This window comes from Pinus tabuliformis, chromosome X (assembly GCF_031772625.1).
Source record: "Pinus tabuliformis cultivar Carrire ecotype Pingquan chromosome X, CPIR1, whole genome shotgun sequence".
Taxonomy (NCBI): domain Eukaryota; kingdom Viridiplantae; phylum Streptophyta; class Pinopsida; order Pinales; family Pinaceae; genus Pinus; species Pinus tabuliformis.
This window is the reverse complement of record NC_142308.1, coordinates 1,494,269,485-1,494,413,663: the sequence shown is the minus strand read 5'-3', so window position 1 is coordinate 1,494,413,663 and position 144,179 is coordinate 1,494,269,485. Positions and strand designations below refer to the sequence as shown.

At 40.5% G+C, this 144,179-nt stretch overlaps 1 protein-coding gene and 1 pseudogene across 1 annotated transcript; one reads left to right on the top strand and one right to left on the bottom strand.

Moving 5' to 3' along the window:
• Window positions 1-56,489: 56,489 nt before the first annotated feature.
• On the bottom strand, window positions 56,490-57,425 carry LOC149145681 (uncharacterized; the record flags this gene model as incomplete). The annotated part of the gene is made up of 1 exon (XM_089452531.1): window positions 56,490-57,425. A coding segment is annotated over one exon (501 nt), but the record flags the coding sequence as incomplete, so codon positions are not given.
• Window positions 57,426-63,248: 5,823 nt separating this feature from the next.
• On the top strand, window positions 63,249-122,609 carry LOC149145680 (uncharacterized; annotated as a pseudogene).
• The last annotated feature ends 21,570 nt before the right edge of the window (window positions 122,610-144,179 follow it).

The window sequence follows — 144,179 nt, the reverse complement described above, 5'->3', positions numbered from 1 at the left end:
CTTTATCAAACATAGTATCTGCAATGTTTGTGTCAACTTCATAACCAAAACCTTTATTGCTGCGCCTTATACATATTTATATGGAATTCTCGATTCCTTGCCCATTTATCAAAACCTATTTTTCATGAGTTTGGACCCATGTCCTTTTACATCCATTTCAAAACAACCAATTCATCATTTTCAATAGGTTTGTTAGGATATTCCGACACATAGGATATAGTTAAGTTCAACTTGGTCTAGCATAGAGTTAGGTTAGAGTTAGGTAAAGTGTGTTTCTTTACCGTTGTACATTTTGTAACTTACAATCCGACGGTCACGATATGTAGTGATCCGACGGTTCACTCTCACCTCGGTATTACCGACACTTGATCCGTGGCTTGACACCCGATTGGTCCATGAGTTCTATTTAAAGCGCATGGAGGGTCATTTTTCGGGTAATCCGTGCATGAGAGAAGCTTATGTAAATTTTCATTCTTTGATTAATAAATTGCCTGTAGTACCCACGTTGGGACACGCCGTGGACTGTTTCCCTCCTTGCACTCTGAGGGTTTTAACCACGTCAAAAATACTGGTGTATTGATTTGAGATCTGGTTGTGAGCGGTGTCCTTTTGGTATTCTTTCTGTGGAACTTACCCTGTAAATTCCTACATGGTATCGGAGCTATTTGAGGGCCGCGTCCGTTGGTGATCCAAATCTGAAGCCGGTAGAACTGCATGCGGCTGTCGTTTCCTAGATCTGTTGTTTTTGACTGCTTTCGGGCCGAGAGGACTGCTCTGTTGCGTTCGGAGCATCTGTTCTAGTGAGGAACCCCTTTCGTTTCATGCGAAAAGGTTTCCGGTAGCCCTAGCTGCGTCATTTTTCAGATCGGGAGGTATACAGTGTTTTTTTTGCAGTTTACTGTTAATTTCTCTCTGCTTATTTCGGTCTCAGTTTATTTAGCCTTTTTTTTTAACCGGATCTATACCTTTCATTTCTGCGTATGCTCTTTGCCCTGCGACTCTGTGCGATCTGGGCAAATCAGAAACAGAAAGGAAGGATTTTTCTCATGCGTATGCTCTTTTCCCTGCACCTTAGTGTGATCTCGGAAAATCAGAAACATTGAGAAAAATATTTAGTTTTTCGGCTAAAGCTAACCTTGAGATTTTTTTTAAATTTCTAGTTTTTTGGCTAAAGCTAACTTCGAGCCGCAAGGTTCGTTTTTCTTTGCATATTCGTGTTGGGTTTTGTGTTTTGTGTTTTGTAGGGAAAAAGAGCTTTCTCAAGGCAAGCACGCAAACCGAGGCCCCCCCCCCCTCTCTCTCTCTCTCTCTCTCAAATTTTTTGTATAGATCAATTGGTTCAAAGCTATTTTTAGAGAGTAGAGGTCTTGGGTTCAAGTCTCCATTTTGTGGGGGCGGATTTTTTCATTCCCGCACATTCGCGCACTTTGCCGGCAACGTCAACAATTTTTTTTCAAAAAGCCATAACTTCTTCATCCGGAAGCCTTTTTCAGAGCCGTTTTTTTTAAAACCGCCTATTTTTTCGAGATCTATCCATTGGAACACTTACTTTCAGCATCTTCAGCTTCAGTTTTTAAAAAAAAAATGGAAAGTCCATGCCAAGTCATTCTTGACAGCACTAACTACTTCCAATGGGTAGAATACATGGAAGATTTACTTAGAAGTAAAGGTCTCTTCAGAATAGCCACAAACCAAGAGAAGAAACCAAAAGATGAAGACAAGGCGGCAAAATGGGAAAATAGACAAGATCAAGCACGTGGTTTGATAGGGATGTCTATTTCTCCTGATCTTAGATTCCACATTGCAGAACTTGAGACTCCTCATGAAGCATTAGAAAAACTTGCTAAAGTTTTTGGGATTAAAAATGAAATTAGAGCCCATCAACTTGAAAATGAGCTGCTTACTTTGGATCCTAATAATTTTTCTTGCATTGAAGATTTCTTGTCCAAATTCAAGACCCTTAGATATCTCTTGGAAGGTGTTAAAGTTAAGAAAGAAGATGGTAACCTTATTTATTCCATCCTTACTAAGTTGGGACCAGCCTACTCTGTATTTGTTTCCACTTTCCATTCTACAAGGGAAGCTTTCATTTGTCAAGGACAAGACTACAAGGCCCCTTCCTTTGACTCCTTTTGTGATTCCTTAATAAGAGAACAAGAAAAACTCTTACACCTTGGTCTTCTTAATCTTGGAAACTCTTCCACGAAAGCGTTAGCCGCCCAGCAGCAACCAAATTCAAAGAATCCTAAGAAGTCATATCCTCAAAAGAATGGTCCTAAACCATCTCAGCCTCAAAATGAAAGATCATTTCAGCAAAATGATAAGACCAATAAAAACAAATGGAAGAAGACTGATAGACATTGTAACTTTTGTAATCGAGATGGCCACTTAGAATCTAAATGCTTTAAGAAGATGGAAGCCTTGGAAGCCGCAATGAAGAAACATAACATCCATCTGGAGCCTACTTCAACTTCAACTTCCGGAACGGCACTTTCTGCATGTCATCGTCAATCATCTCAGTCTGGTTATGCATTAAATGTATCTTCTTCTTCTTCTCATTCTCATGAGTGGCTCATTGATTCTGGAGCCTCTTGTCACATGGCCAAAAACCAAGCCATGTTTTCTTCTTTAAATGATTGTAACACCAAAAATATATATATTGGTGATGATAGATCTCTTAATGTTGTAGGGACTGGAACTGTTCATCTAGACAATGGTCAGTTCAATGATGTATTATGTGTTCCAAACTTATCCTGCAACCTTCTATCTGTCTATCAGATAACTCATTCAGGTGAAGGTAAAATTGTTGAATTTTCACCTCATGATGTTGTAATCAAGGATCTAAAAGATCCTAAACAGATTCTAGCTACTGGTCTTGCTGATGATTCCAAAAGGTTGTATAAGTTTCACAACTTTGGGTCATCCCATCTTCCCTCAGTATTTGTTGCTCATAATGATGAAGTGAGCAAACTTTGGCATGAGCGATTTGGTCACTTAAACTATCGCTCCCTTCAGCATCTATGTAAAGAAAATATGGTGACAGGTCTTCCTATGGTATCTTGCAAAGATGGTGTTTGTTCCGGATGTGTACTCGGAAAACATCATCGGGACAGTTTTGACAAACGTGCCTCTTGGCACGCCTCAGCCCCTTTACAGCTTGTGCACAGTGATTTATGTGGTCCTCTTCCTGTTGCTTCATTCTCTGGCTGCAAGTACTTCTTAACTTTCATTGATGATTTCTCCAGACGCACTTGGGTATACTTCTTAAAACTCAAGAGCGAAGTATTTAACACTTTTTTGGCCTTCAAAGCATTTGTTGAAAAACAATCTGGACATCAAATTCTTAAGCTAAGAACTGATAATGGTGGAGAATATGTTAAAAACGCATTCATCAACTTTTGCACCGAAAATGGAATTCAAATGCAACATACTGTTCCATACACTCCACAACAAAATGGTGTAGCTGAAAGGAAAAATCGCACCTTAAAGGAAATGGCTAATTGTATGCTGCAATCTAAAGGACTCAGTCTTAGTTTTTGGGCCGAAGCAATTAATTGTGCAAATTATATAATCAATCGCACTCCTACTAAGGTTCTAGAGAATATCACTCCAGAAGAAGCTTGGAGTTCCATTAAACCAGATGTAAGTCACTTTCGTGTGTTTGGAAGTGAAGCATGGGCCCATATTCCAGATGAAAAGCATAAAGCTTTAGAACCTAAGAGTGAGAAATGTACTTTTGTTGGATATTCTGAAGATGTAAAAGGTTATAGACTTATTCCATTTAAGTCCAAAAATGTTATCATTAGAAGAGATGTAAAATTTGATGAAAATAAATCGGCCTGCGAGCCTAGTCCGGCGGATGTGCCACCTCTTCCTATCTCTTCTATCTTTGAAAACATTTCTTCTTCTGATGATGAAAGCGAGGATGATAATCCTCCCCCACCTTCTCAGGATCCTCAACTTCCAAGATGGGTCCGTGCTACTCGGGATGCAGCAGGTGATCTTGCCGGTGATCCTACAGATCAGCGACGTACACGTTCTCAGTTTGAAAGAGCCTCTTCTTTACTGGCTCAAGCTCCAGTAAATCATGATCCTGACACTTTTGCAGAAGCTTCAGGCCATCCACATTGGGAAGCAGCTATGAATGAAGAATATCATTCATTGATGACAAATGATACATGGGATCTTGTTCCTCTACCAAAGGGACGCAAACTTGTTAGATGCAAATGGGTTTACAGAACCAAGTATGGACCAGATGGGAAAGTTGATAAACATAAAGCTCGTCTAGTTGCTAAGGGCTTTTCACAGGTTGAAGGCATTGACTACACTGAAACCTTCTCTCCAGTTGCCAAAATGAACTCTATCCGCCTTGTTCTTTCCCTTGCTGCCTCTTTAAAATGGGAAGTCCATCAAATGGATGTTAAATCTGCCTTCTTGCATGGGGACTTGCAGGAAGAAATCTATATGGAACAACCCATTGGCTTCATACAAACAGACTCCAGCCTTGTTTGTCGACTTAAGAAATCCCTTTATGGCCTCAAGCAAGCTCCTCGGGCTTGGTATGCCAAAATGGATAGCTTTCTTTTAGAATCTGGCTTTTCTAGGTGTCATTCTGACAATACTGTCTACACCAAGAAAGTGGGCAACTCTCTTATCATCCTTGTTCTTTATGTTGATGATCTTATTCTTACTGGTAGTGATCCCAACCTTATAAACCATGTGAAGTCCAGCCTTAAAAAGAAATTTGAAATGACAGACTTAGGACACTTACACTATTTTCTCGGTCTTCAAGTCTTGCAATCCCAAGAGGGTATTTTCCTTTCCCAGTCCAAGTATGCTTGTGATATTCTTCGTCATTTTCACATGGAAGACTGTAAGCCAGCCCCTTCTCCCTTTCAGTCTGGAGTCAAACTTTCAGTCTCTTGTACTTCTCCTGAAGTTGATGCTACCTTATACCGTCAACTTGTCGGAAAACTCTTGTATTTAACCCATACTCGTCCTGATCTTTCCTTTGCTGTTGGCCTTGTTGCTCGTTTTATGCAAAACCCCCGTGAAAGTCATTGGAAAGCAGCTAAAAGAATACTTCGTTATGTTCGAGGTACAGTACAGTTTGGGATTCATTACAGTGCCAAAGCAGCTCCTCTGTTAGTTGGTTTCACTGATTCTGATTGGGCTGGTGACCTTGATGATCGGAAGTCTACTGCCGGTTATGTCTTCACTCTTGGTTCAGGACCTATTACATGGGCTTGTAAGAAACAGGCTGCCATTTCTCTTTCGTCAGCAGAAGCAGAGTATCGTGGTGCCGTGGAAGCTAGTAAGGAAGCCTTGTGGCTTCGTCAGATCCTATCAGAGTTTGGCTTTGAGCAGCAGCATCCAACCACACTTTGGTGTGATAATCAAAGTGCCATTCAGCTATGCAAAGATCCAGTCCAGCATCAGCGCAGCAAACACATTGAACTACACATGCACTTCATCAGAAAGCTCATTCATGACCATGTTCTTGAAGTGCAATATTGTCCAACAGATGATCAGGTTGCAGACATCTTCACAAAGGCTCTCACAGAGGCGAAGTTCACTAAACTTCGATATATGCTTGGAGTTCAGGAAGTTGTCACTAAGGGGGGATAGGCTCTAGTGCCTCCTTCCTTCTCCTATTGTGTCATATTTGTAAATCCTTCAATCCTATCCCAAGTTGTTCTTAAGGGGGGATGTTAGGATATTCCGACACATAGGATATAGTTAAGTTCAACTTGGTCTAGTATAGAGTTAGGTAAAGTGTGTTTCTTTACCGTTGTACATTTTGTAACTTACAATCCGACGGTCACGATATGTAGTGATCCGACGGTTCACTCTCACCTCGGTATTACCGACACTTGATCCGTGGCTTGACACCCGATTGGTCCATGAGTTCTATTTAAAGCGCATGGAGGGTCATTGTTCGGGTAATCCGTGCATGAGAGAAGCTTATGTAAATTTTCATTCTTTGATTAATAAATTGCCTGTAGTACCCACGTTGGGACAGGCCGTGGACTGTTTCCCTCCTTGCACTCTGAGGGTTTTAACCACGTCAAAAATACTGGTGTATTGATTTGAGATCTGGTTGTGAGCGGTGTCCTTTTGGTATTCTTTCTGTGGAACTTACCCTGTAAATTCCTACAACACCTTTAGAAATATCACCGACCATCATTCTAAGTCTCATAGTGTAACGGAGATACATGTATGTCATCTTTATTAGCATCAACTAACCCCTATTTTGAGCCACTTTCATGCAAAACAAAAACACTAAACACTTACCTCTTTTATGACATTTTTTTACTATCAAGATCCCTAGGGTGGGGGGGGGGGGGGGGGGGGGGGAGAGGGGTGTAGGGGTAGGGCGGGGGGGTAAGGGGGGTGCAGGGGGGGTGGTGGGGGAGGTGGGTAGGGTAGGGGGGGGGGGGGGGGGGGGGGGGGGGGTAAGGGGTAGGGCAGGAGGGGGGGTGTCACGCCCCTACATCTGCGGTGATCTTCCAACCGCTTGTAGCGAGGTGCGGCACCACCGAGCGCTTTCTTTTTAACAATACTAACACCCGTGTACTACGCCTACTTCAACATAAACATACTTTAACTTATGTTTTCTTGCAACCAAGTAAAGAGTTATCCTTTATACTTTAAAGAAGATCATTCTCAACCATTAACCATGAACAATAAACCGAGAACAATACACAAGTATAAAGGGAGGGGCAACTCTTGGTAAAGTCTGCCCAACAATGTATTATAACAGCTTCTTCAATTTTACAACACAAGTGTGCTTGACAAACTTCAAGCCAACACTTAGAATAATTTTACAACAGGCATAGAACAGCCTTGTACAGCATCACATGCACCCTTGCACGAAGAAGAATGCCCACCCGGGCCACCTATCTACTTTGTCAAGTCCTGCACACGATCTGCACCTCGGCACACTTGCCTCACCCAAACCGGCACTTAGAAACCCAAGTCTGCACTCACAACCGAACTCCGGCACCTCAAACCGCAAGAATACACCTACCTCGCATTTGGGCTGAAGCACGCATGAGATATGCGTCTTCCCTTCCAAACTGCGCAGGTATTTACCCCTTATGCTTAAGAGATGTGAGCGAAGTTGCTTGGTGCAAATGAGCTCCAAGTTTGTTTCTTTATACACACTTCAACGTGCATTTACAAAGGGGTGGTCAGCCCCATGGCCGACCTTCATACGCCCACTAACTTGTGCTTACAACGTTCCTCCACACGTCGGCTTGTAGCTGCCCAAGTCGTGGTATAAGTGTGCGTTCTCACACTTGGTCTTTTTTTATGTGCCTCGTAACGTCGCATTTTATTGTCGCATTTCTGTCGTAACCTCGTCGCACAACCGCAGCCTCGTCGCACTCTGCCCGCCCGCGCGCCCACGCGCCCGTCCGCGTGCCCGACCCGCCTTCGTGCACGATGCGCCCGGCGCTCCGCAGCTCGGAGGCCTTACAGGGGGGGTAGGGTAGGGGGTGGCAGGGGGTTGGTGGGGGGGGTGGCAGGGGGGGGTAAGGGTAGGGGGAAAGGGGGGTGGGGGGGGTAAGGGTAGGGGGTGGGAGGGGGGCAGGGGGAGCGGGGGGGCGGCCGGGGGGGCAGGGGGGTAGGGGTTGGGGGGGGGGGGTAAGGTAAGGGTAGGGGGGTGGCGGGGGGTGGGGGGTAAGGTAAGGGTAGGGGGTAGGGGTAAGGGTAGGGTGGAGGGGGGTAGGGCGCGAGGCCCATGGGGCCGGCGTTAAGGAAGGGGGGGAGGAGTTGAGATTGGAGGGGAATGGGAGTTAGGGGGTGGGCTTATGGGGAGGAGAGTTGTGGGGTAGGGAAGGAAGAGTTGGGGAAATGGTGCATGGGTGGGTGAGTTGGGGGTAGCAAGGGCTGGCGCATGGGTAGGGCAGAAGGGGGAAGAGGGCATGGGTGAATGGGAAAGATCAGTAATGGGTTGGGGGAAGGGGGCACGACGACGGCTTACCCACGGTTATTGGGTGATTGAGTTTGAATAATTGTTTAAGACAGTTTATATAACTGATGTATGCATCGTATCTTCAAATAAAATTAATGTTTTCCATATTTTGTTAAATGAGAAGTTATGAAGCATTTTTATGTTGTTGGATTATGTCTTAAGTATGATAAATTTTATTGTTTAAATATCTACAATGCAATATCAAATTAGAGATATAATGTCTGTTTTATTTAGTATACAAATAAAGACTTTTGAATTCATTCAGTGATATAATTTGTTCATAATGTCATGTTTTTTTAGTTTTATAGTTGAAAAAATTTCAATTTCTTTTGTATCTAGCATGTTGTGGTTGAAAACATGTTAAATTTATACTTAGGAAAGAAAAATGATATTCTACCAGAAACATTAATGTGTTTTTTCCTTAAAATTTAACTTTGTTTGAGACATAAAAAATTGGTTTCATTAGCATTTTTAAAAAAGTTTGAAAATTGACCCTAAAAAAAAATCATTATTCTAGTATCAACACTTTCGTTTTGAAGCTATATTTTGCACGAAAATTTCGTAGTAAATTTCGTAGTCACTGCCATTTTTAAAACACGTTCAAAATTGACACCTAAAAAAGAAAAACATCGTTCCAGTATACACACTTTTCGTTTTTAACACTGTTTTTGATGTTTTTTTGGGGTTTTTTGGCCAGAGTTCCCGTTTTGAGTTTATAGTTCCCGTTTCAAAGTTTACATTGTTTAGTAAGGAAATGTGCCCAAAGACCCAAGAAGACATGGATTATATGTGTAAAGTTCCATATGCATCAGTAGTTGGAAGCTTAATGTATGCAATGGTCTGCACAAGGCCTGATATTGCACATGCAGTGGGAGTTGTAAGCAGGTACATGAATAATCTAGGAAAGGAACATTGGATGGCAGTGAAATGGATTCTCAGATATTTGAAAGGTACCACAAATCAAGCATTATGATTTGGTGGTGCAAACATTTCTCTATAGGGATATGTTGATGCAGATATGGCAGGTGACAGGGATAACAGGAGGAGCACTACAGGATATGTATTTACTGTTGGTGGAACAGCTGTCAGTTGGATTTCAAAAATCCAAAGTGTTGTTGCACTTTCAACAACAGAAGCAGAGTATGTTGCTGCTACAGAGGCTAGTAAAGAAATGATTTGGTTACAAAGGTTTATGGGTGAATTAGGTAAGGAGCATGATATGGGCACGTTATACAGTGATAGCCAAAGTGCCATTCATCTTGCAAATAACTCAGCATTTCATTCTAGGACTAAACACATATAGCTCAAGTACCATTTCATACGATCAGTGTTGGAAGATGGAGAGTTGAAGCTGGAAAAGATACACACTAGCCAGAATCCTGCAGATATGCTAACAAAAGTTGTAACCAGGGAGAAAATGAGAATATGCTCAGTTTCAATTGGTCTTCAAGGATGACGATGAAGATGAGAAACAACCAGGTCCAAAGAGGAGTCATTATCCAACAAATGAAGCAACAGTGGAGTTGCTATAATCATTCTCCAAGTGGGAGATTGTTGTGTGTTGAGCATGATTGTTCAAAGGTCTTTGTTTCAGCCGGATGTATACCCCAGGAAGTCTTGTACACCCCTCCACACGGGGGGGTGTGGGGGGGACTTGTCCCCCCGCGGGGGTCCGGGGGGGCCGATCCCCCCCGACTGGGGGGTCCGGGGGCCAGCGGTCCCCTGGCGGGGGCAGCGCCCCCGAAGCTAAAAACAAATGTAAAATTGCCTTGTAAAAGTATAGTAATTTCTAGTCAATCTGGGTCGTTCATTAGGCGGATAATCTGACGGTAGAACTTATGTTTAGTTTAGGGTTTTTTGCCCTAGAAGGCAACCCCTCTCTTTGTAGGAGGGTATTGTATTTGAGGCTATAAAAACAGATGTGTATTCTGTGAGCGAGAAACAGAGAGGTGAGACTGTGAGAATAAACAGAAGATATTACAACGGATTTGCTGTAGGTTGTGTCTCTTCATTTTGCTGGATAATAGAAAGGAAGGACTGGCTGTTCGGGGTGGACGTAGCCCAAACTGGGTGAACCACGTATATCTGTGTCTCTCTTGTTTTATGCGTTTTCTGTGTTTATATTTCTGCAATATTTTATGTGTTCCATTGCTCCGTAATATATAATTTTCTAACAAAGATGTATCTCCTAGGGTGTTTTCCTACACAAAATGTGCAATTTGCTTATTATGTGCATAGAAAATTTTGCATTCAAACATCAATTCTTTATTGAAGAAAAAATAAAAAAACATGAAAGCACTCAAGGACCAACAACTTTCTGCCACAAGAACTCATCCTAAGGAAAACACAGGTCTTGTTCTTCTTACCACATGAATTCATCCTGTAGAAAAGACATGCAATGATAAACAGATGAATAGAAAATACATGCAATACAGGGCTTGTTCTTCCTACCACATGAACTAAATAAAGAGAAAAAAGTAAAAATAGTTGCAACATAAAATTATTATGTTGATCATATACAAATCAACAGAATCAACTAGTGTTGCTACATCTACTGGTTCCTGTTGGTTCTTTGACTGGATGTGGATATAAAGGTAAATCGATGTCTGTTTAATCAGATATCTTTCAAATCCCCTAGCATCGTCTCTACTAGGTAAGGATTTCAACTTGGGTTAGCTCTTAAATTTGGTGGCATGCCTTCAACCCATTCAGTGGTAAGTGCATTGTCTTACATTCTTATCATTGAAATTTGCTTCACTGCCAATATTCATCGATTATCTGATTTTGTTAAGGTGGACATTTAAGATTTTTTTTCCTCACAGAGCATTGTAGCCTCTGCCACATTGTCATTGGACTAGAAAGGTAAGTTAGGGTTACCCATTTTCATTTAATATTGAATTTTCAGGATGCAGTATATTGCTAGAGAATGTGGGCAGGGTAAGATATATAGGCAGAGCAACATATATAAGTTGAGGTAAGGCATTATAGGCAGAGCTAGACAGAACGAGAGCATAACAAAATTCAGGGAAGCTTTAAAGTTGAGCATCTAAATTACTACAAGAAAGGGTGCCCATGCTCATTTTTGTTGTCACCATCTCAAAAGAGAGTTCTAGTTGCACAAAGAAGGCAAAAGAACAGAGAGGAGGTTGTTGTGCTTTGCAAATTGGAGAATAAAGGGGGAAGAACAAGTCCAACTTAAATCATTTTGGAGAAATCCCCATATCCTCTTAAAAACCATTTCTCTTTTTCTTTGTTTTTTAAACTCTAGTCGTAGTGACCCTTTTTTTAACTCTAGCTGAAATCCCTTATATATCCAACTCTAGCCGTGTTTTCCATTCCCCTTTGAAATGTTTTAAAAAATTCGGAGATCATGTCGAAACCTTTTTTTAAGCATCAGGACCCACAAACCATAATCATTATCGTCCCTTTCCATTTTTGTGATACATATCCACCTGACACCAGTCCTTCTCGTTGATTGCGATGGAATCCCTCCTCCACTGATATCGCATATCGCAAAGTTCCCCCGATGATTGTCATATCCGCGCATCACCCCTCCTTCTTGCCGATTGCGATAATTCTTCCCCCCCCATTACGATATCGCAATCGGGGATTGCACACGTCAAAGGCCCTCCTCCTCCGAAGTTCCTTCCAACTTGCGATTGCGATGTGTGAGAACCCTCCCAGATGTGATATTTTATGTGATACATTCTATAAACAGTCACGTTCGGAACAATGGAAATCACCATAAATCTGTGTTAAAGTCCCTCTCCCCTTTCTGATGGCGATATGTGAGTCCTGGTTCTGGATGTGATAATTTATGTATCATGCTTTATGGAAGTTTTGTGCCTAGACTATTAGCAAGCACTATGAAATGTGGTAAAAAGGTCCTCTCCTGCATGGAGATTGCGATACCATCAGGCCCATATCAATGGCCCACATTGAATTTGCCTGGATCAATGACCTAGGTCAACGAGCATTAAGACGTCTATTTCTATTTCGCTTTTGCTCAGTGGGACTACGATGGCATTTTCGGCATATATCCAGCAACATGGTCACCAAACAGGGCAAACAAAATTAATACTATGTAATGGTTGATTGCGATATCTTGAGTGGGCCCAATCCTGCATATCGGTGATCGCAATTGTCAAGGGGAGGCACTCTCATCCCGTAAGGACCTTTAATGGAAAACCCCGATGCGATAGCTCTGCGATGAAGTAACACAAAACTTTAAAGGCGTGGTGGGTCGACAGCTGAGGCATTTAAGAAAGGAGGTGCAACATTCAAAATCGGCATGGGTTGACCCAGAAAGGCCCCTTGTGACATGAAACTAGGGTCGATGAATATAGAGTAAATGAATACATGGAAGCTCAGGAGGACTTGATGATCCAGCATGGTGCTCCACGCAGAGGGAAGACGAAGTACCACCCAAGCGACCTCTGTTTCTGTACTGTGGCATTAAGCCGATAGTTGATTGCTCCCAGTTTTGAAGAATGAATGATCCGAGTAGTAAAGGAAGAAGCGGCAGGAATCAGCTTGTGACACAAGTGACCAGACCATGGGCAAGCAACAACCTGAAGCAAAGGTGATCACAGGGATGGGCATGGAGATATTTTGTTGGTGTGTTCATCTGATTGATTGAATTGTTTTGTTTTCCTGTAATGTGTCACCATTTATTAAAACAATTAATTTTTGTAGTCATTTTTGGGCCATAGATCCATCCCAGGCCAAGATAGCTAGTCGATCTGACAGTTTAGGCTTGGATGAGATATTTTGTTGTAATTACTATTCAATGCTCCCCTCCCCATATAAATAGGGGGAAGCAACACTTCACAAAGGTTCATAATTCTAAAGAAAGAATTACATGTTATTTTCAAGACTGTATGATTTTATGATATGCGTCTTTCAAAATATTAAGAAAATGGTGGTGATTCCTCCTTCGAGTACTACAATATGTTATCCTTCTATTAAATTCCATTATGTTCATGTTTCCTCTCTAAATTCATGTAATCGTAGCTGCTAGAAAGGCTTCATATGTTCTTACATATTCATTTGCATTGACTCTTTAATGCATGTACCTGTGTGGATATTTGATACTATATCTTTAAAATTGTGCTCCATGAATCATCGCTCCCATCCTCTTTCATCCATTATGTCTACGTTTAGCTCAAAAATGTAGAATTCTTGAGGCTTCAAGCTATATGCGATAAGTGTAGAATTCCTGATGCTTCAAGCTCTAAGTGATGAGTTATTCTATCTCCCTATCCTTTCTCATCACTCTGCCAATGCTTATTAAATTGTAGGTCCTTAAACTACTCGGTCTCCACTGTTTCATACGTATATCTCTGTGAGTTATATATGTGAAGAAGTACCAGGAATACATGGATTATGCCTTTAGATGAATGAGCCAACCCATGTTTATTATATATATACAAAAATATATGCGATGTCTCCAGTTTCCTGAGAATCATATGAGACACACTAAATCTAGATGTGTCTAGGCATTGGTCTTGTAAGCAATCTGAGGTTGTCTCTGGAAGCGACAACATCTTCTGGCATCATTATCGGGGAACGTATTGAAGGATTTTTCCCTTGGGATACGACAAGTTAAGAACTCTTTGTGTAGGTGAGAAAAGACGTCTGATTGCATCCTTGTCACCTTGGAGACTCCACAAATCCCATTATCATTTATCATCTTGGCTTTTAGAAAGCCTCACACTCGCTTAGATACCTCTCAATAGAAAACCCCATTTGTATCTGACCCAAAGAAATTAATTTTTAGGAGAGTCTGGAAGGAGAAAACCCTACTACCTATGATACTATCTCATCATTCTTTGAAGCCTCCTCATCTAGCTCACAACCCGCTATCATTCACTGCTCAGAATTTACTCCTAAGATCCTTACATACCCTGCTCTCAATCTAGCCACTCCAACCACTGTGGTTTTGGTCCAAGTTCCTCTGACAAATCTCAACCCCCCTCCATTAATTCAGATGGTTGTTCTGGGTTTCTTACTAAATAAATATGCCCCTCTTGATTTACCTCAACCTGTAAGTGTTATGCCCTGGGACTACCTAAAGCTTTTGCCTAGGTTCAATGGGGAGGATGAAAACACTACACAAAGACACATTGAAACCTTATGTGCTTTTGTTGAGAATCTAAATGTAGAACAACTGGATGTGGTCCTGAGACTCTTTGTACAATCCCTTGATGGAGAAGCCAGAAAATGGTTTAAAGCTCTACCTGATGCCTCCATCACTACTTGGGAGCAACTCGAAAACTCTTTCACACATAAGTGGGGTGAAAAGAGAAATCATGAGTATGTCCTCACAAAGTTCAATGCTATAAAAAAGAATCTAGAAGAGGATATTTCAGAGTTCATAAAAAGGTTCAATAAGCAGTATTAATACCTGCCCAGTGAGATAAAGCATCCTCACGCTGTTGCTCGTGTAGTATTCGTGGGATCCTTTGAATCCGACTTTGGTTTTACCCTAAGAGAAAGGAAGTCTCGCACTTTGGATCAACTCCAAGTTTATTCTCTTGAGGTAGAAGCCAATTTCACCTCGGCAGGGAAGTCAAGAGGTAAGGATGAACCTACTGAGAAGAAAAGGGGGAAAGAAGAAACATCCTCCTCTGGTCAAGATAAAGAATCTCTAGATCTAAAGTGGGAGGAAATGGATAAACTCATCAAGAGTTTATCGCATAAGGTGGTGAAGCTTGAGCTAGAGAATAAGAGTCTCCCGAAGCCGAATTCTCAAGGTAACAACCAAGGTTATAACTCGTAGTACAGGAGAACACAATTGCAGATACTTCCAAGGGAAAGAAAGGACCAACTTGATCAGATCCCTCATTCTCTATATTTAGAAGATGACCCTGATGAACAATCATCGGATACACATGATATGCATGGAAATTTGTTTTCCTCTTTCTCTAAAGAAGAACATGAAAATATGGCCCACAAGGAGACAAGTCATGATAGAGAAGCAACAGAAAATGAGGACATAGGTGATTACTATAACAATTTGCAAATTTCATGCAAGCACAACTACACCAAAGGTATGATCTAAGATCTTCAAGAAAGAGGTCGAGGGAACCATAACAATAAGAAGGAACTACTCCCCAATATATTCCCCCAGTGCCAGATAAAGGGAAAGGTATGCTGAATCCTAATGCATCCAAGGTAAAAGTCTCCTCAAATAAAGAATGCAATAGCTCCGATGAGCACATAGAAAAGAAGGCACATGTTCTAATAAAAACTACCAGTGATAAGGAAAGGGAAGCAGAGCTAGGAGGTGTAGAAAAAAGAAAACCTGCATTGAATCTTTAGAAGGAACTCGAAAAGGTAAAGATTCATGCTCCTCTTATTGAACTTCTAAAGCAGATCACTTATAAAGCTCAAGTATATCAGTTCATGCTTCCATCCACCTCAGTACCTACCCAGGGCTGTTTAAACCTTCAAGAAGAAAGACCAATGGTTGTTTTTGGGCCTCATGTTGAAGAACTTGATCCTTCCACTGCACCCTTCTATGTGACCCTGGTAATTCATGACCTCTTATTGCATAATTGCATGTTGGACTCCAGAGCCTCGCATAACCTCATGCCCTTAGCCGTGATGGAACAACTTGGCTTGCAGATCACCAGACCCTACAAGGACCTATACTCCTTTGACTCTAAGAGGGTCAAATGCTTAGGAATGATAAAAGCTCTGGTGGTAAACCTGGCTCAGATCCCTGTTAAGAGCGTAGTGATGGACATAGTAGTTGCAGATATTCCCCCTTAATTTGGTATGCTCTTATCTAGGTCTTAGGGTTCCAAGGTAGGGGGCTCCATCAAATTAGATCTAACTTATGCCACTATTCCCACTTTTGGAGGTGGAGAAAGGAGGTTGTACAAAGAGTCCACATTTGTAAAAATTGTGACCCCGGAAAAAGGTTCTAAAAATTCTCCAGTATATGGAAGAGAAAGTGACCTCTCATGCCTATTCCTAGAGGAAGATGAGACCATCTTAGAAGAAACACAAGTACATCTAATAATGTCATTAGACAACCAACACACAGATAAAAACAAAGTATGGAAATTATACTTTGATGGAGTGAATTCCAAAGAGGGAAATGGAGCAGGAGTATTGCTGGTAAGTCTTGAGGGCAACTTGATACCCCTCTCATTCAAGTTGGAGTTTGAGGCAACCAACAACGTGAGTATTAAGCATTGCTCCTTGGGCTACAAACATAAAGGAATATGAATATTGAATGCTTAATTGTGCATGGAGACTTCGAGTTGATTGTAAATCAGATCTTAAATCAGTGTGAGGCTAAACACCCCAAATTGAGGACTTACCGACATGAAGTGTGGGATTTGATTGATAACTTCTTCTTGGCCTTTAATATCCAATTTCTGCCCAGAGAAGGAAATAGTTCCCTTGCTGTAGCAGCAAGCAATTTCAAACCCCCTCAAAATCTGCTTCTCAGGTACGAGGTGGAGGTCAGATATAGACCATCTATACCTGATAATGTTAAGCACTGGCATGTATTCGAGGACGATGAGCAGATCAAACAATTTATAGAAGTCGTTGGGGAGTTCGCTAACTCAAACATTAATCAAGGAGAGGAAAAAGAGGCAGATCAAGAACCCACTTTATGGGAAGACACAATGGCTGGACATAAAATTATACAATTGAAAGGGAATACCATTCCTCATGGGCTAGTCCCACTGGAAAGATTATTTAATAAGGACGACGTAGCCTCCAAACCAATGGCTTCGGAGATGGACAAAAAAGTAGAAGATTGCAATATCGGCTTAGAGGATGAACCCCAGATGGTCAAACTATCAAAAGGAATCCCCTCACAATATAAACAAAGGTATTTAAATCTCTTCAAAATCTATAAGGATGTTTTCGCTTGGTCTTATGATGACTTAAAAGCATTTGATACTAACATCATACAACATAAGATTCCTTTAAAGAGTGGAATAAAACCATGCAAGTAGAAACTCAGGCAGATTAATCCACTCTTACTCCCCTCCATTGAAAAATAAGTGAGGAAACTTCTATAGGCTAAAATCATAGTGCCTTTAAGGTACTCAGAGTGGGTGGCCAACTTGGTCCTAGTCCAAAAAAAGAATGGAGAAATAAGGCTATGTGTATATTTTCGGAACCTTAACAGGGCATCGTTGAAAGACAACTACCCGCTGCCTAAGATGGATTACATATTGCAGAAGGTGGTTGGGTCAGTCAGAATGTCCATGATGGATGGGTTCTCTAGTTACAACCAAGTGGCAGTCCACCCTGATGATTAGAAGAAGACTGCTTTCACCACCCCTTGGGGAACATTCATGTATGCTCACATGCCTTTCGGTCTTATTAATGCAGGGGCCATGTTTCAAAGAGCTATGGATATAGCTTTTGTAGGGGAGAAAGACAAGTTCGTAGTGGTATATTTGGACGATATCACAATCTTCTCTAAGACCGATGAAGAACACATCCTCCACTTGAAGCTCACCTTTGAGAAATGCAGGAGGTATGGTATTTCTTTGAATCCCAAGAAATATCAGTTCGCCCTGAGTGAGGGGAAGCTACTAGGACACATAGTAGCACAAGAAGGAGTGAAAATTGATCCTAAGCGAGTCAAAGATGTCAATCATATTACTCTACCCAGATATAAGAAAAGGTCCAAGCCTTTTTGGGGAGAATCAATTTCCTGAGGAGGTTCATACGCGACTATGCAGAAATACTAAAGGGTATTACAGATATGTTAAAAAATCAAAATGAAGTCAAGTGGAGCCCTTCTCCCCAAGATTCTTTCACTAGAATTAAAGAAGTTTTGGATGAAACCTCGGTACTAGTCATCCCTGACTACTCAACGCCTTTCTATGTATTTTCTTTTGCTTCTTCACATATTATTGTCACAGTTATGCTACAGAAGAATAAAGATGGTTATGAACAACCCATCACCTTCTTCAGCCAAGTCATGAGGGATGTTGAACTGAAATATAACATCTTGGAGAAACAAGCCTATGCACTAGTCAAGGCTTTGAAGGCATTTCGAATGTATGTGCTACAATTGGAAATCACAACATTTGTCCCAATGACAACGGTCAAGGACATCCTTGTGCAAGGAGACAGTGAAGGAAAAAGGGGTAGGTGGATAGCAAAGATACATGAATATGAGTTAGACATAAAGCCTACTAAGCTCATAAAAGGCCAGGGGTTGGCCAAGGTTTTATTAGAATCTAATTGCCAAGCTTTAGGGATAAACCTGATAACAAAGGAAGGCATACCAGAGGTTCAATGGAACGAGATTAAAACATCAGAGCAAAATATCTATGTTAAACATGAGGGATCACCTTGGTATAAGAATATCATCCATTATCTCTTATTCCTGAGATGCCCACTAGGGCTGGATAAATCCAAATACAGAACTCAGATACTGCAAGTTCAAAAGTATATCATATCCAATGGTCAACTCCATTGGAAGGACCTGGTGGGAGTTTTGTTTTTATGCTTAATATAAGGCAAAACTCATATAACATTATACATAATCTAAATAGGCTTGGGAGATAAGGAACGATGGCAAGCAACGGTTTTGAACTCGCGCCGATCAAGCGCATTCACAAGGTTTCTTCGAGCTTCAGATCCACGCAATGGGGCCAGATCTGGAGGGTCTGCGGGTCGGAGCAAGTGCTGGGAGCGTGGGGAATGAAGCAGGGACAACAGAAACCGTTATGGAGTCAGGTTGCGGAGCTTCATTTCTGGCATGCAACCTCTCCCGTGTTGTATGATCCCTCAAGACATTACAGACTTGCTCTCGTCAACAACCAGCAAGTTTTCAGATCGGATCCAGGCGAAAACTATTCCCTCGCGTTACCTCAAAGAATCCAGGACGAGGTTTCTGTCGATAGGTACGATTTCAGGCGGGTTAAAGAAAATGAAAAGGCCCAGAGCGTGGATGGGTTGGGTTCTGTGGTTTTTCCAACTGTTTCGATCGCTGCAGGGGGAATGCATGATGCAGATCTGCCCCCCCTCTCAACGGATTGGCTCAAACAGTATAGATCTGGGCCGGATCTATTGGATCTGACCAATCCTCGAGAACAGTTAGAACCCAGGCAGCAGATAGGAGGCAAGATACATAGATCGAGCAGAGGCTTTACAGACATCGACATGCAAATGGAAGAACGACCCACAAAGAGGTCAGATCTGGAAGATTGTTCACATAAAGAGCACTGGCAGATCAGCAGCGACTACGGCTCAAGCGGATCAGGAACCCAACCGAAACCCAGGTCACAGGTAACAATAACACACTTTCATATTTTCATTAAAACCCCAGAGGGGAAATCTAGGTTAGTGTGGGTTCATGCAGATAGCACCATTATGCAGCTGAAACAGGAAATCCGGGCATTGACGGGATGTCCTGTCCAGCTACAACATCTGGTCAGTGGTAGGTGGTCTCTCCATGATAATAGAACTCTGGAAAGTTATGAGATCGGCTCAGAAACAACCATTGCTCTAAACCTCAGGCTGAGAGGAGGGGCTTTGCCCCAGGGACAACAAAGCTCCCCAGGATGGGACAAGGGGAAGACAGCTCCTCAACAACAACCCAAGGGAGGATCCTCCTACAAAAACATTCTTCAGGGCAACAAAGATTCAGGGTCCTCTCCAGATCAAGGCAGATATATACCTAGACCATACATAGTAGATCAGCTAGGGCAAACCCCAGCCCTTAACTTTGATTCGTCAGGACTTGATGATTTCGTTAAGTCCTATGAAACGCAGGCCCTAATATGCCGATTTAACAGCTTCTGGCCAAAACCAATGGATCTATTTCATTGGATTTTCAACACTTGGACCATGGAATGTGATATACATTTATGCTCCAAGGGGTTCTTCATAGTCAGATTTGCATCCTCGGAAGTTAGAGACAAAATCATTAGAGATGAGCCTTGGTTCTGGGGAACATCGGGGCTGTTCATGACCCCATGGTTCCCAGATTTCGATCCAAACAACATGACTGTATCCAAAGTGCCGGTTTGGGTCCGACTCTATAACCTCCCCCTTCACTTTTGGAGTGAGCGAGTACTGGAAGGAATCGGGAACAACATAGGGAGATACATCAAAACAGATCTGGAGAGGATTGATGAAAGGGTATACACTTTCGCACGCATTTGTGTGGAAGTAGATCTAAGCAAGGGGCTGCCAGACAACATAAGGCTGATCTACAAACAACAAAATTGGCTGCAAGCACTAGACTATGAAAATACTGCCTTCAGATGCAGGCTATGCAGGCAGACAGGGCATCTACAAAGCACATGTCCAGAAGCCAAGAAAGTAAATAGTAAAAAGAAGCAGAAAGGGAAGCAGAGGAAAGGATGGCAATTTCCTCCCCCTAACTCAGATGATGAAGAATCAGAAGCAGAAGAGGAAGACACCCCCACAGAGAATGCAGAAGTATCCCAAGAAATGGAGACTCAGAAGGAAACTACATCAGATAACAAGACTTCACGGCTCCACCCAAATCAGGCAGAGAAGGCAAGAGAGGAACAAAGCATGGGAGGGATCAAACGGCATCACCACTCAGATACTTCAGACTCAGACAAGGAAACAACCTCACAGAAAGTAGAAACACAGTTAGTCTTAGCTTCGATCGAGCCCACTCAAGGAGAGTGGCGCAAGGTCGAAAAGAAAAAGGGGAGAAAAACCTGAAGCGTGAGGTTATTACTCACTGCCGGAATCAGTTTTTTGCCTCTTTTTCTCTCTTCTATCTTCTCCTTTCTCATTCTTTTTTCTTTTTGCACGTTACCCTGTTAACGTTGCGTGAGGTGCTTTATGCACTCGAGCCCAAATGGGCAGCTTATGGAAATGCTTCAATGCATCTGCTAGTGTAACTTTTCATTTTTTAATAAAAGGTTACCGTTTTTTCCCCTGGAAAAAAAGGCAAAACTCATAAAGTGATTGAGGAATTTCATGGACGAGTTTATGGAGGTCATTACAGCTAGAAGACCACAACTCAAAAAATCCTCAAGGTAGGATTCGACTAGCCTAAACTGTTTGGAAATGTTCATTCGCAGGTCAGGTCATGTCAGAAGTGCCAAGTGTTTGCTGAGAGACAAAAACTTTCTCCTATCCCCCTGATTCCAATGCATGTGGAAGAAAATTTTAGACAATGGGGACTAGACTTCATATGAGAAATAAACCCACCTTCTAGTGGCCAACACACGTGGATATTAACAGTTAGCAACATTACAGACTTAGTGGTAATCAAGTTTATGGAGGAGAACATATTATCTTTCTTTGATTGTCCTACCAAAATTATCACTGACAATGCTCAAGTCTTCAAATTTGAAAAATTCTCCAGCTTCTTCCAGAAATTCAATATCATCATCAGACACTCCACTAATTACTATCCTCAAGGTAATGACCTGGCTGAGTCCTCAAACAAAATTGTGGTGAGAGTGCTGAAGAAGACCATCACCTAGAATCAGAGAACTGAGACTCCCAATTGAAGTTTTCCCTCTAGGCTAACCGAGTAACTCCTAAACGATCCACTGGAAAATTGCCTTTCGAGCTAGTGTATGGTAAGGTTGTAGTCTTCCCAATCTAATTAGAAATGCCAGTGGAGAAGTTACTACAAGAAGCTAAAGAAGAGCCAAGTGCCTTGACACGAAGGATAAACCAATTGGTCGAACTTCATGAAAACAGAGAACAGGTGGGGGCTAAATTATCAAATTACCAACAGAAGATGAAATCCTTGTTTGACAAGAAGGCCAAGGATCGACCTCTTCAACGAGGAGATTTAGTTATCCAATGGGACATCCGATGGGAAGAAAAAGGCAAACACGGAAAATTCGATCCACTCTGGTTTGACCCTTTCAAAATTTCAGAAGAAAGAGGAAATAACACGTACCTGCTCGAAAATATGGATGGTGAATCATTGGAACTGCCAGTAAATGGTCAGTTCCTCAAAGTCTATTTCTAGAATTAGAGGAACCCGTCTTGCAGTCATTGTAAATACCGAGGTGTGTATTGTAATTATTATATGAAATTTATAGTTTTTGTTGAAAATTCCACTTTCATAAATTATCATTTGTTTAGAAAAGACTCCATGCCCAAGGAAAAGTTCACAGTTTGAAGGTTCTTGACGCATTGCAATCCAATGCCCCATCCCTAGTTGGAGCCAATGTTGTCACCTTCTGAAAAGAGAGTTCTAGTTGCACAAAGAAGGCAAAAGAAAAGCGAGGAGGTTGTTGTGCTTTGCAAATTAGAGATTAAAGGGGGTAGAACATGTCCATCTTAAATCATTTTGGAGAAATTCCCATATTCTTTAAAAAACCATTTCTTTTACAAACCCAATTTTTCTTTGTTTTTTAAACTCTAGCCACATTGACCAATTTTTTAACTCTAGCCGAAATCCCTTGTATATCCAACTCTAGCCGTGTTTTCCATTCCCCTTTGAAATGTTTTAAAACATTCAGAGATCATGCCGAAACCTTCTTTTAAGTATCGGGTCCCACAAACCATAACTACTATTGGCCCTTTCCCTTTTTGTGATACATATCTGCCTCCTTCTCGTTGATTGCAATGGAATCCCTCTTCCCCTGATATCGTGTTAGGTCCCCATACTACTAGTGTAACCCCTTATTGTTATTAGTTCAACCCCCTTATTGTATTATTGTGACCATATAATCCTCGTGTTGTATTATTGTGCCCCATAGAATCCCATTATTGTTATTTTTGTGCCCCTACAATATTATTGTTATGTAGGCTCTAATTGTATTGGACCCCCTTAGACTCCTATATATAGAAAGGAGGTATTTTCATTTGTATCATCCAAGAATTGTTCATTTGTGTAATGCAAAGGAGTTTTCCCCCTCGAAGAGGCTTATTTTGAAGTCGTTGATCTATCTTTTTTTTTAATCTTTTTGTGAGCTGGTTTCATAACATTTGGTATCAGAGCTTTAGATTCTAGGGTTTTGTTGCTCTAGACAGGCCATCGTGGAATTTTCGCTATGACTTTTTCTCTACAAAGTTTTAGAAGATAAAAAAGAAACCCATTTGAACCGAAATTGTTCTTAACCTCGGGTCCAAATTTCAAATCTTGTCTTGCTATATTTTCAGAGATATGATATGAGGAAGTTAGAGTTTGTTGCAAGCTCCAGAATTCCATCGCAAACAGGTCATCATGGAATTTTCGCTATTGTTAGCTCCCCAAGAAACTCTCCTAGGTTGTAGCTTGGAGATGCTCGGGACATCACAAACTCAACTTGTTGAAAAGTGTGCAACAAGAAATGCTTGTTGAGATTGCAACAAGATGATGGAGCTTAGTGAAAAGAGTCACCTTCACTAAGTGGGCCCACAGGCTATTTTTGGCGCAAGTCTATTTTTAGACTATGTCTATTTTTAGACATATGGATCATGTCTATGGATTGAAGGTTGTTGTTTATGGATGATTGATCAAGTTGGGAAAAAATAGATGGACTTCTATTTTTGATGAAAGTGTGAGTGATCACAGTGTGAGTGATCAAAGTCAAAAATAGAAAAGTCAAATATTATTATCTCACAATAATATTTGGACTATAAACTTAATATTATTCTCTTGGAGCACTTCAGGATGAGCTACGGATGTGGTACATGCAGATCCCAGAGGGAAATACGTGGTTACCTAAGGGATGACTAATATTTGCATGCAGGACTTCAGTTAGAACTCAAGTGATTTGAGTTTAGTGGACTGGAGGTGCAGTTGATGGAGTTGTGTTCAGTTTAGCTTTGTTAAACTAGTTGTATTTAGTCTAACTGATCAATAGACTAGAGATGAGTTGGGTGAATTAGTTATTAATTAATTCACAAGTTATTAACTCATAATGCAACTATAGAATACATTAGTTAACTCAGTTGCATGTCAGTGCATGTTCAGTTCAGCAGGGACAGGTGTTAGAGAATCAGATTGCTATCAGTTGTGACTATAGTTGTGCACCAGATCTTGCACAATAAAGGGATTGAGTATGCCAATGAGTTTGTTCACGTATTTGCCCATTATTGTAGCCTTTGCTCACATCCAACAAAGTGTGAGTGATTATTTTGAGGTGAAATACGAGTTTGGGAAGCCATTCTCATCAGTTCTTGAGCAGGTATTGAGCAGTGGAGGCAGGCAAGCAGTGGAATAGATTTGGAGATCAGATCTTAGTTGTATTGTGTGTAACAGGTGGAGATACTTGTGAGAAGTATTATGTTGTGTAATGTTACATGATTCAATCAATATAATATACAGATAGTGTGGGGTTTTTAGCGAGATGCTTTCCCCAGGATACACACTGTGTTAATGAGTTTGATTAATGCTTCTATGTGTGCCTGTGGATGTTTATGCTTCTGTGAATTGATGATCAACGTAGAGGAGCTTATGTATTGTGTATGTATTCCGCAATAGTACATGATCAGGATAATCTCTGTTGAATATGTGTTAAATTATTCAAAATTTCTACATGGTATCAGAGCTATATGATTTGTAGAAAAAATTTCTACATGGTATCGGAGCTGCTTGATTTGTAGAAGAGATTTTTACAGGATATCAAGCGAGGATTGATCATCATATCTATTATTCAGAAAGTGTTTACATTTTATTTCTTCAGGCAGAGTCTGTGATCGGGCCAGGTAGCCTCTTGATTCATCCTTCTTTTGGAAGGTGAGATATCCGGTGAATGCCCATACAGTCGATCTCTGTACAAGAAATACTTTGTTCTCACGAATTCTAGATCAGAAGTGGTTGAGTTTTTGAGCTGGTGGAATTCGAATTTAATTCCAAAGAAAGAGATAAAACTCAGAAACATTAAGTATGAGAATGGAGACAGTATGCCCCAGTATCTCACAAAGTTCACCCAATGCCGAGATGAACTGGGAAGTGTGGGGGTGACTGTCGGATGAGGATGGTGAGTCTAACACTCCTTGACCTTCCTAAGAGTTGGCATAGCTACCAGGACTCGGTGAATGGAAGGGAGAAACTGCCAAATTGGGAAAGACTATGGTCGGATTTGATGCAGGAGGAGATTAGACGGAGCACCAGAGACGGTTCTTCATCCATGCAGGATGAGGAGAACTGTGCCTTAGCGAGTAAGGCGAAGAAGGGGAAGGAGAAGGTTTCTCTTTTCGAATCTTGTTCTTCCAGTGATGGGAAGAAAGTTGACAAGTCGAAGGTGCGATGCTTTCGTTGTCATGAGATTGGTTCATGGGTCAAGAACCTGCATGCTCTTGAGGTTCAAGATGCATGCAAAGCCTTGAGCAGCGAGGCAACTGATGGAGACTTGGTGGTTGAGAGGGAGCGTATATTACCTCTCAACATGCAGAGCCAGAAGAAGTCTCAGACGATTGTGGAGGAGCCACAATTGGTGTAGCAACTTCAGGAGATTGTGGAGGAGCCACAACAGGGGAAGCTGAGAGGAGATCGAGTAGAGACATCTACTCATCCAGAGACCTCCAGTAGGGGGAAACTTCAAGCCAGGTGGGCTGAGGGATTGCATGCAGCCATACCTCCAGGTAGGAGGTGGGGTGATGTGGATTGATCATCCCAAGGAGGAGGGGCATGATCCTTGAGGTACCCAACCTCTTGGATGAGACCTTGCTATGGGAGCCCCAGATGTGTAGTAGCAAGAACTGACTGATTGGGTAGAGACAGATGCAGATGGAGCGGCAGAGAGAGCGACAGTGCAGGGAATCCCAGGACAGCGCATAGCTAGCAGGCTGTAGCAATGCGAGAGGCACAAGTGTTTTGCACAGTGCTAGGTGGCACAGAGAGGTGTGCAATGGTGCGAGATGCATGGAGATGTTGCAGTAGCACAAATGTCAGAGAGGGAGCACTTGTCACCAGCGGGTAGAGCTTCAGCATCAGAGGATGTTTCTATCCCAACAGGGAAGTCAGTTGGGAAGTGCAGTGCGGATGCAATGCTGGGAGATAGAACCAACAGCAGCACGGATGCAGTCAGAGATCAAAGTGACAAAGGCTAGAGCAGTTAGATACTGAAGAGCACAGAGATGCAGAGTTTCAGTCGACAGAGGCAATAACAGTGAGAGACTTTGATGACAGAGCAAGTGGACCGGCCAGATGTGTTGCATGGAGAACATTCCAGAGTTACAGGATCGGGTTTGAGAGGAAGCCTTTCTTGTTGAGAGGGAGTGTTGAAAAGTGTGCAACAAGAAATGCTTGTTGAGATTGCAACAAGATGATGGAGCTTAGTGAAAAGAGTCGCCTTCACTAAGTGTGCCCGCAGGCTATTTTTGGCGCAAGTCTATTTTTAGACATATGGATCATGTCTATGGATTGCAGGTTGTTGTTTATGGATGATTAATCAAGTTGGGAAAAAATAGATGGACTTCTATTTTTGATGAATGTGTGAGTGATCACAGTGTGAGTGATCAAAGTCAAAAATAGAAAAGTCAAATATTATTATCTCACAATAATATTTGGACTATAAACTTAATCTTATTCTCTTGGAGCACTTCAGGATGAGCTACGGATGTGGTACATGCAGATCCCAGAGGGAAATACGTGGTTACCTATGGGATGACTAATATTTGCATGCAGGACTTCAGTTAGAACTCAAGTGATTTGAGTTTAGTGGACTGGAGGTGTAGTTGATGGAGTTGTGTTCAGTTTAGCTTTGTTAAACTAGTTGTATTTAGTCTAACTGATCAATAGACTAGAGATGAGTTGGGTGAATTAGTTATTAATTAATTCACAAGTTATTAACTCATAATGCAACTATAGAATACATTAGTTAACTCAGTTGCATGTCAGTGCATGTTCAGTTCAGCAGGGACAGGTGTTAGAGAATCAGATTGCTATCAGTTGTGACTATAGTTGTGCACCAAATCTTGCACAATAAAGGGATTGAGTATGCCAATGAGTTTGCTCACGTATTTTCCCATTATTGTAGCCTTTGCTCACATCCAACAAAGTGTGAGTGATTATTTTGAGGTGAAATACGAGTTTGGGAAGCCATTCTCATCAGTTCTTGAGCAGGTATTGAGCAGTGGAGGCAGGCAAGCAGTGGAATAGATTTGGAGATCAGATCTTAGCTGTATTGTGTGTAACAGGTGGAGATACTTGTGAGAAGTATTATGCTGTGTAATGTTACATGATTCAATCAATATAATATACAGATAGTGTGGGGTTTTTAGCGAGATGCTTTCCCCGGGATACATACTGTGTTAATGAGTTTGATTGATGCTTCTATGTGTGCCTGTGAATGTTTCTGCTTCTGTAAATTGATGATCAACGTAGAGGAGCTTATGTATTGTGTATGTATTCCGCAATAGTACATGATCAGGATAATCTCTGTTGAATATGTGTTAAATTATTCAAAATTTCTACACAACTTAAAGTTGGAAATGGGTGAATGGAAGGAATGATGCATATTCAATCTAGATAGCCACTTCTACTTTGCTTGACTCTAGACATGCGTGAACACCCCCAGACTACTAGGCTTTAGACCACCAATTACTCACAATTTAAGGATTGGGTGAATATGGAGAATACTGACCACACCAGCAAATGCACAGGACCTTGTGATGGCTGGCTGCAACCAGTAAAGAGGTCTGCAAATCTAATTCCCTAGTGAACAGACAGGATGACAGCTCTCTGTCACTAAGTGAAAAGAAACCTGATTAATACATTCACTGATACATGCAAGATTATAACACAGAGGTGGGATGACAACCCCTCTAATGCTACACATCAAGAGTTCAAGAAAAAATGCAAATCAAGCACAGCCTAGAATAGAAAAGAGGTGGAAAGTGAGCAATTAACAACAAAAGAAGCTTGTATTAGCTGAAAATGCCGACGAGACGCTGCAAGTATCAAAGCAGTTACAGTCTCCAAAAGTTGAACCTTACATCAAGCAACAACCATCCCCCCTTGATTACATCTGATTTCTGGGTATATATAGAGTTTCATTACAAAGGCACTTGGCCATTCTAAGTATGGAGGGGTCATAATTGACCACCAACTGCTTTAACTGCCTGATGGAGTCTGAGTGCGATTTGCTTGCTGCAATGGATGAAATTGATCTTCTCGGGTACTCTGCTGTCCTCTCAGGTGGCTGGAGTGTCGTATGGGATGAAGTCCCATAACTGTTAAATGCGTTTGCTTGTTTGTGCTCTGTCCCTTTCCTTCTCGGCCATACTGTTTCTTGAATGTGGTTGTTGAGGAGGAAATGCACCTGGTACTGAAAACTGGTCACCTTCATCCTTTCGGGAGCATGGAACAGTTAAGGTATGCGGTCTTTGTAGTGGGTGGAATAGTCGGATGGAGGAACGAGACTGGCCGTTGGATCCGGTGGAGATGTCTCGGCGAGGGACATCGGAAGAAGCGGGAGTAGAATAAGCATGGGCCGTTGGATATGGGCGGAACTGATTGGACGACGGAGGAGTGATCGGGCGAGACGGGAGTCATCGGATCAAGTTTTTTGGGTAATTCTTTGGGCCTTTACATATGGCGATGTGCGATTGCGATCAGATCACATCGCAATATCACATTGGCGGAAGTAGAGGGGCATGGCTTTTATACACACATGGATGCGATTGCAATCAGATCGCATCGCAATATCGCATCGACAGAAGTTGAGGGGCATGGCCTTTGTACACACACAGATGCGATCTGCGATAGCGATTAAACTGGGATCCGATAAAGGAATTAATCGTTTTTAGGACTGATGAAGGGAGAATGAGTGGGGCAAGGGAAAAGGAGAAAGTGATCATTATGAGCTTCCCTTTAAGCATGACCAAGCGGACCAAGCTCATTTCTGACCTTCAAAAACTGAAGCTATGTAGCAGCGCTAACACTGGCTCCTTCTGGGGATGAGATCCTCCCTGTGAGGTCTCAAGAACCGTAGACCACTGCCTTCTACATCAGAACAAGATTAAAAACATTGCCTAGTATTCCATTGGGCATGGAGTCTAATTAAGTCTACACTAAAACCTGTAAAAGAACACATTTACAACATTAAGGCTTGAAAACCTTAAACAACCTAAATTTTCAAAAACTGCCCATTTACTGGGCCACCAAAATTGTTTCCCCTTCTCTTTGTCAGTCTGCATGTCAGCCGATTCATCAAAGACTTGCAAAATCGGGTTGATTTGATCATCTACCTCAAAAAGTTTAGAGCATTTGACCTCATCGGGTAGAGATGGTTTGTATTTCACCCCCTCTCTATACGCTCTCATCCTCTGATGTTCTTTAGCTGTTACTCCCTCTGTACCAGTGAACTTGGGCATATATTTCTGATACTCTCCTGCAGGCATGGCATTCAAAGGAACAGGCAAGAACAGGGGTCCATACCTAGCAGCTATGATTCTTTCCATCTTTGTGGGCGCTTGTTGGCCTGCCATGACTGGGATAGATGGAAAGATACTGGCAGATTGAATGGTAGGAAGTAACGAAATAGATGACAAAGACAAAGGAGTATGATGGACTGTATGGGAGGCTTTCTTTGGACTGAGATCCAAAGGGGAACTAAATGAACAAGGAGCTTTATGAATCTCTGCGGGTATTTCTTCACTAACAGTGCTAGGCTCTAGATCTTTAAACTGTACATGTTCAGCTACAAGCCTTTCTTGCAGAGATTCATAAGATTTTTTAGGCTTACCTGATCCTGATGCTCCTTTCTGTGATATTTTCTTTTGCTTGACAATCTTCTCAAGGTCAGGCACTAGGTCAGTAGGTGATTTCTGAGGATTTCTCTGGGTATGCCTCACAAACTGAGCCAGAACTGCAATGTGGAGTCACCACCAGGTAGTTTCTCTAGTAGAGTCGCCAAATAGATGATTACAACCAAAAATTGTGTCTAGACCTTATCTATCATCAAAGCATGGAACTGTGTCGTTCTCCCAGGGAAGCTGAGCTTCACTCTCCTCTCCCCGGCAACGGCGCCAATCGATGTTAGCTCCCCAAGAAACTCTCCTAGGTTGTAGCTCGGAGATGCTCGGGACATAACAAACTCAACTTAAAGTTGGAAATGGGTGAATGTAAGGAATGATGCATATTCAAGCCAGATAACCACTTCTAGTTTGCTTGACTCCAGACATGCGTGAACACCCCCAGACTACAAGGCTTTAAACCACCAATTACTCATAGTTTAAGGATTGGGTGAATATGGAGAATACTGACCACACCAGCAAATGCACAGGAACCTGTGATGGCTGGCTGCAACTAGTAAAGAGGTTTGCAAATCTAATTCCCTAGTGAACAGACAGGATGACAACTCTCCGTCACTAAGTGAATAGAAACCTGATTAATACATTCACTAATACATGCAAGATTATAACAAAGAGGTGGGATGACAACCCCTCTAATGCTACACATCAATAGTTCAAGAAAAAATGCAAATCAAGCACAACCTAGAATAGAAAAGAGGTGGAAAGTGAGCAATTAACAACAAAAGAAGCTTGTATTAGCTGAAAATGCCGATGAGACGCTGCAAGTATCAAAGCAGTTACAGTCTCCAGAAGTTGAACCTTACATCAAAAAACAACCATCCCCCCTTGATTACATCTGATTTCTGGGTATATATAGAGTTTCATTACAAAGGCACTTGGCCATTCTAAGTATGGAGGGGTCATAATTGACCACCAACCGCTTTAACTTCCTGATGGAGTCTGAGTGCGATTTGCTTGCTGCAGTGGATGAAATTGATCTTCTCGGGTACTCTGCTGTCCTCTCAGGTGGCTGGAGTGTCGTATGGGATGAAGTCCCATAACTGTTAAATGTGTTTGCCTGTTCGTGCTCTGTCCCTTTCCTTCTCGGCCATACTATTTCTTGAATGTGGTTGTTGAGGAGGAAATGCACCTGGTACTGAAAACTGGTCACCTTCGTCCTTTCGGGAGCATGGAACGGTTAAGGTACGCGGTCTGTGCAGTGGGTGGAATAGTCGGATGGAGGAACGAGACTGGCCGTCGGATCGGGTGGATAGACGGTGGAGATGGCTTGGCGAGGGACATCGGAAGAAGTGGGAGCGGAATAAGCATGGGCCGTTGGATCTGGGTGGAACTGATCGGACGACGGAGGAGTGATCGGGCGAGACGGGAGTCATCGGATCGGGTTTTTTGGGTAATTCTTTGGGCCTTTACATATGGCGATGTGCGATTGCGATCAGATCACATCACAATATCACATCGACGGAAGCAGAGGGGCGTGGCTTTTATACACACATGGATGCGATTGCGATCAGATCACATCGCAATATCGCATCGGCGGAAGTTGAGGGGCGCGGCCTTTGTACACACACGGATGCGATCTGCGATAGCGATTAAACCGGGATCCGATAAAGGAATTAATCGTTTTTAGGACTGATGAAGGGAGAATGAGCGGGGCAAAGGAAAAGGAGAAAGTGACCGTTATGAGCTTCCCTTTAAGCATGACCAAGCGGACCAAGCTCATTTCTGACCTTCAAAAACCGAAGCTATGTAGCAGCGCTAACAACTATAATTAATTTTCTACGAAGTTTCAGACTCTGATAGTAAAACCCATTTGATCTGAAATCTTGATGAATCTCGCGCCAGAATTTCAGGTCTTGTTTCGCTATATTTTCGGATATATGATCAAAGGAAATTAGGGTTTTTGCAGGCTCCCGAATTACATCCCAAACAGGTGACCTTGGGAAAATCGTCATAACTTTCTCTCTAAGTATCGGATTGAAATTTAGTAAGAAGTTACAGAAAGAGGACAGGCTGTAGGTTTCTTTGTATCGATTTTAGGTCCAAAGTTCGAAACCATGACACGTGGTAGGTCGTACAATTTCGCTCTACTGAACCAGTCTATAATCAGGTCATTGTAGGAGATTTGACATAACTCTTTATTGAAGAATAAAATATTGTTTAGAATGGTGGGGTTAGAAAGAGAACTTAGAGGGATACCATGGGAAGAAATTGAAGAACTTGAAGATATAAATTACAATGTTACAGCGGTTTAAATATCGAGCTCCTAAAAGAAAGAAAAATAATCACTCGAATCAAGAAAATAGAAACACCTAGTAAGCAAAATTGGATGGATGATTTGAAGAATGTGATTGAAACTAAGATAAGTAGTTTAATATGTGACATGGAAGCTAATATCAAGGGTATGGAAGTAGATTTGAAGAAATGCATCGCAGATTTGAAGGACATGGAAGGTTTAAAGGAAGGTGGGACAAAGCTGCTACAAGAAAGGCCTCCTAATGATGAAAAGGTAGTAGAGGAAACTCGTGATGAGAAAAAAATAAATGTTAATCATGATTTCATAGAATCTAACATTGGATTGAAGACCCACCATGTTCCACAGAACGATATGAGGAAGTTTGATGACAAGGATCCCATAACATGGATAATATAGATGGAGAAATAATTTGATCTACGTGATGTGCAACTGTTACAAAAGGTACATATTGCATCTTTATATTTAGAACCAAATCAATTTTTATGGTATAAAGGGATTTTTCTCATAAACCACTTTTCACCTGGTCAATTTTCATGGAGGAAATGATATCACATTATGAGGATACAAAGAGAAACACCTTATTTAGCCAATTGATAAATCTCAAACAAAAGGGTTTAATGGCAGAGCACATTGAGGACTTCCAAAAATTGAATATAAGGGTACATGATATTCCATAGAAGTAGAGGATTGATGTCTTCATAGGGACTTTAAAGGATAACATTCAACATGAGGTTCATCTTTGAGAACCCGAATCATTGGAGAAGACATTCAGGTTGGCAAGAAAAATGGAAAGCAAAATTATGGCAACAAGGAAACCTACCACTCGCAACCATAAAGATGGAAGTGTTGTTGTTCCTAGCCTTTCACCACCTACAAAGTTGACACCACAACAATTGGAAAAAAAGAGAGCAAAAGGGATTTGTTACAATTGTGATAGAAAATGCACTAAAGGTCATAAGTGTGTTGAGAAGTAATTAATTTACATAGATAGGGAAGAGGAGAAAGAAAATGAACAAGAAATGCCTAAAGAAGAGGATATACACCAGGAACCAATCCCAGAGAAAGAAGAAATGAATCTGACCATATCTTGTAATGCATTGACAGGAATTACCACTCATCAAACTCTCAAGATAGAAGGGCATATCAAGAAGAAAAAGGTAATAGTGTTCATTGATTCGGGTAGTACCCATAATTTTATTCATTGTAAGATAACCAAGGAATTGAATTGCTTCCTATATCCAGCACCAAAGTGTCAAGTAATGGTTGCAAATGGAGGAACCATAAATTGCTTTAGAAAATGCCATAATATCAAGCTATCCATGGGAGAATATGTCTTGAATAGTCCAATGCTTTCCATTCCAATGGGTGGTGTAGATGTTGTACTAGGAGTCCAATTGCTACAATCTTTGGGTACGATAGCTTTTAATTTTCAAGAAATTTTCTTAAATTTTTTTTGGGAAGGAAAGGAAGTTGAATTAAGCAGTATTGTAGGGAAACCGGGAAAGATAATCATCTCTAACAGCATGACAAAGCTTCTAAAGAAAGAACAACAGGGCATAATTACACAATTATGTTCAGTAGAGGTTCCCACATCGAAATCATTTATTTCTCAAGATCTCCATACGTTTTGGACAATCATTCCAAGGTATTTGAGATGCCCAAAGGCCTCCCACCTATTCATGATGATGATCATGTTATTCATTTGATTCCACGAAGTGTTCCCCCAAACATCAAGCCTTATAGATATCTATATGCCCAAAAGAGTAAAATTGAATGCATGGTTGATGCTAGAGGTTGGCATAATTCAACCTAGTCAAAGTTCTTTCTCTGCTCCAGTGGTATTGGTACACAAGAAGGATGGATCATGGTGCATGTGTTCGTACTATAGGGAGCTCAACAAGCTTACTATTAAAGATAAATTTCCCAATCCTGTCATTGATGAATTATTGGATGAATTACATGGAGCAAATTACTTCACCAAGTTGTATCTTCGTTGAGGATATCATAAAATTAGAATGAAGACTGAAGACATTCCAAAAACAACATTTATAACTCATGAGGGTCACTATGAATTTTTGGTCATGCCTTTTGGCCTTACCAGTGCACCTTCTACATTTCAAGGTTTGATGAATTCCATTTTCAAACCTTTCCTTAGAAATTTTTTGTTAGTATTTTTTGATGATATACTAATCTACAGTAAGTCTTGGAAGGATCTTCTTCAACATGTTGACAGGGTGCTCAAAACTCTTAGAGGAGAAACAATTATATGCAAAAATCTCCAAATGTTTCTTTGGAGTACAAGAGGTGGAATATTTGGGTACTCAGTTAGCTCATAAAACATCTTACCATCCTCAATCTGATGGGCAAACTGAGATAGTGAACAAATGTTTGGAATGATATCTTCATTGCTTTTTATATGATACACAGACACAATGGGTCAAGTGGTTGCCTCTAGCTGAATGGTGGTATAACACTTGCTTCCATACTGCAGCAAAAATGACCCCATTTATGGCACTTTATGGATATCATCCACCGTCCATCACATCATCTTTAAAAGAAAATTCTAAGGTTCAAGCAGTGGAATATCACATCGAAGCATCAACAAAAACTTCTCAAACTCTTAAAGGATAACCTCACTTTGGCACATAATAGAATGAAACAACAAACAAATCAACATCGCAGCGAAAGAAGTTTTGATGTAGGTGACTGGGTATTTCTACGACTACAACCATACAAATAAATGTCCCTCAAGCAAGCTAAGAAGGATAATAAATTATCACCAAAGTATTATGGTCCGTACAAGGTGTTACAAAAGATTGGTACTATGGCATACAAATTGGAGCTTCCTGCATCTTCCTGAGTGCACCCAGTTTTCCATGTTTCATGCTTAAAGAAGGTTATAGGTGAGAAGATCATAGTTCAAACAATATTTCTAGAACTTGACGAGGAAGGAAAAATCATATTGCAATTGGAAACAGTCACAAAAATAAGAAATTGACATCTACAAAATCGACCAATTTTAGAGTATCTCATCAAGTGGAAAAACTGACCTGCTGAAGATTCCACATGGGAGGATGAGAATTTTATACAGAAGAATCCAAAACTACTCAAGCATTGAGGACAACACTTTTTGAAGGAGAGGGGCATGTTAGGTCCCTATATTACTAGTGTAACCCCATGTTAGGTCCCTATACTACTAGTGTAACCCATTATTGTTATTAGTGCAACCCCCTTATTGTATTATTGTGCCCATATAGTCCCCATGTTGTTATTATTATGCCCCATAGAAGCCCACTATTGTTATTGTTGTGCCCCTACAATATTATTTTTAAGTAGGCTCTAATTGTATTGGGACCCCTTAGACTCCTATATATAGAAAGGAGGTCTTTTCATTTGTATCATCCAAGGATTGTTCATTTGTGTAATGTAAAGGAGGTCTCCCCTTCGAAGAGGCTTATTTTGAAGTCGTTGATATATCTTTTCTATCTTTTTTTGAGCTGGTTTCATAACATATCACACATCGAAAAGTTCCCCCGCTAATTGCCATATCCACCCGTCACCACTCCTTCTCATCGATTGCGATAATTCCCCCCCGATTGTGATATCGCAATCGAGGATCGCGCACGTCAAAGTCCCTCCTCCGCTGAAGTCCCTTCCAACCTGTGATTGCGATGTGCGAGGACCCTCCGAGATGTGATATTCTATGTGATACATTCTATAAACCGTCGCGTCCAGAACATTGTAAATCACCATAAATCCGTGTTAAAGCCCCTCTCCCCTTTTCGATGACGATATGTGAGTCCTAATTCCAGATGCGATATTTTATGTATCATGCTTTATGGAAGTTTCGCGCCCGGACTATTGGCAAGCACTATGAAATGTGGTAAAAAGGCCCTCTCTTGCATTACGATTGTGATACCATCAGGCCCAGATCAACAACCTAGATTGAATCGGACCGGATCAATGACCCAGGTCAACGAGCATTAAGACGTATATTTTGCTTCTGCTTAGTGGGACAACGAGGGTATTTTTCGGCATATATCCAACAACATGGTCACCAAACAAGGCAAACATAGGTAATACTATGTAATGGCCAATTGCGATATCCTGGGTGGGCCCAGTCCCGCATATCGATGATCATAATTGTCAAGGGGAGGCACTCTTGTCCTGTAAGGACCTTTAATGGAAAATCCTAATGCCATAGACTGCGAGGAAGTAACACAAAACTTTAAAGGTGTGTAGGGTTGGCAACTGAGACATTTAAGAAAGGAGGTGCAACATTCAAAATCGGCATGGGCTGACCTAGAAAGGCCCCTTGTGACATGAAACCAGGGTCGACGAATACAGAGTAAATGAAGACATGGAAGCTCAAGAGGACTTGATGATCCAACATGGTGCTCCACGCAAAGGGAAGACGAAGTACCGTCCAGGCGACCTCTGCTTCTGTACTGTGGCATTAAACTAATAGTTAACTGCTCCTAGTTTTGAAGAACGAATGATCTGAGCAGTAAAGGTAGAAGCGACGGGAATCGACTTGTGACACAGGTGACCAGACCATGGGCAAGCAACAACCTGAAGCAAAGGCGATCACAGGGATGGGCATTGAGATATTTTTTTTGCATGTTCATCTAATTGCTTGACTTGTTTTGTTTTCCTGTAATGTGTTGCCATTTATTGAAATAATTAATTTTTGTAGTCATTTTTGGGCCATAAAGCCATCCCAGGCTGAGACAGTTAGTCGATTTGATAGTTGAGGCTCGATTAAGATATTTTGTTGTAGTTATTGTCTAATGCTCCCCTCCCCATATAAATAGGGGGAAGCAACACTTCACAAAGGTTCAAAATTCTGAAGAAAAAATTACATGTTATTTTCAAGAGTGTATGATTTTATGATATGCGTCTTTCAGAATATTAAGAAATGGTGGTGATTCCTCCTTCGGGTACTACAATATGTTTTCCTTCTGTTAAATTCCATTATGTTCATGTTTCCTCTCTGAATTCATGTAATCATAGCTGTTAGAAAGGCTTCATATGTTCTTACAGATTCATTTGTATTGACCCTTTAATGCATGTGCATGTGTGGATATTTGATACTATATCTTTAAAATTTCTCTCCATGAATCATCACTCCCATCCTCTTTCACCCATTATGTCTACCTTTAGCTCAGAAATGTAGAATTCTGGAGGTTTCAAGCTCTATGCGATAAGTGTATAATTCATGTCGCTTCAAGCTGTATGCGATGAGTTACTCTATCTTGCTATCCTCTCTCATTGCTCTGCCAAAGCCTATTAAACTATTGGTCCTTGAACTACTCAGCCTCCACTGTTTCATACATAAATTTCTGTGAGTTGTATATGTGAAGAAGTACTAGAAATACATGGCTTATGCCTTTAGATGAATGAACCAACCCATGTTGTTTATTATATATATACAAAAATATATGTGATGTCTCCAGTTTCCTGAGCATCATATGAGACACACTAAATCTAGATGTGTCTAGGCATTGGTCTTGTAAGCAATCTAAGGCTATCTCTTGAAGTGACAACAATTTCCATGGAACAAGTCACAATTCAGAGAAGAAATATTTTATGTACTAATTTTGGGCAATTTCACTGTTAGGTATCTGCTAGCGAAGCGATGAGTTTCTTTGTTTTTTTCTTGGGGTTCTTCTCTTCTGCTTTGACATTGTTTCTACAATGTTCGGGATTGGGTTTTGATATGTCTGGTGTAACTCAAATACTTCCTTTGGGTCTCGATCTTTATTATAAGATACATTCATCCCTATCTCTGCTCCAACTACCTTTGATTTTGTTGCTACTTTACTCGTCGGTAGTGCCTCTGTCCTTGTCTTTGCGATTGGTGCCTATTATAAGGAAACTTGAACACCAAGGTCACAAGCAATATAAAAAAGGTCAGAATATTTACAAGTTGAGGACTTGATACGAGTATTAGGCTATGAATCAATTACAAAATGTTTTAGCCACCTTTGTCTATGCTACTGCTTGCTCCTATCCCTTACCTTCTTCCACGACTATTGGTTGTAGAGGATCTACAACAAGAGATGTAGTTGCTAAAATAACAGGGTTTAGTTGGTGGAACATAATTGTTGGGTGTTTCCCTAATAGGCTGCCAATTTTTTTTGATGCATTTGGTCTCCTCCATCATAACGAAGTATAGCCCATAATACGAGTTCCATGTTGTACAAGCATATGCCTCCAACGTTTTGTGTTCTCTTTGTTGTCCAGTCTTGGTGTACCAAGGAACCAAATTGTTCAGGTACCTTTCGATTCATTATATTTTGTAGTTGTTCTCAGTCTGTCTTGGTGTACTAGGGAACGAGGTTGTTCAAGTTCGTTTCGATTTATTATATTCGGCAGCTGTTCACAGCCATGAAAGAGAATCTCCAGACTGTTGTAATGTTGTGTCATTGTTTGCCTAAGTTCGCGGCTCGAGGCATGTCGAGTAGGTGGCTAAGCACAACAGAAAATCATGAAATCGCATGCCCACCACGTGGATTTCCATGAAAAACAATGAAACTTGGAACTAAAAGACAATCAACCTTTGATCAAGGTATCTTTTTTAATTATATGATATTTTTGTAAATTAATAGTAAATTTATTTTAAAGTTTTTAAAAATAATTTAATATTTTAAAGAAAAATTTTACTCATGTATTATTAAATGAAATTCACTGGTAGAATTCTTGGGATATATATAGGAAAAGAGGTTGGACTAGGTTAGAAGAATGAAGCCGGTGAGGACGCCTTGTTCCAACTTTCCTTCTACCAGTAAAAGGTATATGCAAAATAATGGTGATTGTTTGGATTATTCTTTATTGTATTCAATCTACAAACAAAATTTCAGAAAAATGATTGTGTTAGGTATATTTGCAATTTCTAATGGTGGACCTCTGGAATATTACTATTTCATTCTATTACAAACAAATCAATTTTTCACCAGCGATTTTAACATATATACACAAAGCTTGCACTAGGTAAACAACATAGAGAGATCGAAAAAAGTGTTGAACCATCACTATCTAGAATTAACAGAAAAATGGATGAAATTCAGCAAGTGCATATTATGTATTATGATGAGAGGAATCAAAGTCGTTTAAAGTATTTTCGGATGCTCATCCATTCAGTTTGTGCTAGTTGTTTCTTTCCTTATTCACTGCATATGTTTGTAGCGTCAGAAAGATCTGAATCGGGTCTATCAACATAAAAAAATACCAAACTATTAGGGAAACATATTGTCATATTTTGAACTTCCATCAAGACTCTCTCTGCAACAGGAGCAACATCAAGACCAAAGCTTTGGTTGTTGAAGCATATATTGGTATAACTATTCCCTTCCTACTAATGGCCTCGAGAACTTCTCAACGAGGGTTCCATTTACAAACCCTCGATCACCTCTTGATATGTCAAAAATGGTGTCCTTCACTTTGAAAAATTCAAGCTTTAGTTCCTTCTCATGTTCATGTTTCTAGCTTGTGGATCCTCACTTAAGGTCCTCTAGAATGAGACTATTGGCTTCTCTTGCATAAAATTGCACTAGGAGCTATCATCTAAAATGGGTTCCTTAGCTTCATGGTTATTTGTAGCAAGAAATTTTGTCTCTTCGATTCTCTTCGCATTTTCCACATCTTTTTCTATGATTAAGAGGCCATATTTTCTAGAAAAGAATGAAACTGAAAAGAGAATATTATTCATGCGTTCTACCAGCATCATGTGAGTTCTCTCACTTGGAGGTCATAGCTTGATGGAGAATGCTCTCTCTGCCTACCGATTTGTTGATCGCATGTTGTTGGTTTTCCAAAAGAGAAATGCCTCTGATATGTTGCAAGGAAGTCCGTTATTTGCATCACATGCCTTGCGACTTTAATTTCCTCCAAGATTTTATCTAGTATCTGAATAAGCCATTTATGTTTTGGTAAAACTCTCATTTAATTGAGGGGTTGGAAGGAAAATTAGTTCTAGAAGATCCAAGATGTTGAGATGCATAATTGAAGACATCATTGGGACTTGCTATTCATAACCTGAGCAGCTTTCCATTTGGAAACACCATGCTCATATAATTTTTGTGTACTTGCAGTTGTCCATTCTTCGCATTTGGAAAGAACATGCAAAGGGTTGGTTTTGGGACATGCGTTAGTCAGGTAAAATCGTTCATCAATTCTTTAATTGATTATCTGAAATGTATGCATTGTTCAAGCAAAAAAGTTTTAATATCTATATTGAATTTCCAAAAGAGGAATGTCTCTGATCTGTTGTAAGGAAGTCCGTTATTTGCAACATAGCCCTTGCGACTTTAATTATCTCCGGGATTTTATCTAGTATCTGAATAAGCCATTTATATTTTGGAAAAAATCTCATTTAATTGAGGGGCTAGAAGGAAAAATAGTTTTGGAAGGTTCAAGATGTTGAGATGCATAATTGAACACATCATTGAGACTTGTTATTCATAACCTAGGCAACTTTCCATTTGAAAACATCGTCCCGATAAAATTTCGTTCTAATTTTAGCTATCCATTCTTCACATTTGGAAAGAACATGCAAAGGGTTGGTTTTGGGACATGTGTTGGTCAGGTAAAATCATTCATCAATTCTTTAATATATATATATTGAATATTGATGTATCTATATTGAATATTGATATATCATGAGTACAACCTTTGGGTAGGCTAAGACCCACGAGGAGGGTTCATGTCAAAAATTTTTTTTTTTATGTTGTTTGGAGCCATGTAGACAAAATGGAAATGGAATTTTCTGTTTTGGCTCTTTGTTTCTCACCTCTCGTAAGAAGTCTATAATTCTATGTTTCTCACCTCCCATGCGAGGTCTATAATTCCAAAATTTCTGGATCAAAGGTTTTGGAAAAGCTTTTCCTTCATATATTATTTTAATAATAAAAATGTATCGTTGTCATTTAAGCAACAGTAAAAAGCTAAAAGGAGTGGCCTAGGTGGATTGAAGAAAAAGAAGGGACAATCACCAATGTAGGAGTTCTATGGCTTGTGAGTTTTCTTGGTTCCTTAGAAGTTTGTGATTTTTCTTTGTTCCTTAGAATTTTGTGATTTTTATTCGTTCCTTAGAAGTTTATAGTTCTAGAACTTGTTGATCATAGTCTTGACTCCTAGGAAAAGCTTATGAGATTCCTCATATCCTGCAACATGCTGCCTATTTCATCTTGAATTTCTAAGAGGCATCCTTTCCCCAATTACAAAAGAGTCTATTGACTGATATGTTGTTGTCATTCTAAATTTTTTTCCCATCATCATTCAATTTGACTTAATGCATCAAATCTTACCAATTGAGAGCTCCAATGTGATAACAAGGTATCTAAGTGAAACATTATATTATAGATTTAAGTTAGTTATTTAATATGGATTAGTTTCAAAACAAGAGTCCTCAGAAGGTGTTGGGGAGGAAGACTGTTAAGGAATCTTTCATAAAAAAAAAAAAGATATAACACTTTACAGGTGAGGGTTTGAGGCTGAGGAGAAGAAAAAATAAATTGACGGAGAGAGAGAAATCACAAAGCAGAATGAGGGTTAAATTATTCTTGTTGCACACATCCCTAGGCAATCATTTGAAGGAGTCGTACAATTGCACAATCCCCAAAGAAGTTGGGCACATTTGTTGAGGCTACATAGTCCATACAGGGGTGAAAAAGTATAGATTTTGGATCACATATGTTGCATGCAGATAGAGGCTATCCAGTTGTTGTTTTATTGAGTAGCACAATTTCCAAGGAGGTCGTATAGTTAAGGGAGAAATATGAGCTGAATTTTGTGCACAATTTCCGAGATTTATGAACTAGTACAAGTTCATTGATTGTTATAATAATTTTTTAGAATTCCTCTATGTGGGCTGAGATAATAAAATCACTTTCGAGTTTTCCCCTTCAAGGTTTCCAAGGTAAAATATTTGTGTCAATTTTTTGTGAATCTTTTTCAGTTTTCGTTTGCATTTTTAAAGTTAGTAAGCTCAATGTATTTTTGTTCATAAAAATCATATATGGCCTTAAGAAAACTAACAGTGTGTGGAAGTACCTGTCCAATGCTAATATCATCAACACTTTCTGCATATCCTCCTATATGGAGAATTTTTTATTATTTTGATTCCCTTTATAATGAACCTTATGTCATTTGGATAATGATGTGAGGATTTACACTTCTTTTTCCTATTGTTCTTATGTGAACCTTTCATATAATAAACCAATTTTTTGCTAGGTTAACATAACCGCACATTCATGACAAATGCTTAGGTATGGCACTTGTGGCCTTCCAAGGTAATTTTCTTCCATGAAAATTAGCAAACTTAGGCTAATTTGTGGTAATGGATAGTAGTCCATATTGCCTTACATTCTCATGCACTTGCCATGTTTTATCGATGCTCCCTTGACTCCATTTCCCAAGGTGTCATTGGGCACTTGGTCTTGAGGATTTTACCTTCATATTTATTTCCTACATCACCCATTAATTCGGTGTATGTTGGAGTCACGATTGCCGTTACACCAAAACCCATAGGTTTTAGTAAACATACACATTGCTAGATTTAAACACATGCCACGAAACACACGGGGAGCGTTGGATTATCCTTCTACACTGCCATTAACGGGGAGCCCAACAATCTCCCCCCCAACGCAAGCCAAGTGTGTTTCGAACTCGAGACCTTTGGCTCTGATACCACTTGTTGGAGTCACGATTGTCGTTACACCAAAACCCGCAGGTTTTAGTAAACAGACACATTGCTAGATTTAAACACATGCGACGAAACATACGGGGAGCATTGGATTATCCTTCTACACCGCCATTAATGGGGAGCCAAACATTGTACTACTATCACCCATTTCATTAAGGCTTACAGTGGTTGTCTTATTGATTATTTTCTAGACCAATATGTGATTGTTTAAAGCATGGTAGCACGATTAGGTTGTATTGGCCTTCCGTGTATAGTTATTTGCATGAATTTGAAATACATTGAATAATTTGGCGTAGTTCAGATATGATTTAGTCAACATTATAGGTCTTCCATGAACTCAGAGGCAACCATGACAGTGGTGATGAAAAATCTTTGGACATTAAGAGATAATGAGTAATTGAATGAGGTCATTGATATAAGCATAAGCTGCTACAAACACAAAAGAGTTGTAGTTGGCATTCTTAAGAATTTTGTCTAGATACCACCACTCTATGCACATCTTAGGAACCTGCATACCATCTAATATGTCATACCTGGGAGGCAAAGAGGTAGGGTTGTACGATCAAATATATCGTACTTGGGAGGCAAAGAAGTGGGGTTGTAACTTGTAAGAGGCTAGGAGCCTCTACTTTCTAGCAAGAGTCCACTCCACTAAAGATGCTAACCCCAATGCTACCATAAGAGTTGGGGAGAATGATCACTTTTCATCTTTACATTCACACTGGAGGGAAATAGAGATCCGAAATGATCCTTCCTGGAGAAATAACACCCTCCACTATTTCCTAGCACCTAATATTGAATCTGTTTCCAGGAAGGAACTTTTGAATGATTTCAATGGCTTTGAGGATTGCAGTGAAAGCTTCTCTAAGTGGGAGGTATTTTAAAGGGGAAAAGAGAAGAATAATATAGGCCACATAGGAGGATGTATTGTGTACGGAGGAAGTTGGTTGGCTGGGTTCTCTCTTTCTTTCTAAGACAAACAGTGTGGTAGCAAGAGGGAATTGTACATTGTGGGGAATTAGCATGGTTGGAATGGGGTGGGTGGGTTTGATTAATTGAATGGAAATTGAATTGGATTGGATTTAATAGAAAACATAGGAGGAAGAGGGGTCTGAGTGCCTACTTCCATAAACCACCACCTAGACAATGAGGATGGCAATGTACGACTTAAAAGTATTCCAAATAATGACAAAGCTGAAGAGTTTAATGATGTCAGTGATGAATATGGACATGCAATTACATAAATATATTGAGACCATGAGCTTGAACTCTTACTAATTGAGAGCTCCAATGTGATAACAAGGTATCTAAGTGAAACATTATATTATAGATTTAAGTTAGTTATTTAATATGGAGTAGTTTCAAAACAAGAGTCCTTAGAAGGTGTTGGGGAGGAAGACTATTAAGGAATATTTCATAGAAAAAAAGATATAACACTTTATAGGTGAGGGTTTGAGGCTGAGGAGAAGAAAAAATAAATTTCCGGAGAGAGAGAAATCATAGAGCAGAATGAGGGTTAAATTATTCTTGTTGCACACATCCCTAGGCAATCATTTGAAGGAGTCATACAATTGCATAATCCCCAAAGAAGTTGGGCACATTTGTTGAGGCTATATAGTCCATACAGGGGTGAAAAATTATAGATTTTGGATCACATATGTTGCACGCAGATAGAGGCTATTCAGTTGTTGTTTTATTGAGTAGCACAATTTCCAAGGAGGTCGTACAACTAAGGGAGAAATTTGAGCTGAATTTTGTACACAACTTCCGAGATTTATGAACTAGTACAAGTTCATTGATTGTTATAATAAATTTTTAGAAGTCCTCTATGTGGGCTGAGATAATAAAATCACTTTTTTGCTCATTTTCGAGTTTTCCCCTTCAAGTTTTCCAAGGTAAAATATTTGCGTCAATTTTTTGTGAATCTTTTTCAGTTTTCATTTGCATTTTTAAAGTTAGTAAGCTCAATGTATTTTTCTTCATAAAAATCATATATGGCCTTAAGAAAACTAACAGTGTGTGGAAGTACCTATCCAATGCTAATATCATCAACACTTTCCGCATATCCTCCTATATGGAGATTTTTTTATTATTTTGATTCCCTTTATAATGAACCTTATGTCATTTGGATAATGATGTGAGGATTTACACCTCTTTTTACTATTGTTCTTATGTGAACCTTTCACACAATAAACCAATTTTTTGCTAGGTTAACGTAACCTCACATTCATGACAAATGCTTAGGTATGGCACTTGTGGCCTTCCAAGGTAATTTTCTTCCATGAAAATTAGCAAACCTAGGCTAATTTGGGGCAATGGATAATAGTCCATATTGCCTTACATTCTCATGCACTTGCCATGTTTTATCTATGCTCCCTTGACTCCATTTCCCAAGGTGTGATTGGGCACTTGGTCTTGGGGATTTTACCTTCATATTTATTTCCTACATCGCCCATTGATTATTTTCTAGACCAATATGTGTTTGTTTAAAGCATGGTAGCACGATTAGGATGTATTGGCCTTCCGTGTATAGTTATTTGCATGAATTTGAAATACATTGAATAATTTGGCATAGTTCATATATGATTTAGTCAACATTATAGGTCTTCCATGAACTCGGAGGAAACCATGACAATGGTGAAGAAAAATCTTTGGACATTAAGAGATAATGAGTAATTGAATGAGGTCATTGATTTAAGCACAAGCTGATACAAACACAAAAGAGTTGTAGTTGCATTCTTAAGAATTTTGTCTAGATACCACTACTCTATGCACATCTTAGGAACCCGCATACCATCTAATATGTCGTACCTAGGAGGCAAAGAGGTAGGGTTGTACCATCGAATATATCGTACTTGGGAGGCAAAGAAGTGGGGTTGTAACTTGTAAGAGGCTAGGAGCCTCTACTTTCTAGCAAGAGTCCACTCCACTAAAGATGCTAACCCCAATGCTACCACAAGGGTTGGGGAGAATGATCACTTTGCATCTTTACATTCACACTGGAGGGAAATAGAGATCCGACATGATCCTTCCTGGAGAAATAACACCCTCCACTATTTCCTAGCACCCAATATTGAATTTGTTTCCAGGAAGGAACTTCTGAATGATTTCGATGGCTTTGAGGATTGCAATGAAAGCTTCTCTAAGTGGGAGGTATTTTAAAGGGGAAAAGAGAAGAATAATATAGGCCACATAGGAGGATGTATTGTGTACAGAGGAAGTTGGTTGGCTGTGTTCTCTCTTTCTTTCTAAGACAAACAGTGTGGTAGCAGGAGGGAATCGTACAATCTGGGGAATTGGCATGGTTGGAAGGGGGTGGCTGGGTTTGATTAATTGAATGGAAATTGAAGTGGATTGGATTTAATAGAAAACATAGGAGGAAGATGGGTCTGAGTGCCTACTTCCATACACCACCACCTAGACAATGAGGATGGCAATGTACAACTTAAAAATATTCCAAATAATGACAAAGCTGAAGAGTTTAGTGATGTCAGTGATGAATATGGACATGCAATTCCATAAATATATTGAGACCATGAGCGTGAACTCTTAATTTATGATTTCAAAGGTATCTAATTGATACCGTATTGCTTCATTTGTACTTTTGTGTCGAAAAATTGTGTGTTAAACTTTTTTTACACTACTAATTCTCCTAAGATTAGTGAGGGAATCAAGATGATGAGATCATATACGTCACATTGTTATGTGGTATGTTATGTTTCAAATTGATTTTCAATGAAAAAAGACTATTAGTGTAAAATTTTGGATGATATATATATATATATATATAACTACATTTGAGGTATGCATGTTTTCATATCTATAAAGATGTCTGCTTCAATATTTTAACCACCTTGGATTTTTTGTTGTTGCGTATTTTCTCCAATGTTTCATCGAGACATGCCCCCCATGTTTCTCATGCTATGCGTGGGGTGCCAGGGGAAACATTTCCCAATGTGGGAGACACATTTCCCCAAAAGGGGCGCATCTAGGCACTCCCTCTCTATCTCCCCACCAACTCTAGAGGGGGATGCCTGGGTGCCCCAACCCCCAATTTTTTTGTTCAACAACCCTTTAAGACAGAACGAAAATATGGGATAGAAATTTGAGGAGTTTGTAACCTTGATAGTTAAGGGAAATATTAAATTCTTAAAATAAAAGTGACATTTTCCAAACATTCTCCAAACAGTCATAAATGAAACATTCTCCTTTATTTTACCTTTTCTATCGAAACAATCTCATTTATGATTGTTTGGAGAATGTCCAGAGAATGTTACTTTTACTTAAATTTTTAACATTACCATTAATTATTTCATGGTGTTTGAGAGTGGTTCCAACCTCATTGGAGAAAGTATAATTTCATATCCCATCCAAAATTCAACAAACTTATTATAACATTGATTGGCAGGAGTAGAAGATTTCCACCGGATTGCACAATGATGAATTTGCATGGGATGAATTGTTCTTGTTGGGATTTTATCATTATTATTTATTTTTATAATTTTAGAGGCGAGGACACATATGCTAGAGACCTTGACATCTACATTTCCTCCCCTCTCCCCCCCCAAACCCAATTTGCGTAAAATTTATGGGTACTCCCACACCCCCCCCATGTGTGTCTCCCCATTCCTACACTCCCCCATCCTAGAAACTTCATGAAACCTTTTTTTTTTTCCATACAAAATGGTATATGTATCTATATTCATAACCAACTATTACTACTATGGTTTAATGTCTTGGGGTTAGGCATTACAAAGGAGTATCGGTACAATTGATTATGAGAATGACTGGGTATAAAGGTTTTCAGAAGAACGCCAACAATAATTCCATGTCAGATTTGCAAAGAATTGGGCACCAGAATTTCAAAATTTTATGTCTATGAAAGACATAATGATTAGGATTGATAAGGATGGAAGCTTTCTCAAGTTCAAATATTATATATTGATGGTTTAGAAAAAGGCATCAACGATTTTTTCAGGAAAGGACATTGATGAATGGTTAGTTTAACTTTTCATAAAGTTTCAAGAAAATTTATGAAATGGACACTAGAGCCATGAGCTGGGATAAAAAAAGAGAGCATATGCCACAAATAAGTATGTGGAAAGAAAAGACTAATCTCAGGTAACAACAAGTGAGAGTTTGGAAGGCATCTCCAGTAGTGTATACTAGCATGAAGAAACATTTCCAACGAAATTTGATCTTTTGAGTGACATGTAGTGCCCACTCTAGTTTCTTGACCCTAATATGACATTATCTTAGATACTTTAGTCTATGAGGAACTCAGGTTGAGGATCCAGAAACGTGACTCTATTATTAGTGAATGTGATGGTTATGTATGTTCTCTATTAATATTATGATTACGATATAATTAATGGTTATGTGTACTCTCTATTGATATCATGATGGTGATAGTAGTAAAGGATAGACATGTTTTCTATTGATGTTATAATGATGATAGCTTTGATATATATATATATGGTTCCATTAAGGTTATGATGATGCTAGCCATGATGGAGGTATCCCCTATGTTAGCTACTTACATTAGTTCTGGTTCACAATGAACAATGATGTGAATGACCAGGTGATGGTAATAATGCTATTATGACAATGACTAACACTGAGAAACCTTGTTACTGATTATTATTGAGTATGGTAGGAAACCACTAGAGGCACTCGCACATGACGAGTTGACGACACCTGGTTTGATGAAAATTTATATTATTTTATCTTTGAAATTCTAAGTCGATTTTGAAACCTGCTATATATGTTTATCTATATTCTGATGATATGTTAATGGTTGCAGGCACAGATTAGTTGCTTGGCCGAATGACTCACATATGGGTGATGGGGTTGTACAAGTGGATGGAACTACATGGGAGGGGTGGGATAGTGTCCCTGATCTCACCCACTACCACTCCTGCCATGACTTGGGCTAGAAGGGTTGAAACACCTTCGCCTTGAAGATCACGATGCCATGAGGGCAGGTCCCAAAGTTGGGTCGCTCATGAGGATTTTACCGGGGGGCGCGCATCAAGGTGAATTCCTTGATCCCCGACACCATTAGTCTCACTATAGCAGGCAACATAAGAGATGATAGCGGTCTATGACGTTGCACCTATACTTTCCCCTCGTAGTCACTGAATGATTGAAGGGCAAGTGGTGTGGCACCCTTGGAACTTCAAGGGAATTTCTTGAAGGGCACAACCAACTTGGCACTCTTGGAATCACAAATAATTGTTAGGCGTGGTACCCTTGGAGCTTCAAGGGAAGTTCTTGAAGGGCACGACCAAACTTGACACCTTGGAATCATTAAAAATAAATAAATTAATAAATATAATCAAGAAATGAAAGCTAGGTAAATTTACATCAAGGGTAAATGATGTTAGAAACCGAGGTAATTAAATGAAGAATAAAACTTGGGTTAAGAGGATCATAGGAAGAAATAAAATATTTTTTCTTAAAAACTCTACCCTCCCCATGTTGGAGAATATTAGGTAGATTATGTAGTTTAATTAGGTAAAAGGGGAAAGAGGGACATAAATGTAAGGATAAAGATTAATCCTAAAATAGTTAAACCTAATTAAGAGAAGAGGATGGTGAATTAAAATAAGATTAATAAATTAAATTTTAGAGAAATGTAGAGAACCTCCATGTGGCAACAACCAACATAACAATATCCATCTAAGAGATAACTTGAGTTAAATTAGGGAGTAGATAGGGGATCAAATCTTGACTCATTAATTGACTTTAGTAAGGAACACAAATTAAGGAGTAAAAAGGGAGATCAAGAGACAACTAGGAGAAGAAATAGGAATCTTGTTGAGGTGAGGAAAAATATTATTTTAAAATTAAAATTTAAGTAAATAATTTTGGAGATCCTTGATGAGAGAGTGACACATGGGTGGGTGAATAATCAAACAATTGAATTATCAAAAATAATTAATTATGCATGACATGCCAAGTGTCACCTATGAGGACTCCTATAAAAGAAGGGGCAAGCCATGGGAGAAGGGACCTTTTTGGAACCCTATTGTTGGTTGGAGGAGACTATGTCAGAGCAGTGATTACAATATTATAGTGAGTTTGGTGAGGTAGAGGATTTTAGAGAGGGGACTCTTGAGCCAAGGAGTGCTCTTCTGTACCAGCTATTGCATTCCTCCATTGTACAACTCCATTGCAGCTCGGGGGCCCGCGGGGAAGAATAGTACCCAAGGAGTAGGCTGGGAGGCTAACGGTGGATCATTACATTCGGTTCAAGTACGTCGTCATTCACACTTGGAGGTGGCCGACAGGAAGGGAAGACCAGTAACTGAAATTCAAGTGGAGTCTCGTCTTTTGGTGAATGGTACATATGTGTTACAATATTCTTTTGTATGATTTCTTTATGGCCTTAGTTAAATATATGTAAATTTTATGATACGTTCATCGAAATGAAAATTTAGGGATGTGTTAGATAGTGCTGAATAAATTTGAATTCCCAATGTTTTTCTCTTCTGGTTATATTTTATTGGTATTTATTTTAATAAAATAAAAATAATATATATAGTTTAGAACTGGTCCTTACACTTGGTATGAACTGGTCCTTACATGTTAGGCCCCTATACTACTAGTGTAACCCCTTATTGTTATTAGCACAACCCCCTTATTATATTGATGTACCCATGTAGTGCCCATATTGTTACTATTGTGCCCCATAGAAGCCCACTATTGTTAATATTGTGCCCTTACATTATTATTGTTATGTCGGCTCTGATTATATTATGACCCCTTAGACTCCTATATATAGAAAGGAGGTCTTTTCATTTGTATCATAAAAGAATCATTCATTTGTGTAATGTAAAGGAGGTTTCCCCCTAGAAGAGGCTGAATTCTAAGGTGTTGATCTATCTTTTCGATCTTTCTGTGAGCTGGTTTCATAACTTTTGGTATTAGAGCTTTGGATTCTAGGGTTTCATTGCTCCTAATAGGTCATCGTGGAATTTTCGCAATAAATTTTTGTCTGCGACGTTTCAGAAGCGAAGAAAAACCCATTTGATATGAAATCGCACTAAAGCTTGGGTCCGAATTTCAGAGCTTTTTGCACTATATTTACAGAGATATGATCTGAGGAAGTTGGTCTTTTTGCAGACTCCTGAATTACATTCCAAACATGTGACCTGGGGTCGTCATAACTTTTTCTCTAAGCATCGGATTAAATTTTCATAAGAAGGTACGGAAAGAGGACGGACTGTAGTTTCTTGTATATATTTGTCAGAGCCAACGGTTGAAACAGTGACATGTGGCACGTCGTACAAGTTTGCTCTACTGAACTAGTCTATAATCAGGTCATTGTGGGATATTTGGCATAACTCTTCCTTGGTAAATCCAATTTGGATCAGACTGGTGGCATTGGAAAGAGGACGTAGAGGGCTACTGCAGGTCGCAATTTCAGAACTTAAAGATCTGAAAGTATAGAGTTACAGTCGTTTCAAGATCGAGCTCCTAAAATCAAGAAAAAGCAAGATGAGGAAGTTTGATGGCAAGGATCTGGTAAATTGGATACTTCAGATGGAGCAATATTTTGATCTACATGGTGTACCACTATTACAAAAGGTATGTATTGCATCTTCATATTTAGAACTGGATCAATTTTTATGGTATAAAGGGCTTTGTTCTCGTAAACAACTTGTTATGTGGTCAATTTTCACAATGGAAATGATAGCGCATTATGAGGATACAAAGAGCAACACCACAACAATTGGAAAGAGTAAAAGGGCTTTGTTACATATTGGAAAGTAAAATTATGGCAACAAGGAAGTCTACCCCTCACAACTATAAAGATGGAAGTGTTGTTTCTTCTAGCCTTCCACAACCTACAAGGGTTACACCACAACAATTGGAAGAGAAAAGAGAAAAAGGGCTTTGTTACAATTGTGATAGCAAATGCATTAAAGGTCATAAGTGTGTTGAGAAGAAATTATTTTACATAGAGTATGAAGAGGAGGAAAAAAAGGATCAAGAAACATCAAAAGAAGAGGATATACGCCAGGACCCAACCCCAGAGAAAGAAGAAATGAATTAGACCATATCTTGTAAAGCATTGGCAAGAATTACCACTCCTCAAACTCTCAAGATAGAAGGACATATCAAGAAGAAAAAGGTGCAAGAAGTGAAAGATCACATCGAGAAAGAAGAAATGAATCCAACCATATCTTGTAATTCATTGGTCAGAATTACCACTCCTCAAACTATCAAGATAGAAGGGCATATCAAGAAGAAAAATTTTCAAGAAGTGAAAGATCACATTGAGCATCAAGAAATGAATTCAACCATATCTTGTAAAGGATTGGAAGAAATTACCACTCCTCAAACTCTAAAGATAGAAGGACATATTAAGAAGAAAAAGGTTCAAGCAGTGAAAGATCACATCGAGCATCAACAACAAGTTCTCCAACTTTTAAAGGATAACGCCACTTTGGTGCAAAATCGAATGAAACAACAGGTAGATCAACATCGTAGTGAAAAATGTTTTGATGTAGGTGATTGGGTATTTTTACTGCTACATCTCATGCAAGCTATTTATGAGAAGGAAATGTTGGCAATACTATATGCACTTAAGAAATGACGACCTTACCGAATGGGAAGACACTTCAAGGTAAAAATGGATCATGATAGTCTTAAATACTTTTTAGAACAACTATTACCTTTAGAAGAACAAAAAAAAAGGGTCACAAATATGTTGGGTTATGACTTTGACATCATCTATAGAAAAGGGAAGCAAAATTTTGTTGCAGATGCACTCTCAAAAAAGGATGAAGATGTGGAAGCATTGTTTTGTGCTATTTTTATTATCCAACTAGATTGGGTAAACAAAGCAAGGGATGAATGGAAGAAGGACGAAGAAGTATGGCCACTTATTCAAAAGTTGCAAAAGATCCCAATTCAAACAATATTGCCAGAAATTGAAGAGGAAGGAAAAATCATATTGGAACCTGGAGCAGTCACAGAAACAAGAACCCGATAGCTACGAAATCAATCAATTTCAGAGTACCTCATCAAGTGGAAGAGTTTACCCGCTGAAGATTCCACATGGGAAGACAAATTTTTTATACAGAAGCATCAAGAACTACTCAAGCATTGAGGACAACACTTTTTGAAGGAAAGGGGCATGTTAGGCCCCTATACTACTAGTGTAACCCCTTATTGTTATTAGTACAACCCCCTTATTATATTGATGTACCCATGTAGTGCCCATATTGTTACTATTGTGCCCCATAGAAGCCCACTATTGTTATTATTGTTCCCTTACATTATTATTGTTATGTCGGCTCTGATTATATTATGACCCCTTAGACTCCTATATATAGAAAGGAGGTCTTTTCATTTGTATCATAAAAGAATCATTCATTTGTGTAATGTAAAGGAGGTTGCCCCCTCGAAGAGGCTGAATTCTAACGCGAAGATCTATCTTTTCTATCTTTTTGTGAGCTAGTTTCATAACATTACACTTGGTATCAGAGCCATGTTGAACCCTTGAGGCCTATGGGCCCATGCATGCATGGCTAGTTTTGTTAAATAATATGATGAAAATCTCTAGCTAATTTATCTCAGGGAATATTGATGACAGATGTCCTTGAGGAATTGTATAATTTTTGAATCATACCTAAAACAATGAGTTTAACAATGAGTTTTAGCGTAACGTGGTAATGGTTAAAAAAAAAAGTCCTATAAACATAGCTCATGAATCTACAAGGGTATATACATAAACAAATGTATTCCGTGGGCAAACTAGGGTATTCTTGTGTAAATATCCAAGCCCCACCAGTACTCTTATCCTGAGCTATTCCTCCAGTTGCATTCATTTCACTGTTACAATCAAATTGCTTGTTTATGCTCAAGCATCAGATCTGATTTGGGTTCTTCCACTGACCGAAGAGGCCTCAACTCTTGATTTCGGACATCTCTCAGCAAAAGAAATGGTGGCCAAAGGAAATACCATGCTGGACTATGAATGCCAGCCCTTGATCAGTAAGTTAAAGATTTTGAGATCTACAGTAGCTTCTTTCAAGCCCTTTGTTTAATTATGGCGAGATTTAGAGGAGGTCAAGGGATCATTTTTTTTATTATTTATTTATTTATCTATTTTTATATTTATATTTATATTTATTTTTTATTATTTTTATTTATATTTATTATTTTTTTAATTTTTTAATTTTTAATTTTTAATTAATTTATTTTTATTTATTTAATTTATTTATTATTATTTATTATTTTATTATTTATTATTTATTTATTTATTATTATTATTATTTTATTTATTATTTATTTATATTATTATTATTATTATTATTATTATTATTATTATTATTAATTTAAACCCAATTTTGACAATATTACCTAGAGTTATTAACATCACCATTCATGGGGTCCGTCTACCCCGATTTTCCATTATGGATCTTGAAACCCTCTCAGAGTTTATGTCGTACCTTTACCAGAGTTGAAGCCGCGATCATCTGTTATTTTCAATATCGAAGTCTAACGCGCTTCTGCATGGTTTCAATTTTCAAATTAAATAATTTACATGTTGGGATTTCAAGTATTTGAGGCTTATTCGACAGATTTTGGAGCGACTGTAATAGTCCTTGATGAACCACTTGATTCCAGCTATAGATTGCATTGTAGAAAATCTGTGGTTTGACTTTGCTAATTGCATCTGAAATGATTAATCTATTCTAAATGCACATGGGGGCTGTGTAGTGTAGAGAGATTAGCATTTTACTTAAATTCCATGCAATTCAAATGACTTTGTTGCATCTGAAATTGTCACGTTGATGATGGAAATCTTCTCTCCATGGAATACATTCCATTATCAAAGTCTTGAGTATAATCTTGAGCTGATTATGTCAATAATAAGAATAGTCACTAGATTCGGAGATGTTATTATTTTTGAAATGAAATGTCAAGAGCCCACAACGATGTTCTTGGGTTTCCAACTCTATTTCGTGGTTGTGCGCTGAATTGTGGTATAGTGGAGCAATCCTTCTGTCTGTGACTATGCAAGGTTCTTCTGCAGTCTAAGGAGTGCATATATGGAATTTTTGGCCAAGAGAAAGGGGTTTCAATCAATGTGTTTATGTAGATTATTCACTGGGGTATTATTGTGCAAGAGGAAGGGTTACATTTTGGTTTATAGGGGTATTTTTGGCCTTAACGTCTTATCTAAGTGAAAATGCTTCATGTTGAACGCTAGAATCATGTTCAGACTCTTAATGAAACAACCACTGTAATTCTCTGCAGCAGATAAGGGAAACATGAGATTTAATATTAATTGTAGCTCTTAGGAAGCCTTTCTCTCTGTTGTAGCTAGCCCTCTTGGAAAAGTTCACACAGTCTAAGATGTGGCCCTAGATCTTACACAAGCCCATACTTGCTCATCAATCTAAACATTCAAAAGTATTCACAAGTTTGGAAGAATTTTGCGAGTCTAAAAATTAGCCTATTACAATAATGTTCCATGTGGATGCTTCATGATATTGAAGTCCTAAATGTGTGAATCAATCTCTTTGACAGTGTTTGCATCAAGCCGATTTATTTGGAAAACACATACCTGCTCATTATGATCATTGCATGACAACGATGAATTTGTTTTTACCGGATTTATGAACTACCTAGTGTTAATCTCTGCGAATGAGATCTCCCTGGCATGATCTTGTAGATCTGTGAAAGTATTCTTGGATTCATTGAAGTTTGCTCTCCAAATAACATCTAAAACATTTATGAAAAGGGTTCATTTCTTGTAATAGATGCATCAGTATTTGAGGCTAGTTTGCAAACCCTTGAGGCATGATAAGCTTTGAAGGATCTGGAATTCTGGATGAGTTTGTAACCTCTATTAGTATTGTGCTTCATACTATTTAAGGTTGATTCATGAAGCTTAGTTCACAGTTATAAAGGAATAATTGAATGTTGAAGTCATATGTAGGTATAACTATCTGAAGGATTGTTATAATCTCAAGGCAACAAATAGATCAACATAACAACCAAGTTAAGAAAATGCAATTGATACCTCTACATTAGGTTGTGACCTCAATCTAAGGGACTGATTCTTATTCTTTGTCTCAATCTGTGGAAGATTCTGGAGTACATTTTTGTAGGTCTTTTGACAACAAAAGACTCCCTAATTTGTAGTATCTTACGATGTATTTGTAACCTAAGCATGGCATCCTAATTTTCATGGGATATAAGTTTTGGTTGTTAACTCGGTCTCGTATCAATCTCACAATCTCAACATATATAGATTCCTTCAGGTTTGTTTATTTTTCTGATGGGCTCAGAAGATTTTATTCCTCATTTTGTTTTAAAACTTATTGAGCTAATGCTCTCAAGTTTGTAAGAGCCAAATTAGCTCCATTGCTTCTACACTCCAGTGATTAAAAATTGTGTTTGTACCCTGCAATTGAAAATTGTGTTTTGTATCCTGAAAATTGGTTTTGTTCCCTTCTGTAACCACACAATTTACCAAACTTTGTTACTCATAGTGTTCTCTACGCAGATCTGGAGCAGTACACACAAAGCTCCATGCTATGGTGGCCCTCACACTCCAACATTCCAGATCATAATTAATTTTGGCTTAAGGTTTCATCTCGTGGAAGGATAATGACTAGAATTCCAGAATTGCCATCACCAATTACCAGCCACAAGATCAAATCTGCAATATGCTTTGCAATCACTCAATCTTTCTGTCTTGCATATCTCTATGGCGTGCACATATCATAACATGCTGATTGTTGAAAGAGCTCTTAACCACTATATCATGTTGGAGAAAAAGATAGGACTTGAATTTTTCCAAATCACAACTTTGTATATCTCATTTAAATCTTGCAGAGGATGCTTTGTTTTGTGGGATTTACAAAATTTATAAGATAAATATTAGAGAAGATTAAATTGGCAAATTTGATTTCCTTACCAATTTAACTTCCTAATGAATAATGCAGCTAAAATCTTCCAGTTGATTATAGATGACAAATTTGTCATCAAGAAATAATGGTGTACTAGCAATATCAGAGGCCATTAATAATGTTAGTCCAACTGTATATATTTTCAACCATCAAAGGGAGATAAGAGAGATTCTGAGAGGTTGGGGGAAGGCCAAAACCAACTCATTACTACATATGGCCAAAAAGTGATATTTCACCTAGTCGATGGAAGCAGCAAAACTTCACATATATGCATTCTAAATGATTTCTTGTATCAATTATTACTTAATGCTAGCCTGGACAAGAAAGCTGATAATAAAATATATTTTTCTCGTATCACCTATCTTAGATACTTTCCTCTGAAGAGGCCTTCATATAGAAGTTCCATGCTAACATTGCAGCACCTATTGCTGGTTCCAGCTTTGGCCGAATTGGAAGCACGCCTGGAAAGTCTTTGGAAATACAACTAATTACTTCTTCACCTATGTCCCATCCCTCATTGGTCTCAAGGACACCACCAACCATAACAAGTGGAAAAGACTCCAATCCATCTTTCCCACTCAAACCCAATCTCTGGACAACAACTTTTACGTTGGTAGCAAGCTCTTGAACAGTAATGAGAAAAATATTCTGTGCCACTTTATCACCTGCTCCTGCACAAGCCTTTACCATAGGAGCAAGTGCAGCTATGCGGGCCCAAGAAGGATCTGCATAAGTCCATCCAATGACTTCATCTGGTGAGTGAATTTGGAGCTTTTGTACAATTGCAGAAGTGAGATTTGTGGGAGGTCCCCGTCCATCATGAGCTTTTACTACTGCTGTTAAAGCTTGAGCAACAATCCCATAAAGTTAAATTGATTAATGATGTTTTAGTTGTCTTTCATAATTCTTAATTGAGCTTTTGAAATGTGTCTAAATGATATTTCAAACATTTAGTCGAATGGATTAGGAAATTCAAGTTCTACTTCAATCAATATTAGTTTCCACATATAGGTATTTCTCAGGGATTATTTTCTTCACATATATATTTAAATTATAACTCTGTGCAATGCATTTTTGTTTTTGTTTTTCTCAATCCAAAAATGGAGAGACCAAATTGAACAATGAGTCTCCAATCAATTATATTTGCAACTGTACCTTCAATTTCTCTCAATTTTCAAGTAGAATTCTTTTCAAAGGGACTTACTGGAATACCACCCTTACTGGAATATCAACTAAATTTAAGACAGATAGAAACTTCAATGCAATATCTAAACATGCAATTTTATAATACTTTAAGTAGCATATTGTTCCTTTCTTCAGTCCATTCTCTTTTATCTTCTTAGACGTCTTCCAAACGGTTGAACAATATTTTGACCCTACATTTGCCTATTCATTGGATATACTCCATGTATTTTTAGGATATCAAACAGTGCACAAACATTTTGTGATATATCTAAATAAATAAATGATAGTTACAACATGTGTAGAATAAATGTATATTTATATATAGAACTGCTAAAGCTACATAATTAGAGACTTTGTTTAGGGTGGTATTGAAATATACAACTGAGAAGCCCTCATCCTTAAAATGAACTGGTTAATGCACATGTTTTATGACAGTTAAAGATGTTTAAATGTGCTCAATATATATATAATAATCTAATGATTAACAATCACCAGAAAATAATAATAAAATAAAACATAAGAATAAGTTTAACTAGTGAAACTAGTTCGAGTTCATTTCAATAAGTTGTCCTTTTTCGTCGTATAATACCAAAAACTTAATCTTGACTTCGTCATATGCTAATTTTCTTGGTTTAGGCTTTATGAGTGGTTGGATGTGAAGCATTTTAATGCTCTAACAATAATCAAGCCATTCTTTTAAAAATTAATAACGAGTTAAAAAGTGCCACATTATAAATTGACATATGGAAATTATGTTTTATGTAGTAATATCTTGGTTAAATTTAATATTTACATCAATCGTATAGAATTTTTTGCATTAAAGAGAAGTCAATAATTAAATTTTTTGTTTTGAAATTTTTAATAATAATTTGAATTAAATTATAGTTTTCATAAATATCATTATTGATATAAATATATATTATAATTTGGATATCATATTTTCAATAGGTTGCTATGATAATTTGATAATTTATTTAATTATTTATGCATGAGTAAGTGAAGTGGAGTGGTCACTGGTTACAAGTTGTGATCACTTAATAGTATCCTTGGGTTTCTTGAAAAAGGTTGGGATCTTTCTTTGGAGATGAACTTGGGTGATAGCAGGGATGTGACTATCTCTTTCTTGATAGGTGAGGTGTGGTAGGTGTTATAACCAATTTGATTCCTCTCGATAGCTTTTATGTAGCTAAAACAAAATTTTCCCACATTTTCAAATAGAAGACAACTTCCTTGGATTGGGAAGTATGTTTTTGTTTGATCAGCATAACTTCCTTATTTAAAGTATTCTTCTTTATGCCCAATTCAATGCTTGATATATTATCGACTGCATGTTTAGATTCTTCATTTGTTAAGTCATGTGCCACATCATCTCTATCTAGTTGAGACACTAACATCATTGCTTACTAGGATATTATCTATAATTAAGTAATGTGGTGATGTTTCAAAGAGTTTATTTGTTGGATGAACTCCTAGGAACTATTCATTGAACACTACATCTTGACGCACAATCAATTCCTTTGTAATTTATCTAATTATTTATTTATTTACAACTGCTAATAAGAATGTTTTAATTTTTAGCACGTTTGACATCAAAGTCCTTCATCTTTTTGCTAGCTCATAAGCTTAAGTTCGCCATTTGAATTTCTTTTGCTTACTTGTCCACCTCTTTCGACATTTTTCTGCCTAAGGCCTAATTGCAATGCTACAAATATCATTTTAGGGAACATACTAACAAGGGTCCAAAATGACACTTATTGAGATATTGGGGACATATTGCAGAATTATCAGAAGGGATAACTTAGAAATTAAGACTTTTGAAAATGTCAAACGTATGGACAACTTTTGGAATAATTTATATGATCTTTTCTTCTACGACAATATTATTGCAACATCTATGACAGTGAACTCTACCATATGCAATGATGATTATACAAATCACTTTGTGTTACATATTGTCCCCGACATTGTCACTTATAAGGTCATGTAGACGTAGTTTGAAATGAACGACTATAATTGGAGGCTACAGGAGTAGAGTGTGTGGATGACTTTACTTGGTTGAAAGCATCATATATTAATTGTACCATGAGATGAATATTGATTGTGATTATCCTGCCCTTGTTTTGTTGTTGCTTAGTCCACAAAAAAAAAAAAACTGGGGTACAATGTTCCCCAGATATAGTCCTTGAGTTATAACGGAATTCGTGGTATAGATACCTTGGGAAAATTATAACCTTCCCACCAGAAGGTTAGCAAGAGTTTCAGGAAGGGTTCCTAGGATATTTGTCGTCTTTTTTCCTTTATGTTCTAAGGACTTCGGGACAAAGTACATTGTTAAGAGGGGGTGTATGTAGTGCCCACTCTAGTTTCCTGACCTTAATATGACATTATCTTAGATACTTTAGTCTGTGAGGAACTTAGGTTGAGGATCCAGAAACGTGACTCTATTATTAGTGAATATGATGGTTATGTATGTTCTCTATTATTATTATGATTACGATATAATTAATGGTTATGTGTACTCTCTATTGATATCATGATGGTGATAGTAGTAAAGGATAGACATGTTCTATTGATGTTATAAATGATGATAGCTTTGATCTATATGTATGGTTCCATTAAGGTTATGATGATGTTAGCCATGATGGAGGTATCCCCTATGTTAGCTACTTACATTAGTTTTGGTTCACAATGAACAATGAAGTGAATGAACAGGTGATGGTAATAATGCTATTATGACAATGACTAACACTGAGAAACTTGGTTACTGATTATTATTGAGTATGGCAGGAAACCACCAGAGGCACTCGCACATGACGAGTTGACGACACCTGGTTTGATGAAAATTTATATTATTTTATCTTTGAAATTCTAAGTCGATTTTGAAACCTGTTATATATGTTTATCTATATTCTGATGATATGTTAATGGTTGCAGGCACAGATTAGTTGCTTGGCCGAATGACTCACATATGGGTGATGGGGTTGTACAAGTGGATGGAACTACATGGGAGGGGTGGGACAGTGTCCCTGATCTCACCCACTAGCACTCCCGCTGTGACTTGGGCTGGAAGGGTTGAAACACCTTCACCTTGAAGATCACGATGCCATGAGGGTAGTTCCCAAATTTGGGTCGCTCATGAGGATTTTACCGGGGGGCGCACATCAGGGCAGATTCCTTGATCCCCGACACCATTAGTCTCACTATAGCAGGCAACATAAGAGATGATAGCGGTCTATGACGTTGCACCTATACTTTCCCATCGTAGTCACTGAATGCTTGAAGGGCAAGTGGCATGGCACCCTTGGAACTTCAAGGGAATTTATTGAAGGGCACGACCAACTTGGCACCCTTGGCATCACAAACAAATTGTTAGGCGTGGCACCCTTGGAGCTTCAAGGGAAGTTCTTGAAGGGCACGACCAAACTTGGCACCTTGGAATCATTAAAAATAAATAAATTAATAAATATAATCAAGAAATGAAAGCTAGGTAAATTTACATCAAGGGTAAATTATGTTAGAAGCCGAGGTAATTAAATCAAGAATAAAACTTGGGTTAAGAGGATCATAGGAAGAAATAAAATATTTTATCTTAAAAACTCTACCCTCCCCATGTTGGAGAATATTAGGTAGATTATGTAGTTTAATTAGGTAAAAAGGGGAAAGAGGGACATAAATGTAAGGATAAAGATTAATCCTAAAATAGTTAAACCTAATTAAGAGAAGAGGACGATGAATTAAAATAAGATTAATAAATTAAATTTTAGAGAAATGTAGAGAACCTCCATGTGGCAACAACCAACATAAGAATATCCATCTAAGAGATAACTTGAGTTAAATTAGGGAGTAGATAGGGGATCAAATATTGACTCATTAATTGACTTTAGTAAGGAACACAAATTAAGGAGTAAAAAGGGAGATCAAGAGACAACTAGGAGAAGAAATAGGAATCTTGTTGAGGTGAGGAAAAATATTATTTTAAAATTAAAATTTAAGTAAATAATTTTGGAGATCCTTGATGAGAGAGTGACACATGGGTGGGTGAATAATCAAATAATTGAATTATAAAAAATAATTAATTATGCATGACACGCCAAGTGTCACCTATGAGGACTCCTATAAAAGAAGGGGCAAGCCATGGGAGAAGGGACCTTTTTGGAACCCTATTTTTGGTTGGAGGAGACTATGCCAGAGCAGTGATTATGATACTATAGTGAGTTTGGTGAGGTATAGGATTTTAGAGAGGGGACTCTTGAGCCAAGGAGTGCTATCCTCTACCAGCTATTGCATTCCTCCATTGTACAACCCCATTGTAGCTCGGGGGTCCACGGGGAAGAAGAGTACCCAGAGAGTAGGCTGGGAGGTTAACCGGTGGGTCATTACATTCGGTTCAAGTACGTCGTCATTCACACTTGGAGGTGGCCGATAGCAAGGGAAGATCAGTAACTAAAATTCAAGTGAGTCTCGTCTTCTGGTGAACGGTACATATGTGTTACAATATTCTTTTGTATGATTTATTTATGGCCTTAGTTAAATATATGTAAATTTTATGATACGTTCAGCGAAATGAAAATTTAGGGATGTGTTAGATAGTGCTGAATAAATTTGAATTCCTAGTGTTTTTCTCTTCTGGTTGTATTTTATTCGTATTTATTTTAATAAAATAAAAATAATATATATAGTTTAGAACTGGTCCTTACACTTGGTATGAACTGGTCCTTACATGACAAAAAGATCAAGGAAAAATGGGGATGCCAACAAGAGGTATGAATTTTCCTAAGAGAAAGCATTTAAATGCCACCCGAAGGGAAAACTTCTATCCAAAGCTAGAGAATAACCCATTCTACACAGCAAAATGTCGTTAAGATTGTACAAAGTCTGACAAAATCACAAGGATTAGTGACAGAAGTAAGATTTTGCTGACCTTTTTGTTTCACAATAAATCTACACACTAATAGAGTTTTCAAACTTTCCAGTAGCTTCTACATTTAACTGGTTGTTGAAATATTATTGTCATAAGTGAGAAGAAGCATATGAGCAAACCAGGAAGGATTGATGATCACTATTCGTCTGCAACAAATGACATCATGTTGGGTGCCTCAAGAAGATAAAGAGGAAAAAGGACAAAGGTTTCAAGGACTGACAATGATGAAAAATATATAACCCATTTTACAGGTACTGCAAAGCTCTATTAATTTCAAAAATAAATGCCACGGAGATCAAATAACTTGTCAAATTGAAATCATTTTACACAAGTTTGTGTGGTTCTTTATTCATAAATATCTTTAATTTTCACCAGGATTTTGTCTAGTATCTGAGTAAGCCATTTATGTTTTGCAAAAATCTCATTTAATTGAGGGGCTGGAAGGAAAAGTAGTTGTGGAAGGTTCAAGATGCTGAGATGCATAATTGAACACATCATTGAGACTTGTTATTCATGACTTGAGCAACTTTCCATTTGAAAGCACCATCTTGATATAATTTCTTTGTAATTGCAATTGTCCATTCTTCACATTTGGAAAGAACATGCAAAGGGTTGGTTTTGGGACATGCGTTGGTCAGGTAAAATCATTCATCAATTCTTTAATTGAGTATCCAAAATGTCTGCACTGTCCAAGCAACAAAGTTTTAATATCTATATTGAATATTGATGTATCATGAGTACAGCCTTTGGGTAGGCTAAGACCCACCAAGAGGGTTCATGTAAAGAATTTTATTTTTTGTGTTGTTTGGAGCCATGCAGACAAAATGTGAATGGATTTTTTTGTTTTGCCTATATTTCTCACCTCTCATAAGAGGTCTACAATTCGAAAACTTTTGGATCAAAGGTTTTGGAAAAGCTTTTGCTTCATATATTATTTTAATGATAAAAAATTATAGTTGTAATTTAATGAACGATAAAAAGAACTAAAAGGTGTGACCTAATGTTACACAATATTTTGTCACACTTCCCATCCCATACACTGAAGCGTCAAAATGACAAAAACTGTCGAAGTGTACTCACAATGAAACACATACAGAAACATCCTTAAAGAATAGAAGAAGAGCTTCCCTGAGAGAATTATGGAGAAACTTGCCTGAAACCTTAGTTTTCAGGATCATCACACTTTGCACCACTGTTGGCCCGTGCTGATGGCTTGTTGCAGCATGTTGACCTAGCATTGCCAACGTGGATTTTGATGTGAAAACTCGCGCTGAATCTCTTTTGGTAGTCTTTCCTAAATTGGAGGAGAATCTTCGCCTACTAGAATCTTTGAGAACAACGAGCTGGATGTTGTTGGATAGAGATATGGTCGAGCTCTACCATTTTGATTCCTTCATCCTACCTTTAGGAATCTTCTCCTTGAGATGTGGACCTTCCTCCCTCTTTTGTGCATCCCTAACTCCCTCTCACTTCCTATAAATCAAGTCCCTTCCATCCCCAAATGGTTGGTCATTGCTTGCATGCATTCCTATGCTAAAACTATGCCCAAATGCTTCCCATCTAACTAAGAAGAAGGATTGCTTGAATGGTCTTGGCTTGGACTTGGAAATCCACTACAAAGGAGGTCTCCAACATTAAGGCAATGATTGTGTGCTTCTCTTTTTTATCCATTAATAAATACATCTGGTGTTTACTTTCCATAAGTGTATAAATCTTTATTCATTTAGCATGATTCTCCTTGATTTGTCATGTAGTTTATGTTTGAATTATACTATGTATGCTCTTGTATCTCTTGTTGTATTTTGATATCTCTTGTAGGTATTAAAATGCAAGGAATAGCGAGGAGTGATCCTATAAGCTAAGGGATCGAGATCATCATCAAAGGTTGAGCGCTTAGCATCATAGTGAGGTAGGTTTCTCTCTCACTTTGCATTTTTCAACATAAACTAGGAAAGTTTGCACTAGTTTCTCCGATTTGTTACTAGATCCTCTCATAGGACTAGAGAGATCACTTTTGTCTGCAAAAGGGATTTATATTTACAACAAAATGGAGACTCCATCGTACCTCCTATCTCTGGTGGAACTTGTGTGAGTGACAGATCCCAAACTCACGTTATAGGAGCAAATCAAACTGTTAGTAGTATTCCTTATCCTGGTGGAACCTCCATTCCATCTAGATCTGGTCAAATTCTTCATCAGCAACCTCTTTCAGCTTAAATACCTTACCAACAGTCATATACTCTTTATGGTTCAAAGCAAACTCAAAACCCACCTCTCAATCAACAGGCAGGATCCCGAATGCAACCTAGTCCTAATCCCTCATTTGGGTCGTCTGGTCAGTTTCAGTCTACTTCTGGAACTTATCCTTTAGGAGTTGGTAATCCTTTGCAACAAGGCTCATATCAACAACAAGGAACCTATCAATATCCACAAGGAACCTATCAACAACAAGGACCTTACGTGCAACAAGGACCTTATGTGCAGCAAGGGTTTTATCAACAACCATTGCAGCAACAAGGTCAACTATTGCATCAACGAGGTCAACTGTTGCATCAACAACCTTACGCTCAATACTCCTCACAGGCTACCTATCCTACTTATGGTTCTTAACGGCCTATGTCAGGGCAATATCAAACCTATCCTGACCAGATCCCACCTCAACAGGGACAGACTCAACCTTTGTATGGTCAAAATTCCTCCCAGTGGGGGCAATATCAAAATCCCTATGTTCAAAATCCGCCACTATGGGGGAAAAATCAATACCAACAAGGTTGGAATCCTTAATTTGGACCTTATCAAAGGCCTTTCATGCCTTTTAATCCTCAATTTATGTTTTTAGCTACATTGGAGTTACCGAATGTGTCGAGGCTTACAAACGACCCAATACTCCATTCACCGTATTAGCCTCTGGTTCCTACCAAAATTCCTGGTGATTTTCCAAAATTCGAAGGGAAGTATGGAGAATACCCCCAAGTTCATGTCATGACCTACCATTTATGGTGTTTGTCCAACTCTTGCATCGACGATTCCATTCGACACGTCTTTTCCAGCGCACTGTAACAGCTGTTTCTGCCAAATGGTACATCGAGTTACCTTGAGGTGCCTTTCAAGATTTCAATACCTTGGCTATGGATTTTCTCACTCACTTTCAACTACCAATTCAATATGAAACGAGGACCCATCTCCTAACGTCTTTGAAACAGATGACTGCTACTCACCTCTCTGATCACATCCATGAATGGAGACGTCAGCGTCATCTTATTAAGTTCAATATCCCTCATGATATTTTAATCGAATGGTTTAATAAGTAATTCGTTAATCAAATCACCAAATACATAGCTATGGGTGGCTATGTGACTGAAGAACAAGCCATCACATGTGCTAAGTATCTGGATATTCACAATCTGGCATGCTATATGATCTCTTACCTGATGCCCCGTGACCTTCAACTAATATGTCATCTTCTCAGCGTACGGAGACACCACTTGTTCATGGTATTATTGGATCAATAACTCAATCTTCCAGTAATGCTTCTCCGACTTCTACGTAGCATAAATCTATTCTCACTACCACGCCTTCTCCTCCTTCGAATACTTCCAAAAATCTTGGTAAAAATTCTGAGGTGAATGTTGTCCAATCTACCATAGCATACAAAGCCTCGAAAGGGAAAAAAAAAACGGTAAAGGTAAGGCTAAATCTGATACCCCTAAATAGGATTCTCCTAAACCGTTTGCTGATGATACATCCAAACGCAAGCTGAAATATTTTTGTTTTATATGTGACGAAGATCATTATACCAAAGATTGTCCCCGTCATGCTGAGGTTAGTCATATTGTCAAAGGCACTCTAGGGACACTAGACATGTTGAAAGAACCTTTTCCATCACACCAGATTCAATCGGTAGATCAACCTCAATACTTTACATCTGGAGGCTCTCAATTTTTTATGAGTGGCACGACACCTGTCTCTATTGCTACTCGATCAAAATATTATCAGACTCCTACCAAACTGGTTGTGGAAAATGATGCCACTAATACGCCTTCTACTTCCACTCCACCCAATTCTGGTCCTCTTCATATTGAATGACCTAGTAATGATTCCATTATCCGACCACCTCCCAAAGGTGTTCTCCAGAAGTCATCATATAATCTGAATGCATGAGCTTCTCAACATAAGCTCAAGCGTCTTCGGTGAGGTCAACTTTTGAATTCCTCCAGACTTTTCCATCGCAAAGGAAAGCATTACTATCCACCATAGGAGGGATTGATCCTACATATTCAAACCTGATTACTTTTGATCTCGAAAACCACGTTCCTTGTCTCCCGCATCAACTTGCCTTTCTTATACAAGTTGTTATCAAAGGGAAGACTATTCATCGGACTGTTATTGATGAGGGTGCTTCTACTTGCATCATGTCCCTTTCATGTTGGAAAGATATGTTGAGAATGCAACAAGATGATGGAGCTTAGTGGAAAGGAGTCACCTTCACTAAGTGGGCCCGCAGGCAAATTATGGCGCAAAGTGTATTTTTAGACTATGTCTATTTTTAGACATATGGATCATGGTCTATGAGCTGTAGAATGTTGTTTATGGATGATTGGTCATGTTGGGAAAAATAGATGGACTTCTATTTTCTGGTTCACAGCAGGAGTGATCAAAGTCTATTTTTAGACGCTAGGATAAAAATAGAAAAGTCTAATATTATTGTCTCATAATAATATTTGGACTATAAACTTTATCTTATCCTCTTGGAGCACTTCAGTTTGAGCTACAGATGTGGCACATGCAGCTGTCAGAAGGAAATACGCTTTCTTTGTGGGTCAGTTGAGTTGTTGCATGCAAGACTTCAGTTAGAACTCAAGCAGGTGAGTTTGGTGGAGTTGATTGTGGAGTTGATGGAGTTGTGTTCAGTTTGACTTGGTTAAACTAGTTGTAATTAGTCTAACTATAAATATACTAATGATGAGTTGTTAAAATAATTATTAACTCATAAAGCAACTAAAGAATACATCAGTTAACTCAGTTGCATGTCAGTGCATGTACAATTCAACAGGGACAGGTAATAGAGGTTGAGATTGCTATCAGTTGTGACTATAGTTGTGCATGAGGATTTGCACAAGCAATGTATTGAGTATGCCAATGAGTATTGCGTTGATTTGCCCAGTAGAATAGCCTATGCTCACGTGATTTCTAGTGTGAGTGATTCTCAGCAGGTTTATGCAATAGAGGTAGGCAAAGCAGTGGAGAAGATTTGAACCTGTGACTTGTTCGGGTCTGAGTTGGTTTGTGTGTAACAGGTGGAGATAGTGCTGGATACTTGAGAGGAGTATTGCACTATGTAATGTTACATGTTCTCAATCATTAATATACAGATAATGTGGGGTTTTCAGCTGTAAACTTTCCCCGGGTTACATACTGTGTTAATGTGTGCATGCTATTGATGTTTCATTGTTTTTGATGCTGCTAAATTGTTGATCAACGTAGAGGAGCTTATGTATTGTGCATGTATTCCACAATAGTGCATGATCAGGATAATCTCTGTTGAATATGTGTTTATTATTCAAAATTTCTACATGGTATCAGAGCTGTTGATCATCAGATCTACTATTCAAGAAGTGTTTACATCTTATTTCTTCAGGCAGAGTCTGTAATCGGGCCAGGTAGCCTTTGGATTCATCCTTCCTTGGGAAGGTGAGATATCCGGTAAAAGCCCATATAGTCAATCTTTGTATGAGAAATACTTTGTTCTCACGAATCTTAGATCTGAGGCGGTTGAGTTTGGAGCTGGTGGAATTCGAATTTGCAACAGTGTTTTCTTAGTGTCAACGTTGCAATGTCTTTCAACGGATTGCGATTGGAGTATGCTCTTGAGGGCAGATCAAACTATATTGCATGGAAGGACAGGATGGAGGCAATATTGGATGATAACGGGCTGAAGGAGTTCATAGAGGTTGATGTCCCAAAGCCTACTGATGCTACTCAAGTTGATGCTTGGAAAAAGAAGACAACAAAGTGTCGAAGGATTCTGTTGGAGGGCATGAAGGATCACATTGTGTCCAGCTTGCATGGAAAGAATTCTCCATACTTGATGTGGAAGGCTTTAAAAGATCTATTCCAAAGCAAGAGCGATCAGAGGAAGCTGGCACTCAAGGATAAACTCAGAAACATCAAATGTGAGAAGGGTGACAGTATGCCCAAGTATCTCACAAAGTTCATTCAGTGTCGAGATGAGCTGGGAAGTGTGGGGGTAATTGTCGATGATGAGGACTTGGTGAGCTTGGCTCTCCTTGGTCTTCTGAAGAGTTGGAATTCCTATCAAGACTCTGTCAATGGTCAGGAGAAATTGCTAGGATAGGAAAGACCTTGGTAAGATCTTGTGCAGGAGGAGATTAGGCTGAGTACCAGGGATGGATCTTCATCAAAGGGAGCTGATGAAGAAAATTGTGCTTTGGCTGCCAAAGCAAAGAAGGGGAAGAGCAAGAAAGCTTCTCAGTCTGGTGTGAAAGGAAAGAAGCAGGACATGTCCAAGGTGAAGTGTTTTCACTGTCACCAGCACAGACACTATGCCACTAATTGTCTACAGAAGTAGAAGAACAAGCAAGCTGCTGGATCTGCAGCAGGGGAGGCTCTTGCCTCGCAGTTTGAGCTTTATTTTTCATTGATCGCATGCTTGGTTTCAAGTGTGATGGGATTGGTGTGGTTCTTGGACAATGGTGCGTCTTTTCACATGACGGGAGATCGAGATTTGTTTTCTGATATGGAGGACAAAGATCTTGGAGTGCACATCGAGATGGGCGATGATGGTAGATACAGTGCGACCGGTATCGGTACCATTTCCTTTGAGAGGGAGTCTAGTAAAACCTTCGTATTGAAGGAATTCATGCATGTTCCAGGATTGAAGAAGAATCTTATCTCTGTGGCGATGTTAGAAGATAAGGGATATGATGTTGTTTTAAGCGAGGGAAAGGCTTTCCTGCGCAGAAAGACAACTGGAGAAACCCGGAAGATAGGGGTTTGAATGAGGAACCTTTATCAGTTGCATGTAGATGGATGCGCAACAATGGCATGCAAGGCAGAAGGATTGATGAGCCGGGATGATGGCGAGATGTGGCACAGGAGATTGGGTTACCTTCACCATGGAGCCTTGAAGATACTGCAGCAGATCATTACAGGGCTTCCTAAAGGCACTCTTGCACAGTCAGATCAGTGCAAGGGGTGTACTTTGGGAAAGTTTGTGAAAGCCACCTTTCACGAGAAGGATAGTCGTGCCACGATGATCCTTGAGAGAATTCACATAGATGTGTGTGGACCTTTCTCAGTTGCTTCGACAGCAAAACACAGGTATTATGTGATTTTTGTTGATGATTTCTCTCGTAAATGTTGGATATTCTTCATGCAGAAGAAGAGTGAGACATATTCAAAGTTCTGTGAATTCAAAGCACTGGTCGAGAAGGAAACGGGGAAGAAGGTGAAGGCTCTTAGGAGCGATAATGGTGGTGAATACATCTCTAATGAGTTCAAGCATTTCTACAAGGCAGAAGGGATTCGAAGAGAGCTCATAGCTCCCCATAACCCACAACAGAACGGGGTTGCTGAGCGGAAGAACAGAATGATCGTGGGTGTTGCACGGGTGATCCGGATTTAAACAGGAAGCAAACAAATTACAGAGATAGCCATATACACAAAGATGCAGCGGAAATAATACTTCATTTCATTAATGGAAAAATATTGAAATATGTTTACAACCAGAAATGGAAATAAAACAGCTAGGGCGATGGTAGCTTATCTCTGAGAAGAGATGTGATGGCTACATGCCTCTGAACTGTGTTACAATGAGGCTCGAAGGCCTATTTATTGTTGAGAAACAATGGAAAACCCTTAACATTCCAAAACCTAACCCTAGGAGATGAAACGCCAAACTGTGGGCCCTGTTTGGGGGTAAATTGGTACATCAACTTCCCGGGGTCGTAACTTTGGCATATGATCTCCGTTTGACGCGTACAATAGCTCATTAGAAAGATCTATCCGAGCACTATCATTGTTGGAACAGGCAACATCGGTCCATCAACATGTTGCCCCTTGATTCCCCAAAAAACGTCGTTTAGGGCCTCAAAACGGCTCCGGAAGTTCAGGACCCGAAAAACTGCTAAAAATAGTAAGTTGTGCTACAATTAAGGAAACTGAAAATGCTGAGAAAGACAATGGTGGGGGTCCAGGTGGACTTGGCAGGTGGCCACCAATATCCACCTGGATCATTCATCCCCCCTTAGGAAGCAATGGTCCCCATTGCGTTGAGCTCCTCCATGAGATGAGGAAACTTCTGCTGAACTTGTTCCCTGGTGAGCCACTTGCCCTGCTGAAGGAGTTGGCCTGCTTTGACAACTCGATACAGTTGGATATTCTGTTGGCGAGTGTTCTTGATCTGTGTGTCCATGATCCGATCAGTTGCAGCTTGTTCCATGCAATCTGGATTTAATTCTGTGGGTTTGAGCTGTTATGCAATGTCGGATGTGTCTAGCAATGGTGGAAAGTATGGCCGAAGGCGGTCCACATTGAACACTGGGTGCAGGCCAAGGAATGGGGGAATGCTGAGCTCAAATGCATTGTCTCCCACAACCTTAGTAATGGTGTAAGGACCATATCGGAGTGGTCTCAATTTCCAATAGGCTCCAGTAAGGCGTTCATTTTGCAAATGCAACCAGACTTTGTCGCCCACCTGAAACTTGTGTGGCACCCGGTGTTGATCATGTCGCTGCTTGTACTTGGCATTTGATTTCTCAAGAATGTCATGGACCTGCTGGCGAATATGTTGGATGCGCTCAATGAAGCTGGTGGCCTTATCTGTTTCGGACTGGACATGAGATGAATTCATGTGAGTAGCTGCAAGGGGCATGGCCACATCAATGGGGCATAGTGGATGGAATCAAAAACCCACCTGAAAAGGGCTATGGCCAGTGGAGCTGTGAAGAGCTCGGTTGTAGCTGTGCTGAACATAGGGGAGGCTCTCGTCCCATGTGCGTGGATGCTTTGAGTTATACATGCGCAAAATGTGCACAATCATCCTGTTGACAACCTCTGTCTGGCCATCAGTTTGAGGATGGAAGGCTGTGGACTTCGTGAGTTTGGTGTCCAGCATTGACCAGAGACTGGACCAAAATGTGCTGAGAAACCGACTGTCCCGATCTGAGATGATAGACTGTGGGATCCCAAAGTGCACCCACACTCGTTCAAAGAAGAGTTTAGCAGTGGCTTCTGCTGTGATATTCTTCTTGCAGGCCATCATAATGGCCATCTTCGAGAACCTGTCGACGACCACAAAAACACAGTCATTTCCATGCTTAGTGGAAGGAAGGCCTGACATGTAATCCATGGAGATGGATTCCCAAGGTCGACTAGGGGTAGGCAACGGGGTATAGAGGCCGTGCTTCTTAATGGTCGGTTTGGCAATGGCACAGGCAGTACATGATCGGATGTACTTCCCAACATCCTGTCGAAGATTCGGCCAATAGAAATAATTTTGCAGTACTGCCACTGTTTTCTCGACCCCGAAATGCCCAGCAACCCGACTGTAGTGTGCTTCCCAAATCATCTTGGCACGCTCGCTTGAAGGAACACAGAGGTGACCGAGGTGGCATAATAGGGCATCCTGGAGGTGAAAATCTGCAACACGCCGACCCTCCAAGAGTGTCTGGTATGTGTGGCCGAATTCTGGGTCGCTTTTGTAGAGAAGTGGCCAATCAGAAGTCTCGTGCCCACAAGAGTTGAGCACGGTGGTTAGCGCCATGATCGGTGGTCGACTGAGGCAATCTGCAACATTATTGGTGCTGCCCTTTTTATACTTGATATTCAAGTGAAACTGTTGCAGGTATGTAGACCACTTCTGATGGCGATCATTCTGCAATTTCCCTTGGGTCTGTATGAATTGCAGAGGTCGGTGGTCTGTGTGGATGACCGTTTCCTTCCCCAAAATGTAATGCTTCCATTGTCGGCAGGCCTGTACAATGGAATACATCTCTTTATCATAAGTGGGGTACTTCCGGACTGTGTCTGAAAGTGTTTCACTGTGATATGCCACTGGATGTCCATGTTGAGTAAGGACTGCCCCAATAGCATAGTCAGAGGCATCTGTCTCGACCTCAAATGGTTGTTGTAAATCTGGTAACGCGAGCACTGGTGCCGTGCAGAGGCGATCCTTCAACTCCCTGAATGCCTTCTGTTGAGATTCAGACCAAAAGAATTTTGCTTTCGCCCCGCCCTTGGTGACTTGACTCAAGGGCCAAGAAATATGAGAAAACCCCAACACAAACCTGCGGTAGAAGTTGGCAAGACCTAGAAAGCTGCGGAGCTCTGTTAGAGTGGTTGGAGAGGGCCAATCCCGAATGACTTGGATCTTGGCTGGATCGACATGCACCCCCTGTTCATCAATGATGTATCCCAGATACTGAACCTGGGTCATGCCAAAAGTGCATTTCTCCAAATTGGCACATAGCTTGTGTTGCCGCAGTGTTTGGAGAACCTGTCGGATGTGGTGGAGGTGCTCTTCCCAACTCTGGCTGAAGATCAGAATGTCATCCAAGTATACTACTACAAAGGAGTTGGTGAATGGCCGCAAGATGTCATCCATTAGCCTCATAAAGGTTGCAGGAGCATTCGTCAATCCGAAAGGCATGACCAACCATTCGAAGAGGCCCTCCTTGGATTTGAAGGCAGTCTTCCACACATCGGAGGGTTCGATTGGTACCTGGTGATATCCTGACTTCAGATCGATCTTGCTGAAATATTTCGCCCCCTTTAGTTGGTCTAGGAGGTCATCAATCCGCGGGATCGGGTACCTATTACGGACAGTGATCTTGTTCAGCGCCCGATAGTCAATACAGAGTCTCCACGTCCCATCCTTCTTCTGTACCAACACGATCGGGCTCCCACAGGGCGATGAACTCGGACGGATGTGACCTTTCTGCAGGAGCTCCTGAATCTGCCTCTTGATTTCATTGTTCTCCAGAACGGAGCGCCGATAAATTGGTCCATTGGGTAGCGGCGCACCTGGGGTCAGATCGATGGAGTGCTTGACTTGACAGTGCAGAGGAACCCCTGCCGGGGAGGTGAAGATGTCCTCGTACTCCTCCACAATCTTGTCCATCTGTAGTTGTCGTGCAGAGGGACCCCGTTTGGAGGCCGCGGCCACTGTCTTCTTCTTTCCTTGAGGGCGTATCATCAGGAAAACAAATTTCCTGGTTTTGGAAATGATCTTACTGCATTGTTTTGCAGTAATCAAAGAGATGGCGGCAGGTGGTGCTACCTCTGGTATCCTGAACAACTTATTTCCCAATGTAATAATAACAGCACGGGGCCTTGATTCATACACAGCATGTCGCTTCCACAAGTATGGTTGTCCTAGTAATACATCACAAACTTCAAGGGGAGCAATGTCACACAATACCTCATCCGTGAAGGGCTTGATGTTGTATGGAAGGCGACACTGCTGGCTCACGCGAAGATCTCGTCCTTGGTGAAGCCACCCAATGGTGTATGGTTGTGGATGTGCTGTGGTCGGTAAGCCCAACCGCTTCACGACCTCTGCCGAAATGAGGTTCTTTTGACTCCCGCTATCAACAATGAACTGTATCGGGGAGCCCTTTACCCACATCTGGGAGTGGAAGAGACGCTCCTCCTCCTCTGGATCTTCGGGTTCATTTTTCTGGATCTTTGCGGTAGCAACAGTGGCGCTGGGATCCGCATCAATGATCTGCTTCCCTTTTTCATACCCCTTATCGGGTTCTGACTCAGAGTCGAAACATGCATCTGATTCTGAAACCTTTAGCTCAGCCACCAGTGACTGCTTGGCCCGACACTCACTTGTGTTGTGAGTGGAGCTCTTATGGAACTCGCACCATTTTCCAGTGTCCTTTCTCGGCTTCGCGGCGCTGTTCTTTGCTTGCAGCTTCGGCTGGTTGTCTTGGGCTGTCCCGCCTTGGCTTTGTCCTTTGTTCTGTGGTTTAGGGGCACCTTTCCCCTGCTTTGGATTCGCAGATCCAAAGTCTCGCTTCTTTTGTTTAAACTTCTGCTCGACCTTGACGGCATATCGGTATGCTGCGCCGAGCGAGGGGATGTTTAGGAATTGTATTTCTTCCTGGATGTACTTGTGCAGGCAGCCACGGTATTTGAGTATCAAATGTTGCTCCGAATCCTTGATACCCAACTTTGTGCGAAGGGTATGGAAAAGATTGGTGAACTCCGGCACGTCTTGGTCCCTTCCCTGCCGCAGCGTGGTCCACTTTATGTATTCATCCTCATAGCTTCCGACAGGGTAGTACTGCTCCTTGATGGCATCCCGGAACGAATCCCAGGTGGGTGCGGCTGAAAATAGTGAGCCAGTACTTTCATCCTTCTGCTCGCAGTAGGTTTCCCACCAGTCCTTGACGTGGGGGGCTGCTTTGAGAAGAGCAAAAACAATCTTTTCCCGACTCGAAAATTCATGAACAGAAAAATAACCCTCTAGCAGATTTAACCATTTATCTACGGCATCTGCGTCTATCTGACCCTCGAATATGGGGATTTCAAAATTAACTTGTACCTTAAAGGGTGTGGCGTTTCCAGAGTAGCTGCTGGAAGCCGATGCGTTGCTTCTGGGTAGCCGCTGAAGGATCTGGGCAAAGCTGTCCATCATCGCGTTCCGTTGTCGCTCGAGGGCTTCTTCGAGCAAGATTTTGATGGGATCTCCTGCCCCCTCGTCTTTCTTCTCGTCCGCCATGGGAGGCCGTCGGGATTTGCGAGGCTGGTCTTGCAAAGGTTCAACCAGTTCAAGCCCTAACTCCTTATATCCCGACCTTGTTGGGGACATGCAAAGAAAAACAGAGAAAAAGCAGACCGCTCTGATACCACTGATCCGGATTTAAACAGGAACGCAACAAATTACAGAGATAACCATATACACAAAGATGCAGCGGAAATAATACTTCATTTCATTAATGGAAAATACTGAAATATGCTTACAACCAGAAATGGAAATAAACAGCTAGGGCGATGGTAGCTTATCTCTGAGAAGAGATGTGATGGCTACATGCCTCTGAACTGTGTTACAATGAGGCTCGAAGGCCTATTTATTGTTGAGAAACAATGGAAAACCCTTAACATTCCAAAACCTAACCCTAGGAGATGAAACGCCAAACTGTGGGCCCCGTTTGGGGTAAATTGGTACATCAACTTCCCGGGGTCGTAACTTTGGCATATGATCTCCGTTTGACGCGTACAATAGCTCATTAGAAAGATCTATCCGAGCACTATCATTGTTGGAACGGGCAACATCGGTCCATTCCATGGACCCATGTTGCCCCGGATTCCCCAAAAAACGTCGTTTAGGGCCTCAAAACGGCTCCGGAAGTTCAGGACCCGAAAAACTGCTAAAAATAGTAAGTTGTGCTACAATTAAGGAAACTGAAAATGCTGAGAAAGACAATGGTGGGGGTCCAGGTGGACTTGGCAGGTGGCCACCAATATCCACCTGGATCATTCCTCCCCCCTTAGGAAGCAATGGTCCCCATTGCGTTGAGCTCCTCCATGAGATGAGGAAACTTCTGCTGAACTTGTTCCCTGGTGAGCCACTTGCCCTGCTGAAGGAGTTGGCCTGCTTTGACAACTCGATACAGTTGGATATTCTGTTGGCGAGTGTTCTTGATCTGTGTGTCCATGATCCGATCAGTTGCAGCTTGTTCCATGCAATCTGGATTTAATTCTGTGGGTTTGAGCTGTTCTGCAATGTCGGATGTGTCTAGCAATGGTGGAAAGTATGGCCGAAGGCGGTCCACATTGAACACTGGGTGCAGGCCAAGGAATGGGGGAATGCTGAGCTCAAATGCATTGTCTCCCATAGCCTTAGTAATGGTGTAAGGACCATATCGGAGTGGTCTCAATTTCCGATAGGCTCCAGTAAGGCGTTCCTTTTGCAAATGCAACCAGACTTTGTCGCCCACCTGAAACTTGTGTGGCACCCGATGTTGATCATGTCGCTGCTTGTACTTGGCATTTGATTTCTCAAGAATGTCATGGACCTGCTGGCGAATATGTTGGATGCGCTCAATGAAGCTGGTGGCCTTATCTGTTTCGGACTGGACATGAGCTGAATTCATGTGAGTAGCTGCAAGTGGCATGGCCACATCAATGGGGCATAGTGGCTGGAATCCCAAACCCACCTGAAAAGGGCTATGGCCAGTGGAGCTGTGAAGAGCTCGGTTGTAGCTGTGCTGAACATAGGGGAGGCTCTCGTCCCATGTGCGTGGATGCTTTGAGTTATACATGCGCAGAATGTGCACAATCATCCTATTGACAACCTCTGTCTGGCCATCAGTTTGAGGATGGAAGGCTGTGGACTTCGTGAGTTTGGTGTCCAGCATTGACCAGAGACTGGACCAAAATGTGCTGAGAAACCGACTGTCCCGATCTGAGATGATAGACTGTGGGATCCCAAAGTGCACCCACACTCGTTCAAAGAAGAGTTTAGCAGTGGCTTCTGCTGTGATATTCTTCTTGCAGGCCATCATAATGGCCATCTTTGAGAACCTGTCGACGACCACAAAAACACAGTCATTTCCATGCTTAGTGGAAGGAAGGCCTGACATGTAATCCATGGAGATGGATTCCCAAGGTCGACTAGGGGTAGGCAACGGGGTATAGAGGCCTTGCTTCTTAATGGTCGGTTTGGCAATGGCACAGGCAGTACATGATCGGATGTACTTCCCAACATCCTGTCGAAGATTCGGCCAATAGAAATAATTTTGCAGTACTGCCACTGTTTTCTCGACCCCGAAATGCCCAGCAGCCCGACTGTAGTGTGCTTCCCAAATCATCTTGGCACGCTCGCTTGAAGGAACACAAAGGTGACCGAGGTGGCATAATAGGGCATCCTGGAGGTGAAAATCTGCAACATGCCGACCCTCCAAGAGTGTCTGGTATGTGTGGCCGAATTCTGGGTCGCTTTTGTAGAGAAGTGGCCAATCAGAAGTCTCGTGCCCACAAGAGTTGAGCACGGTGGTTAGCGCCATGATCGGTGGTCGACTGAGGCAATCTGCAACATTATTGGTGCTGCCCTTTTTATACTTGATATTCAAGTGAAACTGTTGCAGGTATGTAGACCACTTCTGATGGCGATCATTCTGCAATTTCCCTTGGGTCTGTATGAACTGCAGAGGTCGGTGGTCTGTGTGGATGACCGTTTCCTTCCCCAAAATGTAATGCTTCCATTGTCGGCAGGCCTGTACAATGGAATACATCTCTTTATCATAAGTGGGGTACTTCCGGACTGTGTCTGAAAGTGTTTCACTGTGATATGCCACTGGATGTCCATGTTGAGTAAGGACTGCCCCAATAGCATAGTCAGAGGCATCTGTCTCGACCTCAAATGGTTGTTGTAAATCTGGTAACGCGAGCACTGGTGCCGTGCAGAGGCGATCCTTCAACTCCCTGAATGCCTTCTGTTGAGATTCAGACCAAAAGAATTTTGCTTTCGCCCCGCCCTTGGTGACTTGACTCAAGGGCCAAGAAATATGAGAAAACCCCAACACAAACCTGCGGTAGAAGTTGGCAAGACCTAGAAAGCTGCGGAGCTCTGTTAGAGTGGTTGGAGAGGGCCAATCCCGAATGACTTGGACCTTGGCTGGATCGACATGCACCCCCTGTTCATCAATGATGTATCCCAGATACTGAACCTGGGTCATGCCAAAAGTGCATTTCTCCAAATTGGCACATAGCTTGTGTTGCCGCAGTGTTTGGAGAACCTGTCGGATGTGGTGGAGGTGCTCTTCCCAACTCTGGCTGAAGATCAGAATGTCATCCAAGTATACTACTACAAAGGAGTTGGTGAATGGCCGCAAGATGTCATCCATTAGCCTCATAAAGGTTGCAGGAGCATTCGTCAATCCGAAAGGCATGACCAACCATTCGAAGAGGCCCTCCTTGGATTTGAAGGCAGTCTTCCACACATCTGAGGGTTCGATTGGTACCTGGTGATATCCTGACTTCAGATCGATCTTGCTGAAATATTTCGCCCCCTTTAGTTGGTCTAGGAGGTCATCAATCCGCGGGATCGGGTACCTATTACGGACAGTGATCTTGTTCAGCGCCCGATAGTCAATACAGAGTCTCCACGTCCCATCCTTCTTCTGTACCAACACGATCGGGCTCCCACAGGGCGATGAACTCGGACGGATGTGACCTTTCTGCAGGAGCTCCTGAATCTGCCTCTTGATTTCATTGTTCTCCAGAACGGAGCGCCGATAAATTGGTCCATTGGGTAGCGGCGCACCTGGGGTCAGATCGATGGAGTGCTTGACTTGACAGTGCAGAGGAACCCCTGCCGGGGAGGTGAAGATGTCCTCGTACTCCTCCACAATCTTGTCCATCTGTAGTTGTCGTGCAGAGGGACCCCGTTTGGAGGCCGCGGCCACTGTCTTCTTCTTTCCTTGAGGGCGTATCATCAGGAAAACAAATTTCCTGGTTTTGGAAATGATCTTACTGCATTGTTTTGCAGTAATCAAAGAGATGGCGGCAGGTGGTGCTACCTCTGGTATCCTGAACAACTTATTTCCCAATGTAATAATAACAGCACGGGGCCTTGATTCATACACAGCATGTCGCTTCCACAAGTATGGTTGTCCTAGTAATACATCACAAACTTCAAGGGGAGCAATGTCACACAATACCTCATCCGTGAAGGGCTTGATGTTGTATGGAAGGCGACACTGCTGGCTCACGCGAAGATCTCGTCCTTGGTGAAGCCACCCAATGGTGTATGGTTGTGGATGTGCTGTGGTCGGTAAGCCCAACCGCTTCACGACCTCTGCCGAAATGAGGTTCTTTTGACTCCCGCTATCAACAATGAACTGTATCGGGGAGCCCTTTACCCACATCTGGGAGTGGAAGAGACGCTCCTCCTCCTCTGGATCTTCGGGTTCATTTTTCTGGATCTTTGCGGTAGCAACAGTGGCGCTGGGATCCGCATCAATGATCTGCTTCCCTTTTTCATACCCCTTATCGGGTTCTGACTCAGAGTCGGAACATGCATCTGATTCTGAAACCTTTAGCTCAGCCACCAGTGACTGCTTGGCCCGACACTCACTTGTGTTGTGAGTGGAGCTCTTATGGAACTCGCACCATTTTCCAGTGTCCTTTCTCGGCTTCGCGGCGTTGTTCTTTGCTTGCAGCTTCGGCTGGTTGTCTTGGGCTGTCCCGCCTTGGCTTTGTCCTTTGTTCTGTGGTTTAGGGGCACCTTTCCCCTGCTTTGGATTCGCAGATCCAAAGTCTCGCTTCTTTTGTTTAAACTTCTGCTCGACCTTGACGGCATATCGGTATGCTGCGCCGAGCGAGGGGATGTTTAGGAATTGTATTTCTTCCTGGATGTACTTGTGCAGGCAGCCACGGTATTTGAGTATCAAATGTTGCTCCGAATCCTTGATACCCAACTTTGTGCGAAGGGTATGGAAAAGATTGGTGAACTCCGGCACGTCTTGGTCCCTTCCCTGCCGCAGCGTGGTCCACTTTATGTATTCATCCTCATAGCTTCCGACAGGGTAGTACTGCTCCTTGATGGCATCCCGGAACGAATCCCAGGTGGGTGCGGCTGAAAATAGTGAGCCAGTACTTTCATCCTTCTGCTCGCAGTAGGTTTCCCACCAGTCCTTGACGTGGGGGGCTGCTTTGAGAAGAGCAAAAACAATCTTTTCCCGACTCGAAAATTCATGAACAGAAAAATAACCCTCTAGCAGATTTAACCATTTATCTACGGCATCGGCGTCTATCTGACCCTCGAATATGGGGATTTCAAAATTAACTTGTACCTTAAAGGGTGTGGCGTTTCCAGAGTAGCTGCTGGAAGCCGATGCGCCGCTTCTGGGTAGCCGCTGAAGGATCTGGGCAAAGCTGTCCATCATCGCGTTCCGTTGTCGCTCGAGGGCTTCTTCGAGCAAGATTTTGATGGGATCTCCTGCCCCCTCGTCTTTCTTCTCGTCCGCCATGGGAGGCCGTCGGGATTTGCGAGGCTGGTCTTGCAAAGGTTCAACCAGTTCAAGCCCTAACTCCTTATATCCCGACCTTGTTGGGGACATGCAAAGAAAAACAGAGAAAAAGCAGACCGCTCTGATACCACTGATCCGGATTTAAACAGGAACGCAACAAATTACAGAGATAACCATATACACAAAGATGCAGCGGAAATAATACTTCATTTCATTAATGGAAAATACTGAAATATGCTTACAACCAGAAATGGAAATAAACTAGCTAGGGCGATGGTAGCTTATCTCTGAGAAGAGATGTGATGGCTACATGCCTCTGAACTGTGTTACAATGAGGCTCGAAGGCCTATTTATTGTTGAGAAACAATGGAAAACCCTTAACATTCCAAAACCTAACCCTAGGAGATGAAACGCCAAACTGTGGGCCCCGTTTGGGGTAAATTGGTACATCAACTTCCCGGGGTCGTAACTTTGGCATATGATCTCCGTTTGACGCGTACAATAGCTCATTAGAAAGATCTATCCGAGCACTATCATTGTTGGAACGGGCAACATCATCATTCCATGGACCCATGTTGCCCCGGATTCCCCAAAAAACGTCGTTTAGGGCCTCAAAACGGCTCCGGAAGTTCAGGACCCGAAAAACTGCTAAAAATAGTAAGTTGTGCTACAATTAAGGAAACTGAAAATGCTGAGAAAGACAATGGTGGGGGTCCAGGTGGACTTGGCAGGTGGCCACCAATATCCACCTGGATCATTCCTCCCCCCTTAGGAAGCAATGGTCCCCATTGCGTTGAGCTCCTCCATGAGATGAGGAAACTTCTGCTGAACTTGTTCCCTGGTGAGCCACTTGCCCTGCTGAAGGAGTTGGCCTGCTTTGACAACTCGATACAGTTGGATATTCTGTTGGCGAGTGTTCTTGATCTGTGTGTCCATGATCCGATCAGTTGCAGCTTGTTCCATGCAATCTGGATTTAATTCTGTGGGTTTGAGCTGTTCTGCAATGTCGGATGTGTCTAGCAATGGTGGAAAGTATGGCCGAAGGCGGTCCACATTGAACACTGGGTGCAGGCCAAGGAATGGGGGAATGCTGAGCTCAAATGCATTGTCTCCCATAGCCTTAGTAATGGTGTAAGGACCATATCGGAGTGGTCTCAATTTCCGATAGGCTCCAGTAAGGCGTTCCTTTTGCAAATGCAACCAGACTTTGTCGCCCACCTGAAACTTGTGTGGCACCCGGTGTTGATCATGTCGCTGCTTGTACTTGGCATTTGATTTCTCAAGAATGTCATGGACCTGCTGGCGAATATGTTGGATGCGCTCAATGAAGCTGGTGGCCTTATCTGTTTCGGACTGGACATGAGCTGAATTCATGTGAGTAGCTGCAAGTGGCATGGCCACATCAATGGGGCATAGTGGCTGGAATCCCAAACCCACCTGAAAAGGGCTATGGCCAGTGGAGCTGTGAAGAGCTCGGTTGTAGCTGTGCTGAACATAGGGGAGGCTCTCGTCCCATGTGCGTGGATGCTTTGAGTTATACATGCGCAGAATGTGCACAATCATCCTGTTGACAACCTCTGTCTGGCCATCAGTTTGAGGATGGAAGGCTGTGGACTTCGTGAGTTTGGTGTCCAGCATTGACCAGAGACTGGACCAAAATGTGCTGAGAAACCGACTGTCCCGATCTGAGATGATAGACTGTGGGATCCCAAAGTGCACCCACACTCGTTCAAAGAAGAGTTTAGCAGTGGCTTCTGCTGTGATATTCTTCTTGCAGGCCATCATAATGGCCATCTTTGAGAACCTGTCGACGACCACAAAAACACAGTCATTTCCATGCTTAGTGGAAGGAAGGCCTGACATGTAATCCATGGAGATGGATTCCCAAGGTCGACTAGGGGTAGGCAACGGGGTATAGAGGCCTTGCTTCTTAATGGTCGGTTTGGCAATGGCACAGGCAGTACATGATCGGATGTACTTCCCAACATCCTGTCGAAGATTCGGCCAATAGAAATAATTTTGCAGTACTGCCACTGTTTTCTCGACCCCGAAATGCCCAGCAGCCCGACTGTAGTGTGCTTCCCAAATCATCTTGGCACGCTCGCTTGAAGGAACACAAAGGTGACCGAGGTGGCATAATAGGGCATCCTGGAGGTGAAAATCTGCAACCTGCCGACCCTCCAAGAGTGTCTGGTATGTGTGGCCGAATTCTGGGTCGCTTTTGTAGAGAAGTGGCCAATCAGAAGTCTCGTGCCCACAAGAGTTGAGCACGGTGGTTAGCGCCATGATCGGTGGTCGACTGAGGCAATCTGCAACATTATTGGTGCTGCCCTTTTTATACTTGATATTCAAGTGAAACTGTTGCAGGTATGTAGACCACTTCTGATGGCGATCATTCTGCAATTTCCCTTGGGTCTGTATGAACTGCAGAGGTCGGTGGTCTGTGTGGATGACCGTTTCCTTCCCCAAAATGTAATGCTTCCATTGTCGGCAGGCCTGTACAATGGAATACATCTCTTTATCATAAGTGGGGTACTTCCGGACTGTGTCTGAAAGTGTTTCACTGTGATATGCCACTGGATGTCCATGTTGAGTAAGGACTGCCCCAATAGCATAGTCAGAGGCATCTGTCTCGACCTCAAATGGTTGTTGTAAATCTGGTAACGCGAGCACTGGTGCCGTGCAGAGGCGATCCTTCAACTCCCTGAATGCCTTCTGTTGAGATTCAGACCAAAAGAATTTTGCTTTCGCCCCGCCCTTGGTGACTTGACTCAAGGGCCAAGAAATATGAGAAAACCCCAACACAAACCTGCGGTAGAAGTTGGCAAGACCTAGAAAGCTGCGGAGCTCTGTTAGAGTGGTTGGAGAGGGCCAATCCCGAATGACTTGGACCTTGGCTGGATCGACATGCACCCCCTGTTCATCAATGATGTATCCCAGATACTGAACCTGGGTCATGCCAAAAGTGCATTTCTCCAAATTGGCACATAGCTTGTGTTGCCGCAGTGTTTGGAGAACCTGTCGGATGTGGTGGAGGTGCTCTTCCCAACTCTGGCTGAAGATCAGAATGTCATCCAAGTATACTACTACAAAGGAGTTGGTGAATGGCCGCAAGATGTCATCCATTAGCCTCATAAAGGTTGCAGGAGCATTCGTCAATCCGAAAGGCATGACCAACCATTCGAAGAGGCCCTCCTTGGATTTGAAGGCAGTCTTCCACACATCTGAGGGTTCGATTGGTACCTGGTGATATCCTGACTTCAGATCGATCTTGCTGAAATATTTCGCCCCCTTTAGTTGGTCTAGGAGGTCATCAATCCGCGGGATCGGGTACCTATTACGGACAGTGATCTTGTTCAGCGCCCGATAGTCAATACAGAGTCTCCACGTCCCATCCTTCTTCTGTACCAACACTATCGGGCTCCCACAGGGCGATGAACTCGGACGGATGTGACCTTTCTGCAGGAGCTCCTGAATCTGCCTCTTGATTTCATTGTTCTCCAGAACGGAGCGCCGATAAATTGGTCCATTGGGTAGCGGCGCACCTGGGGTCAGATCGATGGAGTGCTTGACTTGACAGTGCAGAGGAACCCCTGCCGGGGAGGTGAAGATGTCCTTGTACTCCTCCACAATCTTGTCCATCTGTAGTTGTCGTGCAGAGGGACCCGTTTGGAGGCCGCGGCCACTGTCTTCTTCTTTCCTTGAGGGCGTATCATCAGGAAAACAAATTTCCTGGTTTTGGAAATGATCTTACTGCATTGTTTTGCAGTAATCAAAGAGATGGCGGCAGGTGGTGCTACCTCTGGTATCCTGAACAACTTATTTCCCAATGTAATAATAACAGCACGGGGCCTTGATTCATACACAGCATGTCGCTTCCACAAGTATGGTTGTCCTAGTAATACATCACAAACTTCAAGGGGAGCAATGTCACACAATACCTCATCCGTGAAGGGCTTGATGTTGTATGGAAGGCGACACTGCTGGCTCACGCGAAGATCTCGTCCTTGGTGAAGCCACCCAATGGTGTATGGTTGTGGATGTGCTGTGGTCGGTAAGCCCAACCGCTTCACGACCTCTGCCGAAATGAGGTTCTTTTGACTCCCGCTATCAACAATGAACTGTATCGGGGAGCCCTTTACCCACATCTGGGAGTGGAAGAGACGCTCCTCCTCCTCTGGATCTTCGGGTTCATTTTTCTGGATCTTTGCGGTAGCAACAGTGGCGCTGGGATCCGCATCAATGATCTGCTTCCCTTTTTCATACCCCTTATCGGGTTCTGACTCAGAGTCGGAACATGCATCTGATTCTGAAACCTTTAGCTCAGCCACCAGTGACTGCTTGGCCCGACACTCACTTGTGTTGTGAGTGGAGCTCTTATGGAACTCGCACCATTTTCCAGTGTCCTTTCTCGGCTTCGCGGCGTTGTTCTTTGCTTGCAGCTTCGGCTGGTTGTCTTGGGCTGTCCCGCCTTGGCTTTGTCCTTTGTTCTGTGGTTTAGGGGCACCTTTCCCCTGCTTTGGATTCGCAGATCCAAAGTCTCGCTTCTTTTGTTTAAACTTCTGCTCGACCTTGACGGCATATCGGTATGCTGCGCCGAGCGAGGGGATGTTTAGGAATTGTATTTCTTCCTGGATGTACTTGTGCAGGCAGCCACGGTATTTGAGTATCAAATGTTGCTCCGAATCCTTGATACCCAACTTTGTGCGAAGGGTATGGAAAAGATTGGTGAACTCCGGCACGTCTTGGTCCCTTCCCTGCCGCAGCGTGGTCCACTTTATGTATTCATCCTCATAGCTTCCGACAGGGTAGTACTGCTCCTTGATGGCATCCCGGAACGAATCCCAGGTGGGTGCGGCTGAAAATAGTGAGCCAGTACTTTCATCCTTCTGCTCGCAGTAGGTTTCCCACCAGTCCTTGACGTGGGGGGCTGCTTTGAGAAGAGCAAAAACAATCTTTTCCCGACTCGAAAATTCATGAACAGAAAAATAACCCTCTAGCAGATTTAACCATTTATCTACGGCATCTGCGTCTATCTGACCCTCGAATATGGGGATTTCAAAATTAACTTGTACCTTAAAGGGTGTGGCGTTTCCAGAGTAGCTGCTGGAAGCCGATGCGCCGCTTCTGGGTAGCCGCTGAAGGATCTGGGCAAAGCTGTCCATCATCGCGTTCCGTTGTCGCTCGAGGGCTTCTTCGAGCAAGATTTTGATGGGATCTCCTGCCCCCTCGTCTTTCTTCTCGTCCGCCATGGGAGGCCGTCGGGATTTGCGAGGCTGGTCTTGCAAAGGTTCAACCAGTTCAAGCCCTAACTCCTTATATCCCGACCTTGTTGGGGACATGCAAAGAAAAACAGAGAAAAAGCAGACCGCTCTGATACCACTGATCCGGATTTAAACAGGAACGCAACAAATTACAGAGATAACCATATACACAAAGATGCAGCGGAAATAATACTTCATTTCATTACTGGAAAATACTGAAATATGCTTACAACAGAAATGGAAATAAACAGCTAGGGCGATGGTAGCTTATCTCTGAGAAGAGATGTGATGGCTACATGCCTCTGAACTGTGTTACAATGAGGCTCGAAGGCCTATTTATTGTTGAGAAACAATGGAAAACCCTTAACATTCCAAAACCTAACCCTAGGAGATGAAACGCCAAACTGTGGGCCCCGTTTGGGGTAAATTGGTACATCAACTTCCCGGGGTCGTAACTTTGGCATATGATCTCCGTTTGACGCGTACAATAGCTCATTAGAAAGATCTATCCGAGCACTATCATTGTTGGAACGGGCAACATCAGTCCATTCGATGGACCCATGTTGCCCCTGGATTCCCCAAAAAACGTCGTTTAGGGCCTCAAAACGGCTCCGGAAGTTCAGGACCCGAAAAACTGCTAAAAATAGTAAGTTGTGCTACAATTAAGGAAACTGAAAATGCTGAGAAAGACAATGGTGGGGGTCCAGGTGGACTTGGCAGGTGGCCACCAATATCCACCTGGATCATTCCTCCCCCCTTAGGAAGCAATGGTCCCCATTGCGTTGAGCTCCTCCATGAGATGAGGAAACTTCTGCTGAACTTGTTCCCTGGTGAGCCACTTGCCCTGCTGAAGGAGTTGGCCTGCTTTGACAACTCGATACAGTTGGATATTCTGTTGGCGAGTGTTCTTGATCTGTGTGTCCATGATCCGATCAGTTGCAGCTTGTTCCATGCAATCTGGATTTAATTCTGTGGGTTTGAGCTGTTCTGCAATGTCGGATGTGTCTAGCAATGGTGGAAAGTATGGCCGAAGGCGGTCCACATTGAACACTGGGTGCAGGCCAAGGAATGGGGGAATGCTGAGCTCAAATGCATTGTCTCCCATAGCCTTAGTAATGGTGTAAGGACCATATCGGAGTGGTCTCAATTTCCGATAGGCTCCAGTAAGGCGTTCCTTTTGCAAATGCAACCAGACTTTGTCGCCCACCTGAAACTTGTGTGGCACCCGGTGTTGATCATGTCGCTGCTTGTACTTGGCATTTGATTTCTCAAGAATGTCATGGACCTGCTGGCGAATATGTTGGATGCGCTCAATGAAGCTGGTGGCCTTATCTGTTTCGGACTGGACATGAGCTGAATTCATGTGAGTAGCTGCAAGTGGCATGGCCACATCAATGGGGCATAGTGGCTGGAATCCCAAACCCACCTGAAAAGGGCTATGGCCAGTGGAGCTGTGAAGAGCTCGGTTGTAGCTGTGCTGAACATAGGGGAGGCTCTCGTCCCATGTGCGTGGATGCTTTGAGTTATACATGCGCAGAATGTGCACAATCATCCTGTTGACAACCTCTGTCTGGCCATCAGTTTGAGGATGGAAGGCTGTGGACTTCGTGAGTTTGGTGTCCAGCATTGACCAGAGACTGGACCAAAATGTGCTGAGAAACCGACTGTCCCGATCTGAGATGATAGACTGTGGGATCCCAAAGTGCACCCACACTCGTTCAAAGAAGAGTTTAGCAGTGGCTTCTGCTGTGATATTCTTCTTGCAGGCCATCATAATGGCCATCTTTGAGAACCTGTCGACGACCACAAAAACACAGTCATTTCCATGCTTAGTGGAAGGAAGGCCTGACATGTAATCCATGGAGATGGATTCCCAAGGTCGACTAGGGGTAGGCAACGGGGTATAGAGGCCTTGCTTCTTAATGGTCGGTTTGGCAATGGCACAGGCAGTACATGATCGGATGTACTTCCCAACATCCTGTCGAAGATTCGGCCAATAGAAATAATTTTGCAGTACTGCCACTGTTTTCTCGACCCCGAAATGCCCAGCAGCCCGACTGTAGTGTGCTTCCCAAATCATCTTGGCACGCTCGCTTGAAGGAACACAAAGGTGACCGAGGTGGCATAATAGGGCATCCTGGAGGTGAAAATCTGCAACATGCCGACCCTCCAAGAGTGTCTGGTATGTGTGGCCGAATTCTGGGTCGCTTTTGTAGAGAAGTGGCCAATCAGAAGTCTCGTGCCCACAAGAGTTGAGCACGGTGGTTAGCGCCATGATCGGTGGTCGACTGAGGCAATCTGCAACATTATTGGTGCTGCCCTTTTTATACTTGATATTCAAGTGAAACTGTTGCAGGTATGTAGACCACTTCTGATGGCGATCATTCTGCAATTTCCCTTGGGTCTGTATGAACTGCAGAGGTCGGTGGTCTGTGTGGATGACCGTTTCCTTCCCCAAAATGTAATGCTTCCATTGTCGGCAGGCCTGTACAATGGAATACATCTCTTTATCATAAGTGGGGTACTTCCGGACTGTGTCTGAAAGTGTTTCACTGTGATATGCCACTGGATGTCCATGTTGAGTAAGGACTGCCCCAATAGCATAGTCAGAGGCATCTGTCTCGACCTCAAATGGTTGTTGTAAATCTGGTAACGCGAGCACTGGTGCCGTGCAGAGGCGATCCTTCAACTCCCTGAATGCCTTCTGTTGAGATTCAGACCAAAAGAATTTTGCTTTCGCCCCGCCCTTGGTGACTTGACTCAAGGGCCAAGAAATATGAGAAAACCCCAACACAAACCTGCGGTAGAAGTTGGCAAGACCTAGAAAGCTGCGGAGCTCTGTTAGAGTGGTTGGAGAGGGCCAATCCCGAATGACTTGGATCTTGGCTGGATCGACATGCACCCCCTGTTCATCAATGATGTATCCCAGATACTGAACCTGGGTCATGCCAAAAGTGCATTTCTCCAAATTGGCACATAGCTTGTGTTGCCGCAGTGTTTGGAGAACCTGTCGGATGTGGTGGAGGTGCTCTTCCCAACTCTGGCTGAAGATCAGAATGTCATCCAAGTATACTACTACAAAGGAGTTGGTGAATGGCCGCAAGATGTCATCCATTAGCCTCATAAAGGTTGCAGGAGCATTCGTCAATCCGAAAGGCATGACCAACCATTCGAAGAGGCCCTCCTTGGATTTGAAGGCAGTCTTCCACACATCTGAGGGTTCGATTGGTACCTGGTGATATCCTGACTTCAGATCGATCTTGCTGAAATATTTCGCCCCCTTTAGTTGGTCTAGGAGGTCATCAATCCGCGGGATCGGGTACCTATTACGGACAGTGATCTTGTTCAGCGCCCGATAGTCAATACAGAGTCTCCACGTCCCATCCTTCTTCTGTACCAACACGATCGGGCTCCCACAGGGCGATGAACTCGGACGGATGTGACCTTTCTGCAGGAGCTCCTGAATCTGCCTCTTGATTTCATTGTTCTCCAGAACGGAGCGCCGATAAATTGGTCCATTGGGTAGCGGCGCACCTGGGGTCAGATCGATGGAGTGCTTGACTTGACAGTGCAGAGGAACCCCTGCCGGGGAGGTGAAGATGTCCTCGTACTCCTCCACAATCTTGTCCATCTGTAGTTGTCGTGCAGAGGGACCCCGTTTGGAGGCCGCGGCCACTGTCTTCTTCTTTCCTTGAGGGCGTATCATCAGGAAAACAAATTTCCTGGTTTTGGAAATGATCTTACTGCATTGTTTTGCAGTAATCAAAGAGATGGCGGCAGGTGGTGCTACCTCTGGTATCCTGAACAACTTATTTCCCAATGTAATAATAACAGCACGGGGCCTTGATTCATACACAGCATGTCGCTTCCACAAGTATGGTTGTCCTAGTAATACATCACAAACTTCAAGGGGAGCAATGTCACACAATACCTCATCCGTGAAGGGCTTGATGTTGTATGGAAGGCGACACTGCTGGCTCACGCGAAGATCTCGTCCTTGGTGAAGCCACCCAATGGTGTATGGTTGTGGATGTGCTGTGGTCGGTAAGCCCAACCGCTTCACGACCTCTGCCGAAATGAGGTTCTTTTGACTCCCGCTATCAACAATGAACTGTATCGGGGAGCCCTTTACCCACATCTGGGAGTGGAAGAGACGCTCCTCCTCCTCTGGATCTTCGGGTTCATTTTTCTGGATCTTTGCGGTAGCAACAGTGGCGCTGGGATCCGCATCAATGATCTGCTTCCCTTTTTCATACCCCTTATCGGGTTCTGACTCAGAGTCGGAACATGCATCTGATTCTGAAACCTTTAGCTCAGCCACCAGTGACTGCTTGGCCCGACACTCACTTGTGTTGTGAGTGGAGCTCTTATGGAACTCGCACCATTTTCCAGTGTCCTTTCTCGGCTTCGCGGCGTTGTTCTTTGCTTGCAGCTTCGGCTGGTTGTCTTGGGCTGTCCCGCCTTGGCTTTGTCCTTTGTTCTGTGGTTTAGGGGCACCTTTCCCCTGCTTTGGATTCGCAGATCCAAAGTCTCGCTTCTTTTGTTTAAACTTCTGCTCGACCTTGACGGCATATCGGTATGCTGCGCCGAGCGAGGGGATGTTTAGGAATTGTATTTCTTCCTGGATGTACTTGTGCAGGCAGCCACGGTATTTGAGTATCAAATGTTGCTCCGAATCCTTGATACCCAACTTTGTGCGAAGGGTATGGAAAAGATTGGTGAACTCCGGCACGTCTTGGTCCCTTCCCTGCCGCAGCGTGGTCCACTTTATGTATTCATCCTCATAGCTTCCGACAGGGTAGTACTGCTCCTTGATGGCATCCCGGAACGAATCCCAGGTGGGTGCGGCTGAAAATAGTGAGCCAGTACTTTCATCCTTCTGCTCGCAGTAGGTTTCCCACCAGTCCTTGACGTGGGGGGCTGCTTTGAGAAGAGCAAAAACAATCTTTTCCCGACTCGAAAATTCATGAACAGAAAAATAACCCTCTAGCAGATTTAACCATTTATCTACGGCATCTGCGTCTATCTGACCCTCGAATATGGGGATTTCAAAATTAACTTGTACCTTAAAGGGTGTGGCGTTTCCAGAGTAGCTGCTGGAAGCCGATGCGTTGCTTCTGGGTAGCCGCTGAAGGATCTGGGCAAAGTTGTCCATCATCGCGTTCCGTTGTCGCTCGAGGGCTTCTTCGAGCAAGATTTTGATGGGATCTCCTGCCCCCTCGTCTTTCTTCTCGTCCGCCATGGGAGGCCGTCGGGATTTGCGAGGCTGGTCTTGCAAAGGTTCAACCAGTTCAAGCCCTAACTCCTTATATCCCGACCTTGTTGGGGACATGCAAAGAAAAACAGAGAAAAAGCAGACCGCTCTGATACCACTGATCCGGATTTAAACAGGAACGCAACAAATTACAGAGATAACCATATACACAAAGATGCAGCGGAAATAATACTTCATTTCATTAATGGAAAATACTGAAATATGCTTACAACCAGAAATGGAAATAAACAGCTAGGGCGATGGTAGCTTATCTCTGAGAAGAGATGTGATGGCTACATGCCTCTGAACTGTGTTACAATGAGGCTCGAAGGCCTATTTATTGTTGAGAAACAATGGAAAACCCTTAACATTCCAAAACCTAACCCTAGGAGATGAAACGCCAAACTGTGGGCCCCGTTTGGGGTAAATTGGTACATCAACTTCCCGGGGTCGTAACTTTGGCATATGATCTCCGTTTGACGCGTACAATAGCTCATTAGAAAGATCTATCCGAGCACTATCATTGTTGGAAGAAGCAACATCGATGTATGAAAATGTTGCCCCTGGATTCCCCAAAAAACGTCGTTTAGGGCCTCAAAACGGCTCCGGAAGTTCAGGACCCGAAAAACTGCTAAAAATAGTAAGTTGTGCTACAATTAAGGAAACTGAAAATGCTGAGAAAGACAATGGTGGGGGTCCAGGTGGACTTGGCAGGTGGCCACCAATATCCACCTGGATCATTCCTCCCCCCTTAGGAAGCAATGGTCCCCATTGCGTTGAGCTCCTCCATGAGATGAGGAAACTTCTGCTGAACTTGTTCCCTGGTGAGCCACTTGCCCTGCTGAAGGAGTTGGCCTGCTTTGACAACTCGATACAGTTGGATATTCTGTTGGCGAGTGTTCTTGATCTGTGTGTCCATGATCCGATCAGTTGCAGCTTGTTCCATGCAATCTGGATTTAATTCTGTGGGTTTGAGCTGTTCTGCAATGTCGGATGTGTCTAGCAATGGTGGAAAGTATGGCCGAAGGCGGTCCACATTGAACACTGGGTGCAGGCCAAGGAATGGGGGAATGCTGAGCTCAAATGCATTGTCTCCCATAGCCTTAGTAATGGTGTAAGGACCATATCGGAGTGGTCTCAATTTCCGATAGGCTCCAGTAAGGCGTTCCTTTTGCAAATGCAACCAGACTTTGTCGCCCACCTGAAACTTGTGTGGCACCCGGTGTTGATCATGTCGCTGCTTGTACTTGGCATTTGATTTCTCAAGAATGTCATGGACCTGCTGGCGAATATGTTGGATGCGCTCAATGAAGCTGGTGGCCTTATCTGTTTCGGACTGGACATGAGCTGAATTCATGTGAGTAGCTGCAAGTGGCATGGCCACATCAATGGGGCATAGTGGCTGGAATCCCAAACCCACCTGAAAAGGGCTATGGCCAGTGGAGCTGTGAAGAGCTCGGTTGTAGCTGTGCTGAACATAGGGGAGGCTCTCGTCCCATGTGCGTGGATGCTTTGAGTTATACATGCGCAGAATGTGCACAATCATCCTGTTGACAACCTCTGTCTGGCCATCAGTTTGAGGATGGAAGGCTGTGGACTTCGTGAGTTTGGTGTCCAGCATTGACCAGAGACTGGACCAAAATGTGTTGAGAAACCGACTGTCCCGATCTGAGATGATAGACTGTGGGATCCCAAAGTGCACCCACACTCGTTCAAAGAAGAGTTTAGCAGTGGCTTCTGCTGTGATATTCTTCTTGCAGGCCATCATAATGGCCATCTTTGAGAACCTGTCGACGACCACAAAAACACAGTCATTTCCATGCTTAGTGGAAGGAAGGCCTGACATGTAATCCATGGAGATGGATTCCCAAGGTCGACTAGGGGTAGGCAACGGGGTATAGAGGCCGTGCTTCTTAATGGTCGGTTTGGCAATGGCACAGGCAGTACATGATCGGATGTACTTCCCAACATCCTGTCGAAGATTCGGCCAATAGAAATAATTTTGCAGTACTGCCACTGTTTTCTCGACCCCGAAATGCCCAGCAGCCCGACTGTAGTGTGCTTCCCAAATCATCTTGGCACGCTCGCTTGAAGGAACACAAAGGTGACCGAGGTGGCATAATAGGGCATCCTGGAGGTGAAAATCTGCAACATGCCGACCCTCCAAGAGTGTCTGGTATGTGTGGCCGAATTCTGGGTCGCTTTTGTAGAGAAGTGGCCAATCAGAAGTCTCGTGCCCACAAGAGTTGAGCACGGTGGTTAGCGCCATGATCGGTGGTCGACTGAGGCAATCTGCAACATTATTGGTGCTGCCCTTTTTATACTTGATATTCAAGTGAAACTGTTGCAGGTATGTAGACCACTTCTGATGGCGATCATTCTGCAATTTCCCTTGGGTCTGTATGAACTGCAGAGGTCGGTGGTCTGTGTGGATGACCGTTTCCTTCCCCAAAATGTAATGCTTCCATTGTCGGCAGGCCTGTACAATGGAATACATCTCTTTATCATAAGTGGGGTACTTCCGGACTGTGTCTGAAAGTGTTTCACTGTGATATGCCACTGGATGTCCATGTTGAGTAAGGACTGCCCCAATAGCATAGTCAGAGGCATCTGTCTCGACCTCAAATGGTTTTTGTAAATCTGGTAACGCGAGCACTGGTGCCGTGCAGAGGCGATCCTTCAATTCCCTGAATGCCTTCTGTTGAGATTCAGACCAAAAGAATTTTGCTTTCGCCCCGCCCTTGGTGACTTGACTCAAGGGCCAAGAAATATGAGAAAACCCCAACACAAACCTGCGGTAGAAGTTGGCAAGACCTAGAAAGCTGCGGAGCTCTGTTAGAGTGGTTGGAGAGGGCCAATCCCGAATGACTTGGATCTTGGCTGGATCGACATGCACCCCCTGTTCATCAATGATGTATCCCAGATACTGAACCTGGGTCATGCCAAAAGTGCATTTCTCCAAATTGGCACATAGCTTGTGTTGCCGCAGTGTTTGGAGAACCTGTCGGATGTGGTGGAGGTGCTCTTCCCAACTCTGGCTGAAGATCAGAATGTCATCCAAGTATACTACTACAAAGGAGTTGGTGAATGGCCGCAAGATGTCATCCATTAGCCTCATAAAGGTTGCAGGAGCATTCGTCAATCCGAAAGGCATGACCAACCATTCGAAGAGGCCCTCCTTGGATTTGAAGGCAGTCTTCCACACATCGGAGGGTTCGATTGGTACCTGGTGATATCCTGACTTCAGATCGATCTTGCTGAAATATTTCGCCCCCTTTAGTTGGTCTAGGAGGTCATCAATTCGCGGGATCGGGTACCTATTACGGACAGTGATCTTGTTCAGCGCCCGATAGTCAATACAGAGTCTCCACGTCCCATCCTTCTTCTGTACCAACACGATCGGGCTCCCACAGGGCGATGAACTCGGACGGATGTGACCTTTCTGCAGGAGCTCCTGAATCTGCCTCTTGATTTCATCGTTCTCCAGAACGGAGCGCCGATAAATTGGTCCATTGGGTAGCGGCGCACCTGGGGTCAGATCGATGGAGTGCTTGACTTGACAGTGCAGAGGAACCCCTGCCGGGGAGGTGAAGATGTCCTCGTACTCCTCCACAACCTTGTCCATCTGTAGTTGTCGTGCAGAGGGACCCCGTTTGGAGGCCGTGGCCACTGTCTTCTTCTTTCCTTGAGGACGTATCATCAGGAAAACAAATTTCCTGGTTTTGGAAATGATCTTACTGCATTGTTTTGCAGTAATCAAAGAGATGGCGGCAGGTGGTGCTACCTCTGGTATCCTGAACAACTTATTTCCCAATGTAATAATAACAGCACGGGGCCTTGATTCATACACAGCATGTCGCTTCCACAAGTATGGTTGTCCTAGTAATACATCACAAACTTCAAGGGGAGCAATGTCACACAATACCTCATCCGTGAAGGGCTTGATGTTGTATGGAAGGCGACACTGCTGGCTCACGCGAAGATCTCGTCCTTGGTGAAGCCACCCAATGGTGTATGGTTGTGGATGTGCTGTGGTCGGTAAGCCCAACCGCTTCACGACCTCTGCCGAAATGAGGTTCTTTTGACTCCCGCTATCAACAATGAACTGTATCGGGGAGCCCTTTACCCACATCTGGGAGTGGAAGAGACGCTCCTCCTCCTCTGGATCTTCGGGTTCATTTTTCTGGATCTTTGCGGTAGCAACAGTGGCGCTGGGATCCACATCAATGATCTGCTTCCCTTTTTCATACCCCTTATCGGGTTCTGACTCAGAGTCGGAACATGCATCTGATTTTGAAACCTTTAGCTCAGCCACCAGTGACTGCTTGGCCCGACACTCACTTGTGTTGTGAGTGGAGCTCTTATGGAACTCGCACCATTTTCCAGTGTCCTTTCTTGGCTTCGCGACGCTGTTCTTTGCTTGCGGCTTCGGCTGGTTGTCTTGGGCTGTCCCGCCTTGGCTTTGTCCTTTGTTCTGTGGTTTAGGGGCACCTTTCCCCTGCTTTTGATTTGCAGATCCAAAGTCTCGCTTCTTTTGTTTAAACTTCTGCTCGACCTTGACGGCATATCGGTATGCTGCGCCGAGCGAGGGGGTGTTTAGGAATTGTATTTCTTCCTGGATGTACTTGTGCAGGCAGCCACGGTATTTGAGTATCAAATGTTGCTCCGAATCCTTGATACCCAACTTGGTGCGAAGGGTATGGAAAAGATTGGTGAACTCCGACACGTCTTGGTCCCTTCCCTGCCGCAACGTGGTCCACTTTATGTATTCATCCTCATAGCTTCCGACAGGGTAGTACTGCTCCTTGATGGCATCCCGGAACGAATCCCAGGTGGGTGCGGCTGAAAATAGTGAGCCAGTACTTTCATCTTTCTGCTCGCAGTAGGTTTCCCACCAGTCCTTGACGTGGGGGGCTGCTTTGAGAAGAGCAAAAACAATCTTTTCCCGACTCGAAAATTCATGAACAGAAAAATAACCCTCTAGCAGATTTAACCATTTATCTACGACATCTGCGTCTATCTGACCCTCGAATATGGGGATTTAAAAATTAACTTGTACCTTAAAGGGTGTGGCGTTTCCAGAGTAGCTGCTGGAAGCCGATGCGTTGCTTCTGGGTAGCTGCTGAAGGATCTAGGCAAAGCTGTCCATCATCGCGTTCCGTTGTCGCTCGAGGGCTTCTTCGAGCAAGATTTTGATGGGATCTCCTGCCCCCTCGTCTTTCTTCTCGTCCGCCATGGGAGGCCGTCGGGATTTGCGAGGCTGGTCTTGCAAAGGTTCAACCAGTTCAAGCCCTAACTCCTTATATCCCGACCTTGTTGGGGACATGCAAAGAAAAACAGAGAAAAAGCAGACCGCTCTGATACCACTGGTCCAGATTTAAACATGAACGCAACAAATTATAGAAATTGCCATATACACAAAGATGCAGCGGAAATAATACTTCATTTCATTAATGGAAAAATACTGAAATATGCTTACAACCAGAAATGGAAATAAAACAGCTAGGGTGATGGTAGCTTATCTCTGAGAAGAGATGTGATGGCTACATGCCTCTGAACTGTGTTACAATGAGGCTCGAAGGCCTATTTATTGTTGAGAAACAATGGAAAACCCTTAACATTCCAAAACCTAACCCTAGGAGATGAAACGCCAAACTGTGGGCCCCGTTTGGGGGTAAATTGGTACATCAACTTCCCTGGGTCGTAACTTTGGCATATGATCTTCGTTTGACGCGTACAATAGCTCATTAGAAAGATATATCCGAGCACTATCATTGTTGGAACGGGCAACATCGGTCCATTCCATGGACCCATGTTGCTCCTGGATTCCCCAAAAAACGTCGTTTAGGGCCTCAAAACGGCTCCGGAAGTTCAGGACCCGAAAAACTGCTAAAAATAGTAAGTTGTGCTACAATTAAGGAAACTGAAAATGCTGAGAAAGACAATGGTGGGGGTCCAGGTGGACTTGGCAGGTGGCCACCAATATCCACCTGGATCAACGGGCGATGTTGCATGATCAGGGCCTACCCCTTCACTTGTGGGCAGAAGCATGCAATACAACAGTTTATGTGCAGAACTGTTGTCCTCACATGATACTTGGCATGAGTACACCCGAGGAGGCTTATTCTGGTAAGAAGCCTAATCTTTCTCATTTGAGGATTTCTAGTGCTAACGTTTACATGCATGTGACAAAGGATGCCAGGAAGAAGTTGGAGCTGACCACAGAGATTGGGATATTTGTGGGGTACACTGATACGCCCCACAATTATCGTGTGTATTTGCCAGACAGTGGTAAAACTGTTGTGCGAAGGGATATAAAATTTCAAGAGGAGAAAGCCATGAAGTGTTCGCTTGAGAGGGAGCTACACTTGCATGCAGATGAGGAGCTATTAGTTCCTAAGGATGAGCTTCAGGACATGGATTAGCCACAGGACGAGGTTCATGGAGTGGAAGAGACCACTCATGCAGCGCCAACCATCAGAGGGCGAAAGCGCTTGACAGAAGCTGAGCGACTGGCTCAAGATGCAGAGAAAGTTGTAGGAACACCTACAGCCCAACGCAGGCAGAGACAGTCACCTGATCGGTACACTGGATACATGGCTCTTATGAGCAAATGTGTTGTGACTGAGCCATCCTCTTTTGAGGAAGCTGTGGAGGATCCTGCTTGGGTAGATGCCATGGTGGAAGAGTATGATTCTATTCTCAGAAGCAGTGCATGGGAGATTGTTCCTAGACCGGAAGGGAAATCAGTGGTGGGTTCGAGATGGATCTACAAAGTTAAGCAGGTAGCTGACGGGAGTGTGGAGAAGTACAAGGCAAGATTTGTTGCCCGAGGCTTTTCACAGATAGAGGGGATCGATTATGAGGAGATCTTTGCACCTGTCGCAAGGTATTCTTCCATACGGATGATTCTTGCTCTCTCAGCACAGATGGGGTGGCACATTCATCAGATGGATGTGAAGACTGCGTTCCTCAACGGAGTCATTGAGGAGGAGGTGTACATTGAGCAACCCGAAGGTTTTGAGGTCTTCAGCAGTGAGTTGCATGTGTGCAGGCTCAAGAGAGCGCTGTATGGGTTGAAACAAGCACCACGTGCTTGGTACACACAGATAGACAACTATTTCACCGGACTTGGATTCTCCAAGAGTGAGGCGGATCCTAACCTATACCAGATTGTGGTGGAGGGTAAGTTGCTTATCATTGTACTGTATGTAGGTGATTTGATTCCAACGGGTGATGAGCTGTTGATACTTTCATGCAAGGATGATCTTGCTAAGGAGTTTGAGATGAAGGACTTGGGCCTCCTTCATTATTTCCTGGGATTGGAAATTTGGCAGCGCAGTGGTGGACTGTTTGTTTCTCAGGGTAAGTATGCTCGGGAGATACTGGAGAAGTTCAACATGCATGGATGCAAGCTTGTTGATACTCCTCTTCGTGGAGGTTGGAGGAAGGAGGATGCCACTTCGGCAGAAGAAGTGGATGCCACTGTTTATCGACAGTTGGTGGGGTCGCTTATGTATCTGGTCAATACACGACCCATATATGCTATGCTGTTAACCATCTTTCACAAGCTATGGTTAAGCATACCAAGCTCTTCTGCAAGGCGGGCAAGCATGTATTGCGTTATCTTAGAGGCACATCAGGATATGGATTGTGGTACAGACATGAGGATGAGGTGAAGCTATGTGGCTTCATGGATGCAGATTGGGCAGGGAGCCCAACAGACAGAAAGAGCACATCAGGAGGGGTCTTTAGTATCGGGTCGACAACAGTTTCTTGGTACAGCAGGAAGCAGAGATCCGTGGCACTCAGTTCACCAGAGGCCAAGTATATGTTAGCAAGTTTGGCTGCATTCGAGGCTATATGGATGAGGAAGATTCTGTTCAGTTTGTTCGGTTCTCACTTGGATCCTACTGTGATTTACTGTGATAACCAGAGTTGCATTAAACTCTCGGCTAATCCTGTATTTCATGATAGATCTAAACATATTGACATCAGGTACCATCATATCAGAGATTGTGTGCAGCAGAGAATCATGTTACTTTCATACATTCCAACGGAGGATCAGGATGCTGATATTCTGACGAAGGCGCTCACCAGGAGCAAATTCAAATACCACCGAGGCAGGATAGGGGTTGTTGATAATCCATATCTTGTTGAGAGGGAGTGTTGAGAATGCAACAAGATGATGGAGCTTAGTGGAAAGGAGTCACCTTCACTAAGTGGGCCCGCAGGCAAATTATGGCGCAAAGTCTATTTTTAGACTATGTCTATTTTTAGACATATGGATCATGGTCTATGAGCTACATAATGTTGTTTATGGATGATTGGTCATGTTGGGAAAAAAAGATGGACTTCTATTTTCTGGTTCACAACAGGAGTGATCAAAGTCTATTTTTAGACGCCAGGCTAAAAATAGAAAAGTCTAATATTATTGTCTCATAACAATATTTGGACTATAAACTTTATCTTATCCTCTTGGAGCACTTCAGTTTGAGCTATAGATGTGGCACATGCAACTGTCAGAAGGAAATATGCTTTATTTGTGGGTCAGTTGAGTTGTTGCATGCAGGACTTCAGTTAGAACTCAAGCAGTTGAGTTTGGTGGAGTTGATTGTGGAGTTGATGGAGTTGTGTTCAGTTTGACTTGGTTAAACTAGTTGTAATTAGTCTAACTGTAAATAGACTAATGATGAGTTTTTAAACTAATTATTAACTCATAAAGCAACTAAAGAATACATCAGTTAACTCAGTTGCATGTCAGTTCATGTACAGTTCAACAGGGACAGGTGTTAGAGGTTGAGATTGATATCAATTGCGAATGTAGTTGTGCATGAGGATTTGCACAAGCAATGTATTGAGTATGCCAATGAGTATTGCATTGATTTGCCCAGTAGAATAGCCTGTGCTCACGTGATTTCCAGTGTGAGTGATTCTCAGCAGGTTTATGCAATAGAGGCAGGCAAAGCAGTGGAGAAGATTTGAACCTGTGACTTGTTCGGGTCTGAGCTGGTTTGTGTGTAACAAGTGGAGATAGTGCTGGATACTTGAGAGGAGTATTGTACTATGTAATGTTACATGTTCTCAATCATTAATATACAGATAGTGTGGGGTTTTCAGCTGTAAGCTTTCCCCGGGTTACATACTGTGTTAATGTGTGCATGCTATTGATGTTTCATTGTTTTTGATGCTGCTAAATTGTTAATCAAGGTAGAGGAGCTTATGTATTGTGCATGTATTCCGCAATAGTGCATGATCAGGATAATCTCTGTTGAATATGTGTTTATTATTCAAAATTTCTACAAGATATTGGCTCTCCACTTCTCAATCAGACCCTAATACCTTGGAATATTTTGATGGTAGAGGTTCCCGCCCATATGGTATTCTCAAAGACTTTCCAATTCAATTGGAAGGAAAAATTGTTAACTTGGAAGTAGAAGTTGTCGATGCCAATCTGAATTACAATCTTCTACTTGGTCATAGCTGGACCCATGCAATGTTTTGCGTGGATTCTACCCTATTTCATGTGCTTCATTTTCCTCATCAAGGGAAAATAGTCACTGTCAATCAGCTTGCCTTTTTCTCTTCCAACTCCTCAAATGGCAATTGCCATATGTTGGAATACTGATATCCCTTACGAGAGTGTTGGGGCGGGTGTTTTAAAAGACTCTTCCTTTATGGGAAATTTTTCCCTTCCACCTTCGAACACCGCTTCAATTAACATGGTCTCGAATCGTCACAATCCTTGGGTCATTCCTCGTCCTGATCAGATTGATAGTTTTTGCGATGTTATGCTTCTTAGCCCCACAGAGAAAGGATATCAAGCTGTCATTTTGGCTTTTACGACTACTTCTGATATTCATGATCATTTCAATATGGGTCTAGACACGTATTCACAATCTCCTTAGCTAGGTTCTTGGGATTCTCTAAATCCTTTGGATGAGACATTTCCAACTGATGAAAGTATCACAGTAATCATGCCTCTCGAGGAAACTCCATGGAATGATGCCCATCATCGTTCCTTCTTTCTCCCAAGCCTTGGTAAGATTTCTCCTAGTCTATAAACCCTTGTTTCAAGTGGACCGACTCATCCACTTCAAACACCTATTTGGTTCATGAAGTGTTGTCCAAAGGAAACATGGGAAACATTTCATCTACAATGCCCATCGACATCTCTGTTAAACCAGGGATAGTCAAAAATATCCATATCGGGGTTTCTTGTTCTCTGGATGAGATCAAGATTTATACCGCCCTCTTCAAATAATTTCGTGATATCTTTGCTTGGTCGTATGAAGAAATGCCTGGCATAGATCCAAGTATAGTAGTGCACGAGATACCTACCTATCTGAATGCGAAGCTTGTTTGTCAACGTCTTCCCCCCATTCACCCTAGAAAGTCATTCGCCATAAAGGGAGAAGTTGAAAAAATTCTTAAAGTTGGTTTCATTTATCCTATTCCATTGACATATTGGGTCTCGAATATTGTTCCTGTGACTAATAAACAAGGGACTATTCGCGTTTGTGTTGACTAGCGTGATATCAATCGGGCATGTCCTAAAGATAATTATTCGACTCCCTTTATAGATCATATCATTAACGAATGTGTCGGGAGTGAGATTTTTTCCTTTATGGATGGGTTTTTTGGATACAATCGATTAACATTCTTCCCGCCGATCAACACAAAACTGCTTTTATTTGTCCTTGGGGAACCTTTGCTTACAAAAAATGCCCTTTTGGTCTGAAGAATGTTGGCACTACCTTCCAATGAGTGATGTCTTATGCCTTTCATGATATTAATCATATCATTCAACCATATCTCGATGACTTACCAACACATTTTGCTAAGCGTCAAGACCATCCTGATCACCTTCGAGCGATCTTTCTTTATTGTCGACACTACAATATTCGATTGAATCCACATAAGTGTGTCTTTTGCGTCAAATATGTTCATCTCTTAGGATTTTTCATATCCAAGGAAGGCATCCAATTGATCCACTTAAGGTGAAGACCATTATGAATTCGCCCCCTTCATATTATTTACATCAGTTCCATATTTTACAAGGGAAAGTGAATTTCCTTCGTCGTTTTGTCCCAAATTACGCTGAACTTGCCAAGGGATTTACTCGCTTGTTAAAGAAAGGGATCCCATTCATTTGGGATGAAGTTTCTCAAAAATCCTTTGATGCATTGAAGAATTCCCTCATTAGTGCTCCTTTATTGCATCCCCCAAATTATCACCGTGATTATTTCTTGTACTTGGCCATCGTCGATAGTACTATTGCTATGGTACTTGTTCAAGATGATGATGATGGAGACAAACACGTGATTTATTACTTGATTCAAAATCTTTTTGACGTTGAAACTCGATATGCCCATGTCGAGAAATTGGCTTTGGCAGTCGTTCACGTTGTTCAATGTTTTCGCCACTATATTCTCTTACATAAGACCATTGTGATTTCTAATTGCAACCCCATGACATACATTCTGACTCGTCAGTTGCTGGGGGGGGGATTATTATAAATGGATTGTTATCCTACAAGAATTCGATTTGGAATTTTCTAAAGCTAAATCGAAGAAATCACTGGTTTTCATTGAGTTGATTTGTGACCTTCCTTCTACAACCACGTCTACTGCATTTGACGAGCTGATTCTTGACGAAACTCTCTTCCTCATCAGTATTGTTGATTCGTGGTATGGGGATATCCTTACCTATCTCCAGACCCAAAATTTTCGACTAGAATTATCTGACTCTGAACGTTGTTGCATCCAACATCAGTCCCAACCTTATCGAATTATTGGGGGTACTTTGTACAGTGCTGGTGTCTATTCAATCCTTTGTCGATGTTTAACACTTGAGGAAGCTGAGAGACTCTTAAATGATTGTCACTCGGGGGCATATGGAGGCCACATGTTGGGATATGCTACGACTTAAAAAATCCTCCATTCCAGTTATTCATGGCCTTCGATCTTCAAAGATTGCATTGTAACAGTCACAAAATTCCATGCCTACCATATTTATAGCTGCAAACAGTGCACCCCACCTGCCCCCTTGCACCCAGTTGTTACCATCAGACCCTTTGCAAAATGGGGTATTGACTTCATGACATGTAACCCTCACTCAGCCAGGGGGCATGGTTATATCATCATTGCCATCGATTATTTCACTAAATGGGCCAAGGTGATGCCTACATATGATGCTAATGGTAAAACTGCGACTCAATTCCTTTTTAATCACGTCATAGCTCGATTTGGTGTCCCTCAAGCCATCGTCACTGACCATGGATCTCATTTTCAAAATTATATGATGACAAAGCTTACTGCTCAGTTGGGTCTGTGTCACGACAGCTCAACTCCTTACTATCCACAAGCCAACGACCAAGTTGAGGCAGTCAACAAAGTCTTGGTTACAATGCTTCAACGAATTGTTGGGATGCATAAACAAAATTGGAACCTTATGATATTTTCATCTCTGTGGGCATACCGAACCGTAGTTAAGATAACAACTGGATTCACACCCTTTCAGTTGGTGTATGGTCTAGAGGCAACCCTTTCGATTGAATGTGAGATTCCTTCATTAAAACTAGTTGTCGAATTACTCCCAAACACTTCACCAGAGGAGGAACGATTACTTTCCTCAAAAGGCTTGATGACACTTGTCATATTGTTGCATTAGTTATTGAATCTCAAAAGAAATGAGTTAAAGCACAATATGATAAAATTGTTACTCCTCGTGTTTTTATTAAAGGTGACTTGGTCTTATTATATGATCAAGCCAATGGTAAATTGGGAGTTGGGAAATTCGAACTAATGTGGCATGGGGCTAATCAGTTGGCTGAGCCCCGAAATGGGCTTTACCTTAAAAAGCATTATGCGTGATTTCATGTAAACACTTTGTACATTAGTGTGATTAATTAGTGTGCAGTTGGTTTTGGTGTGTTTGTTTTCTTTTGCAAACATATTTTCCTCTGCTTACCGCGTGTTCTACTTCCTTTGCAGATGTGATCAAACCTTTATGTCGGTTTTGCTGATGGTCCTTCTCGTAGTAAACAGAATCTATCTTCCGTTTCATGGACAATCTATGACCCTAATGGTGAGTTAGTGAATTTACAAGGCATATGTTTAGGTCGTACCACTAATAACATTTCCGAATATAGTGCGGTTATCGAGCTTTTGTCAGAAGCTATTGCTCTTGGAATTAGAGAGTTAGTCGTTAATCTCGATTCACAACTCATTGTACTACAACTTAATAGACAATATTTAGTTAGAAACCCTCAGATTTTGAGAATGTATTTGCAAGTTCGTCTCTTGGAACAAGACTTTGATTATATCACTTATCAACATATTCCGAGACGTTTGAACACATTAACAAATACATTGGCTAATTACATTCTAGATAGACATTTTCATCATATGTAAATACAAAAACATATAATAGAAACATTAGATAAGCATCAAGGGAAACATGTATATATATATATATAAGTTTGCAAAATGTCTTTTACATCAAAATATCAAAATATGTATTCTGAGACACATGGGTTCTCAAGCCTACATAAGTGTAGAAAAATGAAAACTAGAGACGGCTATCTGCCAACGTGGTGCTCATGGTAGAACGAAACAACTCTGATGACTCGGTTCAGCAACTGACGTAGTCTAGCGGACACCCCTACAATATGCCTCTGATATCGTAGTGGCACCTCATCAATAGACATGTATTCTGGAATGCCTCTTGTCAAGGCTTCTAGGTTGCGTTCCACCTCTATGATTGGGTCAGCTCCCTCCTCATAGGGAGCATCCTCTATCTATCGTGCCACTCACCTGTCTATCAGAGAAACCCCTAGAGGTTTCTCCAGTGAAAAATCTCCAAAAATCACAAGTATCAAATCTTAGTACACATGAAACAAAAAAAAATCAAAAACTTCAAAAACTTTAAAAAATAGTTTTTACCTGCATCGGTCCACTATGTACTAGGTGGAAGTGGAAGGTTGGGATCTCCCCGAAAATCCATGTCACGTATGCCCTATCATCTACCATGATTAGCCGTTGTTGCATCCATCAAAAAAATGTTGGAGGAAATGACATTTGCTGACCACCTCCATGTCGAGGCATCATCTCACCCCACCTCAACAATCATGGATCCTCAGGCGCTGGTGCATCCACTTTTATCCACTGATATCTGAACAATGGTACACATTCTAAGAAGAATGTCACCAAGATATATCCATAGCTGAACTATTTCATCTTCCCTGTCTTACATTTCATGAGTTGGCTCTTGTAGGAATTTACAGGGTAGGTTCCTCAGACAGAACACCAAAAGGACACCGCTCACAACCAGATCGCAGATCAATACACCAGTATTTTGACGTAGTTAAAACCCTCAAAGAGGGAAACAGTCCACGGCCTGAGCCAACGCGGCCACTTCAGGCAATTTATTAATAAAAGAATGAAAATTTACATATGTTTCTCTCATGCACTGATTACCCTACAAATGACCCTGTTGGGTCCCTATAATACTAGTGATTACCCCATTACTATTGTAGTTATACCCCTTATTTATATTTTTGTGCCCCTATTACCCCCATATTGTTACTATTGTGCCACATAGAAGCCCACTATTGTTATTGTTGTGCCCTACAATATTATTGTTATGTAGGCTTTGATTGTATTGGGACCACTTAGACTCCTATATATAGAAAGGAGGTATTTTCATTTGTATCATCCAAGAATTGTTCATTTATGTAATGTAAAGGAGGTTTCCCCCTCGAAGAGGCTGAATTCTAAAGCGTGGATCTCTCTTTTCTATCTTTTTGTGAGCTGGTTTCATAACATTTGGTATCAGAGCTTTGGATTCTAGGGTTTCGCTGCTCCAAACAGGTCATCGTGGAATTTTTGCTATAACTTTTTTTCTGTGACGTTTCAAAGTCGCAAAAAAAACCCATTTGAGAAGAATTGGCGCTGAACCTTGGGTCCGAATTTCAGAGCTTTTCGCACGATATTTTCGGAGATATGATCTGAGGAAGTTGGCCTTTTTGCAGACTCCTGAATTACATTCAAAACAGGTGACCTGGGGAAAATCGTCATAACTCTCTCTCTGAGGATCGGATTGAAATTTCGTAAAAAGGTACAGAAAGAGGACGGATTGTAGTTTCTTTTCTGTGTGTTTCAGATTCAAAGGTTGAAACAGTGACTCGTGGCACGTCGTACAAGTTCGCTCTACTAAACCAGTCTAAAAGCAAGTCACTGTGGGAGATTTCACATAACTCTTCCTTGGAGAATCCAATTGGGCTCAGACTTGTGGCATTGGAAAGAGGACGCAGAAAGCTACTACAGGTTGCAACCTCAGAATTGGATGATCTGAAATTACAGAGATACATCAGATTCAATATCAGGCTTCTATAAAGTGAAAAAAGGTGTGTAGTTTTTTTTTTAATTTTTGTGTAAGCTTGGTTTAACGGAATTCAAAGGGCATAGTAAAGCATTATTATCGGTAACTGATGCCCCGAGGAAAGAAAATGCAAACACCTAGTAAGGAACCTGAAAGCTCTAGCATGACTCATGAAGAAGAGGAAGAAATGCTACATGATATATCAAAATTACAAGAACAAGTGCAACAAATGTCACGCTCACAAAAGCTAACAGAAGCTAAGATAAATGGCGTGGAATCTAAGATAAATGGCGTGGAATCTAAGATAAATGGCGTGGAATATAAGATAAAGGGCATGGAAGCTAAGATGGATGATTTGAAGACAGATTTGAAGACAAACATGGCAGATTTGAAGACAGACATGGCAGATTTGAAGACAGATTTGAGAAATTTTCTACAAGAAATAATTACTAATGGTGAAAAGGTAGTAAAGGAAACTCATGATGAGAAAAAAAGAAATGTTAATCATGATTCCATAGACTCTAATGTTGGATCGAAGACTCACCATGTTCCAAAAATCGATATGAGGAAGTTTGATGGCAAGGATCCCGCCACATGGATATTACAGATGGAGCAATTCTTCGATCTCAATAATGTGCAAAACACACAAAAGGTACGTATGGAAACTTTATATTTGGAACCAAATCAGTTTGTATGGTATCAATGGCTTTGTTCTCGTAAACAATTTATCACTTGGGCAATTTTTACGGAAGAATTGATAGCACATTATGAGGATACAAAAAGCAACACTTTTTTTAGCCAATTGATAAGTCTCAAACAAAAGGGTTCAATAATGGAGCACATTGAGGAGTTCCAAAAATTGAACATAAGGGTAAAAGATATTCCAGAGGAGCATAGGATTGATGTGTTCATAGGGTCTTTAAAGGATAATATCCAACATGATGTGCGCCTTTGGGAACCTGATTCATTAGAGAAGGCATTCAGGTTAGCAAGAAAAATGGAAAGCAAAATTATGGCAACTAGGAAGCATACCATTCACAACTATAAAGACGGAAGTGTTGTTGCCCATAGTCTTCCACAACCTACAAGGTTGACACCACAACAATTGGAAGAAAAAAGAGCAAAAGGGCTTTGTTACAATTGTGATAGCAAATACACAAAAGGTCATAAGTGTGCTGAGAAGAAATTATTCTACATAGATTGTGAAGAGGAAGAAGAAAAGGAGCAAGAAAGGTCAAAAGAAGAGGATATATTCCAGGAACAAAGCCTAGATGAAGAACAAATAAATCCGACCATATCTTGTAATGCATTGGCGGGAATTACCACTCCTCAAACCATCAAGATAGAAGGACAAATCAAGAAGAAAAAGGTAATAGTGTTGATTGATTCAGGAAGCACCCACAATTTTATTCATTGTAGGGTAGCAAAAGAATTGAATTGCTTCCTATATCCAGCACCAGAGTGTCAAGTGATGATTGCAAATGGAGGAACAATAAATTGCTCTGGAAAGTGCCATAATATCAAGCTATCCATGGGAGAATATGTATTGACTAGCCCAATGCTTTCCATTCCAATGGGAGGTGCTGATGTTGTACTAGGAGTCCAATGGCTACAATCCTTGGGTACAATAGCTTTTAATTTTCAAGAACTTTTCATCAAATTTTCTGTGGAAGGAAAGGAAGTTGAATTAAGGGGTATTGCAGGGAAACCAGGAAAGATAATCAGCTCTAATGGTATGACAAAGCTTCTAAAAAAGGAGCAAAGAGGTGTAATTGCACAATTATGTTCGCTAGATGTTTCCACATTGGAATCATCTATTTCTCCAGATCTCCAAAAAGTCTTGGACAATCATTCCAAGGTATTTGAGACTCCCAAAGGTCTCCCACCTATGCGTGATCATGATCATGCTATTCATCTGATTCCAGGAAGTGTTCCTCCAAACATCAGGCCGTACAGATATCCCTATGTCCAAAAAAGTGAAATTGAACGTATGGTTGCAGAAATGCTAGAGGCTGGTATAATTCAACCGAGTCAAAGTTCTTTCTCAGCTCCAGTAGTATTGGTGCACAAGAAGGATGGATCATGGCGCATGTGTCCAGATTATAGGGAGCTCAACAAGCTCACTATTAAAGATAAGTTCCCCATTCCTGTTATTGATGAATTACTGGATGAATTGCATGGATCAATTTACTTCACCAAGTTGGATCTTCGTTCGGGATATCATCAAATCAGAATGAAGATTGAAGACATTCCAAAAACGGCATTTAGAACTCATGAGGGTCATTATGAATTTTTGGTCATGCCTTTTGGCCTTACCAATGCACCTTCAACATTTCAAGGTTTGATGAATTCAATTTTCAAACCATTCCTTAGAAAATTTGTGTTAGTATTTTTTGATGATATACTAATCTACAGCAAGTCTTGGAAGGATCATGTTGAACATGTTGACAGGGTGCTACAACTATTGGAGGAGAAACAATTATATGCAAAAAGATCCAAATGTTTCTTTGGAGTCCAGGAGGTGGAATATTTGGGTCATATTGTATCTCATGAAGGAGTTAAGGTAGACCCTAGCAAAATTAAAGCCATTAAGGAATGGAAAATCCCCACATCCATAAAGCATCTGCGAGGATTTCTTGGGTTGACAGGGTATTATCGCAAGTTTGTTAAGAATTATGGGAGAATAGCAGCACCTCTAACAACATTATTGAAGAAAGATTCATTTTCATGGACTCCGGAAGCAACAAAGGCCTTTGAACATCTTAAAGAGGCAATGTGCCAAGCACCGGTCTTAGCTACACCGGACTTCACAAAAACCTTTATTGTGGAATGTGATGCTTCAGGAAATGGAATTGGTGTTGTTCTAATGCAAGATGAAAGACCCATTGCTTTTGAAAGTCGTCCAATCAAGGGAAAGTTTTTAAGCAAAGCTATTTATGAGAAGGAAATGTTGGCAATACTCCATGCACTTAAGAAATGGCGACCCTACCTAATGGGAAGACACTTCAAGGTAAAAACGGATCATGATAGCCTTAAATACTTTTTAGAACAAAGATTATCCTCTGAAGAGCAACAAAAGTGGGTCACAAAGATGTTGGGTTATGACTTTGAAATCATCTACAAAAAAGGGAAGCAAAATGTGGTGGCAGATGCACTCTCAAGAAAGGATGAGGATGTGGAAGCATTGTTGTGTGCCATTTCTATTATCCAACCAGATTGGATAAACGAAGCAAGGGAGGAATGGAAGAATGACGAAGAAGTGTGGGCACTTATTCGAAAGCTACAACAAGATTCCAGTACTTCTGATACATTTAGCTGGAAAAATGATTCGTTATGGTACAAAGATCGCTTATACCTCTGTAAGAATTCCCAGCTAAAACAAAAGATTCTTATGGAATTGCACACTTCTCCCTTAGGAGGGCACTCAGGATTTTTAAAAACTTACCACAGGGTTAAGAAGGAATTTTTTTGGGATGGCCTTAAATCAGATATTCAAAAGTTTGTGGCGGAATGTTTGGTTTGCCAGCAAAATAAAGTTGAAACAATTAAGACACCGGGTCTATTACAACCTTTATCCATTCCAAGCCAACGTTGGGAGGAGGTTTCAATGGATTTTATCACAGGTTTACCCAAGTCTGAGGGAAAGAGTGTCATCATGGTGGTAGTTGACAGACTTACCAAGTATGCACACTTTTGTGCATTATCACATCCATTTAAAGCCAGTACAGTTTCTACTGCATTTATGGAAACAGTTCAAAAGCTACATGGAAACCCAAAGATTATTGTAAGTGACAGAGATCCCATTTTCACTGGAAATTTTTGGACAGAATTATTTTCTTGTCTTGGTACTCAGTTAGCTCATAGCTCATCTTATCATCCTCAATCTGATGGGCAAACTGAGATAGTAAACAAATGTTTGGAAGGATATCTTCGTTGCTTTGTATCTGATAAACAGACACAATGGGTCAAATGGTTGCCTCTGGCTGAATGGTGGTATAACACTTCCTTCCATACAGCAACAAAAATGACCCCATTTATGGCACTTTATGGGTATCAACCACCATCCATCACATCATATTTAAGAGAAAATTCTAAGGTTCAGGCAGTGGAACATCACATCGAACATCAACAACAAGTCCTCCAACTCTTAAAGGATAACCTCGTGTTGGCACAAAATAGAATGAAACAACAGGCAGATCAACATCGCAGTGAAAGAAGTTTTGATGTAGGTGATTGGGTATTCCTACGGCTACAACCATATAAGCAAATGTCCCTAAAGCAAGCTAAGAAGGATAATAAATTATCACCAAAGTATTATGGTCCGTACAAGGTGTTGCAAAAGATTGGTACTATGGCATACAAATTGGAGCTTCCTGCAGCTTCTCGATTGCACCCAGTTTTCCATGTTTCATGTTTAAAGAAGGTTATAGGTGACAAGCTCCCAATTCAAACAATATTGCCAGAACTTGACGAGGAAGGAAAAATTATATTGGAACCGGAAGCAGTCACAGAAACAAGAACTCGACAGCTACGAAATCGATCAATTTCAGAGTATCTTATCAAGTGGAAGAACTTATCCGCTGAAGATTCCACATGGGAGGATGAGAATTTTATGCAGAAGTATCCAGAACTACTCAAGCGTTGAGGACAACACTTTTTTGAAGGAGAGGGGCATGTTGGGTCCCTATAATACTAGTGATTACCCCATTACTATTGTAGTTATACCCCTTATTTATATTGTTGTGCCCCTATTACCCCCATATTGTTACTATTGTGCCACATAGAATCCCTCTATTGTTATTGTTGTGCCCTACAATATTATTGTTAGGTAGGCTTTGATTGTATTGGACCACTTAGACTCCTATATATAGAAAGGAGGTTTTTCATTTGTATCATTCAAGAATTGTTCATTTATGTAATGTAAAGGAGGTTTCCCCCTCGAAGAGGCTGAATTCTAAGGCGTGGATCTCTCTTTTCTATCTTTTTGTGAGCTGGTTTCATAACAGACCCTCCATGCGCTTTAAATAGAATTCATGGACCAATCGGGTGTCAAGCCATGGATCAAGTGTCGGTAATACCGAGGAGAGAATGAACCGTCGGATTGTAAGTTACAAAATGTACAACGGTAAAGAAACACACTTTACCTAACTCTACACTAGACCAAGTTGTACTTAACTATTTCCTATGTGTCGGAATATCCTAACATCCCCCCTTAAGAACAACTTGGGATAGGATTGAAGGATTTACAAATATGAAACAATAGGAGAAGGAAGGAGGCACTAGAGCCTATCCCCCCTTAGTGACAACTTCGTGAAATCCAACCATAAATCGAAGTTTAGTGAACTTCGCCTCTGTGAGGGCCTTTGTGAAGATGTCTGCAACTTGATCATCTGTTGAACAATATTGCACTTCAAGAACATGGTCGTGAATGAGCTTTCTGATGAAGTGCATGTGCAGTTCAATGTGTTTGCTGCGCTGATGTTGGATTGGATCTTTGCATAGCTAAATGGCACTTTGATTATCACACCAAAGTGTAGTCGAATGCTGCTGCTGAAAGCCAAACTCTGACAGGATCTGACGAAGCCAGAAGGCTTCCTTACTAGCTTCTACGGCACCACAATACTCTGCTTCTGCTGATGAAAGAGAAATGGCATCTTGTTTCTTACAAGCCCATGTAATAGGTCCTGAACCAAGAGTGAACACATAACCGGCAGTAGACTTCCGAGCATCAGGGTCACCAGCCCAATCGGAATCAATGAATCCAACCAATAGAGGAGCTGCTTCGGCACTGTAATGAATCCCAAACTGAATTGTACCTCGAACATAACGAAGTATTCTTTTAGCTACTTTCCGATGACTTTCACGGGGGTTTTGCATGAACCGAGCAACAAGGCCAACAACAAAGGAAAGGTCAGGACGAGTATGGGTTAGATACAAAAGTTTTCCTACAAGTTGACGGTATAAGGTAGCATCAACTTCAGGAGAATTACAAGTGACTGAAAGTTTGACTCCAGATTGAAAGGGAGAAGGGGTTGGCTTATAGTCTTCCATGTGAAAATGACGTAGAATATCACAAGCATACTTGGACTGGGAAAGGGAAATACCCTCCTTGGATTGCAAGACTTGAAGACCGAGAAAATAGTGTAAGTGTCCTAAGTCTGTCATTTCAAATTTCCTTTTAAGGCTAGACTTCACATGTTTTATAAGGTTGGGATCACTACCAGTAAGGATAAGATCATCAACATAAAGGACAAGGATGATAAGAGAGTTGCCCACTTTCTTGGTGTAGACAGTATTGTCAGAATGACACCTAGAAAAGCCAGATTCTAAAAGAAAGCTATCCATTTTGGCATACCAAGCCCGAGGAGCTTGCTTGAGACCATAAAGGGATTTCTTAAGTCGACATACAAGGGATTTCATGCAAGTCCCCATGCAAGAAGGCAGATTTAACATCCATCTGATGGACATCCCATTTGAAAGAGGCAGCAAGGGAAAGAAAAAGGCGGATAGAGTTCATTTTGGCAACAGGGGAGAAGGTTTCAGTGTAGTCAATGCCTTCAACCTGTGAAAAACCTTTGGCAACAAGACGAGCTTTATGTTTATCAACTTTCCCATCTGGTCCATACTTGGTTCTGTAAACCCATTTGCATCTAACAAGTTTTCGTCCCTTTGGTAGAGGAACAAGATCCCATGTATCATTTGCCAATAATGAATGATATTCTTCATTCATAGCTGCTTCCCAATCTGGATGGCCGGAAGCTTCTGCAAAGGTGTCAGGATCATAATTTATTGGAGCTTGAGCCAGTAAAGAAGAGGCTCTCCCGAATTAAGAACGTGTGCGTCGCTGATCTGTAGGATCACCGGCAAGATCACCTGTTGCATCTCGAGTAGCACGAACCCATTTTGGAAGCTCAGGAGCTGAAGGAGGATCCTGAGATGGTGGGGGAGGATTGTCATCCTCACTTTCATCATCTGAAGAAGAAATGTTTTCAAAGGTAGAAGAGATAAGGAGAGGTGGCACATCCGCCGGACTAGGCTCGCAGGCCGATATATTTCATCAAATTTTACATCTCTTCTAATGATAAAATTTTTGGACTTAAATGGAATAAGTCTATAGCCTTTGACATCTTCAGAATATCCAACAAAAGTACATTTTTCACTCTTAGGTTCTAAATCTTTATGCTTTTCATCTGAAATATGGGCCCACGCTTCACTTCCAAAAACACGAAAGTGACTTACATCTGGTTTGATTGAGCTCCATGCTTCTTCTCGAGTGATATTCTTTAAAGCCATAGTAGGAGTGCGATTTATTATGTAATTTGCACAGTTAATTGCTTCTGCCCAAAAATTAAGACCAAGTCCTTTAGATTGTAGCATACAATTAGCCATTTCCTTTAAGGTGCGATTCTTCCTTTCAGCTACACCATTTTGTTGTGGAGTATATGGAACAGTATGTTGCATTTGAATTCCATTCTCAGTGAAATAGTTGATGAATGTGTTTTTAACATATTCTCCGCCATTATCAGATCTTAACTTAAGAATTTGATGTCCAGATTGTTTTTCAACAAAGGCCTTGAAGGCCAAAAAAGTGTTAAATACTTCACTCTTAAGTTTTAAGAAGTATACCCAAGTGCGTCTGGAGAAATCATCAATGAAAGTTAAGAAATACTTGCAGCCAGAGAATGACACAACTGGAAGTGGACCACATAAATCACTATGCACAAGCTGTAAAGGGGTTGAGGCATGCCAAGAGGCACGTTTTTCAAAACTGTCCCGATGATGTTTTCCGAGTACACATCCGGAACAAACACCATCTCTGCAAGATACCATAGGAAGACCTGTCACCATATTTTCTTTACATAGATGCTGAAGGGAGCGATAGTTTAAGTGACCAAATCGTTCATGCCAAAGTTTGCTCACTTCATCATTATGAGCAACAAATACTGAGGGAAGATTTGATGACCCAAAGTTGTGAAACTTATACAACCTTGTAGAATCATCAGCAATGCCAGTAGCCAAAATCTGTTTAGGATCTCTTAAGTCCTTGATTACAACATCATGAGGTGAAAATTCAACGATGTTACCTTCACCTGAATGAGTTATCTGATATACAGATAGAAGGTTGCAGGATAAGGTTGGAACACATAATACATCATTAAACTGACCATTGTCTAGATGAACAGTTCTAGTCCCTACAACACTAAGAGATCTATCATCACCAACATATATATTTTTGGTGTTACAATCATTTAAAGAAGAAAACATGGCTTTGTTTTTGGCCATGTGATAAGAAGCTCCAGAATCATGAGAACGAGAAGAAGAAGATACATTTAATGCGTAGCCAGACCGAGATGCTTGACAACCACATGCAGAAAGTGCCATTCCTGAAGATGAAGTTGAAGTTGAAGATTGCCCCAAATGGATGTTATGCTTCTTCATTGCTGCTTCCAAGGCTTCCATCTTCTTAAAGCATTTTGATTCTAAGTGGCCATCTCGATTACAAAAATTGCAATGTCTATTAGTCTTCTTCCCTTTGTTTTTATTTGACTTATCATTTTGTTGAAATGATTTTTCATTTTGGGGCTGAAATTGCTTAGGACCCTTGTTTGGTTTAGGACCATTCTTTTTAGGATATGACTTCTTAGGATTCTTTGAATTTGGTTGCTGTTGGGCGGCTAACGCTTTCTTGGAAGAGTTTCCAAGATTAAGAAGACCAAGGTGTAAGAGTTTTTCTTGTTATCTTATTAAAGAATCACAAAAAGAGTCAAAGGAAGGGGCCTTGTAGTCTGTTCCTTGAGAAATGAAGGCTTCTCTTGTAGAATGGAAGGTGGAAACAAACACAGAGTAGGCTGGTCCCAACTTTGTAAGAATGGAATAGATAAGGTTACTATCTTCTTTCTTAACTTTAACACCTTCCAAAGATATCTAAGGGTCTTGAACTTGGACAAGAAATCTTCAATGCAAGAAAAATTATTAGGGTCCAATGTAAGCAACTCGTTTTCAAGTTGATGGGCTCTAATTTCATTTTTGATCCCAAAAACTTTATTGATTTGTTTCATTGCTTCATCAGGAGTATCAATTTCTGCAATATGGAATCTAAGATCTGGAGAAATAGACATCCCTATCAATCCACGTGCTTGATATTGCCTATTTTCCCATTTAGCAGCCTTATCTTCATCCTTCGGTTTCTTTTCTTGGCCTGAGGCTATTCTGTAGAGACCTTTACTTCTAAGTAAATCCTTAATGTAAGCCAACCATTGGAAGTAGTTGGTGCTGTCAAGGGTAACTTGGTATTGACTTTCCATTTCAATGAAAACTAAAGCTAAAGATGCTGAAAATAAGTGTTCCAATGGATAGATCTCAAAAAATTAGGCTGGTTTAAAAAAAACGGCTCTGAAAACGGCTTCCGGATGAAGAAGTTATGGCTTTTTGAAAAAAAGTTGTTGAAGTTGCCGATGAAGTGCGGGAATGTGCGGAAATGAAAAAGTCCGCCCCCACAAAATGGAGACTTGAACCCAAGACCTCTACTCTCTTAGAATAGCTTTGAACCAATTGATCTATACAAAAAATTTGAGAGAGAGAGAGAGGGGGGGGGGGGGGGGATGCTTTGGGTTGCGTGCTTGCTTTGAGAAGGCTCTTTTTCCCTACAAAACAAAAAACACAAAACCCAACACGGACATGCAAAGAAAACGAACCTTACAGCTTGAAGTTAGCTTTAGCCGAAAAACTAAATATTTTAAAAAATGAACCTTGCGGCTCAAAGTTAGCTTTGGCCGGAAACTAAATATTTTCCTCAATGTTTCTGATTTTCCTAGATCACCCTAAGGCGCAGGGAAAAGAGCATACGCATGAGAAAAATCCTTCCTTTCTGTTTCTGATTTGCCCAGATCGCACAGAGTCGCAGGGCAAAGAGCATACGTAGAAATGAAAGGTATAGATCCGGTAATAAAAAGGCTAAATAAACCGAAACCGAAATAAACAGAGAGAAAATAACAGTAAACTGCAAATAAACACTGTATACCTCCAGATCTTAAAAGTGACGCAGCTAGGGCTACCGGAAACCTTTTCGCGTGAAACAAAAGGGGTTCCTCACTGGAACAGATGCTCCCAACACAACAGAGCAGTCCTCTCAGCCCGAAAGCAGTCAGAAACAACAGATCTAGGAAACGACTTTCGGATGCAGTTCTACCGGCTTCAGATTTGGATCACCAATGGACGCGGCCCTCAAATAGCTCTGATACCATGTAGGAATTTACAGGGTAAGTTCCTCAGACAGAACACCAAAAGGACACCGCTCACAACCAGATCGCAGATCAATACACCAGTATTTTGACGTGGTTAAAACCCTCAAAGAGGGAAACAGTCCACGGCCTGAGCCAACGCAGCCACTTTAGGCAATTTATTAATAAAAGAATGAAAATTTTCATATGTTTCTCTCATGCACGGATTACCCTACAAATGACCCTCCATGCGCTTTAAATAGAATTCATGGACCAATTGGGTGTCAAGCCACGGATCAAGTGTCGGTAATACCGAGGAGAGAATGAACCGTCGGATCACTACATATCGTGAGCGTCGGATTGTAAGTTACAAAATGTACAACGGTAAAGAAACACACTTTACCTAACTCTATACCTAACTCTACACTAGACCAAGTTGTACTTAACTATTTTCTATGTGTCGGAATATCCTAACAGCTCTTCATGTTGACCAAAAATCTTTCACACTAGTTAAAAATTGTGGGACTTAGACAATTAATCGCATACTGGAAATGGGACTTTGTTTCTTCATGCAAAGCCTGAGCCCCATCTATTCGGGCCATGGTATGGAGAGTATGGAGAATTGTTCTTAGCAGGAGATTGGTGATAGTATTTATTCCTATCTTCCCTCTTTGAGTTTTTCGAGTGCCTAAGTAATGTCTCGCGATTAACATATATGTACTCTCCCCTCTAGTGCGAGAACCAGGAAGCTGAAATCATTGTCCCCTTTTGGAAAAACCTGTAATGAAATATATTTATGTGATATCTATCTCAAGTTCTTGGTCCCAATTAATAAACAATTGGTGATATACATCCTACCAACCAATCAAATGATGTAGTAACTTGATCTGGGTTCTAATCCAAGGAATCAAGAAGAATTTTAGTAACCCGCATGCTCGAAGGGTAGCTATGCAATTTGGGTCTTGGGCTGCCTGATGATCTTCTGCCTCATGTCCTCTCTCCTTCCATTCGATCACCATTTTTCATTGATTAACCTATGGAACATCCATAAACCAAGTTTTCATGAGCATCTATGGAAACAAATTCAGGAAACAATCATTAAATATAGAGGATTTTTCGAAATTTTTGTAACTTTATGCCAACTCGATTGTTACTATATTTTCCACGCTTCCAATGCACTGACACAATTGAACATAGGGTGAACAATGTGGGTTTGATGGTTAAAACTTTCGTTGATCGTCCTCAACACAATTTTTTTCCAAGCCCTCCTCATTGACTATCCTATGGATGAAAACACATAAAATCATAATAAAAATGAAGAGAAGAGATAGATCTCTTACTTGCAGCAAACAAATCGAAGAACGATGTCCTAAATTGGTCGCACTCCTCGCCTGAAGATCAGGGAAAATAGGGTAAAAAGTTCTCTCTAATTTACAAAATGTGAAATGGTAAAAATGTTTTTACTTTTTGAGTTTTTGTAAGTTTTGAATATTTTTTACCAAATTAGTGCACATTTTACTTATATTTTAATATTTTTCCTCGAAATGGGTAATGTGTGTTTCATTTGTGCAACAATAGGTCATGGATACCCGGTGACGGTGATTAATTTTGATTGAATCAAAGAGTTTTATTTTACCACTTTTTCGGACTCGTAAAAAATAAACAAAAAAGGAACTCCCTGGAGTCATCTTTAAGCTCTTTTTTGACTCTCGAAATATGAAAATATTGCCGAGTACTTGTTATTTTGAACTCGTTAAATTAAATGAAACGATGTCTACTCAATATAAGTTTAACCTTTTTCCGGATTGAGATAGACTATTGTATGAAAAAGGAATACCTTAGTTGAACATGGCTAAGAGGTTCTCTTGGATATTATTTTCTACCCTTTCGAATTCAAGGGACTACGAAAACGGACCTTTCGAGTTTTCTTTTTCGCCTCTTTTTCAAACTCTCTGAACATGAAAAAGATGTCGAGTTACCCCTTCGTTGGACTCATAAAACCTAAACGACGCAAGACTTGTCACCATGACGAGACTGAGTTACTCCTTCCTAAGGCCCGTTAAACTTACTAGGATGAATTCATCCTAAGGATGGACTTATACGACAAGCATATGCTATCCCCTTCAATCTTGCGATAAAAAACATTGGGTACTCACTAGAAATAGTGGGGGAAAATGAAAGTGAACACCTCTTGTATTTTTTGTAAAGGCAGCATGTCGCTCTTGAACATGACACTTATCTGTTGCTCGTGTCAGGTTTGGGTTATCGTAACTTCATCACTTGCCTTCCTGGGTTTTTGGAATCCATTTTTCCTCTCATCTAATTATACTGCATTTTCATCATGACCTCTAATCCTACAATGAGTCAAATGCTACCAAACTCCAAACTCGTGTCGCTGATATGTTCAAGAGAAGTATCATCTACAGTTTTTTACCGCTTATACACTATCTGACCTTTATGCCACAATCCTTAATCAAAATTACCTACTCTATGACATATTTTGTTTTTTGTCGATGACGTGGGATACATTATGGCCCTCCTTCGAAGGATCACTTATTGTCAACTTCAGCTCATTATTAAGGAAGATGATCTAGAAATTCCCTTCCAGTACCTTGGAGCTTACATGTCTCAATGACAAGTTCTTTGCATTCGACAATAGTTTTACATCATTTGTCTTTGATCAAATGATTCTACACATGTTCGACGTTAGCTTCATTATTCACACTCATGGATTGTGTTGTTGTACATTGAGAACCATTGTCATTGTTGGTGGCTTCTCTTGTGCCTGTTAACGGTTTACATCATTGATCGGTAACTAGGTGGCTTTCTATCATGTTCAACTTCGACACATCTATTCACTGGTAGAATTCGTACATTGGTCAGATCGAGGCAGAGACAAAGACCCTAGATTTCATTTGATAAATCCCGGTTGCATGGAGTTATGAGTTATTCATGATTGTACACATGATTCCTTCTATATGGATGGATGTGACCATAACATGGGTCCATACATATGATCTTTTTTATTCAGATGGCTGCATCCATGTCGCGGATCCATACACATGATCCCTTCTATTCGAATTGCTGTGTCCCTGCTATTGATTCATGTATTATTGTATGCCTATTTAGAGATGTATCATTAGGAATATTTATATCAGAGATGTCAACTATGTATATTGTATCATGCTTGATTTGCAGGTCTCCTAGCAGTGTTTTTCTGAGTCCTTGCCTTGACTTGTAAAGCATTTCACCCATCACTCCCTGTTCTACCTTCATGATTTAGGGGGCATCTGTTACACAATATTTTGTCACACTTCCCGTCCCATATCCTGAAGTGTAAAAATGATGAAAACTGTCAAAGTGTACTCACCATGAAACACATACAGAAACATCCCTGAAGAATAGAAGAAGAGTTTCCCTGAGAGAATTCTGGAGAAATTTGCTTGAAACCCTAGTTTTTAGGATCAACGCACTTTGCACCACTGTTGGCTCGTGTTGATGGCTTGTTGCAACATGTTGACCTAGCACTTCCAGCGCGGCTTTTGATATGAAAACCCACATTGAACCTCTTCTAGAAGTATTTCCTAAAGTGGAGGAGAAGCTTTGCCTACTAGAATCTTCGAGAACAACGAGTTGGATGTTGTTGGATAGAGATATGGTCGAGCTCTCCCATTTTGAGTCCTTGATCCTATATTTAGGGATCTTCCCTTGAGATGTGGACCTTCCTCCCTCTTTTGTGGATCCCTAACTCCCTCTCCCTTCCTATAAATCAATTCCCTTCCATCCCCAAATGGTTGGTCATTGCTTGTCTGCATTCCTATGCTGAAACTATGCCCAAATGTTGCCCATCTAACTAAGGAGAAGGAGTGCTTGAATGGTCTTGGCTTGGACTTGGAAATCCACTACAAAGGAGGTCTCCAACATCAAGGCAATGGTTGTATGCTTCCCTTTTTGATTCATTAATAAATACATCTGGTGTTTACTTTCCATAAGTGTATAAATCTTTATTCATTTAACATGATGCTCCTTGATATGTCATGTAGTTTATGTTTGAATTATACTATGTATGCTCTTATATATCTTGTTGTCTTTTGATCTCTCTTGTAGGGATTCAAATGTAAGTAATAGCGAGGAGCGAGCCTGGAAGCTAAGGGATCAAGATCATCATCAAAGGTTGAGCGCTTAACATCAGAGTGAGGTAGGTTTATCTCTCTCACTTTGCATTTTTCAACATAAACTAGGAAAGCCTGCACTAGTTTGTCTGGTTTGTTGCTAGATCCTCTCATAGGACAAGAAAGATCGCTTATGTCCGCAAAAGGGATTTATCTTCACAACGCCTTAATGGATTGAAGAAAAAGTAGGGACAGTGACCAATGTAGGAGTTCTATGTCTTGTAAGTTTTCTTGTTTCTTTAGAAGTTTTTAGTTCTAGAAATCATTGATCATAGCCTTGACTCCTAGGAAAAGCTTATAGAATTTCTCATTCCATAAGAGGTTTATTATTCTACAACTCCTTCATCGTAGTCTTTGGAAATCCCTTGACCTTTATATCTTGTTTCGTTGATGAAAAATGCAGTTGTAATTTCAAGACTCAAATGATGAATGTTTAGAAAAACTGCCTAAAAGTATAATAGAGAAAAGTAGGTGCAGTCACCCTTGTGCGAGTTCCATGGCTTGTGAGCTTGTGAACTTTCTTTTGTTCCTTAGAACTTCATAATTTTGGAACTTCTTAATCAAGGTCTTGACTCTTGACTCTTTGAAAAATCCTTTGGGCTTCAGATATTGTTTTTTTAATTAGGAAGTCCATTAGTAATATAAGGAATAATTCAAAGTAAGTATAGTTAACAAATGTGACCATAACAAGATATAAGAATAGTATAGAATTTTATATCACCTCTATATTTTGATATGTAAATTCATTTGTCTAGGGTCTTATTCATTTTAAGCTCGGTATATGTGCTCTCTCCTATTACATTGCTTTTGGAGTGACCAAATTGTAGAGCTTGTTGTACCTTGCTATTGCTTTCACTCTCTGAATGGATGCATATGCCGGTTATTTTTGAACACAAATTCGGGAGTTGTTTAACTTTAATGTATCTCTTCCAGTGCTTTTTTTAAGGTTTCGTCTTTTCCAAATGTGAGGCAATTAGTAATTTGACATTTCTATTGGAAGCAATGAATAGAGTGGATCTTCGCTTTGGCATTTGGTGCATATATGTTTCTCTGATCATAATGTCATGCATAGGGTAGGGAATGAATATGCATTTGTCTTGTTTGTGCTATTCTTCTTTGGAAAAGTGTGATAATATTAATACCCTGCAAAAGCTATGGTAAATTTTGTTGACTATATAATATTATTGTATGTGTCACCAATATTTTCTAAATTTAATTAATACACTTGCAAGGTAGTGATAGTTCCCTGGATGACTGCATGCATCGTTTATTATGTTCATGCTATACTCTCTGTTAGGTTTGTGCAAACTTGGGATTTTAGATTTGCCTATTATAGCTTTTGAAGTTTGTAATGGTTATGTGTTTAATGTGCCCAGGAAACAAGGACCTTGGAAATGAATAATGTACAATATGGTACATGGCATGGTAGAGGTGATACCATATTGGTATGGCATGGTAGAGGTGATACCGTATTGATAATGAATTGTAAAGAGTCTAACAAGTCTCCTATAGAACTTCAGCAACTTGCAACCTTAACAGTCTGACCTAATGCATGTAGCATGTATAAGGGTGACCATGCATGGAATAGAAGATCAGATCAATCAGAGCCCTTAACTCCATCAAAACATGATTCTTTCTTGTAGCTTTGTCTAATTTGAAGAGTCTGATTTGTATTTTTTTATGGGAGTTGTTTGCACAAACCAACAAAAACTTCCCAACAATTTATCTTGTAAATTTTGTATCTTCTAGTGTTGTAGTAGCATACAGTTGAATTATGTTCTATTATAACAAACTGCATCAGAGCCATCTCTTTTAACATTGATTGGGGGTGATTGATGCAGTGCCTAAATCCTGTGCCTTATCTAGTGAATTCCAAGAATAAGGTTTTGCAAGGCCAATTTTTTTTATCTTGATTAAACCTTATCAAATGAAATATTGATTTGGGTTGATGCCTTTTATGGGAAAAATTTCCCTTGATATATTCACAGGTTTCACTTGCATGCATACCCAATTGCCCATTAAGGTCAAAGGACTAACAATGAAACAATTTATAATCTTTCTTTACATTTCATCTTCTTCTTCTTTTTCCTAAAAATAAAAAAACTTATTTTACCATCACAAGTTATCTCATACTCCAATTTGGTGTCTCTTTTAAGCTGTGACCTTGACAATAAATTAAAATATTTTTCAAATGTTGAAAAAAGTAAATTGTTATTTATTTGAAATACTTGTAATTGTATTGCATACATATATTCAGTCTCTTGGTATTTCCATGTGTAGTTTAAAAGGCTATTTGGGGGTTTGTGAGCATAAACATTCTACTAGTGCTCGAGGAAGCAGTGAGAAAACAATTATTGGGTAAAATTAAACAAAGGTATTATTCAACAAGGTTTACCATCCAAGTTTGATCATCAATGTTGATCAAGGGTTGGAGGCCCATCATATCCTTCTATGTCTTATAAGGTCTTGACAATGGCCCTTGCCTTAGGGTTGAGCATATTCTTCTCATATGGCAAAGCAGTAGGGTTCATTACATGTACAACTTGAGTGGGCCTAATGGTTAAGAATACGTGTTTCCTTTTAATAGGTTATAGGTTCAAATAGAGAGCAGGGTAGAGTATATATGCCTATATAGAATTTAGTCGTTAAATCATTGTGAGGAGAGCGTTTCTTGTCCCAGAAACTAGACAGTCTCATACAACAATTTGGCATTAGCTTAGCCATGGCCTTAAAATTAGATTATTATTATTATTATTATTATTATTATTACAATTCTTATTATTGAGAATGGATTGGGCATGAAATGGGATAGATTTCTAGACCTTGACACTGGGTTGATTAAAATTTATTTTAAAAAAGGCTTATGATAGAATGTGGTTATCTTTTATTTGATTAATGGCCAAGGCCTTGTAATTTGACTCATTTTTCTTCGCAGATATTGCAACATTGTTCATGAATCACAAATCATTGTATCTTTCCATCTATTGATGCAAATTTGAAGTTGTGGGCTTGTTAAAATCTATCATAGAAGGTTCTCCATTAGCCCATGCACTATATCAGTGTTCAAAGCACTAGAATATCTATTTGTGCAAATAATTGATGCCTCATTTAATGATTTCCTCTTCTCAAGCCAAAGCAAGGATAACTCTTACTAGGCCATTTCATAAACAACTTATTCCCCTCTATCTTGATGATAAAAAATGCATAGAGAATAGAGTGAATTTGCTTGATATTTCTTTCAAGGATTTAGTCTAAAGTGTTAAAGAGAGGCTAACATTATTTCTTAACAAAGGATGTACATGGATTCCAATTGACACATTATTCAAGGTTTTTTATTTGACATCTCTTTGTTGTCTAGGATTTGTCGAAGGAGTTATGTGTTATCATGATTGACAAAATAGAAAAAAAAATTGAGAAGTTGATTACATTCAATATTATTTGAGATTTGTACCAAAACTTTAATGATCAATCATTTTTATTATTCTTCTTGTTTAATTCCATCTTGAGTTGCCTATGAGATGTTGGAAGGATCTTTGAGGCCATTTCTTTGTGTCGGTTTTGAATTGCAAAAGGATTTCATAGAATCGACTTGAATTTATGTTCTACCTCAAGATCTCAAGATGTTATGGGTGTTCTCAACACTTATATTTAAGATAAGTTCTTTTTGTTGAGTGGATAATTAGAGCTTGGGAGGCCTAGATTGCTTGAAAAAAGTTGTCTAGGCATTATGTTCCTCAGGGAGCCACCATAAAAAAATAAAATATTGGTTTGGTTCAAGTCTTTGTTGAGAAAGCCAAGAACATAACGATGTCTTTGTTGAGGTTGGAGGGGGATGATTTTCGTTTTGGCTTCTTTATGTAAATAGGATATATCAACACATGTGAAACATGTTATGAAACTAAAATATGGCATCAAAGATCAGTACACCATTGTTTACATGGTTAAAACATTTAAAGAGGAAAACAATGCACAACCATAGCAAACATGATCACTTGAAGTAATTGATTAATGCAAAAAAAAAAATTACATGAATATTTTTCATAATCGATCATCAAAAATAGATACTTCATACTTTTTGAATATAGATGATAGCCCAATTGGATGGTAAGTTATGAATAAATTGTCATTAATATCAAGGAGATGTTTGCATTGTTAGATCACTCATCTAGGACATGATTGTGACTATTGGATCATTAAAATATAAAATCACATTAAATAAACACACCAAAAGCACCTTGTAACCTAACATTACATTAAACAAGTTGACCTTAACTCACTCCTAGTGTTGAATATCTGAACACCCCCTTAGAGATCAATGGGACAAGATTGAAGGATTTACAAAGTGATAGAAGAAAATGGAAGGAAGCATTAGAGTCATCTTCCCTTATTGAATATTACAAACAATCACCTATTATTAGTCTAACTTTATTGATAATCTATTACAAGCAACCACGTGTTAATGGAACATTATAAGCCACAACTCACTATCCAAAAAATATACTCTACTGTCTTTTTACAACACACACACGTGCACATAAACCTTGTATTCTCTTCAGTGTTTCCTTCTCCCACTTCATTTTTTCATAATCGAAGGGAGAGGGTCTCCCAAACTATTGATTGTTTTGTTGCTTGGCCCCTTGTCCTTTCACACTAAGCATTATGGTTTTCATTGACGGGGCTCACATATCCTTCTGCCTCTATTTCAAATGTTATTGTATATATATTTAAAGGGTAAAAACACTTGAAAACATTTTAGGCGTGCCCTTTGCACCTTTTGGTGCCAATACTAGTATTATTTACATTATATAAATTTCACATCATTATATTTAAAAGTATTCTCATTTTTTATTTTATGGAAACCTTGATTTAATTTCTATGGGAATCCTTTAAGTAGTCGTGATGATAGAGGGTTTAGATATATCGCTAAAGTAATTATAACCTTTTTCCTTTTAAATTTAATTTTAAAATGTTATAAAATTAAATTAAATTAAAATATTTTGATTGTGAATTAAGTTATGTTTTTTGGCATGTGGTATTGATAAGCCATGGTATTGTAATAAAGCTTATTTAAATGTTAATAATATCCACTGTAAAGTGAGGGTGAATATCCATGGTTAAGAATCTTGTCATATTGTTATAAAATATTTTGATTGTGAAATAAGTTATGGTTTTTGGGCATGCAGTATTGATAAGCCATGGTATTTTCCCACGTTATTGTCACCATCCTAGATCCATCTTAACCCTGGATCTATCAAGTGCTGAGAGCGATCAAATCTCTCGAGGTGCAAACCTCTTTTTTGAGTGCAAAACTTGAGGAAGGTTTGCACCTCGAGAGATTTGATCCTTCTCGGTGCTTGATAGATAAATGCTTCTAATTCAAGCGATAAAATGGAATTAGAAATCGACATCTACACTAAAATAAATGCTTCTAATGCAAGCGATAAAATGTAATTAGAAATCAATATCTACATTGAAACCAATGCATCCAATGCAAGCAATCAAATAGGAGTAGAAATCAACATCTACACTCAAACGAATGCATCTAGAGTAAGGTATTAAATAGGTTTAGAAATCGACATCTACACTGAAATCAATGCATCTAATGCAAGCGATCAAATAAGATTAGAAATAAAAAACTACACTGAAATCAATACATCTATTTTAGTGGAAAACCAAAATATTCATGACTTTCTAGATCTAACTTATATATCTATATTTCTTTGTGTGTCTATTTCTTCTTCCCTCTCTCCCCCTGCCATCTATATCTATACGTCACCCCATCTCTCCTTTTTTTTTCTCTCTATCTCAACCCCCTAAACACATGTCACACACTCTCTCTCTCTCTTCATATATATCTCTCTTCCTCCCTCCCTCTCTTTGTCTATCTCTTCTTCCCTCTCACACCCTCCATCTATATCTCTATCTCCCTCTATATCTCCTTCTTTATCTCTATATATTAGTCCACAAACATACACTCTCTCACTCCATATATATCTATCTATCTATTCTCCATATCTTCTCCCTTTCTATCTCTCTCCCCCCCCCCACCTCTATCCCTCCCTCTCCCCCCCCCAACCTCCCCCCCCCAACCTCTATCCTCTCTCCCCCCCCCCCCCCCCCCTCCTCTATCCCTCCCTCTTCTTCTCCCTCTCTCTCCCCCCCCTCTCTCCCTCTCTCCCTCTTCTTCTCCCTCTCTCCCCCCTCTCTCCCCCTTTCTCTCTATCCCTCTCCCTCTCTTTTTCTTCCCATTCTCTCTCTCTCTCTTTCTCTCTCTCTCTCTCTCCATATATATCTCTCTTCCTCCCTCCCTCTCTTTGCCTCTCTTATTCCTCTTGTTACACATCATTTTGTCACATTAGGAAGATGACTGTCAGTTTGGATCTTTTGCTATCCATCAAAGTTTTCTAAGTAATCCCCCTGCAAAGAAAAAACCTAAGAAATCCCAAAGAGAATGGAATTCCTAGTTCTCAAGGCCCAAAAACCTATTTTTGACTTCTTGCACATATGCAGAACAAACCATTAGAAGTTGTGCAAAAGTGCACTTTTTCATACACTATGTCTTGCGCACATGAGTTAACACAAGTAAAAAATGAAAAGTAAAGTCTAGAAGCTTTCTTAGTCCAATCTTTCCCAACTAACAACTTCGAATGGATGCTTACTCAAGCCTGATCCCTCCCATCATGGAGCTACTTCCCTCTCTTTATGGATCCAATATCCGACCATTTGTGGATCTCATCCCTTAGGAAGAGGATCCAAAACCTCCTCCTCTTGGCCTATAAATCAAACACAGGCCAAAGGATTTGGGAGGACCATTGAAGGTAGGCTTATGCTGCAGAAATAAGGCTAGAAGGATTTTCATCCAAGGAGAAGGTTGGAGATTGTGGGAGGAGGCTTGTAACATCAAGGATTTGAGGTTGTAAGTTTGTTCTCTCTTTTATTCAATAAAAAAGGAATGTTCTTTCCTAATCATGTCTATTTTGATATCATTTGTGAGATTCCTTTATCACTCACATAGGTTATGATTGGTTATTGATTCAATTTATGATATATGTTGAGTTAAGTATTTCATTTATCTTTCATTCTATATACTAGATGCTTTGATCCTTTGTGTGTTTCTGTCTATACATATCTCCTTCGAAACATCATGGAAAAGTTGTGGAAACCAGTGGAATGGTCTTTAAAGCATCAAGGAGAAGCCAACTGCGGAAGGCACTTAAAGGACTTCAACAAGCACTTCTTTAAATTGGTAAGTAATCCCTCGCATATTACTTGTTTCAATCAATCATATGCTAAGGAAAGGTAGTATTTCTTTTCTTATTTGTTACTGGATTTCATTTGAGATTTAGGGAGATCCATCTTCTCCGCGAGAAGGATTAGTCCACGTAACAAATTGGTGACCATATTGGGGAACTCTCATTCTCCATCATCCGCTTTGTTTTTACTTTTGATCCTTTTGTCATAGCCCTCTCTGAGTGGATGAAAAATATTGAAAGTATGGATTTTATGATTTGTTTGGCTTATTTTTTTTCTTTAATTTTCCTGTTGTGTGCACTTTATCTTTACTTACAGAGTGTACTTCTATGCACTTAGCGTTTAGAAATAGTGTGTATATGCACTAAATTATACTGATTGCCTACCCACACACAACTGTTTTTTTAAAATTTAAGCTTTCTCATTGCCGAGTCCATGAACTTTTGATTGTTGTGTTTAATTACACCTGTTTATCTTCTGGAAATGTCCTCTTTATTTTGATTTGATGTTTTGGGTTGCCTTTTTGAAGAATTTTTTGTTTTTGTGATTTAGGGTTCAAGGTTTGATTTGGTGAATTGCTAGTTAATCAGGAGAAGGATCAGCCATTGTTGAGATAGTTGGAGTCTGTTCTTTTTTATGTCAAAAGATAATATTACTTTGTTTTTTCAATTGCAAAGTGTCATTGGTATTAGGAAAATTTAGGATTTTTCAAGGCAACACTTGTGATTAGGATTTTGTTGTTTTGTTAAAGTGAATATTGATTATTTGTCTCTATAAGACAACATAATCTTCTGCTTACAATGATTTGTAACTCATTATGTCAAATTGAAATTATAGATTTTGTTTGTTGAAAGAAGAATTTGTTGTTTCTTTTTGGGTATGTGAGAAGTTGTTAAGATCAAGATTTTTCTTTTTGTAACTTAGGTTTTGAGGGATTTAGGTTGCATTTCACGAAGAAAAGCCAAGAATTGTGTATTTTGCATTCTTTTTGTTTGTACCTTGAAAATTCTTCATTGATTCTTGTGTTTTTGAAAAGTTAATGAAACCTCTTCCCTTATTTTAGTTACAATTCATCGAAATGAAAAGATTACAATGTCATGTTCGATTGCATTAAGGTTTTGCGTCAAGTCATAACACCATCAATTTCACATCCATTTACCTTTGAGTAAGTAACAACTCTTAAAAATAACGCTAATAAAATAATTTTATAATTTTTTATTATTTTAGGGCTCTTTTCCACCTACATTAGATCATATTGTAGGGATTTGGAATAGGGAAGTGAGTTAACTTTCCAAAGCTGCAAACAAGCATTAGAATCTTGCAATAGGGAGTAAATCCATTTACTGCAATTTGGCTTTAGGAAGCTCCCCTTACAAAGGATTTAAGCATGAGATCATGTTAGACCTAGTGGAGTGATTGACCCCACTTCATTGGTTACGGTAGAGTGATTTACACGTATTAAAAAAGGTGTTGAAAGGTACTTGGGAGTCACTTGGAAGTAAACCTTAGATTAACCATGTTGAGGAACTTTCAATGGGATTGATCTTTTTTACACTACCCCTGTGTGTACGTCTGATTTGCAATTGTCCCTCGAGGTTAAATTGTTTTAAGTGGTAACCTTAGAGACCATAATATTAGGGCTATTACCCAAGGTGACGATGAAGGGGAAGTCTCTGTTGTACATAGAACAAATGTTGGCTAGACTCACTTGGACATTTTTGGAGGGTATTCTTCATTAGAGATGGCATACATGAAGATTAATTGCACCAAATCATGTACATTAAGCAGGTTCTCAACGTAACTAGTTCCACTCGCTCTATATTTATTCACTTTTCACATTGATCTCCGCAACATTTGTTTTCGTCACCAACTACTAATTTCACTGTGAAAAGTTTGTTTGCATGGTTTGACTCAGATTTATTAGTGCGTGTTATTTGTTAGTTTTTACCTTTTACAATACTTTAGGTGTGGATTGTGATTTTGAATTGTTAATATTGGTAATAAACTTATTTGAGTTGAATCTAATGGCAATGATTTTGTAAGTTACCAATCAAGGAATCCCCATTAACAAGAATCTTAGTCCTTTTCCTGGTTTTGGAAATGTCGTTCCTCCTTATATGACTATGTTGTTACTCCCTAGATTCACGATAGGTTTATCGGTGTGGTTGTTTTCAACTTATTTGATCCCAAATACCCAAACTATTCCACCTCAACCGAGTTCACCATCTCAACATCACCAACCTCATGTTGACCCTTTACCTTCATCACCCAACATGTCCTCCTCCCTTTCTTCTTCTTCTTTTGGTAAAATTCTTGATGTTAGTAACTAGGTGTCCAAGAAAAAGAAGAAAGGGAAGAAGAAGAAGAAGCAATATAAGAAAGAAGTCAACCAACCAATCATGGTTGTAAGTATTGGTAATGTTGAGGAAACTTCCAACATGCATTGCAAGCCCAGATACCCTTGCAAGATTTGTAAGGGTGACCACTTCCTTATCAATTGTCCTAGTATTCCTAAGGTCTTGGAAGTATGGTCAGAAAATTCTTATCAACTTACTATTGATCCATCAACCAATGGTTGTGAGGTTCCTGGGAAAAAGGGTAAATTTAGGTTTCCTTGTAGGTTATGCAAAGGAATTCATCATAGTCACTTTTGCCCTCATATGGATGAAGCCTCAAAATTGTTGGAAAAACTCACTGTTTCACAGCAACAACTTCCAACTGGTTACTATAAAATTTCTCCCAACCTACCGGTAGTTGATGAAATGATTGATCTAATTCCAAGTACATTCAATCCCACTCTTCAATTATAGAGTTAAAAACATATCACTCAAGTTGATGAGACATTGGTTGATCAAGTGGTCGACTCGATTCCATATTTGGTCAATCCCACTCTCCCTTTAGAAAGTGAAATTAATACCGCTCAGGTTCTTCTTGTTACCTAAGATTATTCTACATGGGGGGCATTTCACATGTTTCTAGTGATCCTCCTCCAAGTAATGATGTTATTTCCTTTGATTGGAGTAAACGGACAGGACCTTGTCTTCCTTTTTCTACCCCTTTCCAGATCATTGTGAAAGTGTATGGTAAGAATGTACAACGCACAAATGTAGATGAAGGTGCTTTTGTCCATATTTCATCCTCATCCACTTGGAAATCTTTGGGTGCTCCTCAGCTTGTGCCTGTTACATAGAATCTTTTGGATTTTAACATAACCAAAAAGGAATCTTTATGAATTCTTCCTAAGTTACCCATTATTTTGGAAGGTAAAACTATCTATATTGATCTTATGGTAGTCCAAGGCCCCTTGGATTTCAATTTCCTCCTTGGGCGAGACTATGTCTATGTTATGAAAGTTGTCGTGTCCACACTCTTTCGAGTGATTTCTTTCCCTCACAATGGAAACATTGTGACGGTTGAGTAGTTATCATTTGTTGATCTTAATTCGACTACCTGCTATTCGACATCCCTTAATGTTCCTTATATGCAAGTGGTATCCACCCCACCATGGGTTAATTATGTGGCAACCAGTCCCATGTTTTCAATTACTGATGCAAGCGAGCCTCTCACTGTTTTCTTGATTTCTTATGACTTATATTCGGTAATTGACATAGGGAACCCTATCAAGGAATTTGAAATTGATTTTCTTTCCCCTTTTTGATTCTCTTCACATGTCTTCTTTCCAGAGAGCTATTCTTCCTTCTGATGAAGATCTCTTGGAAGCCATGGTCAGGAAGTATCCCTTGGAAAGTTTTTCCTCCAAATGGAAGCCATGATCCAGATCACTGAGAGGATGGTTCTTTTACTGTGTCAACCTCATTAAAAAATGAAACAGGTTCTTATGAGCATAGTTATTTTTGTTTCAAGCTCGCATAAACATGAAGCAACCCATGGGGATAATTATTTTACTGTGTCAACCTTGTTAAAAATTGAAATAGGGCCTTATGAGGATGGTTCTTTTACTGTGTCAACCTCGTTAAAAAATGAAATAGGTCCCCATGAGGATGGTTATTTTACTGTGTCAAACTCATTAAAAAATGAAACACGTCCCCATGAGGATGAATCTTTTACTTCATTAACCTCGTTAAAAAATGAAACAATTTATTATGAGGACAGTTATCTTACTGTTTCAACCTCGTTTAAAAAATGAAACAGGTCCATATGAGGATAGCTCTTTTACTGTGTCAACCTCGTTAAAAAATGAAACATGTCCCTATGAGCATAATTCCCTTTCTTGTGTCAAGCTCATTAAAAAATGAAACAATTATCATGAGCATAGTTCTTTTTCTGTGTCAAGCTCATTAAAAAAATGAAACAAATCCTCCCCTAATTAAGTCAAGTATTTCACCTAATCTCATAAATGAACCTTCATTTCATCCACCTACTAGTAACGAGTAGTCTACTTAGGTGAATGAAACAAAGCTTGGGGGGAATGTGCCTCTATCGTTATGTTGGGGGTCATGAAAACTACTCTCAAGCATAGTTTCCTCTTTGTTTCAAGCTTGTGTAAAAATGAAACCACTCTCAAGCATAGTTTTTCTCTGTTTCAAGCTTGTGCAAAAATGAAAACTATTTATGAGTCCATTTTGTTATTATTTTCAAGACTCGTTAAACTCATGAAAATCCCAAGCATCTTTTGCTATTTTTTCATGCTCGTAAAAAGTTCATGAAAATACCGAGTTATTTCCTTCTTTTCCTACTCGTTAATTAAATTGAAAGTCAATGATATGAGTACACTTTTATCACCTTTCTAGACTCGTTAAAACTTAAAAAAAAAGTGAAACATTGAAGTTACCTTTAATCTCTTTTCAGACTCCCTAAACATGAAAATATCGTCGAGTACTTGACCATCAAAACTTGTAACTGTAAATAAACAGTCGTCTATTTAGTATAAGTTTACCCCTTTTACAAACCAAACTAGACAATTTAAGAAAAAGGTAAACGTTGACTAATCATGGTCAATAGAGTTCTCTCCTTCATTATTTTACCCTTTTCTGGGGTTGAGAGACTAAATTTAAGAAAAAGGACATTGTAGAGTTTACTTATGTTTTTCTCCTGACTTCCTAAAAATGAAAAACACCGAGCTTTACTTTCTTTGGGCTTGTTAAAACTTTACGTTGAAAGAACTAAACGAGTTTTCTTTTTGTTTCTTTTCAAACTCTTTAAACATGAAAACGACATTGAGTTACCTGATCCAGGTGGCTCCAAACACATGCAAAGGTCCAAGAGGACTTAGGAAGGGTCAAAAATAAAAGTGTTTGCATTATGCTCGAACCATGTTCATGTTACAGATCTCATCATTGTGATCATGGTGGTGTGAACGGTTCGTCAATCCGAGTCTGGATGAGGAAGATAGAGGCAGTCAAAGTTTTAGTTGACTTTTGCTAACTCGACAAGTTAATGGAGACACAATTTAGAATTTTTATGGCAGACGGAATCTGGCCAATTCCGCCAGATTCCAAGTGAAATTGTCGCCTTGTTTAAATGACTCCTTCGGTTCAAATTCTCGAAAATGGGCATATTGTTTTAATAGCAAAAAACAATATGGTTTTGGGGTGGCGGGCCACCAACCCCACCACCCCTCATATCCAAAGTATTAAAATTAATTAATTATGGGGGTCGACGGGCCATGACCCCCGCTGACTCTCCCTCAACCACCGAACAACATTCAAATTTAGGGGTGGGCGGCCATGACCCCGCTACCCCCGAAGCCACACAACCATAAATATGTGGGGGCGCGGGCTGTCAACCCTACCGCCCCTCCACCTCACCCTCGTACAACTCTAATGGTGGTGGATGTTAGGGGAGTGGGCCACCAAACTAGCGGACCCACCTCCCATTAAATAATATAACTGTTTTATGTAAAAATAAGGGAGGGGAGGGATTTGATCCCCCGACCCCTCCTCAACAATCTTTCCAAATTTACAAATCCACCAACGGTGCTTTTTGTAAACTCGGCCCAATAATTTATATACAAACCCGTATTTTGTCAGTGTGCCTAGGGATGGAGGAACCAGGAGTGGGCACGGAAATCGAGACGACATTTTTTTTAATTTATTTTTTAATGCATGTGGAGCCATGATTCTCAAGAGGGTAAATTTTTTGTTGTGTCCAAATTGGACAAACTTTATGTCGATCTTACACCTCTCAGCAACATGAACCTGATGGCGTAGTCATAATTTTGATCTAAGCAGCAGATTTGCAGAGGATCCGGAGGAGGGAATCTTTGAGGGATCTAGGGGAATCTAAAAGATTCCTTAAGCCCCAGATTTTCATTTTCTCAGAATTCAGAAATTTGACAGTCGATTTTGCACTATTCAACACCACAAATATAATCGTGTGTTTATATTTTCCATTTGCTCATTCTATTTTTTGGCCACTTTTCTAAGTGGAGTGCAGGTGTCAGCATTCATGTGCGAGCAGTCGTTCCATGAGATTCGACGCAGCGAGATTGATGGTGCGGCTAGCTTCAGCAGTTTGACATCCTTTTCTTCAGATGGCACAAGGATGTGAGGTATATGCAATGTGTTCATGTACTTATTTTTGCTATGCATCGTGCTGCACAGATCCCTATTTGATGTTGATGAGGGATCTTATTTATTACTTGTTTCCATGATTCCTGCTTGATGTGATGCAGAATCATCTGTGTGATGTACTTGTTGTCATGATTAGTCATGTTGTGTTGGAGATCCCTTTGTTGTATGTTGATGGGATACTCATGTTGTTGTCATGCATGTTTGCATTGAGATCCCTTTTATGCCATGTTGGCGGGATGCTCATCATGCATGAGTTTGTGTCACACTGATAGGAGTCCTTTTGACTGAGAGTTCCTGTAGCGGAACATCTCTTAGAGCCACTCCTGCGTGAGGAAATTTTCCTTGTATGATAACGACATCACCTCTATGTACATCATCACTATTGACAGCACCTAATGCAGCGGCCTACACCATCTTGACACCGAGGCCCAGAGACGTAGTCCCTCTTGAACGAACTCCGTTATCAACAACTTATGTTTTTATGTTGCTGATGATTGACATGTTCCTCTTCTTTACAACATGCACATGTATTCATTTATGTTCTTTTAAAAATGAAATTTAACACATCACGAAAGTAAAAGGTCTTGGAAGGGTCCTTTGTCACACCCAGACTGGGATCAAGTGGTATCAGAGCGGTCTTTGCGTGGATGTGAGTTGCAGCGTGAACAATCAAATGTGCAACGACAAAGGATGAAAAAGCGATGTACGAGACCATGCTAAAAATTTCCAAAAAGGTGGAAATAATGTATGAAACTCTACAGAAAGAGACAAAGGAAAAGGAGCGATTGCAGCTTCAGTTGCAAGCCACGGAAGAGGCCCTGGAAGAACTGAAGCACAACAAACATAATCTTCAAATAGAGAACGCTGAATTGAAGATGCGTCTACATGAAGAGAAAGAGGAAAAACATAGTTTGCTACGACAATTGCAAGCAAAGGACGAGGCCTTGGAAAAGCTGCAGTGTGACCCATGTGAGGTAAAAAGTAGTTCTCTGAATTCATGTATGTGTCTTGATGATGATTTCACTGTTTTTGAAAATCATACCACAAGAATTGGCTCCAAATTATTGAAGAGAATGGGATATGAAGGAAAAGGCTTGGGTGTTAATGGCCAAGGCATTTTCAACCCCATCAAAGTAGAAGAATTACCCCGTCAGGCAGGACTTGGGTATGTCAGAAAGGAAGTTGGGGAATGCGCCAAGACAACTAGTGAACAAGATGATGAGAAGTCCTCATCAGTTCTTTCCAAATCGACAGAGGAGATAAAATATGTTGATTTCATTTCAGTTTCATCTTCACATAGTATGATTTCTGTTGGAGATTTGGAGATCCCAATTATAGGAAGAAACATGAGGCTCCTTACCAAAACGAAGCACGCGAATGAAGAAGAACTTGGTGTTAATAACTAAGGCATAACTCAACCATTGGAGGTTGTGCAGAGACCTCATTTTGCAGGCTCGAGATACACCAAGGGAGAATGCTCGAAGGTGTTAGATGCTTTTGGTACATCGTCGAAATCGTCGAGGAAAGGGAATGATGGGAACACATCCCCATCATCCCATGGCGGTGCCCATGGCAGGGAAAGAGCTGAGGCAAGCTCTCATCGCCATACTTACACCAGAGACGACAAGGAAAGGTATAATTACTCTCGACATTCAAATGTTCATTTTGGTTATCATCATGTTATTAATGATGGACATAAAACATGGAATCGAAAAACATGTACCTTTTTTGGATTACATAACCATACATTTTGTAAGTGTTGGAAAAGAATGGCAGCACAAACAAAGAAGAGGTGTGAAAGACCCTCTCAATAGCAGGTAAAGAAACATGTTAAGAAGATCTGGAGGAAGAAGACCTATTATGGTCATTGCGACAGAAGTGGCCATCAAAGAGCCACTTGTTGGAGGCTCCATCTAGAGCAACGCTTGAACGACAAAGTGTCAATGCATGAACCAGGTGAAACAATTGTTCAACAAGCAAATCCACCACAGGGGGATGACCCATTCACATTGATAAGTGAAAAATGGTTCTAAAAATGTTGTCTTGTCATGGTCATGATTTTGTAAATCATTTGTTGCATTTTAAAATGTAAAAGTGATGATGTTTTTCATCACTTGTTAGGCAACAATGATGTCTGGTCTTATTTTGAGTTGCATAATAAACTGTGAAAGTGATGTCGTGTTTCCATCACTTGTCAAAACAAAATGGTGTTTGGCCTTATTGTTGTAAATCATGTGTTGTAGTGATGATGTGTTTACTATCACTTGTTGGAGCAACAACGATATGTTGGCCTTGTTTTCATAGTTGGGGTATTGTGTCCATCTTGATGTAAACTTGACCACCGAGTATGTGTTATAAACTCGTGGCAAATGTGGGATTAGGAGTTTTTTGTTTTATTAAAGTGAATACTGATTATTTCTCTCTACAAGACAACACAATCTTCTGCTTACAGTGATTTGCAACTCATTAGATTTTTACTACAAATCAAGAGAGGGAGATCAAGACCCTGGATCAAGTTCCATCCATCCAGGTTGTGTGGAATTATTAAATATTCATGATTGTAAACATAGATCTATTGATGCTCGCGTCCATAATATGTCGTCCGTTGACATGGATCTTTAGGTGTATTTATTTACTGGTTCTCTTATACATTTATGCTCTGAGTATGGGAATTCCTATCTAAGCAATGATTTTATAGTATAGTCTAACATTTGATTGATTGTTTCAGGTCTCCGACTGCAATCTCTTACCCAAACCTTGGCATGATAAAGTGCTTCAGTCATCAAACATCTCTTCTAACTTTTCACTTTAGGAGGCAATCTGTTGCACATCATTTTGTCGCATTAGTCAGATGACCGTCAGTTTGGATCTTTTGCTATCCATCAAAGTGTTCCAAGGCATCCCCCTGCAAGGATAGAACCTAAACAATCCCAAAGAGAATGAAATTCCTGGATCTCAAAGCCCAAAAACCTATTTTTGACTTCCCGTGTAGTTCCTTAGTCATTTTCTGTGCATATGCAAAATATACCATTAGAATTTACGCAAAATATGCTATGTCTTACACTGTGGCCTACGCACATGACTTAACGCAAGTAAAAAATAAAAAGTAAAGTTGAGAAGCTTTATTAGTCGAATCTGTCCTAACTAACAACTTCAAATGGATTCTTACTCAAGCTTGATCCCTCCCATCATGGAGCTAATTCCCTCTCTTTGTGGATCTCCTATCCCACCATTTGTGGATCTCATCCCTTAGGAAGAGGATCCCAAACCTCTTCCTCTTGGCCTATAAATCAAACACATGCTAGAGGATTTGGGAGGACCATTGAAAGTAGGCTTATGCTGTAGAAATAGGGCTAGAAGGATTTTCATCCAAGGAGAAGGTTGGAGATTGTGGGAGGAGGCTTGTAACATCAAGGCTTTGAGGTTGTAATTTTGTTCTCTCTTTTATTCAATAAAAAAGAAATTGTTCTTTCATAATAATGTCTATTATGATATCATTTGTGAGATTCCTTTATCACTCACATAGGTTATGATTGGTTATTGATTCAATTTATGATATATGTTGAGTTAAGTATTTCATTTATCTTTCATTCTATATACTAGATGCTTTGATCCTTTGTGTGTTTCTGTCTATGCAGATCTCCTTCGAAACATCATGGAGAAGTTGTGGAAAGCGTTGGAACGATCTCTAAAGCATCAAGGAGAAGCCAACTATGGAAGGAAATGAAAGAATTCAACAATCACTTCTTTAAACTGGTAAGTGATCACTCACATATTACTTGTTTCAATGAATCATAAGCTAAGGAAAGGTAGTAGCTCCTTTCTTGTTTGTTACTAGATTTCATTTGATATTTAGGGAGATCCATATTGTCTGTAAGAAGGATTAGTCCGCCTAATAAATTGGAGACCATATTGGGGAACTTCTCATTCTCCATCATTCTCTTTGTTTTGACTTTTGATCCTTTTGGTATAGCCCTCTCTGAGTGTCTAAAAAATATTAAAAGCTTGGATTTTATGATTTGTTTGGATTATTTCAATTTTTTCTTTAATTTTCTCGTTGTGTGCACTTTAACTTTACTTACAGTGCGTACTTATACACACTTAGCGTTTAGAAATAATGCGTATACGCATTGAATGTACTGATTGTGTGTGCACATGTGGATTTTTTTTGAAAATTTAAGCTTTCTCATTGTTGAGTCCATGAACTTTTGATTGCTGTGTTTAATTAGACCTATTTACCTTCTGGAAATGTCCTCTTTATTTTGATTTGATGTTTTGGGTTACCTTTTTTATTTTTTGTTTTTGCAATTTAGGGTTCAAGGTTTGATCTAGTGAATTGTTGGTTAATCAGGAGAAGGATCAGTCATTGCTGAGATAGTTTGAGTCTGTCCTTTTTTATGTCAAAAGATCAGATTAAGTACTTTGTTTTCTCAATTGCAAAGTGTAATTAGTATTAGGAAAATTTAGAGCTTTTCAAGGAAACATTTGTGATTAGGAGTTTTTTGTTTTATTAAAGTGAATACTGATTATTTCTCTCTACAAGACAACACAATCTTCTGCTTACAGTGATTTGCAACTCATTACGTCAAATTGAAATTATGGCTTGTGTTTGTTGAAAGAAGAATTCATTGTTTTTGTTTGGCAATGTAAGAAGTTGTTAAGATTAAGATTTTGCTTTTTGTAACTTAGGTTTTGAGAAATTTCTGTTGCATTTCTAGAAGAAGAGCCAAGAATCGTGTATTTCTCATTCTTTTTTATTTGTATCTTGAAAATGATCCACTGATTCTTGTATTTTTGAAAATTTAATGAAACCTCTTCCCTTATTTTAGTTACAATTCATTGAAATGAAAATATTACAATGTCATGTTCAATTGCATTAAGGTTTTGTGTCAATTCATAACACCATCAGTTTCATGTCCATTTACCTTTGAGTAAGTAACATCTCTTAAAAACAAGCTAATAAAATCAAATTAGAAATTTTTATTATTTTAGGGCTCTTTTCCACCTACATTAGATCAGATTGTAGGGATTTTAAATAGGGAAGTGACTTAAATTTCCAAAGATGCAAAGAAACATTAGAATCTTGCAATAGGGAGTAAATCCATTTACTGCAATTTGGCTCTGGGAAGCTCCCCTTATAAAGTAGTTAAGCAAGAGATCATGTCAGACCCAGTGGAGTGATCCACCCCACTTCATTGGTTAGGGCAGAGTGATTTACATGCATTAAAAATGGTGCCAAAAGGTACTTGGGAGTCACTTGGAAGTAAACCTTTGAGTAACCATGTTGAGGAACTTTCAAGGGGATTAAGCTTTTTTACTATGCTCTTACGTGTACGTTCAATCTATGACTATCCCCCTAGGTTAAACTGTTTTAAGTGGTAACCTTAGAGACCATAATATTAGGGCTATTACCCAAGGTGACGGTGGAGGGGAAGTCTCTATTGTACCTGGAATAGACGTTGGCTAGACTCACTTGGACCTTTTTGGAGGGTATTCTTCATACAAGATGGAATAAATAAAGATTATTTTCACTAGATCGTGTACATTAAGCAGGTTGTTAGCGTAACTAGTTTCACCCGCTCTATCTTTATTCACTTTTCACATTGATCGATGTGACGTTGGATTTCATCACCAACTAGTGATTTCACTGTGAAAAGTCCGTTTGTATGGTTTGACTCCTTAGATTTATTAGCACATGTTATTTTCTTGTTTTTACCTTTTAAAAATACTTTAGGCGTGGATTGTGATTTCGAAATGTTAATATTGGTAATAAAATTATTTGAGTAGAATCTAATGGCAACGATTCTTATCATTGACATGATCCAATAAGTTTTCACTAAGAGAATACACACAAAATCCAATAAGTTTTAATTTTCTCCACCAATCGAAGTCTTGAAAGTCTTCCTGCACCTCTTTTTCTGTTTTTCTTGTCTCTGCCTCTTTCACAAAGTCAATTTCATTTGGCTGCATACCTATAACTTTACATTCACACAAATAATTAATCCCAAAATTATGAGATTCTCTTGCCTGTGAAGATGCTACCATCACCTTTCTCTCATGCTGATCTGCATATATCATCACTTCATCATTATCATCACTATCATCACTATCTCCTTCCCCAAGGAGAGATCCTTTCTCTGGTTCACAAATGTATTCTACTCCTTCATCCTCAACTTTTTGAAGCATTAATTTCTCAGCAAACAATTCTCTAACGGGCCACTTAACTCTTTTCCCCACATAAATTCCTTGTTCCAAATCTTCTCTAATTCCTTTATGTACCAGCTTCTTCAAATGACTGAGTTTTTCCTTCATCTCAGCCAACTCTATGTCCATTTCTTCTTTACTCATTCTTTTGAGTCCAACTGCTTTGACACTCTTTTTCCTTTGTCTATGACTTTCCTCTATACCCCTGTTATGACTATCAATAGTCAATTCCATTTCTTCCTCTGGTGAAATTTCCTTGTTCACTGGTGAGCTGCAACTAGCCCTTTCTTTCATCTGTAACAAGTCTCCTTCATGCCTCACCAAACTTTTCTGAGTTTAGCCTTTTGGCATCTATTGGTTATTTCCTAGAACATTTCACTGACTAGCAATTCTATCCAACACTCCTCTTGCTGGAATTGTTATCTTTAACACAACTCTACCCACAATCACAATTGTGGAGTTGCCTCAACAACTTCTACCCAACCGCAGTTGGAAGTTGTTCTCATCTTCTCTTGAACACTCCTTGCTCTAGGCTGTTGCATCTTCAATTGCTCACTTCCTTCTTTCATTTAGTGATTTCATTTACTGTTGGGTATTGTCACCTTTACTCATCTGAGAGTTCTTCTTGCTTCATCTTCTTTAACATAGCTCATGTGCTATGATGTTGATACAATTCATTCTTCCTTCCAACAATTTCGCTGCTTCCATTGACTTGTACAATCTTATCATAAGATACATCAAAGCACCTTTCAAACCTGCCAATTTTCCTTCAAAGCTGTCTTAAAACTAATTCCCATTCCATCAGTTAAATCTTTGCCAAGTGATTCATTTGTTCACTATTTCATTTAAACTTCTCCATTCAAAAGACTCCATACAGTCAACAACTATTCTTCATCTTACGATTAAAATTCAATTTGAAATTCACCTATATTTACAAATTCATGACACACTACAAATTCCTTTTGATAATCTGTTGTAAGAGAATCCTGCCTTGCTTCTACAAATTCCAAAATTCATTCCTTATAGTGGTTCTTCTTTAAGTCCTATTAAACCTAATCTCTGTTCTTTGAACCATCAATATCATTGTCTTCAACAATACTTTAAGCAATCCTTAATAATTAAAATTCTTCAAATCATTTAAATGATTTTAGTCATAGCAATCCACTCTTCTATTTGAATTTAAATTCAAAACCTTCTACTTCAATTTTGCTTTCAAATCAAACCAATCATTCAATCAATTTACATGGAAATTTCATTTATCTGAAAGGAAATTTTTACTCCCTTGTTGTTCTCCAAACATCCAAACAAATCTCTCTACTGACAGAGGATTCACCTTTTCCCTGTTCTGATCTTAGTGTCCTTTGCATTAAATTAATTTGAGCTCTGATTTTACTTTGATTGTTCTAACATGCAGATATCTCCAATCTTTAACATTACTATACTTCTATGCAAAATCCTTTTCTGCTTTGATACCAAAAATGATGCCACGTAACTGATATCCTTTAAAAATCCCATGTGGACCTATGAGTTATGCCCACATAACTTCCAAAGTGAAGCAAGATTACACCCTTTCACAAATTTAGAATTAAAACTAATTAAATCCATGTTCACTTAACTTAACAAAACCCCATCAAATTATCGGAACCCAAAACAATAGAAAACCCGACTATTCACCCAATCAACGAAAATAAAGATATAACCTGTCAATGAGCCTGGTCCCACTTCGACCGCATCCGACCAGATCTCAAATAGATTTAACCCGCGTTGATAACATATCGGGTCCGACTTTTCCACCGACTTTGACCACTCTTATGGAGCCGATAAGGAATATAAATCCTTGATGTATAGATTTTCAGGTCCGTTTTTGAAATTAAAGTTCGATCACTTTATGACGCAATATCCATTGGATATAAGAGGCCATCAAATCTACGGTTTGTGGGACTTCAACTAGCACACGGTTTAAAAATGGGCTTAACCCCTGCAATCTACTGTGATCTAAGAGTTTGAATATGAGATCGACGGCTAGGAGCGAGTGTGGGGCTTCAGCCACGATCAAGAAATTCGTACCCTCCTACCCCCGCAGTTGTTGTTCACCGTCAGATCTGCTAGCCAACAGACGATCCTGACTTACTTTGGGGTTTCTTCACAAATTATCAGTCAACTCAGTATTTTGATGTTTCGAGTATGTTTCCTGTATTAAACCACATGCACATTCATTAGAGAACACTTACGATCTTCTCACAAACAGATCATCATTGATCAAACCTGTGATCAATGATGATTCATTCCTTCATTCAATCTCTGTCTGCTAATCTGGTAGGGATAATCCACATCAACCAGTTTTCTGCGTTATATACAAAACACACACTCTTATCCTATATTCTGAGTATCAACAAACACAGTAATTCTCAGATCCTAAATCCAGAGACTAAAATTTATAAACACGCTCAATACTAAATTACACAAAAAAATACACAATCCACATTGTATTCATATTGATAAATATTTACATAAGAAACAGTCACACTTGACTGTTTCAGTTCTGCCCTTGCTCATCCATCATATCTTTCCATCTGAATCTAACCCCTTCACTCATTCCAAAAGATTACAATTTATACAAAATGCGGATTCATGAACCCATTTAGTTCAAATCCAAAAATCTCTCATTCTTCCCTAAAGAATCTCTTTACTCCACTCTTTTCTCAAACAAATGCTAATTTAAGCTTTCAAATCCCTCATATCCAACTCAAACTAGATAATCCAACTACTTGGCCTGATCTCCACGCAGGGAGGATCAATCAGCTACTTATACCCTTTTCTGATCAGATTTTGACAACAAATAAAGCACTCCCATACATTTAAATTAATAAAATTAATTAATCTCTTGTCTTCCAACCCTTTGTTAGCCACAACATGTGATCATACCATCACATTGCTGACTAGCTCTAAACGCTCCTACCTCAGACTCCCAAAGTTGAAAGTTTTCATGACCTCCTGGTCATGTGTTTCTTCTGTTGATCATCCAGTATCCAAAACTTTACTTTGTAACTAGTCATCACTTTCATCATGCTGTTGATTCAATTCTTCTGCCACTGTCATTTCTGTTCTTCCAGGATTTCAAATCTTATGTTGTTGTTGTCCACTTTCCTTGATGATACAAATTTCTTTTGTTAATTTCTCTTCCTTGTTGTCCCTCTTTTTAAATGACTTCAAATTCAACACTTT